Below are 144,179 nucleotides of genomic sequence, written 5' to 3'. Positions count from 1 at the left end.
TTATTATTTATATTGAAATACAATCTAAAAGCAATACAATAATAACATATTAAAAAATCCATATTTTAGCCATATTGCAGCTTTAGCTTAGCTTTCAGGCTTTCATAAAATATTATCATTTTAAATTAGTACGAATTGTTTTTATTGAAGATTTCCCGTTAGAGATAATATAATTATTTTATGTATGAACCTAAAATAAAAAATCCACACAACTACCAATACGTAAAAACAGCTTTTTGAAGAGATAACGATGTCAATGATATACTTGTATAAATATTAAACAAAATTAACGTCCTCGTATATTAGAATTATCAGTGCTGGCAGGTTGGCTCAAATTCCCAGGTGTCACCGCTGAACTTCCAAACTCGACTGTGGCGTTGTGGTAACATCCGACGTTTGACACCTCCACCGACTTCCCAAACACCCAATAACTTGGTGAACTCCACGACAGTATGATTAACCCTTGTCTCATTTAAAATTTAATTTTCCTGTACTTTGCTCCAATTTCAATTTCGAGAATCGGAGTTGAGCTTTTTTTTGTTTAGGATTGAATAATAAATTTGTTTTTTTTTTATGTTATTTATGTTTTGGTACCTACATACCTATGGTTATTGAAAAGCTAAAGGTATATCTGACCTTTATTCGTTTATTTTAATACATTATTAGACGTACGTAAATACTAAACGAATAAGCTAGATCTCAATTATTTTTTTTAGCTTTACGGTATATCCCGCACACAGCAGGGTAGTCAGAAAGAGCTAGTGTTAAGACACTCCGTTCCCCACTTTCCGCCGAATTAAATCGAATTTGACCTCTCTTTTTTTCATTATAATACAACATCGGACGTATATATATGTATACTAAACAAAAAAACACTATGATTATTGAAAAAAATATGCTTTAAACTTAGTGTTCTCGTTATCCTGATATCCTCGTTATCCCTTTCCGGGGAGACAAGGATATCAGGTTTATTCATGCTAAGAAAGTATTATATTGTCATCGAATCCGAACACGTGTGCGAACTTTCGAGCATATCTGACGGCAAGAAGTAGGTCAATATTATATTTCAAGATTTCTTAAAATATAGATGAAGCTAATAAAAATATATTATTTAATCGGTATCTACAATAGTACATTATACAAAACTCCCTTTTTTTGACATTGGTATAGTTTTATTATAAGGAAATCAACATACGTCACTACAAACATTGCATACCATTCATAATTTAACACTAACATACAAAATAAAGCAAAAGTTAGTAATAATTTCAAATAATATAATTATACTACGAGCAAAGCAGGAAAGCCCACCGAGGTTGTACAAACTAATCTAATTAGCGAAACTCATCGAAAACAGCGCTGTGAAAGGAGTTCCTGATGGTATCGCTATTCCTATTGTATCAAATATCAAACTAGAAAATTAACATTCTGTACACAAATTAATTTACTAATTACACCACTTTTGTTGAAAATTCTCGAATTCAAACATTTGAAGCTAAGTGAAGTAAATAGTATAACTTTTTTACAGCTTTAGAGCTGTTTTCACGCTTTGTCCCCCACAACAGTACCCTGCTATAGCAGAGGAAACTAGTGTACATACGAGTATGTACGACTGTGACAAGTTTCGTCACTCAACTATTAAATAGCACTATAATCAAATATTAATTAGTTTTTAAATTTGTAAAAACATATATGTTCCCGCACACAAGAGGGTATGTAGAGGGAACATAGTGTTAAGACACTCATACAAGTTTCCCATTTTCCGCCGCATTCTGCAGGCATTGTGTGCTGAGTCGGAACGCCTCGACACCACAGCGAAGAAATTAAAATAAATAATAAAACAAATATTTAATTTATTCAAGTGGGGATCAAACCCACAACCAATCGCATTTACAGTCACACTTTGTGTCCCTGAGCCACGACTGGCCTCTATCCCACACAAACAAACAAACTATCCTCTTATGTTAATTAAAAATCTGTGCTTAATAAAGCTTTGCAGTGAGCTTTCTAAACATGATAAAATATTCGGCTAAGGAAATAAAACATGAGACGCTCTTGTCACAGAGTGCGCGGAATATTAAATCTAAGCAGTACGTAAGCAAAGGTATGTTTTTTTATTTACAAAAGTGAAAAACAGGATGGATGTATAAAAATATTGCCTATATTTTACGTTTACGTCACCGAGTAAATGATTTTACGTTACGTATGAAAACGACCGTATTAGAATGTTCAATGTAGGTTAATAGCATACATTTATACATATTCTTGATTTCGGTAATATTTATTAACGGTATAATTTATTTACGCGGCTCAGCGTTAAGTTTCGTTACGCAATGACTTCAAATTCGACGTATAGTGGGCAGTGGAGGATGTTAACACTAGGCTCCCTTTGCCTTTTCTCCTGCGAACATGCGAGATTATGTTAAAACAATTTTAGTTCAAAATAAACGCATATATAATTTCAGTTGTAAGCTGATCTTTCAAATGTTTAATTTGAAAAGTTTACATCTTAGTAAATCGAAAAGCAATAATTATGAAATATAGAGAGATTAATGAACCGATTTATTCCAAAAAGTGCTTACATTTTAAAAATAAAAATAAAGCCATATTTGGTTAATTTTTGACCAGCACAAAGAAAACAAAATGGAAGTATTTGAAAATGATATTACGCCATATCCATAGCAGATTAAAGGACCTTTATAATTTCGTTATACGTTTATACCCAACAGTCCTAACAAAACACTCAAATAAAGCGATTTTGAGAAATCGTTGTGCCCTACATCACACACTGCCTCAGGCAAGAGTATATAGATAGAGAGAGAGGCATATTTACTGTGAAAATGAATATATATTGTTAATATTTGAATATTAAGTACTCGTGGATATTTTTAGTCTGTTGGTATTTGTTTTCTACTAAATTATAAACCCTAATAATATTTAAAATATTTACAATAAAAATAGCTTTCTTTTATTCCTAATATTTTATGTTATAACAAGAGAAAGAAGAATGTAGAAATATTTGTTTTGCTACTTTTGTATTAAAGTAATAGTAAAAATAAACTACGAATTTGGGTGGAGAACACACATTCTGCACAAGGCTTTCTCTGTCTACTGTTACTGTTTTGTAGCAGGTATACTTATTTATATATTGATTTATAGGAAAATTTTCTATTACAAAGTTTTATACATGGCAAATCTGCTCTAAATTATTATTTTGTCATTCATAATAATAGAAATAGACAAAAATTTAATTCGTACCTGATGTGAGAGGCGAAACCTATCATCTATAACACTAAAAAACAAGTTTAGCTGACAATCCATCAAAAAGGCTCGTAGTGTGGTACAATGGGATGAAAAAGCGAATATATAGCAAAAAACATTAAGCCCGCCATGCATCTATCTCTTTTCAATAGAAGCATTGTCGAATACACATTCAATCAAGTGATTTACATTTATTACTAACGTGAACAGTCTGCTACAGAGGTCTCGTTGAATTTAGATGTGTAATTCGGTTTTAAATATTTGGATGGAATCTTTTTAGTTATAAGATTATATTATTTGGTTATAATATATATATGATATGGATACGTTCTGTTCATCTGTCTGCTATTTTTTTTATAAAAATAACTAATTTTTAAAAATATTACTTCTATAATTGTTATTAAAACAAGACACTAGCCAAATGCACTTAGACAACGACATTTAACATTTCCCATTTATACTATAAGGACATAAAAATATAAAAGAGCAAAATATAATTGATACACACTCAGACAGAACTTAAACGCAATTAGTTCTGTGCATTTCGAATCTCTTCTCCCTTCACAAAGTTATTTTCTCGTCTCGCAGCCATCAACGAAGGTTTTAAGTGTTCAGCACTTTGCAGGTCGATACAAGGCATGCGACGTCTGTACGTACATACGTCTGCAATGTGAGCTCGAGTGACATATACAAAGAGGTGGGTTAAGCGCGAGCGTTTTTATTGTTCTTGTATTGCTTGTATTGCTCAACCGACGAATATTTAAAAACTCGGCTTATACTGCCGTTGCTCTACGCTTTGTAAGCGTGTTCTACGTTTATGTCTGCGGGATTGGTCCAATTGCTACCTTAGTACCTGTCTTAGTTCTTGGATTTATATTACAGGACGAAAAACAACGATTTTCTGATGTTATTATAAAAAAACGGATGAGAACGGAGTGTCCTAACAATAGGTTCCTATCCTCCCATTCCTTATTTGCTATGTCCGGGATACAGCGCGAATCTAAATAATATCACAGGTTCCCATCCCCCAGGTAATATCATCTTTTTTCAAATCTATTAGCTCTATTATTCCTACTGGAATGGATAATCATAGTATCTACTTATAATCATAATTTTATTGCATATCTTTCTTCTTATATTCATTAAACACACACAATTCCTATTTATCCAACACAGAAACAAATTATTTAATTATAAAATTTCACAATACAACGTAGACTGTTTACTTACAACTTATTCAAAACAGTGGAAGTTCCTTAAGAATACTTAACAAGGCTCGCGGAGTTCGTAACACGGGAACTTAGCGCTTTTAATATTTCAGAATTGTCGAGTAAACCCTTCAATGGATGCTAAAGATCCCCAGGTGTGGTGACAATGGCAAACTTTGAATCTCGACTCACTTTCGAAATGTCGACGTTATACTACATAAACTTCCACCAACAATTACTTGCGAATAGATGTTTTATATACAACTTTTGTGCTCTCTATAGCTTTATAGGTCTATAGTACTTGTTTATTTTTTGTACTTTAGGGTTATAGCGCTATTTTGCCGTTTTATAAATTTCCCTCGGAGATTTTATAGGCGTCTTGTTTAATGTAAGCTTTTATAAACTAATTTTGTGAAACAGATTTATTTTAGATATTAAATAAATATCTTGTAGTAAATTATTTCAGTTGCATCATTTATGTAGTAACTTTAAAATGTAAGCAATAACTGCAAGAAAATATTTTTAAAAATGATCATCGCGATTTTAAACATAACTCATTGTAGAATATTTATAAAGTTTTTCTTTATATGATAAAGTGTTTCATTTACAAAATAATTTTGTTATTTATACTTTGTACGTTATACTGAAAATATTCAACATTTATAAATAGAGAATACCTAGTGAAATAGGTAAATAGGTTGCCTCGCTATTCCAGTTCCTGGAGTGAGACCTCCCGGACGCCCAAGGAAGCGCTGGTTGGATGTCGTGATGCAGGACATGAGAGCCAATTGTCTAACCACCGAGGACGGAAAAGACCGTGCAAAGTGGAGTAGCTTGAGTAGGAAGGCACACCCTGGCAATAGCCGGAAGGAAGAAGAAGAATACCTAGTGAAATAAATATCTTTGATTATGCCATTTTGTAACAATCTGAAAGCGTAAATTGAAATAGATACATATTTCCTCTCCATAATGTTAATTGATACAAAGTAAATATTGAAATTTATTTTTTTTATAAAACATACAAAAACAACCTCTGAGAAAATAAATAAGCTACGCCAGAGGTGAAATTCTCAGAATGTTAAATCTGTAAGCAAAGAATAACATGTTTTGTTTACGAAGGAATATTAAATTTGCATTACACTGCGATATTCTATTAAAAGTATATTTTTTTACTTTTAATCTCTTACAGGTGAAATGTCAACTAACCCACATTCAACAAAATTATTAATTTAGGACTCATAACTTGATAAAATGTCAGTCATAATTTTATCTGAAGTATTTATACTCTTCTTCTTTCTTTCTCAAATACATTCTTCTATTCTGTAATATTATCCTAAAATGATTTTGCCAAAAAAGGATAATTGTGTTACAACTACTGACATTTTTTACTATTTATTGTATGTAAATCACTATTATAAATTTATAGAAATTTAAATTTCATCTCCTCAGTTGGAAATATAAAACGTTGTAGCATTTCTATTTTTAGATCACTTGAAAATAACATTATGTGAGTATTCCTGGCATTTCCACTGCTCGTTTGTGGAGCGCTTCGCTTTCCTTCTACAACTTTATTCAATAAACTATAATTAATAAAATTTATACTTATACTTTCTTGCCTGCCTTTCCTGCCTATAGCTTCACGCAGCAGAGTAGACAAAAGGAACCTAGTGTTAAGACACTCTTATTTTCTCCTTTCCTATTTTCCTCCAAATTTTAAAGGCATTTCGTATTCAGTGGCGGACCTTAAAAACAGTATTTTTATATACATAAATAATAAAATAGTTAAACCCATCGTGGTGCAGTTTAACAGCGTCAGACTGTCAACGCTTGCCTCTGACCAGACTTGAGGAAATTGATACATTTATTTTCAGTTCCAGGAAGCAGCGGTGAGTTCCACCACTCAACACATAATTTCTCAAAAAAATTACCAAAAGTTGGAAATGGAATGTCTTAATATTCGTTTCTATACACCTACTAAAAACAAACTAGTGCTAATAGAGATAACAACTAGATACCAGCAACTTATGATTTAAAGGCTGCAGTCCACGTTACAGCAGCAGATAGTGCCTCTCCACTTATTTTGCAGCGGCGAGGGTATAATTTGGCAACGCCGCGATACTATCGCACATTTCCCTACAGATACTACGTAATTTAATGGCGCTATTTGGCGCGCGTCCTACGATAACCAAACAACTATTTTTGTGCTAATTTATTCGTAGAGTCTAGTAAGTTCAGCCTATCAGTGTTTTACGTTTCTGAAATGATATGTGGTATATGCCAGTATTTTTTTTTTGTATTTAAATTTAACTATTTATTCAAGTAATGTACTATAACTAACATATATATGTTACGTAAAGAATATGTTTCACAGGGTTGTTCGATCTTGGTACTTGTATGATGAAGTTTTAAGATTTTTCAGAGAAGTACCCTATTAATTTTGATTCCCTTTATAGGTCGAAATTGCGTCGTTTTTTGCTATATAAACGGCCATATATTTTTTTAAGTGTTATCTGTTTTTTTAAGTATAGTAATTAAGTAGAAATAAGCAATAATTTACTACATTTAAATTGTTGCTAATTTCAGAATTATAAACTGTCTAGAACAGCTTAAATTCTCAGGTGTTATATCGAGTCTCTTAAGATGTATAGTGTCACCGCTGTCTGACACCTTCGCCTTTCAAACAAATAATTAACAAACATTTCTCTTACTATTTCAAGATCGTCTCAGCTCATTTAAAAATATATAGCTCTTGCTTTAGTAGACCAAAGAGACGATATTCGTGTTTTAATAATTAATGAATTCTTTATATTATGTTTGTATTTATAATTTGCTTATTTTACTTGTTACCAACTTTGTTTATATTAAAATCTGATAAAAACATTACTTGGAACTTTAATAAATTTAGGTAAAATATTTATCTTATAAAATGTATAATTAAAATTAAATATTTCTAGAGTCTTTCTGCCTGCTCTACTTTCCAGTAAAGGGCGAAGCTGGTACCTTATAAAAAAGTTATTTAGTAAAATATTTATAAAAATAGTAATTTAGTTAAATGGAAAAATAAATATAAATTTCAATTTATATTTTCATTTCTTTGCTCAGGAGTCGAAGCATAAGCACGGCGTTGAGTTCGGCCATTCTAGAACTCGACAGAAAATACCTCTAGAACTCGACAGAAAATAGAGAACGGTGGTGTCTTTGTAGGAACGGCATCTCTTAGATTTTCATATAATGATTTTAAAAAATATTTACGAATGTGAAATATGTACGAATATTTACGAAATAATAAATGCACATATTATGCGTACGGTGTTCAAAAGTTTTTTAGTATCTAAAGTGACCCAATTTCAAATAATAGGTGAAAATTATGAAAGCGTTATAGTGAGTATAAAATGTTAAACCAACAGCTGGCAGCCATTTTGTAAAACTCAAAACCTAGATATTGCACAATTACACACATATACTGAAATCAGAAGAACAGAATAGTATTATACTAGAATCCAGAGCAAACATAATAATAAAGGAAAAATATATATAAAGTAATTATTTAATTTTTTATTAATTATCTTGTTTTATATTTTTACTCGTAGCAAACAAAATTAATAAAATAAAAGTTGCCACTTACAAAAATTAAAAAATTAGCATTCACCCAGCGAAGGTAAAATTAAAAAAGATAAAAACAATAAAACCCTGAGTACCTTTGACTACATACTTTATAGAGCTCGTGACGTCTGACTCCAACATTAACATTTATCTTTCAACGTTCGAGCTGCCTTTGAGACCCCCACCGTCCATCCTGGTCATTACCGTAGACATTCAAATCGATCTACATTCCCTTTCGCTTCACCCTTGGCAGGATGCAGAGATCGAAAAGGTACTCGTGAAACTTTATGTAGGACTTCATTGCTATTCTAAAAATAGCGACTGAGGTAACATATTTATTATATGTGAAAAAAAATAAAATAATATTATAATAACTAGGTAGGCTCTGAGAACAATACCACTAGAATAAATACCTAAATAGTGCTTATAATAAGTACGTTTAGAAGTTTTTTTTTTCTAAATTATTAGATAGCACGACATTAAATTTTACTATTCTCAGTCACTAGGCCAAAAAAAAACAGTTATAGAAACATTTTAAAGAAAACCTTACCTACCCTCTATCCCATATTCACAAACAGCATATCCTCCACTTACAACAAAAAAATAAATGCAATTCGCATTATAAACAGACATAACATATACAAATATTTTTATTTAAATTAAAACGTCCATTCGATACGTATCCTGCAATGTAATATCCAGACGATACGGAATGCAGATATCGCCATCCCCACAGTGTTCCAACCCTCGATCACGCAGTGCGATGAGTAAACAGCCCTAGCAATCTGGCAAATAGGTTTTAGTAAATGGAATAAAAATGCTCGTGCTCTTAACTTGATAGATGATCAAACAAACATTATTTAAACTACTTTTATAGATATTACATATAAATTAATAATAATCCATGATAACTTGGTAAATCAGCTTCACGCCGTATCCCGCACTCAGCAAGGTAGGTAGAAGGTACCTAATGTCAAAACACTCTGTTGCCTAATTTCCGACGGAGACATTACGTGATGAGAGACGGAACACAACGCCGCGCTGTTCATTGACACCAGACCGAAGAAACGAAAATAATATATTTCCTCAAATGGGAATCGAATTCACAACCTGCCACGTTTATAAATTCCACGCTTTCTTATCTTTTAAAGACATTTAAAAATATATAAAAACACTGTTTTAAAGCACCTACATAAAAAACATTAAATAAAATAACGACAACTTAACTCAATCCTTTATATTCATTACAGACTACGTCGCCAGCATCGCGTAAAAGCGAATGCGACACTAAAATACTTAACCATTTAAGCGACAGAATAAGTCAACTAAAATCAGAACCTTGCCTTTTATTACAGGTAACTAAAGACCTCTTATTTTAGTAGACGATGCCCTCTCTGAGAGTCGAGTCACCGACGGCCCTAATTGGATTAGTTAGTAAAACTTCACATCAAAACTGCTGAGTCCCCTTCAAAATTATGTTGTCTTTTTTTTCTTCAATAATCACTGAGGGCTCTTTAAGTTTCCTGTCCGTAGATTGAACAGACGTATATGAATTCTTGATGTTATTAGTCTTTTTTTGCGCTTCATGACGTATCCTAAATGTAGCAGGGTAGGTAGAAGAACCTAGTGGAAGTCACTGCCTCCAATTTCAAATGCCAACGCGAAAAAATGAAAATATTAAATATTTCATTTTCTCGAGTAGGAATCGAACCCATTGCATGTCGCATTTACAGTCACACCGCCAACACTGGCTTCAAGTAACAATTAATTTAATATGCTGTTATCTAACAATTAAACTATTATAGAAAAAAAAAATACCTATTTCGTAGTATTACTGGCAGTAACTAAGCAAATGATGAAAACTGTTCTCTCACTGGGCTGGCAGAGCATAAAGAACTGCGCACCTGCCTGCACTCTGTTCATGGAGCGTTGTTTATGACTTAGTAATTACGCGGCAACAATGATGCTGTCTGTCATATGATGAAGAATTTGGGTAATATTTGTTTAAATCGAAATTTTAATCGTGTCGTCAGCCACAATTGTTTTTTTGTATTAACAAAGTATATATATATGTCTTAAATTGACATTCACATATATCTTTTTAAAAACATGAGTTTAGAAGAATATCTGTATTTTGTAGTCTGTCAAATTTATCCCCATCAAATGGGTGGGTAACTTTGACTCAAAGAACCATTCATAAAATTTAATATAGTAGTCGTAATTTTTTTCCTATTAAACTATGTAACATTGGTAAATGTTTTTATTAAATATTGCGTGTAACTGATGTAATAAAACAATCATTGCGTAGTTTCGTCTCGTATTACAAAAAAATGGTAAATCAGTCTAGAGAGTTTAGTATTTGTATGCTATATATTTTTATCAGTATCAACACATACCTTAAAATAGTTTAATAGGAAACTTAAGGAAAATTAAAAAGAAAATATACAAAAATAATTTAAGCAAACAAAAACACGCTCTCACGCTTGTACCGTGCGCCACAATAGACCAGACTTTCAACAAAAAATGTAAAAAAATATTGCCAAATACCTATCTTTAGAAATCTATAAGTACATGTTGAATACAAACATAGCATAACTAAATAGGACGTTAAATTTATTAGAGCGAACAATCTACGCAAAGTTGGTGAAGTTAGACAAAAGACATCACCAAGTTCTGTCAATTCAGATAAAGGGATGTAAAATTACGGAGACGGTAATGTCGGTAGTAAAGCAACTTGCTCTTACAGACTATGGGCGCTGACGAATAATAATTCTGATAGTGGTATAGCGCAGACCATAGATATTTTTTCGGCGGGAATGGGGAACAGAGTGTCTTAATAGTAGGTTCCCTCTAAGTACCCTGTATGAGGGATACAGGAACCGCCAACAGGCAACACCTTACTAAAAACGGTGATAGTGGGCAAAATACTCCAGGAATTTTATAATCATGATATAATTATATATCGTTGTGATAAAACATCTTCGCGGCGCAGAGGCAGCGAATATGGACTGGTTGTGGGTTCGATTCCCACTCGAGTATATGAAATAATTATTTAAATTAATATTCTCCAAGCCGTACTGTCTCCCGTTTACACAAACCCTAACGAGAGATCGAGATATTTACTGTTTCGCGTTCCAACGTGTACTATCCCTTTATATACAATTCAAGCGATGTAATGCCTAATGAACTGTATAACAATAATAACAAAGTTTCTCGTATTTATTACTTTAACTCTTTAGTATCGATCCACAAATGTTTGACATTCTCTATTTTTCTTGTTTCTTATCCTCGTTAGATATTTTAGATTTTCACCAGTGAGTTTTATTTAGAATATTTAATTTTTTTATCGAAAAAGGACAAGGCAAACGAGCGTTCGGGTCACCTGATGATGATCACCGCCGCCCACGACCCCGTGCAGCACCAGAGGAGCTACAGGTGCGTTGCCGGCCTTTAAGGTGGAGATAGACGCGCTTCTTGAAGGTACCCATATCGTACCGATCCGGAAACACTGCCGCGGGTAGGCCATTCCACAGTTCCAATTTTCTTAGTATTCTAAACAAAACTGAAAAAACTTCCCAGGTTCCCTCCGCCTACCTCGCCTTTTCGAACAAGTGTACATATGTCTTACAATATCGAACAAAGAGTTTCTACACGATACCAACGTACCTGCATAACAAAAGTGTAATTTATTGATAGTACTACCGATAAAGGCGGATAATGATATTGTCTGATCAGGGAACAATTCGACTCATAAATAATATGAACAAAAGCCAATAAAATTAGATAGCGTTGAACTGCGAGCGATCGGGAGCCCGAACATTATGACCCAATCCCAAATTGACTTCGTTAAAATTAATGAGATAAACATTTTCTGAACAAAAAATGTTTGATCATTTCTTTCTTCAGAATTGACCTCGCTATTTATTTATATAGTAAATATAGTTAAATTGAGGATGTGGCGGAGTAGGAACGTCAGACTGTAAAAGCGGTGGTTCTATATTCGATTCCCACTTAGTAGTATAATTATGTTTTAATTATTTATATTTTCTAGCTATAGCAGGAAAGATGTAGCAATGTCTTTAAAATTAAGTGGGAAGGGGGGAACGCAATGTCTTAACACCAGATTTCTTCTGCGCTTTTAGGTACACTAAAAACGTGAAGCTGGCAAAAAATATAAGGATGAAATAAAGAATGGATAATAGGTATATAGTCTAGGTTCTATAAGCTTACTATAAAATATTTATAAGTTAAATTGTTATACATTAAATTGTTATACATTAAGATGTCATCTAAATTGTAATTTATTTGCTCTGAGTGCCGGTTGGTCCAAATATTTTGCAAGATGCATTATGAAGACATTAGCGCCCCGAGAAGAGGTCTCGTTGGACGGTATAGTAAAAAGCATTACTTAAACTATTATAGTCGCGAGGAAAACGTCCATTAAACTATAATATAGTATTTTATAAGAGCAACACTTTAAGTGTTAAGTATTTAATTTTAATAATTTCAAAGGTAGACAAAATGTATTTATTGAATTAAATAAAAAATGTACATATAACATTTTTTTATTTTATTGAAATGAAAATACATATTAGAAGATGGTATCTCCACTGTCATGACCACAGTTTAATACACTAATTTATCAGCATCACGCTGTAATCCGCACGTAAAAGTATAAGCAGAAGGAACCTGGAAACCTAAATATGAAAACCTAAATAGACAGGCTTAGGTGCTTAACATCTAATATATATGTAGAGTTATATAACACAAATATATGTATAAGGCAAAGTACCGTGTAAAAAAATAAATGAAATTTAAAAAAAAAAATACAATACAATCTTTATTAAATTCATACAAAAAAAACACCAACCTAACATTTTTATACATTCTCTTACTCAGAAGGAAGAATAAATATCAGCAAGTATAAAATGAAAATGATTGTATTTTAACGCGAAGTGCCCAGTGTTCTATTTCATAACGTTGGAACTTTACAGCGTACACAAGAATAAATAACAGCTGACACGCAGCTCCTCTGTATCTTAACAAAGAGGAAAAATACAACGAAAAGTTACCAACTGAGAAGCCCTCATCTCCATTAAACATCAAACAAACAAACAAACAAAATACTCTTTATTGTACCATAGAAAAGACACATATACATGTATTTAATACATAGAACAGTACAATTGGCGGCCTTATCGCTAAGAGAGCGATCTCTTCCAGGCAACCTTTGGGTAGAAAAGAGAATACATTGTCTGAAAAGGGAAGGGGTGTACAGAGGAAATAAAAAGAAAGTACACATCAAGTGAAATCAACTCTTACTCTACTTTAGTTTTCCTTATAAATTGGATGAAGAAAATAAAAACATAATTATAAAATATGGTTTTGTTTATAACTATAATAATAATATTATACATTTCAGTTTTTGATTGCGAATTTAGTGTTAAGATATTACCGTCACCACTTTTCGCCCAATATTTGAAAAGTTAAGTGAAGTTGAGTTATACCCTGGTACTACAGCGAAGAAATTAAAATATTGATAAATAATAGTTCATTCCCGCGAGTGAACTCTTTTGGATTGTGAAGGACTCCACAGTAACTCATTCGTGTAATATTACACATTGCCGCGTATTAAGATATCATATTTTCTACACAATTCATTTTTATATCATAAAATATTAAGTGGCAACGGAGTGTTTTAACACTAGGTTCTCTCTGCCTACCCTACTGTGTGCGGAATACAGCGTGAAGCTGATAAAAAGATCATAAAATAATAATATTCGATTAAATTTGTAATATTATATTACCTACCTATACCTATATTTTTAATGCCATTTGAAAATTAAAAATACATCGTCAAATTTTATAATTTCAAATTGAACCTCTTATTTTTAAGCATTATGACTGGGCGTTACCAATTAAACAGTACATTTGACACTCGTTATACAAAAATTGGGGGAGTTCCCCCGTCAAAAAGTAAAAATTATTAAAAAATACTGTGCTTGGCTTATTTTATCATTTTGTCAAAATGTTTTTCTTTTACAAAATTCACACTTTTATACTTCGCCTTTGGGTTTTCGAAAAAGTGGTTATTCAGTTTTACCAATAACAAGGAGAAGGAGAATGTTTAGTTACCAGAGACAGACTTGGTTTACCTTGCTTATTGTTTAATCGTGACTTTTGGGAACTTTAACATTTTATTACTTTTATTACATAGGTTACTGAATTTGCCGCTCGTGGCGTAGGATCACAAGGTGTGACTATAACACGGCCGTTGTGGATTCGATCCCCACTCAGGTTATGTATTATTATTTATTGACATTTTCATTTCTTCGATCTGGCACCAAGGCGGTGGAAAGTGGTGAACGGAGTATCTTAACTCTAGGTTCCCTCTGCCTACCCTGCTATATGCGGGATACAGCGTAAAGCTAAAGCTACATTATTTGATTTAGTTAGCAAAAAATATTTTTGTTATTTATGATTTTAGCCATATAGCTAAACATTAACTAAATCAAAATAATTTCATTAATCCATTTTCACTAAACAAAGCAAGTTCATTCACAAGAGAATATTTCTCTAACAAACTCCACACTCCTCATGTGCAAAGCTTATCGAGCGATACTTATCAAATACGGTTGGATATCCAAAATGACATTATAGTTATACCAAAAATGATTACATCTAATTCAACACCAATGATAGCTAGTAGATGGCTGAACTCGATGAAAGGATCTAATTAATTTGCGTATTCTGACCTTAGAAACAAAAGGCCTAAGGTCCTATAAATATAGCCACACAAAAATAAGCTTACTTAAACAGTATTAAGTACTATTTTACAATGAAAGTTTTTTGAATATAGTAGAAAATTTACGCCAGCTGAGTCAGAAAAGGGGTGCAGGAGCCGAAATGAATTATTCAGGGTCGTTGAATGCAGCTTACCTTTCGAGAGATGAGCCTGCATGAGGGTATGTAATTATGACTTCAATTTAATAGCCCTACGTTTTGAGATAAGAACCAAAAGTCCAGTCCAGTGCAAAAAGCAGTTAAATTAAAATTCATATTACTAAAGGCACTTCTTTTATCCTGATGTAATCCAACCATGCTTGTTGCTGTTATATTGTTAACAGAAGAACTAAGAGAAATAATTCGAAAAAATATCCAAATTTGGTTTTGCTTTGAACTAAAGAGATGCCAGTCACGAACATGTAAAATTATGTATTAAACACCTATTAGACAAGTAATGCGTATAATTTATTTATATTAATTGCTTAATTGCAATATTTTAAAATGGCTGTACATTTTAAATGTTTTATATTATTTACAAAAAAACAGTATAAAGACATAAAAAAAACCATTAAACCCATACCAACCCAGTATTCTTATGCAACATAACTGACCACTCGTGACAAAAATAGATATTTATATATACCTACAAAAATATATATTTTTATATATATATTAACTTCTTTCTTATAAGTAATAATCTAATTATTTATTAGATATTACTGTTTTATACATAGCAACCGCCAGCAGCTATACCCGAGTATATGGTTTTCCATTTAGTTTACACGACCACCACTTAACATGAACTATGATTTAAACAAGACCACAAAGTACGGAGAGCTCTAGCAGTGTAGCTTTAGATCGACTATATCAAATATTCAAAGGACAAAGTAGACCATGTGTATTTTATTAGACGTACTATATACTACTGTATACTACTAGGTTATTTCCATTATTTTGTATTAATAAAATGTAGTATTTTGTATAACGAAATAAAATTAGTAGAAAACGGCTAACCGTTTTGTACCTAAGTACATAAATAAGTATAATATTTTCAATAATTAACAAGCTGACAGCCTATAATCTAAGCAGTACGAATTAGTATATATCACCTAAACTTAATTTATTCAGTGGGAATCAAACCCAAAATCGTTACGTTAACAGTCACACGTTGTGCTCCTGCACCACAGCCTCATATCTAATTCGTGTTTCATGAAAGTATTAAACCAAACTCCCACCTATTTTTAATCCTCGCGATAGCAATAAACAAAAACTTCGTAATATCATTTCGTTACAGTCTTAAAGTAAACTTGGGAAATAAATAAATTGAAATGGATGGAATTGATACAAGTTGTGGAACTTGTAAGCTCATATAACCCAACATGTTTACTTCGTCATTCAGAAACATTAATCATTTCATCCAATATTTTTTTTATAATTCTTATAGAAAAATATATTTTAGTGTCATAGTTTATGTAATTATTTCTTTTAATATTGTTATGTAACTTGTATCTATATTTATTAAGATTTAGCTGGGCTGCTAGGGTTCCTCAGACCTTCACATTTTAAGCCAAAAAGTGCTCATCACGTTCACCAACTTTTGCTAAGGCGTTATATTAACATTTGTTATACATTAGACAGGCTGTTACAATTTCAAAATATAGCCTACATGTTGCCGAGGACTAGTTGCTATAATAAAATAAGTTCCATCAAAATCCATTCAACACATTTTTAAATTATATGTTTAGGTTCTATAAAGACATTTCATACAAAAATAAAACCAAATAGTTAAAATCATACAAGACTATTAGAAATAAGCCAAGATGTGATAAGCGGAAGCTGATCAAATAGACATAGTGTGGAATCAGAGCGCATTGCAGTCCTCGCCGCGTCTGTCTCTCTATCTCTCTACAATTGGCCCGACGACTCATTGTTACATAAAACAATGGAAACCTAAAAACCTTTTTGTCTACATTTCTTATCCAACAGCGATCCCAGTAATTTGTAACAAAAGATGAAGATTTCTTTAATTTTTAAAAATCTAGGACGAACGTTTAAAAAAATTAAGAATTCTCGTAGACTTTACCCCGTCGCGTCGCTTGGACTTTGCCTAATTAGGTGATCTTTTCATTTTGGAAACGCTCATTTATTTCTTTTTTATGTTAAAAGTAAAATTTATTTGAAATTAACATAAAAGAAATAAATTTATTCATTTTAATTTTTTTTAGCAAATCCCTGAAAACGACGGCCATGGCGCAAATTCGACAATTGTTTATTAATAGTACACGATGATTTGGAGTTCAAATTCCACTCGGAGAGTTATTTTATATTCTGCATAAAACTAAAAAGAAAATAAAGAAGCCCAATAGTTGATTAGGATTGACAATCACCTACCCTAATATGTGCGGGATACAGCGTGAAGTGATATTGTAAACATGTTTATAATTTTATGAAATGAAATAATTTTCATTTGTAATCGAAGGTCTAAGAAACTAGGCTTCAACTATATTAATGTGTGAATATTAAAGGGAACGTTTTAATTAAGCGCTTTTATCGGGCTTGGCTCAAAGGGTTGGTGATTAAAACCAACAAGGATTAACGACCTTTGTATCTACAATTATGATTTATTAAGTCACCCGTATAGCAGTGAGAGAATGATCCTATATTTAGAAAAGGTAAGAACCAAAAACAATATCTACAATATAAATAAAATTATAATTAAATCAGCTTCACGCCATATCCCGCTATATCCCGCACACACAAGGGAAGGCAGAGAGAATATTAAGACACTCTGTTGAGTGGCGGAATGCTACGCTTAGATTGGGCACCAGAACGAGGAATTGAAAATAAATAAATATTTGATTTCCTTGAGTGCGGATCGAACCCACAACCAGACGCGTTTACAGTCACACTTTGAGACCCTGCGCCACGACTGGCCTCAATTACTACTTACTATATAATTGAATGGATTTCAATTATAACTTTAAGGACTGACATAGTCGAGTCCACTCATTTATCATTTTCTAGTAGGTACAATTATCACAAAGTTTACTCTATAATTTTGTTTTTAATCTAATTTCACCATTAACTGCAGGTAGTGTACAGGCGTACAGTGAATTCTGAGCTAAAATAGTGTAATGAACGTAATTAGTTATTTCAATTTTGTTATTTAGTTAGTATTGTACTTTTGATAGCCATTACAGAAAGTACGATTTTAGAAACGTATTAAAACGAGTACTACTTAAAAAAAATGTATATATCTATTACAACGCTCATTTGGTAAATTTTTGGCGTAACTGCACAAAGACTATTTACAAATTTTTATTTAATTGCGTCACTTATATTTTCAAAAGAGTCAATGCGTCATTGATACACTAAATAAACGATATTTACAGAAAAACCTCTAAAAAGCAAGTAGAATGATTACAGTATTAGATTCGTTTTTAATTTGTTAATGTAAGATATAATATAACTCATTCCTTTTACATACGTAAATGTAAATATAAAAAAAATATTAAGGTCGTCGTAGCTCAAAGACGTTCCTCCACTCAACACGCAATGTCTCGAAAATTTGCGAAAAGTAGGGAATAATCCATAGCTAGGTTCCCTCTGAGAATCTGCTGTATACGGGATACAACGTGAAATTAAAAAGAAATATATATAAAAACAAATTCATTTAATTAAAGCTAGCCTATTAAAAACTGATACATAGATGCATACGTAGCCATTTTATATCCTTTAGGATCAGTCGACGTACCCGCTACGAGATTGTATTTTAAGCCGCTTATAACAACCAGGAAACTGAGAAGTATTTACACATGAAAATCAAGTAAAGTGTTACGTATATGAATCTGCAGAATCAATAGGTGCATCCGATTATATCCGTTGTCGATACGTTGATAAGTCTTTAGCTTAGTTCTGAAAAGGAATGTTTACTTAAGTCGTTTATATTACGTAAAAATTCTATAGCCTTCCTCGATAAAAAGACTTTTAACACAAACATAAGTTTTCAATTCAAACCAGTAGTTCCTGAGATTAGCGCGTCCAACCAAACAAAATCCTCCATACCGGTAACACGTGTGACATGGAGTTGCAATTCAACACGCAGTAACTCGTATTTATGTGAAAAGCGGAGAACAGAGTGTCTTGACATTATGATTTTTTTTAACTGCAAACAAAATTGCGGGCAGCCACTAGTAAAAAATATAGACTAAATTTTTACAACTGTAATTATTAAAGTTTAAAAAACATATCAAACCCAATTTAAATAATATCATTGCCTTGACATATGAAAAACTGAACATAAAAAGTCAATTTCGAAAATGCCATTTCGGAATTCAATGTATAGTTTTCACTATGCTAAATTGAATAATTTAATAAAATCCGTGCACGAGTAGCCAATGCCGGGGCGAGCTCCAAAATAAATATTGGAGGTGGTGCCTGCGCCGTTTGAAGCTCGCCGCGCCGTCTGTTTGATCTATACCACAAACTTCATGTGGATTTAACAGTCCTCATTTTATATTTTATTCCTTACGGCTCGCCCGCTTATATTCCTAATTAAAAAAAACAAGCGGGCGGAATAAATCTAATTTATACCAAATCTTCGCACAAAGTGTATCTAGTAGTTCCTCATTTTCTGTCAAATTCTAGTGGTATTGTGTGTTGAGTTGCGGAATTCAACGCCGCGCTGTACCTAATTACCAGAGCGAGAAAATAAAAAATATTAAACATTTGTTTTCTTCAAATGGGAATCGAACCCACAAACTATCGCATTTACAATTGCACACATTTCTTCTAAGGTTATTTTTTTTACTTAACCATAAATTTAAATTAAAACTTCTAAAATTTAACCAAATAATCCAATAGAAGCATATTGAACACAAGCGATTAATTTTAGCACAATTTTCATAATAACAATTAATAAATGTTGTAGCAACTCTGCCACACCGCGATACAGAAAGTTTGTTCATTAAGGAAAGAATTGCGACAGAGCGAAAGTCAATTAAAAACTCGTACGTGATTCCTAGTGTTTCATGGTCCTGCTGCTAGTTGCTCCTAGTTGGGGCTGTTACAATTTAATTATAAGGCCTCCATTAGTTTTATATTTTGTAATTTAATAAAAATATAAAACTAGGAAATTGTGTTCTATAATGATATGATTTTTATGTTTATAAAAATTAGTCGACAATCGTAGCGTAGGGGAACAATGAGCAGGTTGTGAGTACGATTCCTATACGAGGAAATTAAATATTTAATATCGTCACTTCGCTCTGATGTCGAGCGCGACGTTGAGTTCTGCCACTCAACACGCAATGCCTTCAAAATTCAGCGGAAAGTGGAGAATGGAGTTACATAACACTAGTTTCCGTCTACTCCTACCCTCTTCTCTCTCGGCTACTCTGCCTACCTACTTGTGGGACCTCATAAGCTTACAATATTACTTTAAATATTTGAAAGAATGTTACGGAAAACAGTTTCCGTAATATTCTTTAAAATATTTGTGCTATTTACACCACTCAATATTAGCGCTGTAAATATTTAGATTGCTTTCTATAACTAATCTTTTAACATTTTCTTTCTTAAAAATATATTTCAGCATAATTCTTCACAAGATATTACTTTTTGTGATGGCCATCAGTTAACAAGTACTTTTTCATTCGTTAGACATTTTTATTCTGGCGTGGATCAAAGCATTCGTCATTTACAATTCTAATTTGGTAAGAACTTTTTCTTACGAAACGTTTGGGTTAAAACGATATTAATTTTCAGCTAACTCCCAAATAGTCTTTTATAAAAGTAAACTCATTTACACAAATGTAAATAAGGCATTTTTCTCAATCTCGAATATTTTATTTTGATTTCAATATACAAATAAGTCGGTTGTGAATAGCTTTCGGTATTATAAAATTGTATTTTATATAAAAATTTCGACTTTTTTTAGTGTTACCGATTAGATTAAACTTAGAGTAAAATTTAGGTTGTCATGGGGTAGTGCAAAGGGTATACAAGCGTGGGAATGTAAACACGACAATTGTTAGTTCTATTCCCACTCAAAGTAATGAATTATTTAATATTTTCATTTTTTCGCTCTGGTAACAAGGTAATGCTCGGCCTTGAGTTATGCCAGATATTGGGGAACAGAGTGTGTTAACATTAGGTTCTCCTCTGCCAAAAAATTAAGTAGTAAAATTCTTATAAGTAATTCACATAATGTTTGTTCTGGACATCTGGTCTTATTCGCGGGGATGACTTCCACATTACAAACCAAACGAAAAACATGAAATTTCAAAAACAAGACATTTAAAAAAATACTAAGCAAAAACACGAAACAAAACTCCAGAACGAATTAGATCTAACATATTTCATCTATTCAATTGTAAGGTTTAACAATCAAGCCCGAGTCTCATTCCGTAGCCAGGTTCGTCGTAAAACCCGTTGTCTCACCATAAATTCTGGAGAAGGTACTTGAATGATTAATATGTATTGAATTCCTAATAAACGTTGAATGTTAGAAGGAACATACTTTTGGTCTATTATATTCTCGTATACGGTGTACTTTGATATATGTACCTAGAAGGTTGGATATATGTACATATTATATTATAGAGACAGTCTTTGTTATAAAAGTTTTAACTAGTAATTAACGGTGAAAGTAATTAGTGTGCCTCTTTGTCAATGTTAGTGTCTTATTAAAAAATACTGTCTAAGCACAGAGGCACAAATATGAGACTAGAAACACGCAGGCTGTAGATTCGATTCCTACTTGAGGAAATGACATATTTAATATTTCACACATACTCGTATATATATTTCTTCGCGCTGGTGTCGAGGACAAGTGCAGCGTTAAGTTCCGCCACTCAATTGGTAATGCCTCTAGAATTTGGTGGAAAATGGGGAACAAAAGTGTCTTAATGAGTACGAAATGTCTTAATTGTAATGTAAGCTTAATTTACACTAGGTTTTCAGGTTTTCTCTGCCCACCTTGCTATGTGTTGGATACAGCACGAAAATAAAAGAATAGTCTATGTTATATAAAATAGATTATATTTTTTATAAATTTCCTTTTAAATAACATTTGCGCTTACTTTGAAAAGTATTACTTTACATTGTGTTTTACATTTGAAAGACGAAAAAACAATTCTTTAAAAACACTGTACTGTAATTAAATTAAAACAAAAAGTGACCTTTTAAATAAGAACAACTGTACATACGTACATACATACTATATACTCGTAAACCCAGTCAATATAACTACTTAGTTAACTACACTTTACTAACCACTCCCCTTTAATCCAGTTAAACAAAAGATGGATTAAGATCGTCGGTTCTACATTAAGCACAAACCTAACCTAAGTAGTAGTGGACGAGCACCTAACGTAAATATACTGGGAGATTTGGACTTACGTGGTATTTTAACTAATTATATGTTTTAAGCAACACCAAGCCTTAATTAGGCGATTTTAGATATGAAAATTTTACGTTAATAAACAAAAATCATATGATATATGATAATATTTATTCATAGAAATATTAATGAAGATCGTAGAGCAGGAGTACAAGCGTGCCATTGTAAACGAGATGGTTGTGGGTTCGATTCCTCAAGAATTCGAGGGAAAGTGGGGAATAATACTGATTATATTTGGAGTAGCCAACTCGAAGCTCCAACTTATGTTAATTTTCCCGCTCTGGTAAGACAAATCGCAGAGCTTAGTTCCGTCGTTTACTCAATACGCAATACAACGCCTCAGAATCGCTAGAAAACCGATGTCTTAGTTTATCTTTGCCTACCCTGCTATGAACTAAAGCATAAAGGTAATAAAAATAATCATAAAAATATTTTATGAATTAAAAATTATGTTATTTAATAGAAAAGAGTGAATAATTAAATAAAACAAGCTAATGAATCAATCTATTTATTTATTATCTTCGGCTATTTGTTTGTACAACATAAACTACTGTTACGTAAAAACATACATATATCTACATTTGTCTTCGAACGTTTATATATCGAATTACAACCTTAGTTTCACAGTGATGCATGAACTTGAATTACTATACGAGAAACATATCTACTATTAATAAAGTGAAAAGTTAATAATATTTAAGTACATAATAACTGTAATCTAAAGGTCTGTGTATTTATATACAGAATTAACCTGAGCAATAAAAAAATACAATTGTAAGAATATATGCAAAGAAATACAATAGAAACGTATTATTTGAAATATTGAATAGTTTATAAATATATTATAGTATAAAAATCTACACAAAAAAGATCAATAATATTGATTAATAAAAATTAATATGAATACATTATTTATTTTACATTTAAACATTAAAAAGATTTACAAAATAATTCATAGGAATGAGTATGGCACGTACTGTTGTACATATTGTATGTAGCTCATGAAAAATGTATGTAAATAGTTATTCTAGAAGAATTAATAGGGAAGACATGATCTTTGCATTTTTTTGGCAACGTTTATCCTAATTGTAGCTACTTTATAGTGTCTCTCTGATGTTAGTAACTCAGTGGGGCAATTCTTAACAATATGATGTAAATATAACGGTAGTGGGTTCGATCCCCATTAGGAGAAATGACTATTATAAGAGTAGCGGTAAATTTCAACATCAAGCTGAAATAAAAATGAGATAGGTTTTTTTCAGATAGGTATCTCCCATACATAGCAAGGTAGGGGAACTTGGAAATCTAGTGTTCTCAGGTTCCCTTCAGGAACACACCATTCACATTAAGACACTTCACACACTAATGGGATAGGTAATACTATTATATTAGGTGGGGAAGGCTCTAGGACATATTTAACTTAACAGTATTATTATGTATTAAACAAAAATGCTCTGAAATAATATATTTAGTTTAGAATATTACATATAATATTAATATTACGTAGCATTTATATGACAACAATTTAGTTTTAACTGAATAAATAGAAAATATTTTAATCATATTATTGTTTCAATTTGCTAAAACAATTTTGCTATTATTTATTTTTATTTATAGGTATGAGTTTTCAAACTGTGTGACATAACCTGAATTTTTAGTCCCAAAAAATATCTTTCGAGGTGCTTGTTTGAGTGACCTACTATAAAGTAGCTTACCATTTATACATTAGTTAGTTATTTACAGTCAAAACAAATTTTCTTTGAAACAAAATTAAAGTAGAAAATTATAAATAAGTACTCCTCTCGTAGGTACTATACAATAGTGTCGATTTAATTTAACGCTTTTTAGGTCTCACATAAGATATTCAAAAGTGTTTACATTATATACACAGTTAAAAACTAACCTAAGCTGCTTAAAATATTTCTCTATTTGTACTTATTTCATAAAAAAATATGTACGTTCGGATATATCACAAAACTTTTCCCATTAACTGCAGTCGACCGCCTCGTTCTGAAAAAAAATTATATAAACTGTCATATATGTGTATAATTTTTTTTTAATATTATTTATTAAAACTTTTTACAATAAAAGGATAAGGATTAATACAAAGTTGTTAACCATTTTAAAAAGTAAAAAAGTAGTATATAGTAGTATATGTTAATATATAGTGGCCTAACTACAATAGTAGGACTTTTTGTAGATATTAATATCTATCATCAGTAGTTTCACAGCGCACGCGATGCCAGATTTTTTATAACTTTTTTTTTCACACCTTGGGTTACATTACTTAATTTTAATTAGGGATCCCTATTTTTTTGACAATGTAATATAACCTATGTCGCTCTATGAAGATGCAGCTTTCTAATGGTGAAAGAACTTTTGAAATTAGTTTAGTAGTTTTTGTGTGAAAACACTATAAAAGTACATACAAAAACACAAATGTTTCTTCTTTGTAATATTAGTATACTATAAAGAAGAAGAATATGTTTCTTCTTTATAATATTAATCTATATTATATTTATTTTACAAAATGTACATTTACCAATACTTACACAATGCTACGTCAGTAGTGAATCGTATTCAAAAGGCGTGGGGTCGGCTGCGCGGAGATGTCACCACAGCACTCCTCCGGATATATTTGACACTTCTATTTGGTCCTCTATATCTCTATTCAATGCTCTAAGCTGTCTTCTTTTGTACCTTTGTCGAAAACTAGCCCAAAGTACTAAGGATACCAGCATAAGGCATATAACAGCTATCGTTCCGATATATTGAGCGTAGCTTGCATGACTCTCTCGATACGACGAATATTCTAATCTGCCGTTTGGATTCACTGTGTAAGCCTCAGTAACGACAGAGACTCCAATAATTTGATGTCTCGTTGTCCAAATAATTGGTTTAGGTTCTTTTGTTGACACTGGTTTATTTAATCGTTTTCCTGAAAATTTCTCTCGATGAATTTCCTTGTCATCGTCATTTTCTTTTTTTGTCGATCGAGTGGAAAACGGTGCGTATTGTTCGATATCTAAAAATTTATGATCGAACTTTAATTGATTGTTTTCATATTTTTTCTGATCTAATATTCTCGACGATTCTCTAATCTTTACAAATAATGTATTATTTAAATAATTATTTAATTCCTTTTTCTGTTTAAGTAGCTTATTATCTTCAAACGCATCTTTAAGTAAGAAGTGATCTTGTAGAATTTCATTATTTGTATCATTATTATCATTGAAAATGAAAGTATTAATGCTATTCTTGGTAGTTGAATTATTCAAATTATGTTTGACCCGTTCTGTTTTATTATTCAAGTATCCATAGTATCTTAGTAATTTGTTTATCATTTCAGTGCTATACAAATTAACTGGTGGCAAGCTTTCACTTATCGTGAATGTCTCTGGAAATGTACAATTATATTTAGAAATTTCTGTCTTTGCCTCTAGCGTCGAATAATAACATGTTTCGTTATGGAAAATACTTTTATTAAAATTCAACCAGTCCGAGAGCCACAGTTCTTTACTGCAGTTTATATGATTACCGTGTAATCTTAGGGTTTTGAGTTGCCCTAAATAAAATAATAAATCATTTCTTATTTCCGTAAGATTATTCAAGCGCAAATCCAAATACTGTAGATGGGAAAAAGCTGCTAAAGCCGCAGAGTCAGATAACAATTGTCTCGCTAAGCCGGGACTAGATTGGAGATGGAGCATTTGCACGCTTTCAGGCGACGACAGAGGAAATGAGCCATCCTTTTCAGGTACAGATAAATTCAAATGGCAGAGTCGCAGGTCGCGTAGAGATAAAGGTCCATCAAATGTACTGGAGGATAACCATTTTATCGGATTATCAGACAAATCCAACATTTCTAATGATAGTAAATCATCAAATATGCTATCTTCAATAAACTCTATTTGATTACTTTTTAGTAGCAAAATACGAAGGTTAGGTAATTCTTTTAAATCTGGTTTAGTAAGATTCTTTATAATATTCTCATTGATTGATAAATATTTTAATCCATCCGGCAGAGATCGTGGTACATTCAAAAGAACATTTTTATTTAAATTTAAAAACAATAACATTTCCAACCTTCCAAGAGAATCGTCCTCTATAGATGAAATTTTATTATCGCAAAAGTCTAGCGATTGTAACAAAGGATAGCTATCGAGGTCACCACATCTTATAGATGTTATTTTATTGCCGACGAGAGACAGAAAGCGGACTGAATGGGTGAACGCTTCAGGAACTTGGCAAAGGCCGGTTCTCGATGCATCGATTTGCTGAAGTCTGCGTCCCGTCCCAACCAACAACTGTGTATCCAGCTGTGTAATCCCCAGATGCGGGTTGTCTGTTAACAACAACCGAGCAAGATTCGGTAATTGCTGCAGCGCTCCGGGTGTCACTTCTATTAGATTGTTGTGAGATATGTCCAAATGTTGGAGCAACCAGTTATTGAAGTAGTTATCGTGAATGAATTGTATGTTGTTCCTACTCAGATTTAGATGTTGAAGATTCTTAAGTGGCGAAAACACATTTGTCAAACTGGTAAGATTATTTTCTGACAAGTCGAGGGCTGATAATTTTGTGAGACCAGCAAAACTGTTTTCATAAATTTTATTGATACAATTTTTACTTAAAATTAACTTACGAATGTTCGTAAAGTTATTAAAGAGTCCTTTGTTTATAAATTGTAATTTATTGTGCGACAAATCAATCTCTCGAACGTTGTTAAATTTTACATTTATTCGCAATTTTTTTATGCTATTATTTGTCATAGTAATTGAATATGTATCTAGCAGAGGAAAGTCAAATTCTATTTTACTTGAATTACAAGTAGAATTATACTTAATTACAACTTCAGTGAATGTTTTATTCTCCTTCTTATTCACCCAATTAAACAGAGTCGAGTCTTTTTGACAGCAAACTTCCACGTGATATTTATTTACACTCTCTTTAAACGAAACACCATACGCACACATTTGACACGAGCTTGAATTGTTCCTGCATTCACATACTTTAGGGCAAGCCGATATAACATTAGTCACTTGCAGTATTATAAAAATAAGTAAAAAACATTCCCTAAAAGGTGAAGCCATTTCGCTCGAATGTTCTCACTTAAGCTGGATTAAAAACTAGATGGCACTGAAGTTGGCGCAACACAAACTTATTATTTCGAAAGTGGCAAAAGTCTATTTCAACGTTGCGTAAGTGAAACATAGTTGTCATTGTAAGTTTAGAGCACAGTCACTTCCAAATCATTACAGGCGCGGAGAAACGGGCACTCATGCTCACTTCGCTCACCTGTCGCAGCCTTGATAACTAAAAGCTAAGAGGGGCTGGTGAGCGTTCGTTCGCTTCGCGCGAGCTACGCACGACATCGGCGGTCGGTAGCGCGTAGCAGGGCAGTCCGCGGCTACGGGCGGGCGCCGGCGAGTCTGGCTCGAAACTGCCTGAAGCGACGGCCACTCTCACGGCGCCGGCGCTCTGCTCCTCCGCTCACAGCCCCCACAGGCTCATTTTTATTTAGTCAACTGACTTCTACGCCGCACTATTTATACATATATGTGTCATACGGCGCTCCCTGATACGATATTTTGAGAACGCAAGTATTCGGTTCGCGCAATATATCTTCGCTCCACCCGAGATTGCTCCCCGATGGGCATTCCCAGAGCATGATTTAAACAGCCGGTTATCAGAAATCGCTTACCTTGTCTTGTTAGTATCGAATACTAGAAAAATATACATATTGTAACTAATATATTTTAGTATTTAATTTTTTGAAGGGAAAGAGTGCTTATTATACTTAATTAACATTGTAAAATGACTGATAATTCATTATTATAAACTTTGCAAAGTTATACTTACATAAATTAAGACAAGTCTACGATGAAGGGGGAAAAATTATTTGATCTTTTAATTTTATGAAAATCTAAGTACAATTATGTCCCTTAATTTGGATTATTTCTGTCCTCGACCCTTCCTAAATGTTTTTACTAAAATAACATTTTTCAGCATAAACAGTCTGAAGGAAGATACATTTAATCAATCATAAATTCTATTAAATCTATGTTAGGCATAAATCCTCATTTATTTTAAATGTAATTCTTTTACCCTAAATATCTACTAAAAGAATTATAGTCCGTAAGCACTATGTACATTAATATAAAGAAGAAAATACTCCAAAAGAAAGATATTTCAGAGAATAATAATGTCATATGCAATTGACAGAATAATTTATTAAGGCTTCGACCACCCGACGACGGTAGATATATGATGTATATAAAATTATTGCATCTAGAGAGTTTCATCCATTTCTAAGGGCACCTTCCCCAAATACATTTATTAAAGTGACCCGCAGCTTACAGGCCGCAAAATAAATCATAGTCAGGATGTGGCGGGTTTTTGCGGTTAACCGAATAAAAAGGGAAAACGCTACTTCTACAAACAAAGAGTTTCATATACTCGAGCACTTATCAGACCTCACCCGACCTTTTTACTGAAACCATCTGCCACTATTTGCGCAATCATTTTAATTGGTCCAAAAATATATCAGGAAAATTGGACTGTTCCGGGGGCTATCATCGTAATCGAATACTCTCAAACAGAATTTGGCAACAAAAAATTTGGAACAAAATCAATGTTGAAATAAGGAAGCTTTATAGGCCATTAGTGAAGGGTAAAAGTAAACTGTAGCTGAAACTAAAATTGCGGACTTGGGTGGAGCGAAATCGCTGTCATTAGAGTAACGAGGGCTGACGCAGCGCGAGCGGGCAGCTCTGCAGCCAGGACCTAATGAACCGGCCTACCCTTGGCAGCTCGCCGCCACTACACTGATTACTGTACGTCTGTTACTCCAGAGGTATTTTAAAGCAATTAAAACTTTTAACTGGCCAACATGTAACTAGAAGCAATGAGCTTGGTCTTGTTGCATTTTTAAATTTAGAGCAAAATATACAGATGCATTATACGATATTTTACTTTTTTCTTTTATCAAGCTTATTTATAACATAATTTTCTCCAGTTCTTCAAATTTAAATAATATTTTTTTCACTTAATTTTAGTTAAAATTAACTTCCAAACTATATTAAGTAAAATCTATACTAGTCTATACTAATATAATAAAGCGGAAGAGTTTGTTTGTTTGTTTGTTTGAACGCTAAGATCTCTGGATCTACTGATCCAATTTACTATGTTTTTGTTTTGTATGAAAGCTGCATTCTTCAGAAATGCTATAGGCTATATAATATTACATTACACATATGTACTAATAAATTAAAATACTTTCTAATTTGACATGCAATTTATTCTGCCATGTTAATAACAACTGTCGTTGCTAAGCACCGGTTTGCAAAGTTTCTTTGTTGTTTTAAGAAAACGTCACCCAAAATGAACTTATATTTTGATATTCATCCTTATAAAAATAAATATATTATATTATATTTAATAAATATTCTTATAGTTCAAGCAGGCGTAGCCGCGTCCGGGTCCACTAGTAAGATATATAAACCAATCAATAAGCCTCATAAAATAATTTTCTGTGCTGACGCTCTGTCGCTGGCTTGTGCCAGACGTGACTTACGACGGCGCAATTTCGCCAAAGTTAGCATTATATGAAAACTCAATATCACTGTGATATTAGATATGATCTTTCTTTGAATACAATATTTCTTGTGAATAACATACTTAGTATTCTTAGAAATAAGAATTATATTTGATATTAAATAATAAATTAAACACAATTACAGTTTTACGACTAAAAGTGAAGAATGTGGAGGCTCTCATTCTTCACTTTTAGTCCTAATTCGGAACACTATCTGGAGAGTGCCGAGACTCAACGCTGGACTTACTATTTACAGAAAATAATGGGCATCTACTGTACATGTTATTGTGTTTTATAAAAAATATATATGTTGTGCTTGTTGTTTTTCATATAGCTTAGCTTTTAACTTAATGGAAACACTCAAATTATTTTACAAAACCTTTCAAACTGTGATGTTCAATGAAACAATGGAAACAATGAAGATTTTTTTAGCTTCTCGTTTTATTTCACATGTTATATTTATATACTTTAAGTTAAATATAATAATGAATTAAAATTAGTTTATTCTATTATGCCCTACGTATCTATATTAATATAATAAAACGTTAACACGTTACGTTAAAAAAAGAGAAGTTTGTTTAAACGCTAAGATCTCTAGAACTCGGTCGGATGTCGTTTTTGTTTATTTTATATAAAAGCTACATTATTCAGGTGTGCTATAGGCTATATATAACCTTAGCCTTATATAATGAAATAACAATAATTAGGAAAACCATCGTATATTGGACTACAAAAACATTCAGTTTCACTAGTACATTATAAAAAACTTTCCATTCCATACATTTTTTAACTATTCACATACCCCGTTAAATATTAACAAACAACATAAATCGACATATCCAATCGATTCCCCTACATCGAAGGAATCAACCTAAGCCTGTGCTCGTCAAAAGCAACGCAATAGTGCTACAGACGTGACGTTCAAAGCAATTTCGACTATATATTGGAACTCGACGAGAAATCAGTTTACGCATTGTTAATAGTTTTGTCCTGAACTTGCCAGTTCGGTCGCATGGAAACAAAATATGTACGGTAAAGGAGGATGCGAAACGACGCCCATTCTCATTAACCTCGACGCCGGCCCTTATTTCATACATTTTTTTCGTTCCTCCTTATATTTTCTATCCTGTTTATCGACGCAGTGATGGAAACGATATTGCTGCCAAATTTCCTACAAAAATCCATACAAAATAAAACCCAGTCTCGAATACATGTCGAAATTAAAAATAAAATAAAAGTTATTTGTACACTCAGCCAGTGCCAGTAAAGCAAACAGGGTTAAATAAAAATATAACTGCTTATACTACCGTTGGGACTAAAATTTCCATATCGCGTAAAATAGCATAGCTCCATTACGCCTTATAAGTTATTCATTTATAAATAAGGAGCACACTTATCTATGATAAATGTTGTTGGGGATAATATATAGCGGCATAAAATGAGGCTGGCTTTCGTAATTTCTTTAAAGCCTTTATTTTTTTCAATTTGTTGTTACACTAAGGCAACTATTAAGTTAAACGTTTTTTTCTTTAGAATCATAGTTTAAAATATTTGGAATTGGAAATTATAATGAAAATTCATTGGTATCCATTTATGATGATGATTTTATTTGTATTTAAAAAAAACACGCATAATTCGATAAAAAATATAAAATTATTTTAAAACAACAATAACGTTACAAAAATAATCTATAATTACACAACCCAATAAAACAAACAAAAAAGCATATATTTATATTTAATTAAATATAAAAAAATAAATCAATCAAAATAAATTAACATTCTACATTTTTTAACACACCGCTCGCTCGTTTTTACTAATGGCAACCCTACAGAAGGTCAACATTTAATCAATCACTCTCCGCTGAAATCCACGTATGTGTACATGACTTGAAATATGAGAGACCACCATTTTGTATTCAGTTCTATTCACAACAGTGACTTATTGGCCGCCAGATAGCTGCCAAAATTTATTATACGGTAAGTAATTTTGCAAATTGAGTCATCTGTTTAGTATTCGATGGAAATTCTTATCTTTAATAGCTTTCTTGAACGTATGTCTGGTAAATGAGGGGCCGTTACTTAACCGTGTTGCGGTTCTGCGTGTTACAATTTAAATAATTATTTGTTAATTACGTTTTATATTATTATAAAGATTTTCTAAATTAATATAAGCAGCAAATTACATAATATTTCCCTTATTGCTTATCTAATATAAGAATTAATTACCCATAACTTTTATTTTTTCCAGCCAGTCGTGAAGGGATGTGGGATCGATACTATTCAAGGAAATAAAATAGTTAGTATTTATTTTCATTTCCTCGCTCAAGAAGGAATGGAAGTGTTTTAATGTGAACAGAGTGCCTTAACACGGGAACCTATCCCAGGTTCCCTATGCCTACCCTGCTACGGAATACAGCGTGAACCTAATATATACAAAAGAAATGTACTTAACAACTATATTTATATTCAAGACTCATCTTTCGTGTAATAAACTCAGCCTTACAAGTCGTTTAATTATTAACCGAGACTTAAACACAAACAAGTGTTCTCGTACAGTACGGGGGCGTGTTTCACAATGAAGTGAAGAACGCTTTTATTCGTAGGCTTAAGTTCCATCGACTTGCTCTATAGTAGACACACGTTATATGACGGTATTCCTTTTGATTCACTTAGAATATTTGGCAACGCCTCAAAGAAATTTTAGAGGAATTTTGTTTTTTTTTTTTTTTTTTTTTTTTCATTTATTTATGTACCACACAAGAAAGAAAGTACAGAAAACTTATAACAATAGAAAAAATGTGTACAAAGGATAACTTATCTCTAATAGAGATCTCTACCAGAAACCCTTGGATGTAGGAGATGTCAAAAGAAATTATTCGGGTGCGGTATTTTAATATTACGTTAATAATAATAATAATAAACCTACATACAAATATTAATACACTATATTATAATATATAAATATATATAATACATAATATTAATAAATATTACTATACATCAACAACATATATAAACAAACATACTTATACAAACATACACACATACAACATATAAATATATACAATGACACAAAAGAGATGAAACAGGAAAAGAAAATTAATAAGGAAAAAGACAAAGCGACTACTAAAGATTCTAATTGAGATTAAGAAAATGTTGTTTTAATTTGATTTTAAAAGTATTTAGCGACGGATTGCCCGACAGTATAGAGTTAGGTAGTGAGTTCCATAAGCGCACTGCTTGAACTGTGAAAGATTTTTCATAAAAAGAGGTATTACATATAGGGTACTCAAGTTTTCTTTGAGTTACACATGAGCGTACCGGTCTTTCACTTGGAAGTGTCAATTGAAAACGCTCCCTTAAGTAAGAAGGAGAGGATGACTTTAAAATGTTAAAAAGCATAGTGAGAATGTGCAGGTTACGACGTAAACGCACAGGAAGCCAATTCAGTTGTCGACGGAAATCAGACACGTGGTCAAATTTGCGCAAGCCGAAGATAAAACGAATACACATATTCTGAAGTCGGTCAAGTTTGTCGAGAGCCTCTTCGTTAGCATCAGGATAACAAACGTCAGCGTAATCTAGCAGTGGCAGAAGAAGAGATTGAGCAAGAATGATTTTAGTGCGAATAGGTAAAAAATTTTGAAGGCGTTTAAGAGAGTGCAGAGAATAATGTATGCGTTTACTGATTACATTAATGTTCGGAGACCACGATAACTGTCTATCAATTATGAGACCCAAATTTCTTGCTGAATCAGACAACGGTATTATAGTCTCGTTTAATTTAATACAAGGCAAGGTGCTAAAATCTACTCTGGCACGTAATTGCCTACTGCCAATTATTAGAGCTTGAGATTTGGAGGGGTTAATAAGAAGGCCAAACAAAGTTGCCCACTCACTAATAAGTGCGAGATCAGTGTTAATGTTCAGAATTGCAGTGTTTAAGTCTTCAAGAGTGGCGTGTCTATATAGCTGTAAATCGTCAGCGTAAAGATGGTATTGACAAGATAGGATTTTGGTAATTTCATTTATAAAAATGGAAAAGAGCAGAGGAGAGAGTACGCCGCCTTGAGGTACACCAGTTACCAAATCAGCCCAGTCAGAGCAAAGCTCTCCGGTGTAGATTCTTTGCTTGCGACCCCGAAGATAAGAACGAAACCATTCAGTGGCAGCAGAAGAGATGTTAAGTGTGGAAAGGATACCAAGTAACACATCAAAATCCACAGAATTAAACGCGTTACTAAAGTCGAGTAAAATAAGTATAGTTAATTTTTTATTATCCATCGCGAAACGAATATCATCAGTAACTTTAATTAACGCTGAACATGTACTGTGTGATGGGCGGAAGCCGGACTGGAATGTATTTAAAAGATTGTTTTGGAAAAGATAGTTAGAAAGCTGTTGAAAAGCTGATTTTTCAAGGAACTTCGAAAGGACAGGAAGGATGGAAATAGGACGAAAGTGTGAAAAATGAATAGGATTAGATTGTTTAGGTAACGGGAGTACATGTGCACTTTTCCAGGCAGTAGGGAAAGAGCTTGACTCGAATGAGAAGTTTAGAATGTGAGTAATAATAGGAGTTACAAGATGTAGCACTAGCAGCAACATGTCACGACTTAAGTTATCACTTCCAACAGCTTTAGAGGAAGTAGATACGATACCCTTTCTAACTTCTTCTACTGTCACTTCATGGAATGCAAAAGGATCACAGTTAGGCTGGGTGGCCTGAGCCAGTTTTCGAAGACATAAAGTTTTATTGGATTTGGCCATACGCACGGGGGAAGTAGAAAAGTAACTATTTAGAGAATTCAAATCAATGGACTGATATGAAATGTTACGAGATTTACCCACGCCTAGTGACTCAAAGAATCTCCATGTTTGAGAAGGAGAGAAATTATCAATGCAGGAAGTTATATACCGGCGTTTTGCATCTCTACACAACCTGTTACACCGATTTCGCAGCTTTTTATAGACAGCAACATTCTCTGGACTCGGGTGCCACTTGCACTTTCTCTTGGCTTTGTCGCGTTTCTTCATTATTATTTTTACGTACGAAGTTAGCCAAGGGGCAGGCGGGCGTCTAAAACGGACTGGTTTAAGTGGTGCATGAGCGTTAAATAAAGATAATAAGTTATTGTTAAAAATGTCAACTTTTTCGTCAATGTCAGAAGATGAATAAAAATGAGACCAATCCATTAAACTAGCGTCTGAAGCAAACGAGTCGTGATCAATATGCTTATAGTTACGACGCATTAACACTTTGCCTCTTCGCTTAGGTAGTGATAAAGTGTAACTTACAAACAGGAGGTCATGGGAGGTTGTATGCAGACTTAACATGAACTATAGAAAAATAATAATTAATCTAAACTGGCGTTCAATATAAGTAAAATATGTATTCAATTCTATTAACATTATGGTGGAAATGAGTAAAAGTACTAAGAACTATTACTAACAATATAAATTGTACCCTCAGCTTTTTCTTTTTGGTGAAAATAGTTATCTTGTACTTTAAATATTACGGAAGTTAACGCCGTACCCTGCGTATTTATAGAGACGGTCAGATTCTCGAATACGAATTTGAGCATGCGACGAGATCTTAATTTTCACTGGGAATTAAATTTATTTAGATTTATTAAAAAGAATATTACCAAACAAAACAATTATATTCATTTACATGAAAATAAGCGACAAAAATCAAAAAATATATATGATACAGAGCTTTCTTCATGTTATGAAGTAAAGTCAACCCTAATATTGCAAAAAAGATTAATCCTCTGCGGTACATTTACAATATTACTTAGCGGACTTGATCACAATTTATTACTTTCTTACTTTTATGTAGAACACTTTTTCTAGATTTTTTTAACAAACCATAAACTAATGGTTTGAGTTTAATATTTATCTTCGTATTTAATTAGAAATATGTATTTTTTTTAAAAACATTGCCAAAATTACCCCACAAGTAATATTTTAAAAAAAAAATTGCTATATACTTTTGAAAGAGAATAATTTATCACTATTTTATAACGTCTATCGTTTAAACCTAACAAAGACTTTCAACTCGAAACAAAGTAAAGCTTATAAAAAGACAACAAACACATTAAAGACATCGTAAAACTGCTGCTAGCTACTTTTTCTATATATATTTTTACGACAACGTGGATGACAGTGCGACATAAAAAGTGAAATATCGACTTCTCACTACCGACGCCCTTTATGTGATTAGATGGAACCAAAATCTGATAGAAAAGTACGATACCTATTGACGCAGCTTTGAGGGCCAATTTTTACCTTTTATAGGTATCTTTTCTCGTATGATGTATCCACAACGATGTTACTATCTTTTACCTGCCTTTTATAAGAAAGATTCTTTGATTTTGGTCGTCAATTTCTGATGATTGTGAAAATTCTTTAACTCGTTTTTCTTTTCATTTTTGAAGTGCCATACCATATTTGGGAAAGAGAATATATTTATTTTGGAAACGTATAACAATTTTAATGTAGCGGGATTTGAACCCGCGCCCCTTAATAGGACGGTTTCCAGGTCCTATACAATTTTTTATATGTTTCCTAAATAAATATTTTGAAGTAATTTTATTACTTTTATCTACGTTGTTCGATTATAGTCATTCACATTCCATTACTAGGATTACCTCTGCGATAAGGCAGACATATGAATGATGTGGAAATGGACGTGTAGCTGGGTAGGCAGAGGGAACCTACGGTTAAAACAATCCGCATCACCCTCTGTTCAATTTTTAAGACATTACATATTGACTTGCGAACTTCAACGCCGCACTTTATTGCGTTTTATAAGAACCAAGACAAGAAAATGAAAATAGTTTAGTCCCTCCTATTATAAAATATGATATTTTCTTTAAAAGTATTAGTTTATTATTTATATTATCCATGTCCAATTTCACAACATTCATATCGGTTCGCTACAATGTGAGAAAGTTGAACGTATCAAAAATAAACCAATTCAAAACAAAAATATAAAAGAGAAATAATTTACGACAAAATATTTATAAATCCAAGATCTCCAGTGAGCTGTAGAACTTGCGATGCTTCTCTTGCGACGAGTTATGTTTGTCGTTATGTCAAAATGTTGTTTTACTTGCAACTTTTATTCTCGTATTTCTTACTCGTATATTATATAACCGAATGTAAAATGCACCTGTAATTTGTAATATATTGAGGATAAGTCTTATATTTTTTTATCAACTTCACGCTGTATCCCGCATACAGCAGGGTAGGCGGAGGGAACCTAGTGTTCCACACCGTTCCACACTTTCTGTCGAATTCTGTTCAGTGTTGAGTAGCAGAACTCAACGCCACGCTTTGCCTCTACACCAGAGCGAAGTAATGGAAATATAAACGTAAATAAATATTTAACATCATCGAGTGGGAATCGAACCCACAACCGTAGCGTTACAGTCACACCCTTGTGCCGCTGCGCCGCGAAGGCCTCAAATCTTAGAAATTTTGACCTAATTTTAAATATATGCTACCGAATGATGTGGAATTAGGTTACCAAATGTATATTTAAGGCATGTTGACTAATTTAGTTAGCAAATCATACTAATTTTCTATGAAATATGTAGTATTAAATATAACGAAATACTACATATACAATTTAACTATCATTTTAGTAATAAGAAGTGATTCACGTAACGTTTTGATACACTTTTATGATTCTTATAATAAAAAAAACCATGAAGTGCAAGTTGAAAAGTAATAGGTAGATAATAGATATGAACGTAATAATAGAGAACGTAACGTAGAACGTAATAATTGAACCCATAACTTCTGTCAGCAATAATTACTTAGCCTACATATCCTTAGATCTACGTATTATATAACATTCTACACCATAAAATAATAAGCGAGACGACAGAAACCGATCACACTGTCCCACGGAGCTCTTAGTTGAACAAACAGAACTAAATTCACGACCTTTCCGAAAGATGCGAGAATATAATATCTTTAAACAAAGACGACGAGATCATAACGTTTTCCACTCCAAGACTAATCCTCAGATAGTATTACGGACGTGACGTGCGCGTTACGGAAGTAAAAACACTGGTGGTGGAAATAAATCTTTACTCGTAAAATGGTAACTCCTGTATTCATTCGCACCTTGAATTTAAATGTATGCTTATATTTAGCTTTCGGGAAATACATTTTATTCATATATGTCGTGGTGGGTTTGATTCCCACTCGAGGAAAGTTCTGACACTCAACACGCAATGCCCTCAGAATATGATGGAAAGTGGAGAGTGGAGTATCTTAACACTAGATTCCCAATGTCTATCCTGCTACATGTGAAATATAGCTTGAAACTGAAAAAATGTACGAAATAATTCTAAATAAAGCAGACGTAGTAAAGATATCATCACGCATCGCTAGTATTTTAGAAGGGTCGCCCCTTCAGTAGAGGAAGGCTTATGACAAATAACTCCGCTTTCAATGAAAAGGTTGGTGGACTACGGTCCATCCATATCAACCTTCACCTTTTCTAACCAGCCTAGACAAACAGTATATCTACTGATTTTCTTGGCTTTTAAGCTGGATTTGTACAATTTAAAAAATATATTAAAAAACAGGTTCCAGCTGTACAGTAGAGAGTATTCATTAAAAAGTCACAATGGTTTCTAAATATGTAGCTATTTCAGAAAAATGATAATGATATGTTTTTAAATGAAACTCTTTTAATTGGTTAAATGGCGTATATTTTGGTATTCGTTAGGTGAACATGTCCGTCTCTATGGATAAATGGATTTTCAACTACTAAAATGAGGCCAGTAGTGGCCAAGCGGCCAAGCGACCAAGCGTGCGACTCTAAACGCGGCAGACTGTGGATTCGATACTTGCTTTTGAAAAATATTTAACATATTTTTTCTCAATCTAGCGACGACAAATCACGGCGTTGAGTTCTACCACTCAACACGCAAAAACTTCAGAATTCGAATGAAGATGGGGAACATGGGGAGTGACAACCAAGAAAATAAAAAAAATAATTTCATTTAAAAAGTGTTAAAAACGTGGAAACTGAAGAAGTAGGATAATCTAGAAATATCCCACCGAAATAAATTACCAATTTTAATCTCTGTCAAAGGACAGCTTAATAAGAAAATCCAGGTGGAATTCAGCCTTGTTACTAATAGTGATGGTACGTCTGGAGTTCCTGACATATGTATCGGTATAACGAATGAGACTACAAATCCTTTGTAGAGAACGGATATAAATGACCTCATGAGTTTGCAGTTATGAATATGTTGACCATACCTTTGTAGGGACAGCAACGTAAATGTTTTTCTTAAATGTTTTTAAACTTATTTGAGATTTAAATTGTATTTTTTTAAATATTTTAATTGCTAATTAACCTATATATAAAGTTAGATTGTTATAACATAAGTAACTTACAAATAATTTATAATAATAAACTTTATGTTAATACTTGATGTTCAATCAAATCTGCTATAGAATTGTCAAGGCAGTACAAAAACTAATAGTTCTAAGTATTTAAAAATATATTTCTCATGCCCAGTGTGGTTAGATACATCTGGACTGTTTGCTGCCATTATTAGAATCAAATGATATTTAAATAAAATATTTAATTGAGTTTGAATTTAATACATAATAATATTTAGCAGGATTAATAATTAACAAAGAAAATATCTAGAAAAATGTTAATCTTCTCCTGTTTAAAATAACAACTCCCCTTTTTTCATACAAAATAATTGTTTATAAATTAAATTATGTTTTCCCATCAAATAACCAAACATTGTGGCTACCTCAGTATCAACCTCCATGAAGATTAGACGTACGTTAATTTGGAACAGGTAGGCTAAGTGATACGGACATATTATGCAAAACAGGGAAAACTTGACAGATGAGTTTGTGCACAGCGTATGTTATTAAAGTCCTTCGTCTATTTTCATATACATATATACTATTCTCATACTACGATATTATATATTAAAAATTTAAGGATAGTATCATTTTTTTCGTCTAGCACTGATAATAGAAGAATATCGTTCGGTAATTTGGATATACCTGAAAGCGACATTGTTTTCAAATCGACAAAGAAGGGTGCCTAAACACTATCTATTTCTTTTTTTTTTTTTGCGTAAAGACAGGAGATGAGTAAAAATTTAAAAGTACTTATAAATACTAAATACTTTCAAATATTAAAAAGTTCATACTAAAGTAAAAATGTTTGAAGGTAACCAATATCAATATAGCAGCAGTCTACACCCTAAATATTCTGACGATATAATGTGACAGAGGAAGAGGAGGATAAATGAATTATTGAATATTAACATTAATAATTGTTTCTCGTAATTCAATTACATTCATCAATGTCACTTTCGTCCATGACTTATTCATAAGGCATTACAGTTCTATTTGAAGGGTCGAAGCATAAATATAAGGAGGCCAGTTTATGAATATAGACGCACCTGTATTCCGACTTTATTACTTGGCGACACTCATAAAATTACCATAACAACCCAATTCCTGACACAACATCACTATTTGCGAAAAATATCGGTTTAATATTGCTATTATTACTATGAAACTGGAAACTTTGATTTGAATTTCAATGGACTGTAATCTAAAAGTTTGATAAAACTTATATAAAAATATTTTAATTTTAAGTAAAATAAGGAACTTCAAATGTTACGAAGAAATTTTTTATACATTTTTGTTGTTATTATTGCAATTATTTTTTGTTAAAATTTAATGCAGCGGAATTTGAACTCGCGCCTCTTGAACCTATCCAAACACTCTAACTACTAATTAAAATACGTTCCTATCAAGCTACGTCGAAATTCTCATACAAGCGTATTGACTTACTCGTATTTATTATGTTATTAGCATCTCTTTAGTAAGATTTTTAGGAATTATCTCATTGTTAATTGCTTACAATTATCATTTGAAAAAAAAGAAAGAATATTTAAAAATATTCTTTTTATATTTTTAAAATTCTTTTCCACGCTTAGGAAAGAAAAAAAATGGTATAAACAATAATTTACTATATTAAAATTAAAATATAAAAGAAAAATACTACAAAAATCGAATAAAAAGACGACATTAACTTTAAACGAACCTTCAAACCTGTTACACATATTAAATCCATATTATGTATAGATCCCAATACTCATCTCATATATTATTCAAATATCCATTGGAAATAGGTAAAACGCGAATGACGACACATCTGCTACATCGTCTCTTCATTTAAAGCTAGAGCGAACAAAATTCTTTATTAGAGCACAGATGTTGAACGAATTCGTAATTGGCGGGCACCTTAAATATTTTCTTCACAATTTTAGAACTACCATTCGCAAAAATCTGGATAAGTGGCACTCCGGTGCTGTGCGGTTTAGGAGGAACTTCCTCGCACGCGCCACCAAATGTGGAATGGCTTAACTGCGGCAGTGTTTCCAGGTGGATATAACCTGGGTATCGTAACCTGGGTAAAAGCGCATCTATCTCCAGTTTAAAGGCCAACAGCTGTAGCTCCTCCGTGATCACTTACCATCTGATAATTCTTACGCTCGTATGCCCTGTCTTTTTCCATAAAAAAGAAGAAATTAGAAATTATTTAATTACCACGTCTTATAGTCGTTTATGCTCGTTGAAATCCCCACTCAAGAGAATGAACTATTATTTATTAATATTTCCATTTCTTCGCTCTAGAACCAGGATAAAAGCTCGCAGTTGAGCTCTGCCACGTTCCGAAAAATAGGGAACGGAGTGTCTTAACATTAGATTCCCTCTGTCTACCCTGCCGTAAGCGGGATACAGCGTGAAGCTGATTTAATTTGATTTTAGCGTCTTATAGTCTTGAGGCAATTTATCACGCTTCATCATGGTTCAAAGTACATACTTAAGTATGCAGAACTTTGTTAAAAATTTCTTTGCCTAGCGAGGAGCGAGATTGCGCAGCAGGTAGGTAATCCGCCTAGCTGCGCTCTAACGCGTTCAGAAAATTTGTCTATTGTTATATTTTATACGGTCTTTGTGTTCTTTACTTACATGATATTTACATTGCTTTTTGAGTGAAATTTGTTATGTGAAGTGTATAGTAAAAATGACTCAACTTTTTATTTAAGACTGTAGAATTACGGCGTTGAACTCCGCTATTACACACACAATGTGTTGTGAATTCAGCGGAAAATGGGAAGCGGAAGTGTCTTAATGGGGATGGAATCTCTTAACACTAATTTATGCTGTGAGCGGGATTCAGCGTGAATATATAAAAATGTAGTATTTGTAATTAATTGCTATTATAACCTAAAAATATTCTATATATAAATGTAAACTGAATCTGAAGTCAGTGTTGAATATCTTTACAACGTAAATACTACAGATTCCTCGCTAGCAACAAATCGGCCAAAATAGAATATAATATCCATTAATTTAGCAATTTCGGGGTATAGATAATTTCTATTAAGAAAATTACACCTTAAGGCCATTCAGCGCGAGTGTGCTCGGCAGTTACACTAATTAATTTCCTTAAATCAAAACAACGGCCCCAAACTCCAACGAACGCGGTTCTCTTTAAATTTAATTACAGAGGGACGAGAATATTCGAAAGGAATTTTCTTAACCCTGTACTTTTTTATGTTTACTTCTATCTGGGTTACCTTTTTAGTTAAAAATTGTGGTATTGCATACTTGCAAACCTAATGATAAGACACTCCGTTCCCGTTAAGACACTTCCGTTCCCAATAAACCGGGTCCACGAAGACCATTTTACTTTAACACCAACTGAACTGGTAGTATAAATCAATATTTTCTTGAATCACATTCAGCTATCGTATGTCACATATTTCATGTCATAAATCAATATTTACTTGTTATATATAATAGAATTTTCTTGAAGGCTTGCGGGGAAATTTACGACGGATATTTTTAACAAGATTTGGCAACAGCACAAATTTCATTGCGGAATTCTGCAGATATTTTAATTTCTAGACGTCTATCCGCAACATCGCGCTCTATAGCGACACTAAGAATGAATTGTTGACGTAAAAGTGGACTTATCTATATAATATACTTATATTTAAACATAGTACATGAATATAAGTACCTAATATAAAAAGTAGCTATTTATTTTTTCTTTACCGCCTGGTGGACAAATCGCAGCATTGAGTTAAAACACTTAACAAGCAGTGCCAGGAAATTTAGGCGGGAAAGGTAATTTAGGTAATACAGAGTATAAATAAAAATAATAACTTAAATACACGATAACTGAATGTCATCATGAACATTGGTAACATGTTGACATTTTAATTAATATTATATTTACATAATTTATATTTGTAACTGTGGTAATTGAATTGTAAGGTATAAAAAGTATTTTAAAAAAAAAGTTTTTGTATTTAATATCCAACAAAAATACTTTGACATTTTGTAACAGTTATAAAGCGCTGTATAAAAGAAAATTTCCATTCATTTATTTCGGTTGCAATATAAAAGTTACACAAAACAACTACAATCTGAAATAACAGCCAAATTTAGTATAGTCTCAATAATATAGAAAAATATTTTTCTCTTATAGACATTTTTTCTTAAATTCTTCTTTTTCAATAAATTACGTAATAAATTACAAAAAATGTTCTTATATTCCTTAAGTACATACTAAAACAATTTTTTATCATATTAGTGGTATGAGAAAAGAATGCAATATTCGACGACCCGGCATCTGTATGAGAGACCCAACTCTTACGATCCAATACCGATGATCGCTATTTTCATGCACTATATAATATTTATATATTTTTTTTATACTTTCGTATTTTTATCGAAATAATTTACCTGCAACGGATGGCTTATAATAAAAATAAAATTAAAATAAATATTAGGAACTAAATAAAATTTAATATTTAAGTATTTAATTCTTTTATCACGAGATTCAGGATCTCCTGTAAGCTATTGAAAACCCAACTCCAAAAAATATTTTTTTAATTATTACAAATTACAGATTATATAGATATTTTTTAAATTATCAAATATGTATCAAAATAAGGTAAAAGTTACATTTAAAAAAATAAAACCACTATATTATCATTCTTTACATAGTAAAAAACGAAATCGCTTCTGACCAGTACCTATACTTAAATCTTAGAAAGTATCTACGTATTGAATTTTATTGGCATTACTAATTGAAATTTCTAGAACAAGGTAAAATACATATAAATATATAATACACGATTATAGTAGAGTGTAAGGTAAAACTGAGAATATCAATAATATTTGTTGTGATGTCTCCCATATTAACCCACCCACGTACGTACCCACGAACTTAACACTAGTTTACAATATATCAATGAATTATACGAAGTACAAACCAGATACAAAAAAAAAATGTCTGGGACTCTCGTTTGCCAAAAAACGTATGTGAGTCGTTTCCATCGCCTGCCAGTTATTCTGCTGTCGAGCGACAGTTTGCATACAAAATTACATTTAAATTTAAAGAACAATTTAGACAGCCGTTCTCTTCGTCTCGACGTTTTATTAACAAAAGAACAATAAAATATATTCATAGATTACTTTTTGTAAGGAACATTTGGTTATAACTTTCAGAATGTATATTATAATTTTTAAAATGTTATAAATGTATGTTAAAATTTAACTATTGTGCAGTGTTCCCAAAAAATATTAAGATCATATTAAATCAATAATATGTTGCAAAAAAGAATATAATAATATATATTTTTTGAAATTTAATAAAATTCGGTGGATCCTCACAGTTTAACCTCATAACCATAATAGTAACCCGCAATAGGTTAATATAACAGAATCTAATGGCGGTAATAATATTCAATTTGCTATATAAAATCCTAAATTCCTATTATTTCTAACATTATACTGGCCTTAATTTTTAGCACGTACTTACAATGTTAATAAAATAACCGACTTCTGCTACAAAGCTTATACATTTATTAAATGGTTATTCCTGAGTGGGTTCTATGTGGTATTAATAGATTTTTTAGTCAGATCATTGGCTGAAATTGAATTTTCACAGAAATATCCAGGATAAATATCAAGGAGTGAAATTTATCACTTTAATTCACAATATTTTTTTTCGTTTAACACGTAAATGCATATAAACAAGTTATATACGTGTATTTACAGCCTTCACTTTATAGAGGCCAGTCGCGACGCAAGGACACAAGCGTGTGACTAAATATGTAAGCTCGATATATTGTGAGTTCGATTCTCACTCGAGAAAATTAATTATTAAGTATTTTATTTTTTTTGTTCTGGCTCCAAAGAAAAGCGTGGTGACTCGCCACTCACCTCGCAATGCCTCATGAATTCAGCGGAAAGTGGGACACGAAAGTGTTTTAAAGAGATCGTAACACTATGTTCCCAGGCTCCCTCCGCCTATCCTGCTATATATAAGCTACTGCGTAAAGCTAAAAAAAAATAAAGTCTTTATTTAGAGTATTCGAATAGCTAATTAATGATAATAATATTTTAGAAAGTTTTTTAATGATTTCGAATGTCAACAACTACATTACTTGCAAATATGTAGGCACAATATATACATACTTATACCTAAATACAATTTTTAAATTAAATTTCTAACTAAATAGGTGGGGGACACCGTATTGCCAGTAACGCTGTTATTGAAAGCTAATAAAAGAGAATTTCGGAAGGAGGCAGAACATTCATTACCGGCGTTCAGCCCCGCCGCCGAATTTGTTATCAACCAGCTAATATTCCAATCAACGGGGCGTCTTCACTTGGGGGGAGCAAACGACGTTATATTGATAGATATAAAAGCTCTTTGCATAGCGTAAATCAGTCTTTCCGCGGGTGTTTAGGGGAGGAGGATGTTTACAAATAAATTAAGAAATGATAAAGTGTGTTTGTATATATGAAAAAACTGTTTTTTTAGTTTTGAAAGATAGATAATAAGTATTTATTATATAGAAATAGTGTAAAAATATATAAAGACCAAAAGTATAACAAATGAATGCTCACATAACTTTTAACTGCTACATGCATGGATGGAAATGGAAATAAAAATTACTTTGTCCATTTTATTTATAGTTTAATTTATTCATATTTTCGTGAATTAATAATAATAGTGAACAAAACTGGTAAAATATTTAATAATATATTTATTCAATATTTTTCCCAGTTATCAATTTAGATATTACTATATTAACAGAGTAAAACTTCAACAGAGTGAAATTAATAGAGGAGTGTACGTAGTACGTGTGTAGAGTTGTGTACGAGAATTCCTCTACTAAAACTTTTTGATAGGTCCTCGTTAAAGTCATCTTTGAACTATTGCCTTCTGAAAATCATAACTTCAAAACTTCAGCTTTACGTCATAGTATTGGATAGTACTTTTTAAAATATCATATGTTTTTTGTTAATATATCTGAATTGAATGAAAAAAATATACTTTATTATACAATAATTCTCAGCTTTTTATGTAAACAATAATTAACTAAAACCTCAAAATAAACAACTTAGATAACTAAGCCAGCTTTAAAATAAAAACAAATAAAATGATTGTTTATTACGATTGATTATTATCAAAATTGAAATTTATTATATATGTTATATATATTTTTACATACATTATTTACAAAACAAAATGTATATATAGCTTGTGATACCACAGAGAATATAAGACATCACAGAGTAATTACCAAACCGACAAGCCAAGTGCGATTGGCAGATCGAGCTCGTGCTCCGAGCCTGTGACAGATAAAGGCCTGCTAATTAATATCGACGAGCGTGGCCGTTCAGGCATTTTAGACTGACCACACAATGCCCGTATAGTGAAGGTATTTCAGTGTATGCTGAAACATCCGTAAAATTATATTTATAGTGTTAGTTGCAGAGCAGTTCTAATTAACGTTATAGGTAAGTACCTGAAATTGTCGTATTAATGTGGCATTTATATTAATCATGATATGAATGATATTTAGTAAATAATCAGCTTCAAGCTGTATCCCGCACACAGCGAGGCATGCAGAAGGAACCTAGTGTTAAAACACTCCGTTCCCCACTTTCTGCCGAATTCTGGAGGCATTGCGTGTTGAGTGGCAGAACACAACGCCGCGCTTTACTTCGACACCAGAGCGAAGAAATGGAAATATAAACGTAAATAAATATTTCACTTCCTCGAGTGGGTATCGAACCCACAACCGTCGCGTTACAGTCATGCCATTATGCCGCTGCATCACGACGGCCTCAATTATATTTAATGCAAATATTTTATTATCATTTTCTCAAAAACTTTTCCTTAATTTAAAGTTTTTTTATAGATAGGCAATTTGTAAGTGTACTGAGTTAAGCCTCTGCGTAAATAATGTAACAAAATCTCTCTGTGATTTCAAAACGGAAATTTTTGTTTTCTTATAATACATAGAACTCTACAATTATGAATGTATTTCTCATATACACCTCGTAATAATAATATACTATTATTATATTATTTTAATCTAAGACTATATGTACTGTTGGTGACCTAGGTAATAAAAAATAAGTAGGTACATACTCTAATGAAAAATAAAATTATACATTAAATTATATAACTAAGTTTTCCGGGACCACAGTTTTTATCTACATAGTAAGTAATAGTTAATGACGTGCAATGCAAAAATTCTGGGGAAAGTAGAGAAGGGAAGTGCCTTAATGGGATCAGAGTGTTTTAACACCAGGTTCGCTCTGCCTTTTTTTCATCATACATTTTCAAATACAATTTAATGAGAAATTTAATCGTAAACAATTATAGAAATAATTATACATCTAACATTCGTATATTAATAGGTAAATGCGGTAGGTCGTTAGAGAATCTCTAAGGATGCGGTTTGCTGGTATTAATTATTATCAAGCCAATGTTCCAATTGAACGCTCGAGACTCGAACGTAGCGGCGGAAATTTATTTCAAATGTCATTTTGCAGCAAAGTTTTATGGAGCTAGCTTGGAATTTCCTCATAAAGATTTTCTACTGCTTCTGGTTTTTGATAAAAATAAATATATTATTAATAAGATATTTTTTTTATTTATACAAAAATATTTTAAAATGCTTCTTAACTATCTGTATAATACATATTTTTAAATATCAAAATAAATTTCACAAAACCATATAACAAAGATTTCCAAACCCATTTAACCGTTTCAAAACTTCAGAAGATTTTTTGAAGCTGGGCAGTAGACTAAATTCTACTAATGAATGATTTCAAAAAAACAAAGCCAAAAATATAAAACAATTCTCTCCCATAATCTAAGATGGCACGTCACATACACAGCCAACGTAAAATTAAATTTCTCAATACAAATCGCCAACTAAATTGAAAGTCACTTGAGAAATGATTTTCTAAAGTATTATTATTGCTTCCTACAGATTTCTGGAATTTTCAAATTGATGGCACTTGATGACATTCACTTCTTTTATAATATGGGGCAGGTCGTTGCGCAGAGGCACAACCATGCTACAGGATGTGGGTTTGGTTTCCATGGCAATGGCTTAATGGGGACGGAATGTCTTATCAGGGTTTCCAGGTTCCCTCTGTCTATCTTGCTATGTGCAGGATACAGCGTGATGCTAAAATAAACAACTGTACAAGAAGAAAAATTTTACAACAAGAAAAAGAGGACTTTTGAAGAAAAATGTTACAGCAATAACCATATTTTATTATATATGTATGTAGGTATAATATTATATTTTTTATGTCTTTAGTTTCTATATTGGAAATTGAAACTTTTATATCCGAAATAAACGAGTTGCGTTTATTTAAAAAAAAAAATGCATAACGTTATTTTAGTTTACAAATTCATACTGATCCCAACAACGGTAATTTGTATTACCCAACAACAACAAGCCAGGTCAATTTGATACTTTTTTTGTCTTTAAATATATTAAAACTAACAATTAAAATATACATATTTTTCTTTTTTAAGATTATTAGAAGCAGTAAAAATAGCAACTGACGTATTCGTCAATTTTAAAACTATGTATGAGAATTGTTTCGAAACAGCGATGCCAAACCTACGGTAAGACATGAAATAATGATAATATATTCTAGTTTACGAATAAAAATATAATTTAAATAAATTCTCCAATTAATATAGCTTTATACTCTACTTAATCTTTATATAAAAGATCTTATTCCGTTCTTTTAAAACTATGTACTAATAAAATATATTAATATTAATTTGGCATAAAATAGGTAAGCGTGTCAAGTTGTGGGTTTGAAGTAAATGTATGTTATATATTCTCGCTCTAGTAACAGACAGCGCGGCGTTGAGTTCCACCACTAAACACGCAACACCTCTAGAATTGGGCGGAAAGTGGAAAACGAAAGTGTCTTAATGGGAACGGAGTATCTTAACACTAGGTTCCAGTCTACTGCTACATGCGGCACACGGGGAAAAACTAAAAAAATGCTACCAGTAAATTCGTTCATATTATAAATTCTCAAGGAATATATCAAAATTGGAACATGTGAAAAGAAATCATAAATTAGATCCGAAGAGGGTAACGTAATAAATCAGACTCAATGGTTACGCACACTATTGACTATACCCAACCTATTTGGGTATAAGAGTTATATGTTATTCAAAAAATGTAGCATACTGAGTATCCCATATGGTGTTGCTGAAAATCATTACTATTCAGTTCAAAAATATTGTATAATAAATACTAGTAAGTAATCATAAGAAGAAAGGTCCTCGAATGGCGACCACGCCTCGGCAAAAGGAGTACAGGCCGCCCTCCAACCAGGTGGACCGACGACCTTAAGAAGACAGCGGGAACCCGCTGGATTTAAAGGGCGCAGGACCGGACGGAGTGGCGAGCATTGGGGGAGGCCTATGTCCAGCAGTGGACCTTAAAAGGCTGATAGATAGATAGAAGTAATCATAGAAATAAGAATGATATTTACAAATTTATGGATATACCCACTTGACGCAAAATTTTCAAGATATTGCGTGTTGCGTGGCGGAACTCACCGCCGTCGTTTTGTCTTGTTACCAGTGCTAGGTAATGCAAATAATGATTGCATTTGAGTGAGAATCGAAACCACTACCGTCGCGAGTATACACCACGACGGTTACATATATATTTATAATTATACCACATTTCAGTTTTGTAACCGACGATCTCAACAACTATATCAACGAGTTTTCGAGAACAACTGTGGGCTTAGCACCAAGATTTACATCAAACCGGAAGTTCTTCCTGAACATGATATCACATCCTAAGTTCAAAAACTTGTTGGCCGCGGACACGGCCGCGGTACAAAAGAGCATGGTTGATAAAATGAAGTTCTGTGACGAATCTTCGCTAGATATGGACGTGCTGAAACAACTTTACGATAGAGAAGTTGATCAAACGAGATTATAGATTATATTCGAAAATTGTATTATGTTATTTTTTGTAAATTAAAAATTATATCAAGACACGCGCTAGTTTGTCCAGCCAAGATAAAATTTGAGCCATTTCGAAGCCATTTCAAACTGCTTTTGGACCCTTCATAGCTCCATAAGCCAATTAATCTACATGCATGAAATTTATCGCATTTGTTAAAACCCAAATATGGGTGCCGAGTTCTCCCGGGATAAAATCCAAGCTCTTATAAACTTTACTTGGCTATGACCAGCCACCAAACGAAGTATCAAATGAATAGTCCAGTACAAGCTGAAAGTACACGTATTTGCAAAATTTAATAAAGCCTGTACCTACGTAAAAATTTAGAACTTGAATTTTATTCCGAGTGAACACAGAACTCTACACTCATGTAGATATCTTACTCTTTTGTTGGTGGATACGAGAATTTACTAATCGCATTATTTAATATTTTACTTGGCACTCATTTCACAAATAGCTTATAAAAATATCTTATAATATTTAGATATTTGTAGCTTTTTGCTTATCATATTTATTCAATATAAAAATTTTCATTTTGAGTACACATGTTTGTATGAACAAGATAAATGAGATAATGTGCGAGCTTCATTCTTAATTTATTAACATTACCTATTTACCTACAAATTCATTACCATTAAGACACGTTGTTCCCCACTATTATATGTAATATAAATCACAAAATAACCACAAATTCCCAAAGAAGCACGAGATAATTAAATAAAATCTTAAAATAAACATATCAAATATAAACTATATTCAATTCTAAACTCAAATTAAGTTCAAAACTAAATCAGTGAAAGTTCAACGAGGCTTAACAATTTTGAGATTACCTTTATTATCCAGCATATGTAGCGAATTGGGATGAGAGCCTCATTTGTAACCTTATTACAAAGGCGCTCGACGAGCGACGCTACGGTAAATGGAGTGCAGGTCGACAATACTGTATAATAGTGGCCATAATTTTCTCCAAATGTTTGTTTTATACCAGACCGGGTTTTGTAAGCGCAAAATACGCTTAGTGGCCATTCCTAAATGTTATCGAATAAGCCCCGAATCTTAATAGTGTTTTACGTTAAATAGATACACTTTGTTTTGAAGTGGTATATTTATTTTAACGATTTTTTTTTTTTATTTCAATATTAAATTTATAATTAAATTCTTTTTATCACTAATTTTACGTACTTGTGACTGTACTTTTACATATTGACAAAATGTCAGGTGGTAAGTATAAGAAAATACTTATAATAACCATAATTTATTGTTCCTATTTCACATAAGTATACACACTTCAAACACTTTACACAGCACACTTAACACTTTTTCTATATAACACTTTACACTTATACACGTTTTAAAACGTATAGTTCCAACAATGACACTGATTTTAAATACTTGAACACCGTCACAATTTTACACCTTACGAAAGATAGAATAACGACTGACTCTATCCCTCACAAACGTTTTGTAGCCGCTATCTTCCTCTTTTATAAATAATTATGTGGGTATTATTATTGTATTTTCTGTAAAATACCGTCACACTGACAATTGTCTTACAATATGATGTATAAAAAAAAATATCTCGCACTTCAGGGTACGCAGAAGGAACCTAGTGTTAGATACTCCACTCTCTATTTTCCGCCGAATTATGTAGGAATTGTTAAATGGCGGAAATCGACCCCGCGCTTTGCCTCAACACCAGAGCGAAGAAATGAAAATATAAATTTAAATAAATATTTCATTTCCTCGAGTGAGGATTGAAGCCACATCCAGTAGCGTTTACCGTCACACATTTGTGCACTTTCGCCACAACTTGCCTGTTTTGTTAAATGATGATGTACTATAATTTAGAATTTAGATTTTATAGATTTTTAAGATTACAATAATAAATAAATGTACATTTTTGGATAGCTGTTTTAATGAATTCCAATAACAACAATTTTCAACAAATAATCTCTATTAACTGTAATAAATAAAAATATGATCTTATTAGCCTCTTTTTGGCCAGTTTTAAATACTTTCCGTAATGACGATATTTCAACAAGAAAGATTAAGATTATTAAGTAATTTTACCGCTTCTGAATCTATAATTTTGTAAGTTTAATAAAAAATAACTAATTTGGCAGCACTAATTACGATTGGATTATTTTGTTATGGCAACACTTTTAAGTAATGTCAATATACATACTAGTAGTTTGATATAATAAGTTTACATTTTACAATCAAAAAGATGTGACTTTTGTAATCTTAACTCTATTCTTTGAACTGATAATAAAGTAACCTTGAATGAGGCTATGTTAGATCTCAATGTGATATTAATCGTGAAGTTTATAATATAGTAAAACTGGAACATGTGAAATCATTATATCTGTTTACGTACTTTGTTTTGATTGGTATGTAAATCATTCATTACTGAAATTAATCATTTCACAGTTAACGTTAATAGGATTCTATTTATACTCGAGAACTAATATTTTTTTAGTAATACGCGATGCTTCTAAATTTTCACTAGAGAGAAGAGCGAAATCTTTAACATGCGATACTACATTTATAGTTCTAAATCAATATAGTTACAAAATATTTGTAGTAATAAATACTTTTATTATTATAACTTACATTTGCTTCACTACATCAAGTGTGTCTTATTAACGCACTATCATTATAATACTATTACTAGTAAGCTACTCGATTAATTTTTAAAAGAATACTGAATATCCTATTAACAGAAAAAAAATAAAAAAAATCCAAATGGATGATAAAAGGTGTATAATAGAGACAAAAAATGGACAAATAAGTGGCCTTATTGATAGAACTGAAGATGGCACATACTATAAATTCAAAAAGATACCATATGCCATACCTCCACTTGGCAATTTGCGATTTTTGGTAAGCATTTAATTTTTTATTACAATTTTCCTTAAAGCTTAAAACTGAATATGTAAAGTGTAGTTTTCTTTTATGCATCGCCTGTCAGATCACTTTTATGGTTTTCAAGAGGCGCAGACTGAAATCCTGCTACATTTAAATTTTATACATTTTCTAAATGAGTATTTTTCTTTCCTAAGGATGGAATAACAGTTTAAATACAATAGAAATAAGTTATATACAATTTTCCCAAAAACAATGGATTGCAAAATTTTAATTCCTTTAAATGGAATAAAATTACATAAAATCAATAACACCAATATAAAATCATTGCAATCAGTAACATGGTGTATGAACAATAAAGTAACATGTTCTTAATTTACCTTCAAGCTGAATCCTGCATATAGCAGGCAGAGGGGACTTAGTGTTAAGAAACTTCTTTTCTCATGCATCACCAAATTTCTTAAGACTATGTATGTTGAGTGTTAAAAATTACATTATTGTATTTAGAGTCAGACACTGCTACTTTGCCAGAACAGCCTCAAAATCCTTTGTAAAATATGACACAATTTCTTAAAATTTGTTTGTAATATTTTGATGATTAGCACAATTTTGTTATCAAAAAGAAATTATCAGTCATATTTTATCTTCATTTTAGCCACCGTCTATAGCAAAACCATGGAGAGATATACTTGATTGTACTCAAGATGCACCAGTTCCTATTAGTATTGATGTGAATGATGAAATTGTAGGTTCAGAGGACTGTTTGTATCTTGAAGTGTCCAGTCCAAATGTAAAACCAAATAAATTAATGCCAGTTATGTTCTGGATAGGCAGTTTCAGTTACATGTTCTATTTAGACAATATCTGTGATCCCACTCTTATTAACGCTCAGGATATCGTTTTCGTAAAGTGTGGACACAGACTCGGACCATTTGGTTTTCTCACAATAAACGAATTCAATGCCCCAGGAAATGTTGGATTAAAAGATATAGTGATGGCTTTAGAATGGGTTCAAAAGAACATAAGTAACTTCGGTGGAGACCCAAGTAACGTGACGCTCTTCGGTGGCAGTACTGGGGCGTCCACAGTACATTTAATGATGCTATCTCCTATGGCAACGGGTTTATTCCATAAAGGGATCATACAGAGTTCTACGGCGCTAAATAGATGGTCGTTAGCAAAAAATCCCATTCAGAGCACACTCGATTTCGCGAAATATTTGGGCATTGATAAAACAGATAAATTTGAAATTGTGGAGGAACTGAAAAGATTACCGGCATCCACCCTTATACAGACTTATGTAGATATATCAAAATGTGCGGTTGACGAAGACATATTTGATAGTATGTTTAAACCAAGTGTCGAATCAGAGTTTGAAGGGCAACCGGTATTCCTGAATAGAAGCCCTTTGAGCATAATTAAATCGGGTAATTTTAATAAAGTTCCAATTATAATAGGTTGCAATAACATAGAAGCATCCTTATTGCAATACTTAAAGGATGATTTTTACGAGGATTACGAAAAATTTAACAAGGACCTATCCCTTCTCGTACCAAGAGCTTTAGCATTAGACGATTGCTTATCCCAAAAAATTGCACTAAACCTAAAAGATTTTTACTTTGGGAGTATGGAGAAATTGAATAAAGACACGAGAAATCAATATTTGCAATTGCTTAGTGACTATTATTTCCTGTACTACGTGAACAAGACAGTCCGAACTCACAATCAAGTGGCTCCAGAATGTCCTATTTATTATTATATAGTAAATTACGCAGGTGAATGGTGGGTGCCCGAACAGTTGAGCTTTTTGAACTCCATCGGACATTTCGGAGAGCTCTCCTTTTTATTCCGCATTAAGACTACAGACGCATCATGTTACAGTGGAAGTCGTGATTCGGTGACGACGAGAAACAGGGTTATCAAGATGTGGACCAATTTCGCTAAAATTGGGTAACTTAAATTTTTTACATCTTTTCAACATTCTTCGCGGTAACATTGAGTACCGTTACTCAGACAATGTCGAAAATCCGGGGAAAGTAGGAATAGGAGTATCTGAACACTAGATTCTTCATAAAGAGGGAAAAAACTTTAGATAAGCACTTATATATTTTGAGATTTCTTATGATTACGATCTGCACCTGGCAACAATAGCAACGATGACGTGTTTTTTTTTAGATAAACTAAAATTTTTATTTATCATTTGAGCTACAACCCCATAAAGCGAATTAATCTCTACATTTAATAAGTAAAAATATATTTTTAAATGTTCCTTTCAATCGATCCAATTCAAATATTGAAAGAAGCATTATTACTTTAATGGTTTTTTTTTATTTTGGTTTCGTTTCCTTGCTTATCTTTAACTTCAAATTAATTATTCTCATTTAGTACTTTGATCCCCACTCCAGGAAATGATATATTTATTTAAAATGTATATTTACATTTCTTCGCTCTGGTGTCAAGGCAAAGGGCGGTGTTGTGTCTCGCCACACAACACGCAATGCCTCCAGAATTCGGCGGAAAGTGAGGAACGGAGTGTCTTAACACTAGTTTCCCTCTGCTTACCCTGCTGTGTGCAGGATATAGTGGTGTATCCCGCGGGATACAGCACTATATCCTGCAGGGGTAGGCAGGCGACACAAACCGTTTTTCTTACTAAAATCTCTTTACTACTTTGTCTTTTTACCTATAATATAATATAATTTTTCTCTATTTTCAGAGATCCCACTCCATACGAAAATGATCCACTTTTACAAATAAAATGGGACCCAGTTGTTGATGCGAATAATTTAAATTATTTGAGCATTGGCTCCGAACTGACGAAGGGAAAAAATCCGTTCTACGAAAGAATGCTATTTTGGGAAAAACTTCATAATGAACACATATTTCTTAGAACATTGGTTTATTTTAATGAATTGGGTGTTACATGGTAGACGCTTTTAGAAGACGACTCCATTGGATGGTAATTATAATGTCAAATAACAATAGTTATAAAAAGCTCAAATAAATCAATTTGTTATTTTCGTAATTTTTTAAAATTGCCTAAATCTTTATCATGTTCTTGTCGTCATGCTTTATCCCGCATATAGCAGTAAACTTATTATTAAAACACTCTGTTATCCCGTCCGTGGCGGGACTCAACGCCGGCGCTACAAAAATATATGCTTAGTAAAAGATGTGTCTACATAATCTTATCTATAACACAATTATCTAAATTATAAAAATATCACTAATTATGTAATTCTTATGATAATATCATAAATAATGTCTGCTTTCTGCTATAAAATGTCAGTCATCACATACTTTATATTACCAAAATGATTATCTATCTAGGTAGATTTTTGTACAAGTTCAGTATCATGGTAATAAATATTTATATATTTTTTTCTGGTAATAAGACAAAGCGCGGCGTTAAGTTCTGCCACTGAACACGACAATATCTCGCGGGGCGGTGTGTGGAAAACAAAGTATTTAACATTATATTCCTTCTGTCTACCCTAATATGGCATGGCGAGATTTCTGTAAACTTGAGGAGTTTACAGAAATCTCGCCGTGCCATATTAGAAACAGAATGAACACAATTTAAAATATATATATAGTTCTATATTTGATTAGAAATCAAATAATAGAACAATTTTGTATAATTTTCTAATACAACTCTTATCTTTTTGATAGTTATTTACAAGCTTCATATTTATATAATTACTAAATTCTGTATAGTATATAATTTTGTATCTCACGGAAAAATATTAAGCAATATTAACATAAGTCAGTGTTAAGATGGTTCACAAGGATTTATTTGGGCTTTTTATAGTTTTTTTAAATATTGACATACAATATTCCTAATTAAAACTATTAAACAGTTAAATATCAACAAAATGAATTAATAATATTATTATCATCATGGCGCAATCGAAACGTGAATGATTAAACGCTAGAATTGTGAGTTCAAATTCCAACAGGAAAATGATTATCTTGCTATATTAGTAAAATGAATAGTTAATAATTAATTATTCATACCAATAAGGTTATAAATATGTTTGTGAGGATGGATGTTTGTTCCACTTTCACCCAAAATCTACTAAACGGCTTTAGATGAAACTTTACAATAATATAGCTTATACATCAGAATAACATATAGGCTACAATTTATGGTAAAAAAATGTAAAATTTGGCTTTAGCCTGCATATAATATAAAAATACGTTTAAGTCGCTAGTAATTTTATAAATGTGAAAGTTGAGGCTGTGTATTTGTTTCACCAACTAATCCTAACAGGTTACGTCACTATTGAAATTGGAAAACGAGGTGACCTTTTATTAATCAAAACAACAATATCTGTAATTTAAAAGATGTTGCCAATTTTTTTTATTAATGAACGCCATATTAAAAAATATTATTTAATTAGTTTATTAAAAGAATTGTTAAGTCATTTATTATTAATTGGTCGTGTATTATTATTTATGTAATTTGCCTATACAATTAAAACTTTAAGACTATTTTAGATTATAATATTGCTGTTTCAATCTTGCTAGCTTAAACCAAAGTCATCAATTTAGTAATTCTAATTATATTTTTTACATATTTTATATACCTGTACAATGAGTCATCTAATAATAATAATTAAAAAACAGCAGTTCTGAAATTGTGTCTATTTTATTTTGAATGTGATGTCACTGTCACTTCATCGAAGTGTGACGTAAATTATAGATGGCTCCTAAATATTATTTACATATTAATGTTTTATTTTATTGTATTATTTTTAAATGATTAAGTTAAAGATTTTCCACATTATGTTGTACACAAATAAAATGACATAAATATTTAACTTATCTGTATACCAAAATGTATGTTCATATTGAAAATTATATACTTATTTCTGGCGCAGTTAGAATGAGTCAGTGTGTTCAAATCCGGCTCAAAAGCAACCAACATGATTTTAAAGAAATATAGGGCAAAACTACAAAAAAACGTATAGATACCACATTTTTTATCATAGCTCAAACATTTGATTATCTTAAACTTACGACCATATTGCTTTATGCAAACATGATAAGTTATTTATGGCCCACAAAAAGATAAGAAATATTTCGAAATATTTCATAACACTTTATAGGAAGTAAAAAAAGCATGAATCATAATATTCTAAATTAAAGATTTTGTATAACATAATATTATAAATGCAGGTTCAAATATTATACAGGGTAATAATACATATTAATTATATTAAATATGCTGTATATTGCAAAGAAATTACAAACATTTCTATTATTTTCCAGATATTTTTAATGTTTCTTTTGTAGCATGTAATATTATAAATGTATATGTTAATTTGTAGCACCTCCTTATCTCATTATTTAGAAGAAATCGTTAGTGGTGATAGGATCGTTTTTGTGCCTTACATCTAATAAATGACGACACATGACGATCTGATGGAGGCAACAGATGCCGCAGTCGACGTGGCTAAATACTGGCAAAATATGATATAAATTCTCCAATCATTGCCACAAAGAAGAAGAATCTGATAAATATGTGGTTACTTCTTCAGCCTGCTTACCCTGCTATATGCTAAAAATATTTATTTCAAGATATTCAGTAATGATGAGTGGTGAATGATAGAGTACTTTAACTCTAAATTGCTTTCATCTTACTTAGCTATCTTAGTTTCAAAATAACTATAAAAAATATACTCTAATAAATCAATGAATTTTAATAATAACTGTACCAAATAATTAATTATAACTTTATTTTCACAAATATAATAATTAAGGCTGGTATAATTATATTTTTTTATACATTTCACACAGTATTTACTCATTGTTGTAATGTTTAATTAAAGTTTTATTTAATGTTACAAAATAAATAATATAAAACAGACACTATGTTTTTTACTTTTCCATTTGTTAATGTTTTAAAGGAGATTTATTAATCGCGATGATATTGTACAATGGAATGTGGAGCGACATAGCATCTGACTGTAAACGCCGCGACGATAGTGTGTTCGATTCCCACTGAGGGGAATGAATTATTTTAATTTCTTTGACATCTTGCATATAGCGGAGTACTCCGTTCTCTAGACCCACTTTTCAAAACATTGCGTGTTAAAACGCCACGCTTTGTCTTATCAGAGCGAGGAACTGAAAGAAAATATTTCACTTTCTTCAATAGGAATCAAACCCACTGCCGCCGCGTTTACAATTGGACGCTGTACGCAATTTCTAATACCAATACATTTAATATGCTTTAGTAAACAATAAAATAGGGAATGTTAAAAAAATAAAACAGCAGTCAAAATCGTGTTGGTACCAATTTAATTCATTATAACGAATTAAAACGTTTTATCACATAACAACATGAAGGGAAATTAAATCCAAATTCAACTGAGTGACGAAGGCCAATAAACATATGTACAGTACGGTCGACGAGTCGTGGCCCCCCTGAAGTTAGCTGTAGATGACTGGGCAGATTTAATTTTAGGATTTTTCTTTTAATTATTTTCTTTTTGAATTTACTTTCTTCATGAAATGCATGCCATGAAGGTGTTGGTCGTACTATATTTTTACAATAAAAATAAATGAACTATTAACGCCCGATATCTACTGAATACAATAGCAAAAAAATATACATAACAATTAAGGCGAGATTATTTTTTTAATAATTTGCAATATAAATTAATATAATGATCTAATCTACTGCATAATACTTGCAAAATATATTGACTCTGGAGTAAGTAGTTAGTTCATCAGCGCTGGTTGCATCTGTGGGCAAAATACGTGTAAATTAAATATAAATACAGTACAAGGTCGATTATCCGAATGTCCATCAACCAAATGACCTTTTCTCCGAACTACTAAGCTTGACCAAATATTGTTTAATTTCTAGCTGTCATTACATATGCATGTAAATGTGTTTTCAGTTTAGTGTATATAAATATGTATAACTAAATTAATACAATTATACAAACACGTCCATACTAACCCTCCCACGTCAGAAGTGGTACCCGCCCATGGGTACAGAGTTGTCGGCGCTGAACGCGAAATGCGCGTCGCTAGCGTCGGCCGTGGTGTGGGGCGCGACGCGCGCATCCTCGCTCTCCGAACCGAAGTAGTTCTCGATTATCTCAAACGATTTCTGGTATATGTCGAGGTTTTCATGGGACTGGAGGAATTCAATTTTGTCTACGCCTGTGAATGTAATATGTGGTTGTTATTATATTTAATCTGTATTAATAATCGTTCAGACGTTGCGGCCCAGTCTGATTGCAAATGTGATGGTTGTGGGTTCGATTAGGATCTTGGTGGAATGAAACAATCTTAAAATTCCAAAAAAATCCAATTTCAAATATCATAATGCAATGAGACCGTCGTGGCGCAGCGGCACAAGGGTGTGACTGTAACGCGACGGTTGAGGGTTCGATCCCACCAGAGGAACTAAAATATTTATTTACGTTTATATTTCCATTTCTGCGCTCTGGTTTGAGGCAAAGTGCGGCGTTGAGTTCTGCCACTCAACACGCAGACCATTGGAAAGTGGGGGAAAGGAAGTGTCTTAATGAGAACAGAGTGTCTTAACACTCGGTTCCCAGGATTTTGATAATCTATTTATGTCGGACATGAAAAAGTCTTAAGAATTTTGTTAGAGATTGCATTTACGATGCCATTTGAGTAATACATTCGAATAACAAATAAATACTAGATTGAGTTAGATGAACCGAAAAACACACATGAAGAAAAAATACAGAGAGGATTTTTAAATAACCTGTTTATTATTTAATATAAGCCTGTCCCAGTTTTATTTGGCAGAGAACAGATTTTATACAATCCAGAGTTCTGCCTCCAGAATTCGGCAGAAAGTGGGCAACGGAGTGTCTTAACACTGGGTTCCCTCTGCCTACCCTGCTGTGTGCGGGATACAGCGCGAAGCTGATTTTATTTTTGATAATAAAGTATTTTATTATTATTATTATAATACAGTCCAACAACCGCGGCGCGTCACGTTTGTAAACTTGCTGAAAAAAAAATACAAAAAAGAATGTAAAAATGTCGAATACCATAACACTCCTCAATGAGCGCGGCGTAAGGGTTGTTATGATGGTCAGCCTGCTGACCCGCCTTCAGTATGTTATCGAGGCCGTTAAGGGCCACTTGTACTGTCTTAGTATCGGTGAGGGTTAGCAGATCGCAGAGCGGCGGAATACAGCCTTGTTCGACTAAATAACTGAAAAAAAAACATTATTATGAACAAGTTATTTCCAAATATAACAAAAAAAATCTATAATCAAATTAAGTGTTTATATGAATATGTTGCGAAAATATTGCATAAAATGGATTTTAAATATAACCATTAATTTCCACTTTTAAGATTTTTTCTTTATTTGGATTGGAAGTTCTGCCTTAAAGGTTTTGATTAAGCGTCGATTCTCAAACCAGATGCGTCAAAAACGAAGCATAATCGCTCATATATTGTCATTACGTTTTGTATAGTAATGTACAGTCAGCGTGATACCTCCAAGCAATCTCGAGAAAAATGGTATTTGACACATAGACAACAATATGAGCATATACAGGTTCTGCTATTATGCTTTTGAGGTACAACCCTTAAAATATAGTTTCAATACATTTCTTACTTAATTTGTGCATGCGTCCCTCCACTGGTAGCATTGGTTATCGCCCACGCGGCCTCTTTCCTCGTTTTAAATTCGGCGTTCCTTAGTATGTCTATTAGGGTAGGGAAAATGTTTGCGTCTATCACGGCCTGTAGAATTACAAACTATGATACAATATGAACTAAATAAAAATAATATATTATGTATTTTATTTACATATATATTGCATGCCTTTCATTGTGTACAACAGAACAAAAAACACACAAAAATCCGAGGAGAAAAAGGCAAGCATATGAAGGAAACCGCAGCAACACAGCCGTTCGCACCACAGCGGTCAGCCGTTGCCACACCAACCCCAGCCAGCATAAAAGCAGATACCAGGACGTTCCAGTCCCTAGGAAAGGAATACCGCGCCTCGGTGGCGGCTTAGAGCGATACGTACCTGTATCTGCGCCGCGTTGCCTGCGGTTACGTTGGACAACGTCCAGCAGGCCTCCTTGCGCAGCGCCTCGGTGGCGGCGCGCAGCAACGCCAGCAGTGCGGGCAGCGGCGCGCAATTGAGCACGGCCTGCGTCTGCGCGTCGTTTCCCGTCACGATGTTGCCGACGGCGCGCAGCGCGGCCGACACCAGCGTGTACTTGCTGTGCCTGCACGTTGCATTAGCTTGGTTAAATACCAGTGAGACTAACGCGGCTTCGCCCGCTTACACTTATTGTCATATTAATGGAAAGTAACTGTACACAAATTTTATTATAATATTATATCAATTACAATCCTTTACAAATTTTGCATGAAAGTAGAACAAACATCTTTCATAAACATTTACATTTTTATAAAAAAATAGTAGGAAATAATATAATTGTTCAAAAGAAAAATAATGAACAAAATATGCAATGCTAAAGAAAATCAATTAAGCACATTTATTATTCTGTTAAAAAAAATTAAACATTACAAATTATTATTCAACACATTTTTTGAGTTTCTTACAAAACCTTTCAATATATTCGATACATACTAATTGGTACTTATTATACTTAATTTTTAAAATTAGTAAAATTCACATTTAGAAAAACTTTCATTTACGTCCGAACAAAATAAACCATATCAAAGAAAAATTGTAAAACAACAAAAAAATAATCCACACAAACATACTCACATGAGCAACTCCACGAGCCGCCGGCACACGCCCGCGTCGATGACAGCCTGTATCTTCTCGTTGGGCCCGTCCGACAGGTAGGACAGCGCCCAGCACGCGTCACTGAGGACGTCCGCGTCCGTGTGGTGTAGTAGTCGGGCTAGTACCGGGATACCTAGAGAAAGATAAATATATATTTTTAGCTTTGTTTTTTCTGCTTCACGTTGTATTTCCACATAGCAGTGCACATAGCGCATGGATCCTATGAACCTAGTGTTAAGTCATTCAGTTCAATATTACCGCCGAATTTTTTAGGAATTGTGTGTTGAATGGCGGACTCAACGCCGCACTTTGCCCTGTTACCACAGCGAAGAGACTAAAATATTCAATATGTCATTGTACGTACAAACAATCTTCTGTAATATGCTTGCCATGGCCACAATTCATTCTTTTATTTTTTTTTTTTCCTACGAAAATGGACTTGGAAAGGCGTACTGCTAGCGGTAACACATGCACATTAAAATTATATTAATATGTAATTTAAATACCTGGAGCTACAGCTTCAAAGTTTGTAGGGGGGTTTTTTCCTCTGCAAAGGTTTGAGAGTGTCCACACCGCGTTTCTGGTCATGGATAATCGTGAATATTTGTTTAAGATACTGTAAATAAAAAAATACATATAAATTTATATTGTACTTATGCTATTCATATTAATTTAAAATAAAAAATCAATTAAAAGACATTGTAAATTAGTGGAAAAATATTCATATACACTGCCCTCCAAAAGTTAGTTGAAATTATTTGACCTTATAAATGATGTCACACAATTTCCAAAATTCGCCGTTTCATTGAATGATCTGTTTATTATTTATGTTTGGTAACACTATTATAATACATACAGAAGGGAATTCCCCAAAATTCATTTTGTTTTCTTCAATAATATATGGTTATGTGCTCACTGCTTGAATTGAGTGCGTCAAAAGTCAGTTGAAGTAGCAAAATTTAAACGATTTCTGATATTCTCGCCGTTTTAAAGTTATTTATTAGTATTGTTAGGGCAGTTTAGGTAGTTTAAATTTAATAACAAAATATTTTGAGGCGATTTGAGTATTTTTGAAATCATAATGGCTCCGAGGCGAAAATAACTGTAGAGGAAAGAACAATGATTGTATGTGAATACAAAAAAATGAAAAACTTAAGTGCTGTAGGAAAATTATTTAAAGTTAGTCCAGAAGGCGTGCGAAAAATAATAAAGAAGAGCTTGGAATGTTCTAGTCTTATAGATAAGCCACGGTCAGGGCGTCCTAGGGCTACTACTTCTGTTGATGATCGACAAATATTGCGGCTGTGTAAAATCAATCCCAAGATTGTGGTACGACAGATCAAAGATCAGTTACAGGAAGCAGGAACTTCGGTTTCTGAAAGTACCATCAGGCGACGTCTGCATTATGCTAATTTACGAGGTTACGTAGCTAGAAAGAAACCTCTTTTAACATCGATCCATAAAAAAAGAAGATTGGAGTTCGCCCGCAAATATTGGGATAAACCAATAGACTTTTGGAAGAGAGTAGTCTTTAGCGATGAATCGAAGTTCGAACTATTTGGAAATCGACGCCGTCAAACTGTATGGCGCAAAAGCAATAATAACTCTTACGACGACAAATACAAATGCAGCTCACTGTGAAACATGGTGGTGGGAGTATAGTGCTTTGGGGGTGTTTTTCTTGGCATGGTGTGGGCCAGCTGCAATTAATTGAAGGCAGAATGACAGCACAGACCTATTGTCATATTCTCCATGATAATTTAAAACAATGTGCTGAAAAAATGGGGTTAGGTCGGATTTTTAAGTTTCAACAAGACAATGACCCGAAGCATACAGCAAGGATAACTAAACAATATTTTGAAGATAACGAAGTGGATTTACTGGAATGGCCTTCAATGTCACCCGACCCCATTGAACATTTATGGGATGAATTAGACCGCAGGATCCCTATTTCCAATAGATGCAACAGAAATTTGTTTAAAAATAAAATTCTTGAAACATGGTTGACTATCCCGGTCAAAACACTACAAAATCTTGTAGAATCAATGCCTAGACGACTTAAAGCAGTTCTACATAATAAGGGCAGTCATACAAAATATTAAAAGATAAGATATTGATAAAGACACAATCCTAAAAATTATTTTTCAACAATTTCAACTAACTTTTGATATCTTAATTTAACAGTTTATTTACCGGAACTTATAGTTATAAAAGTTATGATGGTTCTTTTATTGATTAAAATACTCAAAATTGATTATATTTTCATAAATAAATATTGACGCCATGTTTTTATTTTGTTTTATTATAATTCTCTCCCATTTATTACATTATTGATCATTTCAACTAACTTTTGGAGGGCAGTGTATCCCATATTACGTTATTGCTTTTATTTAGACATTAAAATGTCTAGCCGCAGTCCAGTGGTGGGTTAGGTCCCGACTTATGGATGTCCAAAAGGGACAGAGCTCGCCCAACAGCTTTTTGGCTGAACTTAACCTGAACTGAGCTTTGGCACCGCGGAATGGTCAGCGGCGTTTTTCCTCAATTGGGTTCTAATAAGAATTCAAGTAACATTATAGTTTGTAATAGAAATGGCATGAGTTGTATTGTAAAATCATAACACTAGAGTAGATACAATTAGATTTTGGTTCGTGCCTTACGTTTCACCTTACAGATAATTCGTTTTTACGGCCGAAATTTAGATTGTTGCCGAAATTAGAGCAACCATGTTACTGAACATGTTACAAGTAGCTCCGCGACTAGCACCGCGCCAATAAGCCTTGAGCGTCAATAGTACCGGCACCACGCCACTCTCTACTAATACTCGTCATTTTCAAATTTAGAACACAAAAACGAACTCACTCCAACAGCGGCGGCAGTAACCCCGCAGCCAGCACCGCGTCCCGACAGCGCGCCGAGTCGCCGGCCACGTTGCCGAGCGCCCACACGGCCTGCTCGCGCACCTCGTCCGTGGCGGCGCCGGCGCCTGCCAGCGCCACCAGTACCGGCACCGCACCGCTCTCGACCACCACGCGCGTCTGCTCCGACGAGCCAGACGCTATGTTCGTTAACGCCCACGCCGCTTCGAACTGTATATACATATACAAATATTAGAAAATAAATGAGTGTGTGACTGTTAACGCGAAGCTTGTGGATTTGGTTTCCGCTAAAGGAAATTAGTTATCTAATATCTTCATTTCCTCGTTCTGGTACTAACGCAAATAAGGTAATCCAGTGGAAAATTAAAAACAGGGTGTCTTAACCTTGGTACATAGGTTAGTGTGAAGTTTAAATAAGCTTTTTGTACCATCTTTTCTTCACAATGAAATTACATGTTTCTCAAATAAGCTTATACAGTCGAAAATCAAATACGCTGCCCTAAAAGATATATATAATCACTAGCGGCGTTAGGGTAGGGCGAGCCTGGGCGACGGCCCAGAAGCGCCGGATAAAAAGGGCGCCGTAGACGCCCGTTTAGGGCGCTTTGCGCAAAGATGTCTTAAAATGGTCTTAAGATTTAAAAAAACAAAGTCATCGTCGTCTTTGATATCTAAAAAAAAAAACAAAGTCATCGTCATTGAAATATTTATCAACTTTGAAAATAAAATTGCAGAAAACATAGACTTTGAATACCTAATAAAAGAGTTCGCAGATAGAAAGGCTAGAAGAAGTGAAATTTTATTAGTTTTTGTCATTTTTTTTTAAATACATGGTTATTTCGTTGTACTCATTCCCTGTTTTGTATATTATTGAAATGTAGTTAGGGGGCGCCAAAAAAAATTTCGCCCAGGGCGCCTTCATTTCAAACCTCGAGTAGCGCCCAATTTTTTAAACATCAAGTGCTGAGTGGCCGAACTAAACGCCGCAGTTTGTCTTGTTAGTTATTACAAAAGCGAGGAAATGAATCGAACCTGCAACGATCACATTTAGAGTCACGGCAGCCTCCATTATAATTATTATTAAATATATTTGCAAAAAATCACCTGTAACGTAGGATTAGAAGTATTGGTAAGAAATTGAACAAATTTAGGAACTATTCCAGTCCGTATCACTTCGTCGATGGGCGGGTTGGGCTCTCGGCTTAACAACTTCCTAAATTTTTGTGTCGCTAATACTTGTTCCTGTGGATCGTCCCCTAGAAGAGCTTCTACCATCGCCGGCGTGATGTCATCTGATGATGAAATTGAAATGTCCTCCTGAAATTGTGTTTTTAATAATCTTTACTAATATTATAAAGTTACGAGAGTTATATGAGAAATTACTGATACCAATTGAAAATGGTTGGAAAATATTTTTTGTGTTAGATCCTTTTATCGAGAAATATTATAGGCTACATAATGTTAATCGTTGCAATATAACTGTACTTGCGGTCCTAGTTATATTGAGCACTTAGAGTTGGTGGTGTCATAAACCACTCTTAATTATTTTCATATGAGCACGCGGGCGAAACCACGGGAAAAATTTGTCTCGTAGAAAGGTACCTAACTTCAGTTTATTTTTACCGAGTGTGCACACATGAGCGTAAGCACATTTTATTTCACCAATATCATATTGGATGGACAAGGAACAATATTGATTATTGCTACCTAGTAAACAATATGTCGAATAGGAATTTGTAGGAATAACCATAAAATCATAATTAAGATAAAAGGTGTATTTACGAAAATTATAATATATATCCTAAGTTATTCTCTAGAATAAATGAAAGTTTTCAGAACAATTTCACATGAAACCTAATTTTCACCCTTCTTTTTGAAGTAGGATAAAAATGGGTCACAAGGATAATTATTGCATGCAGGAAGTTAATGATTCTTTATAGCAAAACCACAATAAGGTTACTTTTGTTATCTCTTCATAGAGTGCGTGCAAACAGTGCACAAATCAGTCTTGGAAAAATTATTAAAATAAAGTTTATATGGAGATATTTTGAAAGACATGAAAACTCTAAAACAATCTGTTGATGAATTTTAATGTTATTAATTAATAGAATCATATTACCCACGGTATGCTAAGAAAGACAAGAACTATATGATTAATTGAATTAAAAAATACGCTTAGATTCCAATAAGTCTCCATATGTTCTTATTTATAGTTAAAGTACATTCACTGTCTGCTGTCTTATTTGAATTTTTTTTTATTACCACGCATTTTCCGATAAAAGCTCTGTAGGCGGAGTTCCTCCGTCTAATAAGCCGCAAACGGCGAATATTTAATATTATCAACCCTCCGTCTGTTAAGGAAGCAAGGCGTGGCGTTGAGTTCCACTAATCTAGTCTAATTAGATAAAATATAATATATTATAATTACCGAACAGAAACCAAACGTTTTGATTAACATATATAATTCAACGCCGTAGTTTGTCTTCCCAGACAGTACAAATAGAAACAATAAAAATATAACCCAATATTTCCACGGGTGCAAATCGAACCCAAATAGCGTCGATCGTAATTTCAAATGAACCATTGAAAATTTTCCTAAATCCTTTACTATACCTGATGCGCAGTATCAGGAGCATTGGGCGCAGGTAAATTGACATTTCTCCGTTTGAAAAGTTGTTGTTCCCGTTTTTGTTTTCGAAGTTGCACCCCCTCCTCCTCGCGCCGACGACGTAGCTCGTCAGCACTGAGACCCGCGTTCTTATAACGATGCTTGTGACCTCCAGACATCTGCACAATTGAGCAGATTATATTATTTTTTTATCAATATACCTATATAAAATGTTTAAAAAAACCATGGAACGTGAATATAAGGCTGAACTTTAGTATATTTAAGTTCCTTGGAGTTACAGTAACATAATTATATTAATGATTATAAATGTTAACTTTATGTAATCTGTGTGAGATTTAAATAAAATCTTAGTACATTGACCTCCTTCTAGCCAGATAAACAACAAGCAATATCATTATGATAATAAGGTTTTAATCAGTGGTTTATAATATTTTAAAGCCAACAAAAATAAAATAGAGTGGATTCTAAAAAGTCACATTTGATTCTAAAAAGTGCTTTAAATTATCCAAATTAATTTTTTTATACATAATTTTGTTTATTTTATAATAATAATCTAGTCATGGGCCCAGATATGGACATTTTTTTCTTTATTTTAGTTACAATTTGTATACCTAAAAAGTAGAAAAATATAATTTCTAATAGGTATTAGAAATTATCTGTATCGCTCCACACCCAACAACAAGTGTTTAGCTGATCCTACTTCTTGCAGACATAGCAAGATTTTTTATCAGCTTGATTTCATCTTACCATCTTACTTTGATCTAAAGGGTCACTTTTCAATAATAAAGACAAAGTAATGAATATGAAAAAAATGACCTAAACTCATTAAATAGAAATAGCACAGGTATAAAACTGTAAACATTACTATAGTGGGTTCAATTTGCACTTGTTGAATGAAATATTTACTATTTTCATTTTTAGTGCCACCACTCAGCATGCAATGCCTTAAGAATCCTGCGAAAATTGGAGAACAATGTCTTAAATGGGCATGAAGTGTCCTAGCACTGGGTTTCCATCTCCCTTGCTATGTGCAGTATAAATGGATGAAGCTAAATAATAATAATAAGCAATTTTTGGAAGCAAAGAGCACTTTCATTTAATATTTACATGGCATTGGCAAAGTGAATGGAACATAATTAATTGTGGATTTAATTGGAATGTACAAAGAATGATACTTAACAGAAATGATTCATATATAAGACATATAAGCTATATTAACTATATAGCATTATTATAAAGCTGAACAGTTTGTTTGCTTAAATGCATTAATTTCAATAACTACTTAGATTGAATATTCAGCCAATTTTTACCAATAAATATTTTAGATTTTTGAGTTTTGATTTCATATTCAACAATTACTATGTTGTGATAGCTTCCTAGTGTTAAGGAATATTATAACATTTTAGAACCTTAATTACAAAATGCTTTATCAGTGTGAATATCTGGGATCTTAAAATAAAATAAAATGAAAAATCTTATTCAACTTAACTAAGTATTTAAACAAATATAAAGATGTGGGAAGTGTAGTAATTAGTAGATAATAAGAATAAATAATACCTAAGTTAAAATTTATCCTCTTGATATTTAATTTGAAAAAAGAAAAATAATGTGTACATGTTTAAATATACCTTTTCAGTCATTTAATTATAACTGTAATGTGATTCTAAAAATTATATGTGTATATCCTGAAGTTTCACATTATATTAATATCCTTTAATCAAAGAAAGAAAAATGCACAAATGTCAACTTCACTTAGCAACTTGTAAAAACAAGAATGAAAATAAAGAAACAAATCAACGTTAATAAGAATAAAACGAAGACAGCTGTTCGAGAACACTTATTAATTTCTACAAAAATACCATTAATGTTCCAAGATATAATAAAATATATAAAATATTATACTGCAATCAAAAATACACATTGTTCACGTTAGGACGAAAAATGACGTAAATTTTATAACTAAACATTTAGTGAATGATATAAGAATACTTACTGTGGTACTCTGTATAAGCAACACACAAAATAAAGAACAATCAATCCACCATCTATTAGTTAAAAAATCTTATTCTAATTCAATTCAATTTATTGAAGATCACGTCATAGAACGCAAATTATTTTTAATGGCTAAAATGCAATTTTGCAATGGATTCTGGTTTAGCACTATATTAATCTTAGTACACACATACGGACTTTAAATTTTATAATTACTTAAACTTATGCCAACACGAAATTATTAAATCCAACTAGTAAAATAAAATTTACTAAATTACTTATTTAGGAAATAAGAAAATATTTATTTAATTGGTACAATGTTAAATTAATTTGATATGGTCGCTCAAATTAATACTAGACCATATTTAATGAATAATATATACGTATACAGTATTAATATTTTTAAACAGTGATATTATAAAATACATTTTAGAACATGTTTTTTTTTATTTTTTAAATAATATTTTATCACAATAAACTTTTTAAGGTAATAAATATAATTTAAACCCTTTATTAATGCCTTACATGCCTTAACTTGTGTCTCTAGTAATAGTGGTCCTATAAATTGATATAAGTATAAACAAAGCTTTATGTCATCTTGACAATGACATATAATGTACTATTTTTAGACAGTACGTATTTTGAACGTATGTACTATATACTTGTCCTGCCTGGATGTGTAGGTTCAGATATAAAACGTATAGATTTTATTGAGTAACCCTCAAGGTCAACAAATTAAGTCGACACAAAAGTGGAATCATGGAAAAACTATCGTTATTTAGAATGGTTACACGTCCACTAAGAAGATATATGAGTTCTCCAGCAAGCGGATCTAACCAGAGTGATAGCTCAATCGCCCCAAGATATAAGCCCAGCGAATTTCAAAAGTTTGTCCTGGTATGGACTAAGAAGTATAAAAGCAAAGCTGAAATTCCTCCATTAGTGTCGTATGTATTTATTATATGTGTTGTATATGTTATTTCCTAATTTATTTTTTATTTTAAATTTCATCACACACTGATTTGACGATAGACATGATTGAATGACTAAGAGACAGATATGACTGTTGGTTGTTGGAAAACTAAAGAATCCCAAAAAGTAATTGAAAATTGTTGCTATGTAAACAAATACCATTCATAAAAACATTGTAATTTTTTACATTAGAGTTTAAACATTAAATTTTGTCTATACTGGAATTATAAAGCTTAATAATTTGTTTAGTAGATCACTAACCTGAAATTCTTCATGTGTTGGATAATCCATTAATTAAGCAAGGCATAGGATATATTACATCATTGATCATACTAATCTATTCTATGTACCCACTATGTCAAACACAACTTAGCTCTTTTACTTGATCATGGAGGAGAAACGACATCACACAGCTTTTATTGTGTATTTATTAACCATGCATATTATTTTTATTATTTTAGCCCAGACTTGATAGAGAGGTCTCGAAGTGAAGCCAGGATTAAACTTTCCAATATATTAATGATACTAACAGCCCTTGCTAGTGTAGGAGCCATATTTGCTGGTAAAGCTGCAGTAAAAAGAGGAGAATCTGTTCACCAAATGAACCTAGATTGGCATAAGAAATATCAAGAAGATTTTAAAAAGAAAGAAGAGAGTGCAAGCAAGGCATAAAATGAAAAATATATTTAACAATGATTCACAACACAGACTAGGTTTAGCTTGCTTTACATGTTTTATTATTCTTCTTAAAATCAAATACACTATTTTAAAGCTTTAGAACAGTGTTTTATTTTTAGTTTTATTACTAAATTGATTCAAGAATAATTTAAAAGTTTTTCCTCATGTTGTTTCCTTGGGCATATCAACTAGTACTGATTTCTTAAAAAGGATAAATGATAAGAAATATCTTAACAATATTTTTATGATTAGATTTATGATAAATTAAACCATCAATTTTTTTATCACAATGTTAAAGCCCTATTTCATTGAAGCATGCATGAAGTAACAAGATTGATGTTATTGTTGCAACATGAAAATTATGTAATTTCCTGTTAATACCATACAAACATGAAGTGAACCAAAGTGAAGCAATACAATTTGATTTGTACTGAAATGTTCACATATAATGTAAGAAAACTAAGAAAAGACTATAAACATGGATAGTTATGCATTTAATACTCACTTGTAAAATTAATTCCACCATACATTTCCTCAAATTGAGCAGAAAGTGGAGAATGGAGTGTTCTGGTATTCTTTCTTTCTACCCTGCTATGGAAGAATGCAGTGTAATTGCAAAGATGATTTTTAATTTGTAATATTTAAATAATTGATGTCTTTATTCATTCTTCTAAAACTCATTGAATAAATTGAGTTTTTTCATAAATAATAATACTCATCAACTCTTTAAATTTTGGACTTAGGAGTAATTTGTATAAATGTGTATACATTAAACATATGCATACATATTAATTAAACATTGAAGTTTTCTTTAGCTTCATATAGCAGAGTATACATTGGCAATAGAGGGAACTTAACTAATGTTTAAGTAATAAAATGAGTTAACATTTGTCAGAGTATATAATAAAAATTATTCTTTTGGAAACCTCCATGATGCAGTGGTTAGTGCCAGATGGATGTTTGTGGGTCCAACGTCAACCTGAAGGAATGAATTATTTTTCCTTCATTAAGAATAAGCACAAATTGAGTTTGGCATTCAAAATGTCTCAAATATTTTAACACTAAGTAAGCCTGCAGCCCCACCCACTACCTAAGGTAGCGGGTGGGGCTGGCAAAGCCAGTCCAGTCATCTTCAGAAGACTAGAATTAAGAGTAATTTCAAAACTTGTCACAAATGTATTGTTTGAAAAAAACAAGAAAAAATTGAACACAACTAACTATATATTTATGTACAGAAATTGCTTCATATTCAAATGCACATTTATCAGTCTTCATAAATCATTTGGCTTATAATAACTTCTACATTTTTCCGTAAACAATTTTGTAGTCTTTTCCTTAATGACTTCCTCTACACTTAGTTCTGTTTGTAACAATCGTAACTGTAAAAATACATAAAATTATATAAAAACACGCGATGTACTTTATTTTTTAACAAGTATATTATTGTAATATTTAATCTATTATTAAGTAAAATGAAAAAAAAATAAAATACGAAACAGAATTAAGTAGCACCTTTCTTTGTTCTGTCTTCAGATCTTTTAATATGTCTAAATTTTCAGGAGTACTTTCTTTAGCAGCCTTTAATTTTTTAACACTTTCTGCCGTTGAAACAATACAATTTTTAATAACGTTTTCTCTTTCACTGTGTCCTTTTTGAATCTGGTCATACAAATCTTGACAAGCGGACGAGGCATCTATTTTATTTTTAAAAGATTCTGTGGGTAAAGACGTATTTAATGCATAAACTATTTTGTCATCGAGTACTCTCATCTTTTTTAAAACATCCTAAAAGCAAATAAATAGTTAAAATACAAGTACAAAATATTTTAAGGTTATGTCGGCAAATACATAAGCCCAACACAAATTACTGACATAATAATGAAATAAAGTTAAATGTAACTAATGTAATTTTGTTTTATTTTTATTTACGAACCTGAAATTCTAAAAAGTCTGGACAAATCATATTTTTGTTACTTAATTTACCCTGTAAAATAAATAAGAACCAAAAGGCATAGAGAAGTTAAAAAACTACAGTAGTCAGTATTTTAAATGTAAATTAAAGATATTACGTCAATATATTGAAAATAAAGTAAAATATGTTTATATTATATGAGAGATTACATAACTATTTATTAAATTTCTTAGAAAAATAATTTTAATTATGAAACTATTTTTTATTAACCATAGGCAAGAAAATGCTAAGTATACTCTGTATTTCTAGTGCTCAGTGCTCTTTAACACAGAACACTTTTACTCTTTAATTCCATAAATTGATAGATATCGATATGAATAGAATAAAATAGGCAATAATTGTTTGACATATCGATTACGATATGTCAAACAATTATCGCGGAAATTATTTAAATTCTGTGATAATAACAGTATTAATTAATTTTTGAATAATTCTTCTTTAAGAAAATATCTGTATTAATAAAATAGAACTTACAAAATCATAACTATATATATTGTAAAAACACTTTTTTTTATAAAAGTATATAGTCTGGCAAATATGTTATTGATAATGGGAAGCACGCGCGGTAAATTGCGCAGTATATGTATGCGCAGAGAACGTTCGATCAGTGTTACCTGTTATGTTGTTTTACCTCACGCTTAGCAAATCACATTTACCTATACGATAATTAAAATATCTGATCATGTTTATGTAGAAGTAAATTATACAAAACGAAAATTTAATGAGGATATCTAAATATTGCAAAATAATCAGCTGTTTTATACATTGTTGTCGAGAATAAAATCAAGACTAGCCCGAAAAGTATAATAACATTTTTGAGTCAATATATAATTAATCAATTCTAAGCTTCTGCTTATATAACTAATGGCACATGATATTTACGTATATGTGTATATACTATATACACACTTATGTACAACATAAACATTCAGTGTGCATAATACAAGCTTATAAACTATGCAATATGAATAAAGAAATATCTGGCAATATTTAAACTTCTTAAAGATTATATAAAAGAAAATAATATTGGGTAAATTATTTCAATAAATTTTGAGGTACAAAAAATGAGAGTGCGGTATCCCTTTGCCATAGTTTGCCATTTGTGTCAGTGTGAGCGCTACGTCCTTACAGGAAATTCGCACCCACACATCTTTAAAGGTACTATCGAGCTCACACTATATTGTTCAAACAAGAATATAATTAATTGTAAACAAAAATGCCTTTTACCGTTTTGATTATTTGCTTTATTATTTGTCAATTTTTATTTTTTACTTTCTTGCATGCATTAATTAACGTTTTAAATAAAACGGTAATAAAATTTTGATTTAATTTGGAGATATAATTAACATAATTTATTTGTTAAGACCTTTATTTCCATTATTTAAAAAATTTTTTACTTACCCATAAGTTGATTTTGCATATTGCCCAACGCCAAAATCTTGTATTTGTTTGCTTGTTTTATATATTAAATTTACTTTTTAAATTTTACTTTTTTTATTGAATTTGGATTGAGAAGATTTGTATGTGGCCGTGGCCTCATTATAGTAATTTAATTCAGTTTTTTATTTAATTTTTCAATTTACCATATGTTCATTTTGCATGTTGCTTTGGTGTTTTTTACTAATTTTTATAATATTACTAGAAAAATATGCTCTACTACGCCATTCCGTATATATGATGCTATCATATGATATTATATTCATATTTCATAGTAATGAACTGATAGCGTTGCACTCGACTGTACCGTAGCCCGGTCACACCCCGCAACGATTCCCCGCGAGCCCTTACGGGGAATCGGTCCGGCGTGAGGGGATGTCTATGTGCAGACATCAAAATACGCTTTCTGCGCAATTTGCCGCGCGTGCTTCCCATTATCAATAACATATTTGCCTATATACCTTGTAACTTTTTCTAAATACAATTTTATTAAAGCAGTAGTATTTATTAAACATATACTTGTTTTCTCATTTTTTTTCTTATTTAACTATAAAAATAGCAATCGTAGCACAGCGGCAGAGCATTTAACTGTAAAAGCTACGGTTGTCGGTTCCGTTCCACCATTTAGAAGCAAATCGCAATGTCCCGAAAATATATCTTTACACTAAGTTCCATCTACCTATCTTGCTATATATAAATACAAAGTACAGTGTAAATAAATAAAACTAATAAATAATACAGTGCTAATAATAAAACTAATAAATAATACAGTGCTAATAAAACTATAATACTATTGTAAAAATATGAAAAAAGACCAATCAAAATGTATATTGCATTCATTTAAGTTCTTTATTTGCCGAAATAAAAACTGAATTGAAAAAATCGATTACGTAATCGAATTTTAATGACAGTGACGTTCGACAAGTGACAACTCGATATAGTTGTTTCGTTTCAAAACTACTTCTCTTTCTTTTCTAACAGAAGTCAAAATGAAGTACGTTTATATTCCAATTTTCTATTTAACAAAATCTTTTAAATCATATATTATTTCTTTGTGCATTTATGAAAATATTACTGTGTAGTGATTTGATTTTATTATGAGTGTTTTATTTGCAGGATCGGACTTTGTGCCTACAGTGGTTACAAGATTTACCCCGGCCATGGCAAAACCATGGTTAAGGTAGATGGCAAGGTAAATAATATACAATTAATTTACTAGTGTCCCTAATTATTAGATATAACACTTTTATTGTTGTAAAACTACACTAAAGTTTCACATTTTAGAGATCTTTTATTACGATTGTTTTGACTAATAGGTTATATGTCGGACTGTTAAATTCGAGCTTTATCCCAAATTTCCAAACATAAAGTTTACGTTTATTATTTTGCTGTTTAAATTGAAATAATAAAAATATTTGTACTGTAATTTTCAGACTTTCACATTTCTGAATTCAAAATGTGAAGCCGCACATTTGATGAGGAGAAATCCTCGTAAAGTTACATGGACTGTTCTATACAGGTAATATAGTTAATGTTAATTTTTATTAATGTAAAACCATGTATTTGTAAACTCAAACATCGCACAACAAATAACTTTGTACCATGAATAATGTTTTTTATTTATATTATAATCATTTTTTTAGACGCAAATTCAAGAAAGGCCAGGAAGAAGAACAGGCCAAAAAACGCACCAGGAGGACACAAAAGTTCCAGCGTGCTATTGTGGGAGCTTCACTCAGTGACATTATGGCCAAGAGGAATATGAAACCTGAAGTCAGGAAGGCTCAAAGAGAACAGGCTATCAAGTAAGTTCATGAATAATTAGTCAATATTTTTTTGCTTTGCACTGTATACCACATACTGTTAATTAGACAGAAAGTGGGGCAAGCAGAAAGAAGCATTGTTCATTTTTGATAAATTGTGTATTGTGTGGCAGAACCCAACTCCATGTTTTATCTTGTAATCAATGTGAGGAAATTAATAACACCCGTCCTTGAACCTTTGCTTTTACAGAGAGGCACTATTTTTTCACCATAACTAAATAATAACACAAATATTGTGGCATATGGTTAAATTAAATGTTCACATAGCTAGTAACTATTATTGTAATTTTTTTTAAATACATTTTTTATATTTTATAATTAATAATAAAAAAGATTACTATATACAATTACTACTTTAAATGTGTTAGATTGAAAACAACAAATTAATAGTTTAAATTCATTTAATAAAATAATATAAAAAGTACTTTAATAATTGCTCAATATTAATTTAATATAAAAATGATAACCTAACCTGCTTAAGTGGATATTGTGTATACAAGAAATTAACCAAAATCACATAATTTTTTTTATCATAGATTCTTAAAATTTAGAATTTTATATAAACAACATGTCATGAAATAATGAATTAAAGCTATATGACTACAACATAAGTATATATATATAAATGTTAAAACTAGAACTTGAATCTGCTTATTCTTGTATAATGTCTCTTTCATCTTAAAATGGTTAGTTAATTTTTAAGTTATTAAGATTGTCATATCTTCTACTCTTTGAGGCTATTATGGTGTACTAAGGCAGCTATTGACTATAAAGGTTTTACTTATTGGTTCGATTCTCTTTTGGAGAATAAACACCATCAATTATCTTGTTTTGGTAGACTAACTTGACTATTGACACCATTGGCTTGCACTTTGCCAGAAATAGAATAATAAGTTAACTTGGCGTATTTTGTTGTATTGAAATAATATGTTAATGTTAAGCTAAGATCTTTTTTATAAAAAAATATTTAAGTAATAATATATCTTACAGAGCGGCTAAGGAGCAAAAGAAGTCCACCAAAGCCGCAAAGAAGGCCACAGCTGCTCCTCCCAAGGCTAAGGCACCCCCTAAGGCTAAAGCTGCTAAAGTAAGCCAGAAGGCAGCTCCACGCGTTGGAGGAAAACGATAAGACCTTTGTAAAATAAACTATTAAGTAAAACACAAATTATGTTTTATTATTACCTGACTTACTGAGTTAATTGTTACAATTAGATCATTATATTTAACTTCTTTATTCTTACTTGAAAAAACAAACACTTGTTAATACTTTATTGTTATATTATGATAATATAGAAAGTAACAAGCATATATATGGTTTTTTGTATTTCATAGTCATCTTATTTTTCTTGCATTTACCCTGTCTAAAAATTCAGGGGATTGTAGGTTGTGAAAGTAGATAAGTAGTAAAGGAATAAAAAAATTATGCATATTTATTTTGTTCAATAAACTCTCATAGTTTTGGTTATTTAATTAATGTGTTACATGTAAAAAAACTATTTTGAGAAAATGGAATAGATGGCAATCAGTTTCTCATAATTTTAAAACTTGTTTCAAACGATTTCTCCTTGTTAAGCTCCCAAATATTGTCAAATCAGTTTTTTAAGTAAAAAAAGTGTTACATAACAGTATGCAAGTTTAATTTTTTTAGTTTTAATTCTTTTTTTTTTTGGGAATAGGAATAAAAAAAAATGTATAACTATGGTATATCTTTATTACATAATTCTTACACCTGCTGCTAAGATATAATAGATTTTTTAGCAATAAATTACTGGAGTTTGTATCAATGGCTATTAACACTAAAATTAATTCATATAAAAATATTAGGCATTCTTGGCTAAAGTGTCAGCCTTGGCAATAACTTCTTCAATTGGTCCAACCATGTAGAATGCAACCTCTGGAAGATGATCATATTCTCCTTGTAAGATTTTAGAGAATCCCTTAATTGTCTCCTCAAGAGGCACAAGTTTTCCAGCATGGCCAGTGAACACCTCGGCTACCTGGAAGGGTTGGGAGAGGAACCTTTGTATCTTACGTGCACGTGCTACCGTCAGCTTATCTTCCTCAGATAATTCATCCATACCCAAAATGGCAATGATATCCTGAAGGGACTTGTAGTCCTGGAGAATCTTCTGAACTCCACGGGCAACATTGTAGTGCTCAGCCCCTATGATGTTGGGGTCCATGATACGGGAGGTGGAGTCAAGGGGGTCCACAGCGGGGTAGATACCCAACTCAGCAATAGCACGAGACAACACAGTGGTGGCGTCCAAGTGAGCAAAGGTGGTGGCTGGGGCGGGATCTGTCAAGTCATCAGCTGGTACATAGATGGCCTGTACAGAGGTGATGGAACCCTTCTTTGTGGTGGTGATACGCTCCTGCATAGTACCCATGTCAGTGGCCAGAGTGGGTTGGTAACCTACAGCGGAGGGAATGCGACCCAGCAGAGCAGACACCTCAGAACCAGCCTGAGTGAAACGGAAAATGTTGTCAATGAAGAGCAGCACATCTTGTCCTTCCTGGTCACGGAAGTACTCTGCTACAGTCAGCCCAGTAAGAGCGACACGGGCACGCGCGCCAGGGGGCTCATTCATCTGACCGTACACAAGTGCCACTTTTGAGGTCTTGTCCTTGAGCGAGATTACTCCGGACTCAATCATCTCGTGGTACAAGTCGTTGCCCTCACGGGTGCGCTCTCCCACACCAGCGAACACGGAGTAACCACCGTGCGCTTTGGCTACGTTATTGATCAGCTCCATGATAAGTACGGTCTTGCCGACGCCGGCGCCGCCGAACAGGCCGATCTTGCCTCCCTTGGCGTAGGGCGCAAGCAGGTCCACCACCTTGATGCCTGTCACGAGGATCTCTTGCTGTACGGACATGTCCACGAATTCGGGTGCTTCGGCGTGGATGGCGGCGGTTTTGTCGGTGGGGATGGGACCGCGCTCGTCGATGGGCTCACCGATCACGTTGATGATGCGGCCGAGCGTCTCCGCGCCCACGGGGATGCGGATGGGCGAGCCGCAGTCGTGCACGGGCTGTCCGCGCACGAGACCTTCAGTACCATCCATGGCGATGGTGCGAACGGTGTTCTCTCCCAAGTGCTGTGCCACCTCCAGGACGAGCCTGGGGGACCGGTTCTGGACTTCAAGGGCATTTAGGATGGGAGGGAGACTATCCTCAAATTGTACGTCTACGACAGCACCAATGACTGCAACCACCTTACCTTGACCTTTTGCAGCGGCTTTAGCAGCATAATCACGTTTATTCGCAAGAGCTCCGGCAACCAAAGGTGTCTTCTCAGCCAAAGTATTGTTAACTACCGCTCTCGTGGCCAAAAGACCAGCTCTACCAACGGTAGAAAACATGTTCGATTTTTGAATGAGCTTACGGGAATGTACAGTGTAAGAAAATTCTTCTTTTAAAAATTCGGTGCTTGTCGAAGTTTACGTAAGAGGAATAGTGACCATAGTGTAAATATGCTTTTTATTTCTTGTCTGAGGTTCCGTTTCACAAAATAAAGCGTTGTTTGTGGTCAAGTATTGACCAATTAATTAATATTGAATATATTCAATACAAGATATTTTGACTACAAGTAGAAGATTAAATATGTATATTATATCGATTTTTAAGTAATAGGCTTAAGAGAAAATTCACCTAATATTAAATAAAATCTTAACATTCTCATAAATTTTCATAATTAACTAAACAAATTTAATTATCATTCTTACAGGAACTACCGCCAACCCACCCCGTAACTTTTCAAATATATAAGTCTACAGTAATTTAAAGATGAAGTAATATAACTATGTATACAGTACGTACGTACGTATGTATACAATTAGGTTTCAGAAGTGAAATATCAAAAGAAAACTACACAACACTAATGTTACAAATACAATCTTATTTATTAAAAATCAAAATAACTATAAACTGAAGTTTATATAACTAGAAACTTATATAAAACACCAACAACATTCGAAAACACATATAGGTATTTACTCAGTGTTAATTATAGCAGCTCTTTTAACCAATTCACAATATTTATTAATTAAAACATTTAAATTACTTTATAACTTGCTAATAATTATCTATTAACCACCTAGTAACAAATCACATCGACTACAACACGTGTAACCTCAAGTATGTGAGGGCCAAATATGTCTTCCCGCTAAAATTAGTAACTTAATAACAAATGAAAAGCGCGGGCTTTTTGATATTGACAGTGACATTGACATATTGCAGTACTATATTTGACAGTTGACATTTGTAGCACAGCAGTCTCCTAACTCGGCCATTCTGACCCTGCGTCGTCCCCGACGTAGCTGATCCAGTTGCCTGATCACATGCTGGTGCATCCCGATTAGCCCCAAAGTCATCGGCGTCGTTTCATGGCTGTATTGATGAAAATTCTACAGTAGTACCATATTCGCTGTCTTCATCATCTAAAATTTAAAGTTAATAAATGTCTAAACATTACAACATAAATGAATAGGCAATCAAAAGGTACAGACAAAAGATATAAAAATAAAAAGTTTTGAGAGCTCTCATTTTTAACCCTGTAAAATCTTCATATCCAAGTATGTTCAGTCCGGTGCAGCAAACTCTGGAACCTGTGAACAGAACAGTCAGAAGGCGTCCCCTCTGTCTGCCAGGACCAAATGTCCACATAGACGTCACATGGTTCACAAAGACCAAACGTCAGCAAGGACCAAACGTCCACAAGGCCATAATGTCAGCAAGGACCAAATGTCCACCTTGACCACAAGGACCAAACGTCCTTCAGAGCCACATGCTCTTCACAAAATCTTTCAGGGCCACACACCCGTCAAAATTTCTCAGGCCATATGCCTCATCAGACCAAACGTCTGATACAAGTCAAAGTCAAAAGTCAAAGTCAAAACACCCAAACCAACCCCATGTCTGTGCCCAAAGGGACCACACATCCAATTGAACTCAATAAACAAACTGCCACATTGCACCAGTATTGTACACTAACCCCACCTTGGTTGTCAGACAAAAATTAAACAATTAGAAAAAGAATTAATGGAGGAAGAGAAAAAATAAAATGTCAGTCTGTATGTATGTAAACATGTAATGATTTAGAAAGAAATTGTGCTAGACAACAAAGCAAGAATTAGTGCAATACAGTTAAAATGACTTGTCAATGAAAAAGGCAGTACAAATTTCCAGTCACTAATCCCCATGACATTGTACCATGTTAGAGCTCCTCAAGTGGTTTAACTACCACCACTCAATAATTAATTGCCTCAGTCTTATAGAAGCTCGGCCTAACCTGACCTCTATTTATAATTCAACCAACATGTTCAATTTCTGTTGAAGTAATAAACATATTCGAAATTTTATGGGAAAATCGGTTTTTTTTGTTTGAGTATTAATAGTAACTGAATCCCATCATAACGCATTATCAACACGTCATCAACATATTCTAAAACATGACCACATTCAATATGTGTTTACATAAAATATGACAACATTCCACACATGTTTACATAAAATATTCATAACCACCACCACCACCAAATTATTCGTGTGTGATCATCAATCAAAGGGAGAAGATAGCATCCTCCGACATTCAACGCTTTCAGTGCCCCACAATCAACACATATACACACTTTGGATTGCACCCTCCAACATACATACTACACTCCTCTCTTCAAGATAGCTGACAATTTCATGTACTTTAAGCTTTTCCCCACCCCATATGGAAGATAAGCATTTTCCCATATTTACCGTTGTTTGCATATTTAATGGCACCGGCGATCAAATAATGTGAAAATTTATTTATTATGTACATAAGAGAATCCAGCTAATAACTTAAGTGGTACATTAATGTGCTGCCAAACGCTGAATGTGCTGACAGACAATTCAATACAGGCACACACTTCACACTTCAGACCAGGACGGACACTTCAATAGACATTCCTAGGCATTGTTTACTCCTCACTAATTAAGTTGTCTGAAATTGTCTCCTATATCATAAACGATAAATTATTATTTACTATAAACATTCTTCTGGTTTCAATTTCCCATTTTAATTTGTTTAAAATAATTCAAACTCTGTAACCTCATAATAGTAATACACAGAAATCTTTTGCTACAATAATCCCTTCCGCTAATTACTTATATAGCTATTAATAGAGGTAAGTCTAAATATTGTATCCTCAGTTATATAAGTAATAGTTGTAAAGTTAGTCTTAGCAAAAATTATTTATGTAGTAATCTTAATGAACTTGATGTAATCGATAATCCTATTTGTGAAACCGAAATTATGTCTATGTATGTTATGGCTTTTAATTCACTTCCTACTATTTGTAAAACAAATTTTATTTTAGGAAATTTACATTTTTGTCAATCACTAGGTAATAACTGATGGGTCTTTATTTATTCAAATCTACTAAATTGCATGTTAATTGTAATAACAATGATTTCAATGTAACTTTATTTGACACTGGAATTTTAACTTTGAAGCTGAATTTATTTACTCAGAATGTTACCTACAACATATGTTACAGATGTAATTGATTAATTATTAATATTTAGTCTCCATATACATTCTACCATTAGGCATGAAAATATTACATTTGGTTTTATTAACATAAAATTTACAATTTTTATATTTACTTGTTATGTAAAATTTATTAGTTCAATTAATCCAACAATTAAATTAAATTCTACTCATTCTGATTTCAATCTTATAGCAGACAATTGTTGCAATTGCACATAAATTAAAAATATTAATAATCCTAATTTGTTTAATTTAATAAATCCTAAGTTATATACAAGGTTTGCACCCTTATCTGCAGCATTGCATCACTTCAATACTATGTATGCATTAATAAGTCATTAGTATAAAACATAGTTAGTCTACCTGAAACTCTCCTAACAGCCACACATTTTTCTATTTCCACTGTGACTCAATTCTATTTGTTTTATGATTGAGACTAATTAATATGTTTTAAATTATTACCAAATCTCTTTTTAATTGATTAATCTTTTTTTTTTTAAAACAACTTAAAGCCAAATGTACATAACAGCACGCACTTTCTACATACAATAACATCAGCATCCAAAATAACTAGAACAGGCATGCAAGATCTTGGAACAACTATCAAGTCAGTTCCAAGTGAGAACTCATCAATAGCCAAGGGCACAAAACCATTTCCTGCCAACAAAGTAACAGTATTACTCACCCTCCAAGTGAGAGCTCATCAATAGCCAAGGAAACAAAACCATTTCCTTCCAACAAAGTAACAGTATTACTCACTCTCTAAGGTACAGTTTATTGGTTCTTCCTCACACAACAAACATTTCAGAACAAACAAAGGTTACAAGTCATACTGCTACCATTCCTAGGTTTCCTTATCCAATGTTACTCACACCCCCTTCACCAACAATAAAATTGTTCCAATCTAAAAGAATTGTGTAACGGACGCCCAATTATTAAGCTATGAATCTCTTGTCTTTCTTTTTCTTTTTTTTAGTCACTATGAATTATGCTCAACTGGCAAGCTCGAAACGCCATATATCAAGAATTTAATTCAATTCACTAAGCCCTATATACATTGACAAGAATCATCTCAAGGCAAACTGGCACCCGTCTCTCCTCTAGCACACTAAGCACAACCACAGGACTCTTCAGAATCAGCCTGCATAAAACATCAACCACCTATGATCACCAGTAATCACTCACTCACTCATTCAACCATGAACATCACCCTTAAGGCGCCCAGAGTCATGTGATAAACATTCTGAATCATTCCAGTTACTAGCACTTCTAACCCTCTCCACCTCCTCATACTATAGCTCAATATCATTGATAACAGAGTCAAAGTTTGATATAAAATAGTTTTGTATTATTCAAATATTTAAAGAAAATATTGCATCAGAAAGATTACGGGCTAACTTGGTAACCCCCGAAGTACATTGAGAAGGTGATAAGGTATCAGAGGCCATACATTCAGATAATGCACCTTTGGGAAAAGTATCAAATCTAACAGTTAATCATTTAAATTTGTTTTTATCAAACTAGCATGACAGGTTGAATTATGAGAAGAAATATTGTTTTGTGTACCTTTTTCAAGTTTGTCTAATCTCCAAAGAAATGCATTGTAATGCTCACCAGTAGAGGCACTCAGATACCTGGAGACACACAGAGACGCGTCGCGCATTGCAAGCAGAAGCGCGCATACACGTGCGGGGACGCGTCGCTCATCAGTATCAGAGGCGCGCAGACACGCGCGGGAACCGCATCGAGAGCAGTAGCGCGCAGATACGCGCGGGGACCGCATCGCGAGCAGTGGCGCTCAGGAACTTGTTGCGCATCGCGAGCAGTCTCACAGACGCATCGCACATTGCGAGCAGAGGGTGTGCAGACGCACACCAAGATGCGCAGGAATGCGTCGCACATCGCGAGCTGAGGGCGTGCAGAGGCACACCAAGACGCCCAGGTAAGCGTCGCGCATCGCGAGCTGAGCGCGTGCAGAGGCACACCAAGACGCGCAAGAAAGCGTCGCGCATCGCGAGCTGAGGGCGTGCAGAGGCACACCAAGACGCGCAGGAAAGCGTCGCAGATCGCGAGCTGAGGTCGTGCAGAGGCACACCAAGACGCTCAGGTAAGCGTCGCACATCGCCAGCAGAGGTACACAGAGACGCGCGGGGACGCGTCACTTGTCGTGGAAGCAGAAGCACCTCATAGCGGCACGGCGGCGGCATGAATGTCCTGCAACAGCACCATGAAAGCACCAGCGCGAGCGCTCGAGACACCCTTAGCGCTCGAGTCTCATAACATGGCTTTCAAATGACTTAACCTATCTCGCTAACCGCGACCACATGTCGTGTCCGGTCGACGTGATTTGTTTTGTGATTTACTTCCAGCATCACCCATATTTAACACTGTATTTCTATATAGGCAATAAATAATTTAAGAAAAGAGAAATGAAACTGGTGTTTTATTTGCTTTCACAAAAATAACAAAATTATAAAGTACAAGGATCTGGCCTGATGGGCTTAGATAGGTATCCCACTTCTGAAATTAGGTTTCAGAAGTGAAATATCAAAAGAAAACTACACAACACTAATGTTACAAATACAATCTTATTTATTAAAAATCAAAATAACTATAAACTGAAGTTTATATAACTAGAAACTTATATAAAACACCAACAACATTCGAAAACACATATAGGTATTTACTCAGTGTTAATTATAGCAGCTCTTTTAACCAATTCACAATATTTATTAATTAAAACATTTAAATTACTTTATAACTTGCTAATAATTATCTATTAACCACCTAGTAACAAATCACATCGACTACAACACGTGTAACCTCAAGTATGTGAGGGCCAAATATGTCTTCCCGCTAAAATTAGTAACTTAATAACAAATGAAAAGCGCGGGCTTTTTGATATTGACAGTGACATTGACATATTGCAGTACTATATTTGACAGTTGACATTTGTAGCACAGCAGTCTCCTAACTATACAGTAATATGGTGGTAATATGTCATGTGTGTAGCGAATAGCAATTACGTGAAATATAAATAAATAATAAAATAAGAGATAATACTTTTTTTCTTTATCTATAGATTTTACAAGTTTTATAATCAATATAAAAAAGGTTATAAAATGAATTATTACAGAAGTTTTCACGAATGTTTTATAATTATAATTAAATTGACTAAATGATTTAAAAATTAAAGGCTATGTATGACACAAGTCATTATCAACAGTCAATACTCAATAGTCATGTAATATATAATTCTTATGAATTGTCAAACTCAAATGTCATTCGTTGATATTTGCTTAAGTTTAACACGTTGATTTATCTCTTTTTTTTGGACTAAATATTTATTGCAGTAATTTCTGTATTTTTTTTATATTAAAACCCACAAAATGGAATACATAACACCGGACAGTGATTTACACCCAAACAGCACACGAGTGTAAGTTTATTTACTACATTGTTACAAAAATTAGGTTAGAATTCTACCGAAATTGATTTAAAACGAAATTCCTTTTGAAGTAATAACAAAGTAAGACAAAAATACATTTTTGTCCCAATGACAATATTACAATATTGACGAGAAGCTCTTCTATTAATTGTTTTTTTTTTCAGATTATGTTGTCAATGTGCTGTACCCATTGAAGCAAATCCCTCCAATATGTGCGTTGCTTGTTTAAGAGCTCATGTGGATATAACTGATGGCATTCCAAAGCAAGCAACTTTATTTTTCTGTAGGGGATGTGAAAGGTAAAAAAATAGTCTTTTTATAAAAAAATATTGTCTTGCACCATCATTAGCAATTCTTAAGTAGAATATATAAAAATATAATTTTGGATTCTTACTATATAAGATAAAAAGTCTTTATTGCACATTTACAAGAATTACAAAGATTTTTTAGGACATAAAATGCACAAAGGTGGCCTTATCACTAAAAAATCATTATTTGTATAATATTAGACATGAGCTACATATCCTATTTGTATAATTAAACTATATACAATTTTTCTATGACTTCATGTGTTTAAATACATTTGTTGAGTGTGGATTGGTTCCCTCTCGGAGGAATAAACTCTGCTTACCCTGCATTATGCTATATTAGTAATATACTTCACAACTTTGATATTTATTTTAGATACTTACAACCTCCGAATGAATGGTTGGTGTGTGCATTGGAATCAAGAGAATTACTTGCTGTTTGTCTGAAGAGACTTAAAGGTCTAAATAGAGTAAAGCTTGTTGATGCCGGATTTGCTTGGACTGAACCACATTCCAAAAGAATCAAAGTAAGTAATTTTTCTACTATAACACACCTTCTGTACAATGTTATTAATATTGGCATAGGGAACAGAGTGTCTTAACACTAAATTTGCATACATTGTTTTTTAGTTAGTACTAAAAAACAATGTGTGCCCTTAAGATAATTCTCAACACCTGACTACAATTTGTTTTAAATCAAATCAAATTATTATTAATTTCTTATTTCCCCACACTATAAGGCCAAAGTGTTACGTTGAGATTTGCAATTGTAAATTCAGGCAGAAAGTATAAAATGGAACACCTTTACCCTAACTTCTCTCCGCTTACCGTGATATATATTTTTCAAATTAAAGAAAATCTTAACAAAAATTGTAGCCTATGTGTAAATTGCTTTAAAGCAGAACATACAAGAACTCACATTTGAAATATTAGTAGGGATAATACAGTGTATTTAAAATAAAATAAAAAATGACAGGTGAAACTAACAGTACAAGGTGAAGTAATGGGAGGGGCAGTACTCCAGCAGACATTCATAGTTGAATATGTAATACAACATCAGATGTGTGACGCCTGCCATCGCTCCGAGGCGCAGGACTACTGGCGTGCATTGGTACAAGTTAGACAAAGGGCTAATAACAGAAAGACATTTTATTATTTGGAACAGTTGATTTTGAAACATAAGGCACATGCTAACACGCTTGGAATTAAACCTAAACATGGTTAGTGGTGAATTGTTGTTTGTTTTATAATTATTTTATTAAGAAAGTTAGTTAAGTTAGTACAGAATATCTATGTAATTTTTTTTTAACACTAAATAATTAATTTAATTTGTGAGGATGAAGAGTTTTTAGTTAGGTTGATTGCGCAAATCCCAGAAATAATTGATAAAACTGTTGAATAAACCTAATAAAAATACCTTTTTTATTAGGCTTATTCAAGAGTTTTAGACATAATTTTTCTATCACTTTGAACAAATACATTAAATAATATTGTTACTATAAGAAAAAAATGTTAATAGTTTATTTAATACCAGGGTAATGTTTTTGCACAGCAGAGTAACAAAGTATAGAAGTCTCTTAGTGTTTTTTTTATTTTTTAAATATTCTCACAAATTTATTTCCAGACGGTCTAGACTTCTTCTACGCAACCGAGAACCATGCACGAAAAATGGTCGATTTCATCCAATCGGTCCTCCCTATAAAGTGTCAACATTCTAAAAAATTGATCTCCCACGACATACACAGCAACGTCTATAATTATAAATTCACATTTAGTGTGGAAATAGTGCCTTTGTCCAAAGACAGTATAGTTTGTTTGCCGAAGAAATTAACTCAGAGCTTAGGATCTATATCTCCTATATGTTTGGTTCAAAGAGTGACTAGTACTATGCATTTGATGGATGCTTACACTGGACAAGGTGTGTATATTGTTTCTATTTTTTGCTTCATGCTGTATCCCGCATATGGCTGGGTAGGCAGAGGGAATATTATCTAGTGTTAAGAAACTCCGTTTCCCACTTCACACCGCCGAATTCTGGAGGCATTGTGTGTTGAGGGGCGGAACTCAACGGCTGTCTCGTTACCAGAGTGAGTATTTGAAAATATTAAATATTTCATTCTCCTGAGCGGGAAGAAGTAGTTATATCCACTACTATTGTGTTTACAGTCTATATGCGGGATATACCGAGAAGGTAAAATAATATTAACATAAGATTTAATATTATATACTTAATTTAATATGTACTTTCTTCCAGTGTGTGATCTATCCTCAACACAGTACTGGCGTAATCCGTTCAACGCCATCTGCAATCCGAAGCAGCTGGTTGAATATATTGTTATGGATATCGATATATTAAAGGAACATGTATGTATATAGTGTACTAGTGTATAGTTTAGTTAGTTGTAGCATAGTGTTTGTACTAGTGTTGAGTTTCTTGTCGGCTCTTCTCAGCAGAACTGCATTCCAGACTGGTGGTACCTTCTTTATATGTTCAAATGACGATTTAGAAGTGCTGACAATAGTCTATTTGAAGAAAGAAAATTTTGAATATAATAGGTATATTCCATTATTAAACATAAATGAGTAATGAAAGCCAAGTTAGCTTGCTCGTGTGTGTGTTTGTGCAGCTTGTTATTTATTAGGGCTTAGCGGTACCTGACAAGGAGTTAAAACCATGCTATGTGTCTGACAATGGATAACGTAATTTCTAATATTATTCCCAAGAAAATATTGAAAAATCGAGCTTTTTTAATGAAAGCTAGGTACTATTTTATTCAACTGATTTACTTATTAAGAGTAAAAGTAACCACCATCCAAATTTCATATTTCCTGATAGTACTTACCGGTGCTATCTACTACCTTTATTTAAAACAATTTTGTTCAATATATTGAATAAATTGATATAATTATGATGTAAATTATATGCACAGTTTATATCTCAAGTTAATTAGATTTTTTTTAATTAAAGGAAAAGAAAACCTTCCCCGGCCAAGGTATGGTGTCCAACAAGCATGTGTTAGCCGATGTATGGGTGGTAAAAGCCAGCGAGCTTGGTCTAGATGTTAGTCCGACTCACACTAAAACACATTTGGGTCATTTATTGAAGCCTGGAGACACTGTTTTAGGGTATGTTAATATATAAGTTATAATTTTTTTATATTGTAAAGTGTGTGTGCAGGTAATGAAAACAATAAGTATTGCATACAAATTAAATATTTTTTTTCACTGTTATGAGGTCAGTCGTGGCACAGGGGCACAAAGTATGACTGTTAATGTTACTGGTTGTGTAATCGATCCCCCCTCAAGGAAATAAAATATTTATTTAAAATTTATATTTCCATTTCTTCACTCTGGTGTCGAGACAAAGTGCCACTCAACACGTAATGCCTCCAGAATTCGGTGAAAAGTGGGGAGCGGAGTGTCTTAACACTAAGTTCCCGTTGCCTACCCTGTTGTGTGCGGGATACAGCGTGTATTAATTTGTTCTACAATTTTAGCTATAACCTCGGCGAGTCCAACGTGAACGACGTCAATTTAGATAAGTTGGACCGCGACAGCGTCCCGGACGTGTACCTAGTAAAGAAGTTCTACGGCGAGAAGGCGGCACGGAGACGCGCGCGGGCGTGGAAGTTGCGCCATATGCACGAGCATGGCGGATCTACTACTGATGAGTGAGTGTTTTTTCTCTCTTTTCTTTCCTTTTTTTTGTTTAAACACCAAAAATTCAAAGTATAAAACGAGAGTTATTTTTGTTTGTGAGACAGTTATGAAGACTTGCAGAGTTACATACATAACGAATTTTCTTGATGCATATTTTATTAGCTTTACACTATATCTCGTATAAACCAAGGTAGGCAGAGGGAACCAAAACTCTTTAAACATTCCGTTTAAAAGTATTAATTTCGATCACACACTGATAACATGATAACTATAGGGGAATTGTGCTTAAGATGACATACTTTTTGTTTGAAGACAAATATTTCAAATAAATAAAGTCATCTGAGAACAGCATATTGCGTATACTATTATATATTTCATAATCTACGAAATTATTTTAATTTCAGAATAATCATCTTTCAAACATCATAAAAACAAACAAAAATCGCACTTAGGTCGACCAGTGTAACACAACATATCTACAGGGTAAAATGACATACTTAGTATGTGGCATAAAAACGCCATCATTATGTGTCGAGCATAGTTCACAAATAAATAGTTTCTTCTTTGCTGGGGGGCTTTTAAACAGTATTAAGGCCAGATTCATACATGTTGCAAATTTTATGAGGTTGGATTCCGTTATCAGTCACTTCCTTTTCCAAAAGGGAAATAAACTTCGTCACTTGCGGCTATTGAATCCCCTTGCTCTAGCAGCCTTATCCATGTCTTCTTGTGACCAATATATATTCGTTTGTAGTTGCCAGGCATTTTGTAGGTAAAGCAAAAAAAATACATCCATTCTATTTATAAGGGTAAGATAGTATGCCATCTTATACTCACGTTTTGTATGTCATCTTACCCAATAGATATATGAATTTAATTTTAACCGTTGTGACAAAAGGTTATAGGTTAGGATGCGCTTTTAGCGTTAGTTGTGTCATATAATAATCCTATTTTACATTTATAATTAGTTGAAATAGAAAATCTTTATCTTACATGTCTTTTCACCATCAAGCAAAAGCGAAAGAAAAATTTGTTGCAATTGAAAATAACGAAAACATGAATTACTTGCCCATCTGCATTCACTTTCAGCCTTACTGAATTTAAGCACTAGCTGCATCTACAGACGCTCTCTAAAACTTCACAAGATCGCACTTAGCGCTAATAGTTTCATCAATATTGGTAGTGTGTCATCTTATCATAGTATGCCATCTTGAGCACAATTCCCCTACACTATAAATTGTCCCAGCATAATTTTTCTATATAAATTACCCTGTAGTTTGTTCTTTCACAATCTCGTATTAATATACGTAATCTAGTTTTATATACGCTGATACATTAATTGGTTTTTACGCTTTAATTTTGTATGTTATACATATTTAGAGTTCCGTATATAAAATACGACTGAAATATTTAATATCGGTATATTTGTTGTTTTTTCTATTAACTCGTGCATATAAAACATAAAAACCAAATAAATCAAATTTCTTCATATGTACATATGTACCTATATGCTTAGTTAAACTCATATATAAAAAAACATCGTCACCTTGAGTGACGGAACTTCACGCTGCGCATTTCTCTCGAAGAGTGAAGAAATGAAAATCTAAATTTAAATACATATTTCATTTTCTCGAAAGGGGATCGAACCCACGATGGAAACCACTTTGTGCTCACACACACAACTGGCCACAACTGGCCTCTTATTAAGTACTGCAAATTTTTTTAAACTGTTTATTTTATTTATTATTCTGTATAATATTGTCATTAAAGATATAATATAAGTACGGAACCATTTACACGTTGGTGCTAGTTACATTTAGGCATTTTGATTTACGAGATTTGATTTTGCTCGTATTAATTGGATAATAATAAATGAATTTAATCTGTCCAATTACATTTTTAATCAGGCAATATCTAATTAACGTGGTATTTGTGATGTGACATTGAATACGCTAATAATAATTATCTCGATAACAGTACATTTTTTTTATACGTATTGTTTACATATACTTGTGTTCCAAGCGCTTTGTTCTTGGGCCAATGGGTAGTTTTGGGAAGAAACTATAATTTATAAATTATTACCTATACGAGGCTCGTATAGCTCGTATAGCGTGTGACTGTAAATGCTACGGGTTGTGGGTTCAATTCCCTGCTCTTTGTAGAAATACAGCGTGAATCTAAAAAAATGAAATATAAATTATTACATACATAAGTTCACTTCCTTTTTACTTAAATTAAAACATATCTTTCAGTGATTACAACGAGTTCCTGGACGATCTGGAAGAGGATCCCGTTCTCAGGCAAAATATAAATATTTTCAAAGATGAAAATAAAATTCCTGTTGATACCGATGAAATTGACCCGTCTCTACCAAGAATCACTTTGGCTGAAATGTTGGACGACTTGGTCATAGAAGACGTTGATATGACGGAAGTGTAAAATACATGTGTTTGTATTATAATAAACTATATTTATATACTAATTATGTATGTGTTTATTTTTATTTATAATGTCTTATATATATCTGTTCTATTTTGTTGATAGTAGTAGCTTATATAAATAAATTTAAAGAATATCGATATTTAGAATTACGTTTCAGAATTTTGATTTTTGGGTTATTTATTAATATAGCACAATTAATGAATGAATTATGTCAACTTACAAAAACAATATAAGGGAGAAGTGGCATGAAAGAGCCAGGTTTTGAAAGAGCCACTTGCAATATTTTAGTAGTTTAGGAACGGATTCGTTAGAATATTTTATTTTTAAATGGCAATATTGATTTCCCGCCACCCACAAAAATTTTACAGTTCATCGGAACCAACGGACGCCGATATGTCGAGTTGAAGTTTTTGGCATTCCAAAGTAAATATTTTAACTCCTTTGAGTTGTTTTTTAGTATTTCATTGTAAACAAATACGGGTAATTGGAATATAGATTGAGTTTATGTATATATTTGGCCTTGTAACTACATTAAAATTGAGTTTGAAAAGTTTTGATATCGTTGTCATTTTGGAGGTTACATTTTTTTATAGAATAAGTTATGAAAGAGCCGGGTGGACGGGCCTTGAAAGAGCCGAAAGAAAAAACGAAAAAGGCCCGAGAAATCAGTAATTGAAGAATTAAATTGGCCATGGCCAATGGTTTCTGCCTAGATAAGTGGAAAGAAATTGAAAATGCAAGTGATGATTGGCTCAAAGGATTCATATAATGTTATTGGTCTGAATAATGTAAGATTAAAAAGTTTGTTAGAATAATCTACTTAAAATGACTGATAGAATTAAAAAAAACATTACTTTTTAATAAGAATTACTAAATCGTTTTTATTTAATATTGTTTACCATAATTTTCACTGTTATACCTCATAATATAAGACTGGCTCTTTCATAACTTTTAATGGCTCTTTCAATACCGAAATGTTATGAAAGAGCCAAATGACACATTTTTTTAAAATGAATATTTTATTGATTAATTATTGTATTTAAGGGTTATTTCGTACGAAATTACCTAGTTTAATAAATAAATAATAATTTGAGGAAAAAAAATCTTAATTTCTTTAATTAAAAGTATATTTTTTTGCTTCATTTAGTAAACTGGCTCTTTCATGCCACTTCTCCCCTACAAACCCGTAGGTGTAATTTGTATAAATGGATAGCAAATCGTAAATGATCAAATCACAACTCAGATATAATTGTTTGATAAGTTTACATAAATATTTATGCAATTAAAAATATATTGTTTTTATATATTCAGTATCAGTATAATTTTTATGTTTTCACTACAAATAGTGTTTTAATATCAATAACGAATAATTCCTTTTTTTTCTCTTGGAATCTTGGAAATATTTTTGCTAATTAATTACCTTATTATTAATTGTTGCAAGTTACACAAAACCTATGTATATGTACTCATACTAAAATATATCTTTATTAACAAATTCAAAATAAATTATAATACCACTTATCAATACCTAAGTATATATTTTTAAAGATAAAAATTCTTCTCATCGGCGAGGCAATTATCTAAACCACAAGATTACAACTCCAGACCGAGGAACCTTAACAAACGGTCATTACGTTACACAAACAAGTCGCCTGTATATATTATAAGAATTTAAAATATACATTTCTTTATATTTATCGAAATATATTTTGTATATTTCATCACAATTTGTATATTTAAGATAGCATGATCGATCAGACGATCGTGTTTTATAGATAATTTGAACAATCTAAACTATATACGAATGTGGCTGTACCTATTCGTCGCGTGATATAGAAGTGATAAGTATAAGAATTTTTCTAAATGTGAACGCACGTGTGCCTTCGTTTATATAAAGACTGAGGATCCGTTATCAATCATTGAAACGTTGATATTGTGAAAATGAAAGCGTTTATTATATTTTTGATATTGGCTTCTAGCGTTGCTTCTCAGTTTGTTTCAGAAGGTAAGATAGTCCAAGTATTTAATGAAAATAAAAATTTTATGCACGTTGTTTAAATAGCATTAAATAAAATGAGATTCGTAATATATTTAATTGGTTTTATTATTTAACTTTAAATTAAGTAAGTAATTGTTTTTGTTTTCTAAATGCTTTAATTTAATGAGCCAAATGAGGATGACTGTACTAAAAAAATTATCTCTAATTGCTTAACATTAGAATCCTAAAAGTAAAATAATCGATGTTTCACATTTATTTACTACGATATTTAGCTATATATTTATTTTATTCGATTGCATTGTAGATGAACTCCAAAAGCTATTCTATAGAGCTGGTAAGAACGAATTATCAGAAAATGATTTGAAGGCACTCAAAGAGGTATTTGAAATCTATAATCCAAAGTCAGCATTCCAGCGACAACACAAAAGTAGTCGAGGAGTAAGTAATTTTTTTCTTATTAGAAACATATTTTTTTAATTGTCAAACTTGTTCATTTAAGTTCAAAAATAAAATTAAATGCCTTATGATAGACTTATTTCTACTTAGAAGCCAAATTTAAGTATGTACCACATAAATCCCTATTGAAGTCTGCTGCCCTGAAGTTAGCGGCTGCGAAAATTTGTTTTTAAGATTTTCTAAATCTGATTATTTTTTTACCGAGTGGCCAATGCGCAAAAGTTCAGAAAATTTAACTTCAGGGCGGCCACGGATTGTTGACCGCACTGTAAGCGATTTCGTTTAGGTTACAAGAGTGTCAGATGGTGTTGTATGTATTTGGAAACACATCTCTTCACCAATATTTTCCACTATAAGAGTAATAGAAGTATGTACTTAAAAAAATCTTTAAGTACCTATAGGAATACTGTTGGGAGTGACCAATCGTGGGCTCGTGGCAGGGGCACAAGCTTGTGACTGTAAACGTGATAGGTTGTGGGTTCAATTCCCACTCATAAGTGTAAATGAAAATTTTATTTTATTTACCATAGAAAATAAATATTTTAAATTTTCATTTCTTGCCTGTGGTGCCTGAAAAGTGTGGTACTTGCATGGTAAAGATAGGTACCTACTTAAGATAGAGTGATAAATATTTACGTCAAAGATCATTTAAGTAACATATAAGATTTTATTAATTTTATTTGATTCAATCGTCCCCTGTGTAAACAGTTAAAGCTGAATAGTAAATTTAATGATTTGCCATCATCGGCACCAATTTTTTTTGGAGAAATTCTTGGAAAATTCTTTGAAGTTCACTGAAGTCTGTTGTTTATTTACATCTCAATTCTTATAATAAGCGATCTTATTTGAAGTATAAATATTTACTTAGTACTTAAGAAATAATTTTCAAGTATCTTAAGTATATTTTGATGAGTGCCATCGTACCTATATCAATAGATAACTGTATCAAGTATGTATCCTGTATGTACCTACAGTTATCGATTGATATATACCTACTTGCATCTGTACCTATGATTATATAAATTAATATATCTCTTAACTACAAAATAGCTTATAGGTGGATGCATTGCGTGCTAAGTGGCGGAATTCAACGTCGCGATGAAAATATATCTATACATTTAAATAAAAATTTAATTTCTTTAAGTGGGGATCGAACCCACAACCAGACGCGTTTACACGCTTTTAGCCCCTGCGCCAACATTAGCCAAAATAGTTGAAATACTTTAAAATATAAAATTAAAACAATATTTCCAGAGCATCAATTGTCTACTTTGCCGTAGTGCATTCGCGGCGTTATTCGATCTCGTCCACGGGGGTCAGTCAGATGATGTGCTGAACGGCGCAGTGGTGAATCTCTGTACAGTTCTGTCAATTGCAAGCCCCGCGACTTGCAGAGGGGTCGTGCCATTGAATTTGGTATGTTTATTTATTTTTTTAGTTGTGAAACTAATAAGTTATCTCTCACATAGTAGGGTAGGCTGAGGGAAGCTGGTGTTAAGGTAATCCTTTCCCATTAAGACACTTTTGGTTCCCACTTTACCCCAAATTCTGGATCGTGATGATCATGTGATGAACAATTCGCGATAAGTCGCGCTTAGTGTCGCACGTTTGTGTTTGTGTGTCACACCTCGACTGGCGTCGAATGGTATTTTTAATATATTGTTTAACGTGATTTCACAAATAAGAAAGGAAAAACAACATCTTGAATTTGAATGTAAGGAGACATGACTCCGCGCCTTATGAAACCGTTTATGTTATGATTGTCATTCATATGATATCAAGGTTTTTTTTAATAATTATGACGCTCCCGTATTTATACTTCATTTTTTTTTTCTATAGCCAATCCTAACATATATCATACGAACAACCCCCGAAGCAGAGCCTAGGACATTTTGTTCTTTAGTGTTGCAAAACGCTGTGGACCCCAACATTTGCGTTAATGAAGATCCTAGATTTGAATGGACAGTGGATCTACCTGAGCGAGCTAACATACAACCTCAGGTAAGTTAGAATACTTATTAATATTTTGCTGCAAAAGATGAAAGACCATTGATGCACGGAAAACTAATGCGCCGCCGTGAACGATAGTGGGTTCGGTTCCCATTTGGGGGAATAAATGATTTTTTAGTAACAAGACAAAGCGCGGCGCTGAATTTCACTTGAGTGAAGTGATTAATCCCATATGTAAAAGTGAAAGTAACGAGCAAGCGCGAAGAGGAGGAGGTTCGTTTCTCTCTTAGGAAACATTGGCGTTTTCAAAATTTTATGGAAATTGGGGAACGGAGTGTCTTTACACTGGGTTTCTGCTGCTTCCTCTGTTCAAGCTTGATACAGCGTAAAAAAATAATAGACCACAAAGCATCTCACGTCAATGTTTATATATATTTTTTTAATATACCTATATGTTGTGGGTTCAAATCAAATATAACATAAATCAGCTTTATTAAAGTTCAGTCACTTTGCAAGTAACGATTAATATAAGCAAATTTCTCTTTAAACACACTTTAAGAAAAATAAATATAGAGAGCAAAAGTCATAAAAAATATATTTTACTATCAAATAAACACCAAAATACAATTGTTATAGATAATCGAAAACGAGAAGCCACTCACAGTAGCTTTGATCACCGACGCCCACATCGATCCATATTATGAACCAAACGGTGTTGCCGACTGCAGCGAGCCAACATGTTGCCGATCTGGACAGGCACCGCGTAATAATAATATAAATTATATGGAATTTACAAATGTTTTCTTTGGAGATAGCTTAGATGAGGAGAATGAGGATAAAAATATAACAAATTCAATACAAGAAAGCCAGTCGATATCTGACGGGGCTGGCTATTGGGGTGACTACAGGAACTGTGACACGCCTATATGGGCATACGACGATGTCATTGAAAGAGTTGCTTCTGAGCATAAGGTAAGTTATTAGTTTCACTGTAATATTTAAATCTTTGTTTACCTGTTTTTATTAGATTTTTATTGAAATTTGTACTAATATATTTTCATCTAATTGCGAATACTGAGGTCCGTCCGTCTGTTGTAGCGCAGGGGCAAGGTTGTTTGATTTGGTTTGATACCTACTAGAGGAAATGGAATATGTCCATTTCTTCGACATGGTGTCAAGGCAATAATGGCATTGAGCTCGAATTCTGGATGCATTGCGTGTTTAGTGGTGAAACAAGCATTGACTTTCCATTGATTAACAAAAATAATTTTAAAAAGTGACCTTATTTGCGTACCATTAAGATCCGCTGAACAGTGAAAAACAAAAACAGCGTTAGTGAAAAACATTAGGCTCTCTTAATACTTGCGGGAATTTTCAATGACAACTAAATAAATGGAAGTAGCTTAGCAAGGGTGAAAATTAAATACAAAGAAATTTACAATTAACAACTTCCTAGTAATTCAATACTAAAAATACAATTTTAAATTACAGAATATAGACGTTGTATACTATATGGGAGACAGTATCGACCATCACGTGTGGGAAACAACGTACGAGATGATCAACGAAATTAATTTGTACGTCATCGACAAAATGAGGAAAGAATTCGGCGACAATATTGTCATACTGCCGTCCATTGGAAATCATGAATCTCAACCGACCAATCAGTAAGATTTTTAATGTTCAGACTGAACAGACACATATGTTCGTGTAAAAGTGCACCAAACAATTCTGGAATGGGAATTCTCCCCTCCCTCCTTTTTCTACGCCAATGTCCATACGTAACATGAAAGAACGTATAAAGTACCTACTTACATTATTTGTTGTTATATTAATTTAATATTTACTTATTTTATACTTATCCACGAGCATCACGAATAACATGCCTAATTTGATAAAAAATGTAATTAACTATTTCCTTGTGACGTTAATTGACAAAAATGATTGATCACCTGTTCGTGATAGTGAATTTGAATTCCATTCACAAATATTTATTTTAGTTTTCTCGTTGTCATGAGATAAAGAGAGATATTTAGAGTAGTTGTTGATATTGCGTAGGTACATAATATTAACATATCCCATATGTATCATTTGAAAATAACGGAAGGGCGTGAAGGGGCGTTGTGGGTTCGTTTCCCACTTGGGAGAAGGAAGTTTTCGTTCTGATAAGATCTAGCGCGGCGTTGAGTACCACACTGTACATGCAGACTTAAAAATTTGACTTCAATTTAAGCACTTTGTTTTTAGATAAATATGAAATTTTATTTTGGCATTTGTTTTTTAAGATTCACACCAAGTTCGATTAAAGGAGAAAAATTAAACACAACTTGGTTATACGAATCTCTGGCTCACAAATGGGAGTATTATTTAACTGAGGAAGCGAAGGCTACAGTACGGGAACACGGTGGATTTTCTATGCTCATACGGCCTGGTTTGAGAGTCATATCCATTAATAGTAATATTGCATATAAATTCAATTGGTAAGTTGTTTTAATGAAATAAGTAAATAATAAACATTGGTTAGTAAATTAACATTTATGCCAACAAAAATAATAAATTTACGTGATTTATTTTTAAAGGATAAGACATTTTTGTGAATCTTTATTCACCAAGACTTACGAGCGTGACATTCAGTTGACTTAAAAAAGGATCCCTCTTAATTCATCGCAAAATTCTCTATAAAATTTACAAATATTTACATAGAAATAAAACTAAAAAATATTTTAGGTGGCTAGTCTACGACCCGTTGGATTCCAAAAGACATTTAGATTGGCTAGTACAAGAGCTGTACAAGGCAGAGTTGGCCGGTGAGAGCGTCCACATCCTGTCGCACATACCGCCGGGAGTCCACGACCTTATATACGCGTGGACTAGAGAATATAATAGAATTGTTAACAGGTTAGTTATAAATGTTTCTTTCAAACATATGTTAGCTATTGTTAGCTATTGGTGGCATAGCTATGGACATAAGGCGTAATAACTTATACTCCTTCCATAGCTAGTATCTAAACTCATTTTCTAAGTATTAAATTTCAAATAATGATGATAATAGTTAAAACTTTTTTCTTATTTTTCTTAATTTTTACCAGTTATACAGCTTTTAAACTGTCTATTTTAGCTTGTTACCTTGTTAATAAATACCATGATTTTAAAGTAAACAATATAAAACATTCTCAACAGTAATATTACATTTGCTATGAAAAATCTTTTTAAAATATTTTTCAATAACAAAAACCATTATTCTTATAGATTTTCATCGACAATCAAAGCAGAATTCAATGGACACACGCATTCAGATGAATTCAAGATATTCTATAGTTTAGAGGACGGCTCAGCGATCAACATGGCGTGGGGTGCCGGCGGTGCAACTGCCTATAGTTTCTACAACCTTAATTATAAAATTGCTACTTTTAATTATTATTTTGTAAGTTTAAAAAAATATAAAATAGAAAGATGCTTTGTGATAGAGCACAGAAGCTTTATTTTTCTTATTTTATATCATAATTTATGATTACAGGAACCATCAAACATAATTAACTACGTTTACAACCTAACCGAAGCGAACTTAACACCAGAAAGACGACCTCATTGGTTCCAACTATACAACATGCGAAGTAATTACAGTATAAACGACCTTTCCGCTGCCACAATGGACGATTTAGTTCACAAAATGGTCACAGATGATTTATTTTTATTAGATTTATATGCAGCATATTATTCTAAATTGAGTGATGGCAGGTGGTGGTCTTGTAATAGTCAATGCAAAATAGATAATCTGTGCAAAGCTGTTGTAACAGTTCTGTGGCATAGAGAAAAATGTGAGGAGTTGAGGCGATTATATGTTTAAATTTTTACATTAGTTCTAAAATGTGAAATGGGCTATTGGAAGACATTTTTAAAAATTGTTTCATTTTGATCCTAAGATCTTATTAAAACTATTATAAAAAACACACGGTTTTAATTCAATTGAAAAGTGCTATATGGAATTAATTTACATTTTTCAAATTTTGCGGTTTTAGTCTTGCAACTAAACATACTGATATATTTTGTAACAACTCATTAACAAAGGTTGCGTTGATCAGTTAACATCTTGTTTACGAGACTGTTTGACATCATAATATTTTGCTGCTAATTGGGATATTTAAAAATATAGATTAAAAATTTAGATATCCATTTTTAAAATAAGATTTTTTCTCATCAAGAGGCAATTACAACATATCCTATTATATAATAATGTAAAATTAATATATTATTCACGTTTATCTATAAAAATAAAAAAATTAAATAGTACATATTCAAAATACAATAAAATATGTAAGTTATTCAAGATGCACAATAATGCACATTGCATCAGTGCAATGCATTATTATATTCACAAAATAGAAGTGATCAAGGCACAGTGGGTCAGTGTCTGACTTTGGAGTATGATGATATTGATAGATAGTGTGGAATCTGAATCTAGGGAATTATTTTCATTTCCCCAATTTTGTATAATAAATTGAGGGACTTAGATTTATTTTAATCACTGCTAAACACGAGAACATGTGAGTGTTATAATATAACACTAACTCCACTGTGATATATGCAGGGCACAATTAGCCCTCAGATAAAAACAAACAAATAATATATTAATATAACTCTGTTGTAATCTTTAAAAAGTTTATTATCATTTTACTAATATTTCAAATAAATTAATAAAAAAATATTGAAAAAAAAATTATAATTAAAAAAAACTACATTAATGTAACAATTTCCTTAATTTATAATCATCATCAACAATATCCTTAGTAACAAACCATTTTAAGTCAATGTTTAAGTATACTAAGCCAATTTATTTCAGGCTTCCATCTTAACTTCTCACTAGGTATTTTGTCTAGCATAAACAGCTGAAACAAAAATAATAAGAAAAAATACAATAATACAGTGGTTAGAGTGCTTGGATGGTTTCCAAGAACACATACTGTGTTTAAATCCTGACACATTAAAATTTTTATGTTTCTAAAACAGTATTATTCTTCCATAAGTGTGGAATAAAATTTTAAAATGTTAAAAATAAAAATTAAAGTTGTGTTTTTTTATGGAAGGAAACTTTGTATAAAGACACACCCCACACACCACTCAACTTTCGATACAATAAATATTGAATGATGAAGCTCAAGACTGTGCTTTATTTTGTTACCAGAGTGATGAAAGAAAGTAATATATTCAACCCTAGTGAAAATCGAACCAGCTACCTAGCTACCATAGTGTTTACAGTCAGTCGCTTAACTGCTGCGCCACATCATTAAAAGATTTTCAATTAGCACACACAGGCGTTGAATTTCACTAGGGATTGTGTCAAAAATGAAAAGCAAAAAAAGAAAACAATATTTAATACCTGATGTCTTATAAAATGTACAATTTTCGCTACATGTTCTGCTTTGACGTCTTCTGAGAGTGAATAAAACCTCCTCCACACCGCAGCTGCTAATATTTTATCTTCATTTAAACCTTCATCATATGCAACTAGTGCGGCTTGGAATTGTTCTGAGAGTTCTGTCACTTGCTTTCTAGCTATCGCTGGATTTGCTCCCTGTAATATAATGATATTTATTATTAACATTTAACAACACAACATAAAGTGACACATAAATAAATTAAAGTAGTATCTTGATTATTTTATTAATATATTATCAATTTATCGTAATTATTACTTCTCCATTCCTGAAAATTCAATTTCTCTAAAGTACAGTACATGTGAAATAATATATTTAAAAATATATTATAGTGCCCATGTCATATTAGCCCACAGTACATCACTGGGCCTGGGAAAACAAATTATTCTTATTTTCTTGTTGTTGTGTAGTTTCGGCAGATAGTGGGGAACGGAGTGTCTTAACACTAGGTTCCCTCTGCTTACAGCATGAAGCTGATTTTTTTTCTTGCTGTAGTAAGACAAATTGTAGCACCAAGTTCTTCCTCTTAATATACAATATATAAAATTAACAAAGCAGGAAATGGAGTATCTTAAAACTAAGTTTTCTCAGTCTACCCCACATAATACAAAGAGCATGAAGTCAAAAGAAAACAAAATAATACCTCTAAAAACTTAATTCTATTTGCAACATCTGCCCATAGAGCCTCTACAATGCAATTCCTTACAAAATGGCCATCACCTTTAACATATTTCTTTTTCTCACTTGCAGTAGATGTTACATCTTCCGCCATATATCTTACAAGTAAAAGCCATACATGTAGCTCAGTAATAGTAAACCAGGAGGCAAATGTATCTGGAAGCTCAAGGTCCTCAAACCATTCATCATAAGATACACTATCTGGCACACATTCATATAAAAAATATCCAGTTAGTTTTAATCTCTGAAATAAGTGAAATAAATTTGTTATTTCCTTATTAAATAAAATATTCTGCAGGATCTGTTTGTAAATATAACTACTGTAGTTATGCTTTCTATTTCCACCTTTTTATATTTTCACACATTTATATTTTTCTTACTTTAGCAAGACCAAACAGAACTTTAATTAACTACCAGTTACACCAAACGCTTAGAACAGTGTCTTGATAGTAGGTTCCCCTGTATGTAGGATAATATTTTTTTCTGTTTTATTTTAAAATTTATTTTTGAATATAGAAATATGAATTTAAAAAAATATATATTATTCGTATTATACTGAAATTCGAAAAAAATGAAGTAAAGACATTGGAGGGATAATAAACACAAAAAGTTAGGTTATAAAAAAATAAATTACCGTGCGCTCTTGGTCCATCCATCCTACAGCTTTCATAAATTTCTTAACATAGCCATCATTCACGGCAACAGTGGCTTGTCGTCTAATATTAACTGAATTTGTGCAAAGGCTCGTAACGCAAGGTCTTGCATAATCAATTTTGTTAGAAAATCCTTGTCGCCAAAGAACCTAAAACGTGTATAACTTACAAAGAGCTACATTTCAATTTAAAAAGAAGAACTAACTTAATAATTAACTTACTCGTGATAAAATTCTAGCTCTATTCATTTTGCGCCTTTATTGTGTATCAAATAAACTTAATAACTTTAACATACGTAATTTCAATTTACTTGCATTTTGTATTAAAAAATTAACAAGCACAGATAGCAGTTGTAAAATTTTAAATAGTGTTTCATTTATATTTATTTTTTAATAATGTTCATTTTCATGCTAAAATTAGAAAAATACATATTTGTATGCAAAATCAAATCGTCAAAATGTACAACACAAACTTTGACATTGACTTGACTGTCAGTAAGTATACAGATAAAAATATATGTACTTGCAAGCGGAAGCGCAGAACACGCGATGCACAGACAAGATAGGCCTAAATGTTCGGCTTGCGACGTATCTCTCCGTTCGTTGTTACTTGTAATTAACAGCATACTGCATAGCTTAAGAAAAAGATAGCGTCAAAATTTCAGCTTTGCTAAAATGACGTAGGTCTGGAGGCCCTGGGATCTTAGGCTATTCTTTGTATACAAGGATAATTCATTTTAAAATATTTAAGATCCAAAAATAAGTACATTTATTATCACCAATAATTTATTTAGAACTCTTATTATATATATTGCTTATCCTATTTTTATATAATCCAAAATAGTTCTATAATATTATTAACCCAAACACAGCAGGGTAGGCAGAAGGAACCTAGTAATAAGACATTCCGTTCCTCACTTTCCACCGAATTTGAATGGCGGAACTCAACGCCACTCAACACGCAATGCTCGCAACGCAATACTGATTAAGAATTTCATACAATCAATCTAAAACGATACAATTATTTACACCTAGTAGATTGGTAATAATCTCAATCTCATCAATCATTTTATTTTAAATCATCATAGATAGTATGTACTATTCAAGTTACAAGATTTAAAATGGTGAATGTGATGCCGAAATAAATTTTAATTTTTAGTAAAATTTATTGAGAAATGGCTAACTGAATAGCTAACTTGGCTTGGTGAATACCAAGCCATATAGACCAAGCAAGCTAGAATAGCGAAGTATAAATCTTGCTCAAGATAATATTTCTTGAAGTTATAAGGACTTAAAAATAAGGATTTCTCTACTCCGCAATTATATCCCCAAACCAGTATTATTGTATTAATGTCAGATGAATGAAAATTAATTCTATAATAAATGTAAATGAGTCCGAACGATTTTTTGTAGTCAATGTATGATGACGTCTTTAATGGTATTATTGTTTAAAAATCATAGTAATTAATTTATTCGCTAAAAGGAAACTATAGTTTGAACTTATAAAAGTTGAAAGTATTGATTTTTGCTATAAATTGTTATCTGTGGAGTATCTTCACGTCGTTGACTGATCGACCTAAGAAAGACCGATAATTTTATAGGTTACATAATTTATACTTTGCAGCCACCCATTCTTCTACTTTGCCCTGTTGTATCATATTAAAAATGTTTGGGGTTGTAAGTAGGGTCGGCGGCGGCTTTCTAGCCGCAAAATCAGTTGCCGAAAAAGCTTTAGCAGAATGCAGCAAAGTTGTAGCAGTTTCTGGACAAAAAAGAGACTATGCTGCTAAAGCCGCCGCAGGAAAAGGCCAAGGTAAGGTGGTTGCAGTTATCGGTGCCGTCGTAGACGTACAGTTTGAGGATAGTCTCCCTCCTATCCTAAATGCCCTCGAAGTCCAAAACCGGTCCCCCAGGCTCGTCCTGGAAGTGGCCCAGCACTTGGGAGAGAATACCGTTCGCACCATCGCCATGGACGGTACTGAAGGTCTCGTGCGCGGACAGCCTGTGCACGACTGCGGCTCGCCCATCCGCATTCCCGTGGGTGCAGAGACGCTCGGCCGTATCATCAACGTGATCGGTGAGCCCATCGACGAGCGCGGTCCCATCCCCACCGACAAGACCGCCGCCATCCACGCCGAGGCACCTGAGTTCGTGGACATGTCTGTACAGCAAGAGATCCTTGTGACTGGTATCAAGGTGGTGGACCTGCTCGCGCCCTACGCCAAGGGAGGCAAGATCGGTCTCTTCGGCGGCGCCGGTGTCGGCAAGACCGTACTTATCATGGAGCTGATCAACAACGTTGCCAAGGCGCACGGTGGTTACTCCGTGTTTGCTGGTGTGGGAGAGCGCACCCGTGAGGGCAATGACTTGTACCATGAGATGATTGAGTCTGGCGTCATCTCGCTCAAGGACAAGACTTCCAAGGTGGCACTTGTGTATGGTCAGATGAACGAGCCCCCTGGCGCGCGCGCCCGTGTCGCTCTTACTGGCCTGACCGTAGCCGAGTACTTCCGCGATCAGGAAGGACAAGACGTACTGCTCTTCATTGACAACATCTTCCGTTTCACCCAGGCTGGTTCTGAGGTGTCCGCTCTGTTGGGTCGTATTCCCTCTGCTGTAGGTTACCAACCCACTCTGGCCACTGACATGGGTACTATGCAGGAGCGTATCACCACCACAAAGAAGGGTTCCATCACCTCTGTACAGGCCATCTATGTACCAGCTGATGACTTGACAGATCCTGCCCCAGCCACCACCTTTGCTCACTTGGACGCCACCACTGTGTTATCTCGTGCTATTGCTGAGTTGGGTATCTACCCCGCTGTGGACCCCCTTGACTCCACCTCCCGTATCATGGACCCCAACATCATTGGAGCTGAGCACTACAATGTTGCCCGTGGAGTTCAGAAGATCCTCCAGGACTACAAGTCCCTTCAGGATATCATTGCAATCTTGGGTATGGATGAATTGTCTGAGGAAGACAAACTGACAGTAGCCCGTGCACGTAAGATCCAAAGGTTCCTTTCACAACCCTTCCAGGTAGCTGAGGTGTTCACTGGCCATGCTGGAAAACTTGTGCCTCTTGAGGAGACTATCAAGGGATTCTCTAAAATCTTACAAGGAGAGTATGATCATTTACCTGAAGTTGCCTTCTATATGGTTGGACCTATTGAAGAAGTTATCGCTAAAGCTGAAACTTTGGCTAAGAGTACATAATTATTATTTGAATCAAATGTAACCTTATGTCAATAAATCTAGTTATACCTAAATTAAAAGTTTAATTTACCCAAATGACACTATGTTTATTTCCGGGACAAACTATGTTATGTAACTGTAAATATTGTAAAGAAGCTCATGTTACTGAATGTTTAATTAATATATTTATTCAAGATTCGTATTTTATAAACATATTTAACAACAAAACCAAAAATAATGACAAAGATGCATTTCAAATGTCAATTGTGTCAGAATAGAAAATTTAAATTAAGAAAATAACATTAAGTAGATTATCATTTATTGTATTTTACCTTCTTTAAAATTAAACTGAGGTTGTCATTGTCATGACTGTAAATGTTGTGATTGTGGTTTGTTTAATTCTCTTTTAGGGGGAATTAATTATTTTCATTTCTTTGATCTAGTAACAACATAGCAGGGTATTAACTTCAGCTACCCAGGAACAATGTCTCAGATATTGGGTAGAGTGTGACTGCATTGTTTTATCACTAGCCCGCCCGTGCCTACTTTGTATGGCTAAATGTGGAATATAGCATAAAGTTAAAATAAAATCTTGAGAAATAAAATTTATTAGCAACTTTAAAATGACGTCGTTTTACTGCTGCATAGATTACTGAACTTTCAGCATCATTATTTGAAATTCATACTCCTTATTTTATAATTTTTTAAATAGGTTTATAATATATAAAGGTATAAAAAAACACTACTCTAAAGGTTTAGAAATAACACTTAAGTATGTGAGAAAAATGTGTCGCTGATTAATGACTATAAAAGAAAAACATTTTTCCAAAATGAACATACATACTGTTTTTAGAAATTTTATTTTTCTTTTCTAAGCATGGAATTACACTTCAAAAATGTAAAAATATTGAATAAAATGGGGCCCAATGTAGTTGGTCAGTGTTGGACGGTTTTCAAGAGGTGCAGGTTCTACTCTTGCTACATTCAAAATTTTATATTTTCTAAAAAGTAACATATATATGTATGACTATCAAATAAAAACAGTTTTCACTGTGAGAAAAAGGAGCAGACGAGGTACTTATATTTATTTTTGTACATCCTACATTCATCATTCATCAGTTCATCCTATTTTGTACAAAATACCGCAAAGGAAAAATTATAATCAAAATTTTATAAAGTGGACAGAAATAAAGTATAAGGCATGGCAGCATTTATTTATTTTCTAACTAAACTTAAAAATAATAACTGTACACATATCCAGGTATCTTTTAAACACAAATATATAATATTAATTAGCAACCTTCTAGGTTTTCAGTGTTTTGGGATACAGTAGGTATTTCATTTATTGTATTAGTCAATTTAGAATCATATATTTGTTCGTCAGAGTTGTCACTTTCAGGTACAATTTCTTTCACTTCACTTAAATCAATGTCATTAGCACTTGCGTCTTTATCACTTGTAACACTATTAATTTCAGTGTTAGTATTTATACTATTATTAATTAATGGTTTATTTACAGCAGTCTCCACTTTAGGTACTTGAACAACTACAACTTGATCCTTCTTTTTCTCGGTAGAAGTAATTTTAGTGGGATCTTTTAATGTTATCGTTTGAAATTTAAGCGGCGTATTTATGGAGATTTTTCCGTCATTATTTCTGTTGATCGGTTTAATGACTAATATTTTGGTCTTCATGCCGGCCTTTGTAAAGTCTGTAATGTTTTTCTTTATCAATGGATTCTTAATAACTTCCATGCTTTGTCGTCGTAATTTTATAGGAATTATGGGTACATTTACATTTGGTTTGGGTATTTCTAACGACTGTTTCTCATCCGTTTCCACAGTTACACATTCGTCTGTGGTTTTATTGCTTTCATTTGTAACCGATTCATTTTTGGTGTTAGTAATAGGTGTTAAGTCTTCTTTAACTTTAGAAATTTGTGTTTCATTTGTTTCGTCTCTGTTTTGTTCTAAATCATCGTTCTTGTTTACATTTTTCTGAGGACTAGGTAAATTAGACAATTCTACAACTTTTACCGGGCTAACAATGTCTTTGTCTTTAGTTTCTTTTTCATCTTTCTTGGGTGATATCTTGTCGATTCTACTTACTTTAGGTACCATTGGCCTTACAAATGTTGTAGACATCCGCGGTTCTTTCGATGTGAACACACCTAGTGTTTTCATATGACTTTGCGCTTTCCCTGCAGACTTCCACGACAGTGTAATGAGTGCTCCACAACAGTCTTTATTAAAAGCATCATAATTTTGTTGAAGGTCCAATTGAGTTTTTTTCTTAGTTTGCGTAGGTTTAGTCGTTACAATTTGAGAATCTCGATAACCTTGCGCTTCCAATTTCAACAAATTAGATAGATCATATTCGAAATCTTCATTTTTAGGTTTAGTTTTCTTACGAACGGGACGCCGTGAGGCGACTGTGCTTATTTCGATAGTTTGACGTTTTAACATCCTTTCGTCGACTTCATCCAAATCAGATGAGTTTTCTTCAAACACTTTAGAATTTGACGATGTATCATTTTCTGAGAGTATTGCATCTTTCTCTTTTTGGGTTTCGTCATCTTTCTGGCCCTCAGTCTCTTCTGTAAAAGAAATATCAACACATTATAATATTTACATTTATAATTTATTTAGCGTCATGGTGTATCTCGTATATAGGACTCTCTGTTCTCCACTTTCACTCGGAACTCAATGTCACGCTTTGTCTGTCACCACAGCGAAAAATGAAACGCATATATTCCCCGAATTAGGAATCGAACACACAATCGCCGCGATTACAGACAGACATTGTGCCACGACTGCCTTAACAATCAACATAGAATTAGCAAATCAACACTAACAAACAAAAGAAAATCACACCAACCTATAATAAAAATATCTCTTTTCTTCTTTGCATTACTTCTATATTTATTCGCTTTGCGTTTTCTCGAGCCCGCCTCCAGTCTTGTACTACTACAAGAACTGTCATCTGATAATCTACTAGAATCACTCGAACATCTGCTCGGCCTTCTCGAATCGGGACTAATTTCACTTATATCATTACTTTCTTCAATAGTTTCAGCCAATTCGATAGCTTCAGCACCATCCACAGCTTTAACTGTACTATGGTAGAAATCGTTATCGCCTTTCAATTTGTGAACTATTTTGACATGTTCCGGAAGCTTCTCGAAATTGAAATGTTTGAAATTGCACAATTTACAAGCGTAACGTATCCATTTGTAATGGGCTGCCATGTGATTTAATAGATCGGTTAGTTCGTTATGTTTTGTATTGCACTTTTTGCACATTAATTGTTCTCTTTCAATGTCTGGTAACATTTTTTGTTTGAAAGCTGTCAAATTGCTTTTTTCAGCTTGTTGGGCAAATGGTAGGTTGTTCATTAGAATGCTGTCGAATAGGAATGGTTTATTTTCTACATTGGTTTCGGTCACATCTTTATCATCTTTCTTCACTTCAATAATAGGCATTTCTTCGTCAACATGTGTTGTTTCTTCATTAATTTCTTTTGTAATAGGTTCTTTCTCAAATGTTTTACTCTCCGGTAGTGTCTCTTCAACGACAGGTTTGGGTTCTGTAAAACAGTTAAAGGTATTAATTACACTTACCAAATTGTGCGGGATATACAATGAAGCTAATAAAAACCCGACAAGCGGGAGTCGGATTTGCCCACCGAGGGTTCCGCACAAAAATGGGTAGTCTCGAACATTTTCTGATATTCAAACTTAGCTTAGCCAGAACACTTTCCCCTGTTACCTCACTTGAACTAGCGGCTTTAATACCGAATTTTGCCTACTTTTTGAGGCTAAATCTTTAAAAAATATTTTAAAGATTTAACCACAAATGTATAGTTTTCTGATTTTTTTCCTTAATTTGTAGTACCTGTAGATGCTAGCTGCTAAATTTCATAATTATAGGTAAACCAGAAGTACCCTATTAATTTATTTATCGAAATACGTGTTTTCATTACGATATAAACAGCCATATCTTATTTTAATGTAAATGTACGATCATGGAACTGTAGATCTGACTATATGGTTTTAATTTCAATTCGCTGACAGATAGACAGAGGAACAAATACAAAATGATCTTACACAGGTTTCTTTTTTCCTTAAAAGGTACGGAGCGCTAAAAAAATGAAACCAACATGCCAACTGTAGACAAATACGGATCTAAACACAAACGCCCATCAACAGCCTTCTAAATTAAAAAAAAAACTCACCACAAATTTACCGAGCTCAAATTTACGACCTTAGACAAATTTATAAAAAAAATAGCGTACCATAGACCCGACTGGCACTCAAATACGGGTTACTCTGCTCCTTATGATAGTCCTTCCGTATTTGAATGCCGATACGTCGGCGGTGACGGCGCGCGCACGTGTGCGAGTGCGCCACGAGCGCGGCGCGGCGCTCAAACGTGCGACCGCAGCCGCCGCATCGACGACCTTCACTCTCACCGTCCAGCTCCTCTAACCACGCCTGGAGATAAATATAATAAACCATTTTTATTATAGGTATTCTATATACATACATTATTTATGAAAAAAATATAATATGAACCATATAAGTACTCACAAGTCACAGTGTCTTAACACTAGACTCCCTAAGCCTACCCTGTTACATGTGGGATACAAAGCTTGCAGCTAGCAGAAAAAATATACAACCTCTATTTTATAAAAATCAGTTTTATGCTGATAAACTCTTCATATAATAACAAAATAAAATAAATAAACAAATAACATAATAACCTGGTTTTCCTGATCTAGTCGTTCCTCCTCCGTTATTTTCTGCGGCGGCGGTACCTTAGGGGCCGTTCTCCGTCTCTCGTAGAACGCGGGAGGGTTGTCCATACGGAACGCTTTCGCTTGTATTGATTCACGTAATCTTCTTATTTGGGCTGCGGTTTTTCTATATAAGAAGGTTTTTTTATTACTCATTTTTTTAATTATTCTATTATTAACCATTGTGGGCAGAAGAGTTAAGTAGTATTAAGACACTCACACTTCTCTATTTTCCGTCGAATTCTGAAGGCAGTGAGCGTTGAGTAGCAGAACGCCGTACTCTGGCACAATTGCTTTGGCAGAACAAGCGAGGTTGAATTCTGCCACTCAACGTCTCCAAAATTACACTAGGTTCCACTCATATACCTGCTATACCGGCAAAAGCGTGAAATTCTTTTCTTTTAAAAAAATTTACAAGTTCAATTTCCACTTGGTAGATTTTTTACAAATATTTTGTTTTCTTTACCTACTTGGATAGTGTATGGCGTAAAAATACATAAATTTACGTTTCGATTTAATGCAACGTGCTTGTTTTTTTTATGGTTGCCTGTAAGAAATTGCTTTTAGTGATAAGGCCGCCATTGCACATCTGTCTTTAAATTTTATTATCCAAATATTCATTTGTAATTTTATTATCCAAATATGCAAACCAATTAGTCCTAATGGGGAATTGAGTTTCTACTTTGTTATATATAATTAGGATATGTGAATATTAAATTAGGCTAAGCGTAAGTATATTTCTTACCTATGAACTTTGAACAAGTGTCGAAATACGCTCCAAGAAGTAGAAAAAATGTCGGCACAGTCAGGGCACGGGAACACGAGGCGATTTTCCACATGCTTATATTTCATGTGGAACTTTAGTGTCTTTAGAGTTGAAAATTGAAGATCACCTGATGGCAAAAGATAAAAGAATTTTATTTTTAAAATATGAATCGACTATAAATATATAGTACGGGCGACAGGTCGTGGCTGCTTTTAAAAATTAAGAAAGCTTTCATAATTTTTGCGTACTGTTTACTCGGAAAGAAAATGATCAAAGTAACGAAAATTCTAAAATCAAATCTGCGCAGCCGACTTTAGGGTGGCCATGAAGCGTTGACTTTACTGTATAAACATACCTATCCCTAAGTGGGAATCAAAACCAGGAGAAAGTGGTGTCTCAACACTGACTTCATCTGCCTATTTTAAAATAAAAATGAAATAATAACGAAATGTATCAGAACGCTGATAAATACGAATGTGTCGCCATCTAGTGGTCTTATAACTAAATAAGTTTTCATAATAAATTTGATATAAATTATATATACTTATGAATAATGAATTAAAAATAATTATTATTTTTTTTACGAATATTCCATCTTTTTATTAATAATTTACAAAGTTTTGTTTATTGAATACAGGCTTTTGCAAATTTCAGTAATTTTGAGGTATCAAAAACAATAAATTTATTAAAAAATAAAAACAGTTTAACATAACATTAATTCATATCAAGCAGGTTCGAACCTGTGACCTGTGCACTCAATTGACAGTGTTAATTATACACATTGACCATTGAGCTATTAGGCTAGTTGTCATCAAGCGATATACTCTTGAAGCTGCTAGACTGACTTTTACAAATACAGTTAAGAACTAGCACATGGAAACTAGCTTTCAAATGATAAAAATTGTATCAAAATCGATACATCCATTTGAGAACTACAATGCTACAAACAGACAGACACACACAGATGTTGATGTCAAACTTATAACACTCTCTTTTTGCGTCAGGGGAATTTTTTATTTTTTATTTCATGCTGTACCATGGACATATAGCTGGGTAGGCAGAGGGTACATGGGAACCTAGTGTTAGACACTCCATTCCAACCAAGTTTGAATCGCCCTGAGTTTTAATAATACAAAAATATTGTAGTGCGTGGAGTATGGAAAGTCTTAATACTAGGTTCCCTCTGCCTTCCCTGGTAAACGGGAAAAAGCATGGCAGCTATTTACTTACAAGTTTTACATTGAAGAGCGCCAGTTATTTCATTTTCATCATCATCACTTATTTGTATAATGTGGTCAGCTGATGTATTACTTTGCATTTTAAGTGTACCATCATTTTGTAAAACTGCATTTTCTCGTGACAGCATATGATCTAGTTCATTTATCTATAATATAAGAAAATAATATGTTACAGAAATTTTTAAAAACATAAATAAGTTGTGGCAAGAGTATAATAATTTCAGCATAGCCTATTAAGAACATATGGCTTAGTGGTCAAAGCTCTTGGAAGGTTTTCATTACATGCGCATTAAATTTTTTATAGATTTCTTATAACACTTTTTATTCTCAGTGTGACATAACATGTCAAAATTTGAAAAGATAATAATTACAATTTTTTCTTTTAAAATTATATTTTATAAAAAAAAGAGAAATACTATATATATTTCATAAGATAGATAGAGACCATCGGCGTAGTGGCTCAGCGTCTGAATTAAACGCGACGGTTGTGGGTGCAAATTCCACTCCAGGAAATTAATTATTTTCATTGAACCAAGACAAAGTGAATGGTTAGTTCTTGTAATCAACATGCATAATTGCAAATTAGGTAAAAAGTGGGTAATGGAATGTCTTAAAACTGGGTTTCCTCTGGCTATCTTGCTATAAGCCAGATATAGCATAAAAATTTTACAAAAGATAGAGGAGTTCAGACTGTAAAGGTAAGTATTATTGTAAATTTTAAAGGAGCTTAGGAAGCTTATATATGGGTTGTAAAGCCTAGGCACGCCTCATTTTGTAACGCAATGGACTTCAAAACTTCCTGACAAATCCATGGAACACTAAGAATATATAAAAGTAGATATAATATAATATAATTGTTCTAATATAGCATTTAGTCATACCTAATATATATACTAGCCATCAGAAAATTTACATTCCAATTCCATCCGTACTTTCTGAGATTAGAGCATCTATTTAAATAAACTCTTCAGCTTTAGAATATTAGTATAGATTAGTATACATACTTGTGTTTGCATGCTGTCACTATTACAATTATTATCATAATTGATATTTTGAAAAACTGCAACTGAGCTCATTGGAATTTTTTGAAACACCAATTGTTGATCTTTAATCTGTTTCTCTTTAACACCTTTAGATTTTACAATTTTTTCTAAAACTTCTGTTATATCCTTAGACATAGGTATTCGCTCATCATTCTCATTCTCATCTAAAGAATTTTGACATTTGTTTTCATTTAAAGACTTCTGGTAGCTTTCTTCCAGTTTTCTTATTTTTAATACTTCTTGGATCTGCAACAAACAGGAATTTCATTGTTTTTAAATGATTTTTTAAATAACTATAGATATAATGTATTGATTTAAGAAATAACAATACAATCACTTACTGTGCATGGTTCCTTCATGAAGTGGCCATGTACTGAAGAATTAAAATTTTCCTTACAATAAACACGCTTGTGGGATATGAAATTTGCCAAACTTCTGAATATATTTCTGCAAACTTTACATTCATATAGTAAATCACATTCATTTGTAAGTAAGCTTTTTAGCTGGAAAATGTAAAAATGGAAACAATGTTAAGAATATTATAATTATGTTCAAATTATAAAAATGTCTTACTCAAAATATGTCTTTCAAAAAATATATTAAATAATTCACCTCTTCAGTAACTTGACCAAAAATTTTTATGGCTTGTGCAAAGCCTGTAACACTAGTAAGTATGGGTTTTCTCAGCAAAGAAAAGTCTATGTCGTCTTCATTTTCTTCCAGACCAGTGGCCCTATTTATTTTAGTCTTATCATCTTTTTTCTTTGTATTTATTTTATTACCAGCCATTGTGATATCTAAAAATATTTATATATAAAATAAATATAATCACGAAGATAAAAGACGTCACAATTTTATTTAACAGCAACAGCTAAAATTACCTGTGATCTTGAAATGGCTCACTTTTGAATAACGCCGACCGACTAAAGTATCATATAAGTATATTGAGTATACTATTTACTAAATTAGTATTATCTAACAACACACGTAAAATATAAATAAAGTGATGAGTTTTTAATAAAATTTGTCTTTCCCATTTTCAAAACAACATCGCAATGGTATTTCGAGCATGGTTTTACATCACGAGGTATTTACCAAGACGTTCTAAGTCTGACAGTCTCTCCCTTAAATATCGACGATAACGTTGTATTCCGCCACAAAAAAACACATTATATTGTCATGAGACACGATAAAGAAAACATATCAAGTAATTAAATATTCTTACTCACCAGAAAATCAGGAAATCTATGAACTTGAAAATCCTTATGTTTCGACAACTGTACCACCATCACGCCATTTTTAACAAATGAATACATACTAACGATACTAGCTAGCCAGCTATCTACTAACAAAGTGTATGTGTTTTCATTTTTATATGCTACGGCATCGATTAACAGGGTTTTTTTGTATTGATTCTCATTATTACATGTAGAATGAAATATTTTAATATTTTCTTATTATATATAATTTTCTATTTCTTAATCATATTTCAAAATGTAATTATTATATAAGTGTCAATATATGTACCAATTTTATATCCTATATGAAATGTCATTATCGTATATTTGACTGTGACAGTTGCAATTTCTATTCTTTTAGTGTAGTCGATGTTTTAAATTTTAATTTTAATAAACAAGTTAAAGTTATTATAAAACGATAAAGTAAAGAAATATATTTTAAGACTAAATGTGGTTTACTATTTCTTGATAATATTTGCCATATATTAAGTTACCTAAGCAACTTATAAGAAAAAGTGATTTGTTAGGAAATAATTTTAGTTTTTTAAATACTATAAATATATAAATAATGGCGGAGGGAGAAGCTCAAATTTTAGATTATCAACAAATGAGATGGCACAATATACGGAAACTTTTAGAAAGATCCGGCCCCTTCTGTCACCCTGATTTCGAGCCATCTGCTGAAATTTTGGATTTCATTATGAATTCTTGTAAAGTGTTAATCGTAGGCGCCGGTGGTCTTGGCTGTGAGCTCCTAAAAGATTTAGCTCTAATGGGATTTAAGAAGTTACATGTAGTAGATATGGATACTATAGAACTTTCGAATCTTAACAGACAATTTTTGTTTCGAAAAAATGATATAGGATTGTCTAAAGCAAAGTGTGCAGTTGAATTTGTAAATAAAAGGTAAAAATAGCCTATATACCTTTTTGCTTATTACTATTATATGTATACCGATTGGTTCCTACCCAGGGTAATGAATTATTTTACTGTCCTCGCTCTGGTACCAAGACTAAGCGCGGCGTAAAGTACCGCCATTCAGTATGTAATGCCTTATCACAAGCCTCCCTTTACCTATCCTGCTATTTGTGGCGTATGGTGTGAAAGTTAAAAAAGAACTGCATATAAAATACATACAGTAGAAACTCTATTATCCAGCTTAACCATATAGATTCACGATTATCCTGACTATCAACTGCAATTATTATTTTATACAATAAAACTTATATGTACGTAGATGCGTACGTAATTTATATTTGTATAAATTGTATTTTGGAAAATGTTAATAATTTGTTAATAAACATAGATTTTTGTTGATATCTATTTGTTGCTTTTAATATAGCAATTTTGTGCTACATATACACAAAACTTGCTTTTCTTTATAAATCAGGTTACCCAGATTTTCCATTATTATTTTAGAGTCCCTGGTTGTGAAGCGGTAGCTCACCATTGTGCAATTCAAGATTTGGATGATGGATTCTATCGTCAGTTTCATATTATAGTGTGTGGTCTGGACTCTATTGTTGCAAGGCGCTGGTTAAATGGCATGCTAATGTCGTTGCTACAGTATAATGATGACAGTAATGTATTTCAATAAATTATTTTCTGCAATTGCATGCGATAGACCCACCATATCCTGCAAAAAAAATTTTGTAGCTTGATCCAATATTTAATGGAGTAGGCAGAGGGAAGCTAGTATTAAAATGCTCCTTTTCCGTTGCACTATAATCCAATTTTTGCCATGCTTTGTTTTGTTACCAAAATGAGATGAAAATAATTAATTCCCTAGTATGGGTATTGAACACATAACTATCCTATTTACAGACAGATGCTGTGCTAAATTTTCACTAAGTATAATAATTTTAGAGTTCATTGTTCCGCCACTTAACAGTGTCATGATATGGATGGAAAATTAGGACAAACTGTCTTTGGGGATAAGTCATAGGTATGAATATAAAAAAAATGTATAATTATTCCAGGAAGCTTGGATCAAAGCAGTGTAATACCACTAATAGATGGTGGAACTGAAGGGTTTAAAGGGAATGCAAGAGTGATTCTACCCGGTATGAGTGCATGCATTGAGTGCACACTCGATTTGTATCCCCCACAACGGACATATCCTATGTGCACTATTGCAAATACACCAAGGTTGGTTTGAAATAGTTGCATTTATTTAATGGTGTTATAAATAGTTGTTGTTAAGTAGGAAGAAAATAAGAGTATTTTAACATTAATAAATACTAAACATTAAAAAATTACATACCATATTGTGCAAAGACTATGGTCTTTTATTTTTCCTGAAATTTTATCATTTCCAAGATATTGGCCCAAATTAATTGAGTTCAACAATTTTGGGCCAATGAAATGAAAGTGAGAGATGAAATTATAAGCAATGTTTTTTTGCTGTGGTAGCAAGACAAAGTGTGACATTTAGTTCCGCCACTCAACATAACTAGAAAATTGGGAGAAAAGAGTATCTTAACACTAGGATCCTGCTTGTTCTTCTATATAGGAGATACAGTTTTAAATTAAAAAAAATGTATTCTTTATTTCATCAGATTACCAGAGCACTGTATAGAATATGTAAAAGTTCTACAATGGAATAAGGAAAACCCATGGGGCAGTGCAACAACCCTCGATGGGGACGATCCTCAACATGTGGCCTGGGTGTATGAAAAAGCTCAAGAGAGAGCCACTAAGCATGGCATAACATCTGTAACATACAGATTGACACAAGGTGTCCTGAAAAACATTATACCAGCCGTCGCTAGCACAAATGCAGCGATAGCTGCAATTTGTGCAACTGAGGTAAATTTAAATCTAATGTATATTCCTTATATTCGTAATTCTTCTGTGTGTGATTGTCATCCTATTTTTACTAAACAATTGGACTGATTTAAATGTTTTTTTTTAAATATATTTCAATGGATTCCTAAAACATCTATTAACATACATTTTGTATATACTATTTTTATTAGCAATTCGGAAATGGTTTCTTAGCAAAAGCTTTTTTTTTTTATGATAACATGTATAAATCAAGTTAGGAATGTCTACTATGGAACACTAGACTATCAAATTTTCTTATAATTTATAAGAAGAACACTTACAAAGTAAAGAACGAAATAGAGCTCGTAATAGCACCCCTGTGCCAAGTGCGTACCCTGAAACTGTTGTGGTTGTGGGTTTGATCTCACTCGAGATAATGAAATATTTTTTGCAAAATGAAATATTATTTCGGTCTTATTATTTATTCCCTCTGGTAACGGGACAAAGCAGCGTTGAGTTCCGCTATATCAATACGCAATGCATCCAGAATTCGGCGGAAAGTAAAGAAGGAAAGTGTCTTAATGAGAATGGAGTATTTTAACACTAGGTTCACAGTTTCCCACAGTTTAAAAAAAATATATTGTATGCTATACCCACCTTGCTATATGCAGGATATAGCGTAAAGTTTAGAAAAATTATTATTTAAAAATAAACAAACATTCCAAATTATATATACGTAAGTTTGATGTTTTAATATTTTCCACAGGTTTTTAAATTAGCATCCTCCTGTTGCACAAACATGAATAACTATATGGTCCTCAATATGACTGAGGGTGTATATACTTATACATTTTGTGCAGAAAAACGACCAGATTGTGTGGCCTGTAGTAATACTACAAGAATAATGGAAATAGAACCTGATGCTACATTGCAGGCCATTTACGATAAACTTTGTGAAGATAAAGGATATTTAATGAAAAGCCCTGGTAAGTACTTAGAAACTAAAAATTAAAAATTAAATCAAATCAGCTTCACACTGTACCCGTACATAGCAGTGTAGGCAGAGGGAACTGAATGGTATAGGCATATACTATGTTTTTATAGGCATTGCATGTAGAATGGCGGCTTTTGCCTTGGTGCCAGGACCAGGAATGAAAATATTGATAATAATGATTCAAACTCCTGCGCCACGATATCTGCTTATAGCAGGTTAGGCAGAGGCAATTGTTAAGACACTCATAACGGAATGGGGAATGAAGCTTAACACTAGGTTCCCTGGTTCTACCCTGCAGTGTGCTTGATACAGAGTGACTCTAAAAAAAATATATAAGTCAACAGCTTTAAACAAAACAAACAATAAATGTTAAGAGAAATTTGCTAATATACAAATGTAAAGTACTACAATAGTAGGAAATTGCATTTTAATTTGTTTAATCGTTTCTGAAAAGTGAGTAAATAGTGTGCATAGACAAACAGAGAAAAATTGTAAAAATAATTCTTTTGTGTTGTATTGTATAGATACAAATTCACAATAATACAAATAGTATGAATATAAGTAAGTAACTTCCATGCACAGCCAGACATCAGTTACAAATTTGTTATATGTATAGATTGAACAATAAAAAATGATTTTTTTTAACAGGTATCACAACAATCATCAACGGTCGCAATAAAACATTGTATATGTCATCTATAAAGAGTATTGAAGAGAAAACAAGGGATAATTTAAAGAAAAAGATTACCGAATTAGGTTTATATAATGGCGCGGAAATACTCGTAGCTGACGTCACAACGCCAAATACGCTAACAGTTAAATTGAAATTTTCAGAAATTGTCGATGTGGAAATGGCACGGATATAAATAAATAACTAATTTTATATTGTGAATAATTTTATATCATGTGATTAGGTTGCTTTTCTTAAAAGAAAAAATAAAGTTAATAAATTATTGTGATGAGTTTAATTTTATTTTAGTACTAGTGGACCCGGACGCGGCTACGCCTGCTTCAACTATAAGAATATTTATTAAATATATTCATGAAATTATTTTCAATTCTCAATAGAATTAGTAAGAAAATATAAGCTCAAATAATCAAAAAGAATAATAAGTAGATACACATTATTAGAAAAAAATATCTGAGTTATTGAAATGAACTAACAAAAGGATTAAAAGTAACTAAAGGATAGGTATTCTTAATATTAGAAAAAGTACCTAAAGTTTTCCGTACGTGCGTACATAGATATCGACTCTACGAAATAACTAAACATTTCTCTCTATTAAGTAGGATAATTTTAGCGGGCAATATCAAATAAAATAAGAAGAGAATCAAAGTGTATTTTAAATTAATTATAAACAACAAATAAAGTTCGAAAATGTATGAAAATTTATAAAACCGTCAACGTCATCTGCCCGTTCGCGTCGGTCATACTGTGCCGCCCGTAGGCTGGGTCATTTCGAATCAGTGACATCTCCCTAATTGTTTATTAGAATGTTATACAGTAAACTATAATTTCAATCTAGATAAAATGCTAAAAGTGACTATTATATTTATTTTCATAAGGATGAATATCAAAACGTCGCGGTAGCGGTCGCGTAGCAACGACAGTTGTTATTAACATGGCAGAATAAATTGCATGTCAAATTAGAATGTACTTTAAAATATATTAGTATATATGTGTAATGTAATGTTATATAGCCTATAGCACTTCTGAAGAATGCAGCTTTCATACAAAACAAAAACAATGAAAATCGGACCAGTAGATCCAGAGATCTTAGCGTTCAAACAAACAAACAAACAAACTCTTCCGCTTTATTATATTAGTATAGAAGTATAGATTACCCTTTAAAGATTTTTGATGAATGTAAAAAACTGATATTATATTTTTTTCAATAGTATGCAGAGAAATAATATAATATCGTCTATGATGGTATATCGTCTAAAATTTTAGCTTTCCGCCCCATTATTTCGAGTGGCATTACAGCCATAGGCACCGCCACGGTCTATAATACTTAATATTTTCTTAGAAAACCTATAAAAGTACTAAAAAACCGTGTTTGCATGAACTTTGTCTTTTAACTAAATAAGTTTTGTAATCTATGGTAGAGTGGTTATATTGTCTGTGGTGGCGAGGTTGTTTTGAAGTTTTGATCTGACGTGGTGTTGTCGAGCTGTCGCAATCTAAAACCTAGCTTTCTTCCAAACTGAGGTTAACCAAAAGTACAATTATTAATTTATAGATCTAAATTAAATTTAAGAAAATCAAAATGTTAGACAGTTTATTTGACGATGTTAAGCGCATGAACAAGAGACAGGTAATATTCATTGATTATTGTTGAAATAAGATGACGTGAACGTATTACCGGTTGTTATTTCGTGATTTTTGTTTTTCTTACAGTTTATTTACCAAGTACTAAGTTTTGGTATGATAGTATCGTCGGCTTTGATGATATGGAAAGGTTTGATGGTTGTGACGGGAAGCGAAAGTCCTATTGTGGTGGTCCTCTCTGGTAGTATGGAGCCCGCCTTTCATAGAGGCGATCTACTTTTTTTAACGAACTACCCCGACGAGCCCGTACGTGTCGGTGAAATTGTAGTCTTCAAGGTTGAAGGCCGAGATATCCCTATTGTCCACAGAGTTTTAAAGCTCCATGAAAAGTAAGTCTGTTAAAATATATTTATATATACTTAAGAAAATGATTGGCAAAACGTAAGGGGAGGTGGTTTTCATTTGAGAACTGCAAGAATGTCACATAAAAAATATGAGAGAACCATAGAGCAGGTATGTATGAAGAAGTTGATAACAGTAATTGAAGTGAAAGAGGGACTCTAGCATTTGGGTTTGTATTATCACTGGCTATCCTGATAGGGATTAAGTATGAAGCAAAAAAAATATTTGAAAAGGAAATTCTTACTCTAATAAATTATTTCATCATAGAAATACTATTGCTAGTATTTTTTTTTCATTTTGAAACAGTTTGTTAATAAATAGAAATATTATTACAATTGACTTAAAATACAATTTAAATATACTAATTTTATCATTGTTTTCCTCCTAATACCAAATCGTATAAACTTAGATTTTATTTTAAACAAATAAATTACAGGAACAATGGCACTGTAAAGTTTCTTACAAAAGGTGACAATAATAGTGTGGATGATCGAGGTCTTTATGCACAAGGTCAACTTTGGCTTACTAAAAAGGATGTAGTGGGACGCACTAGAGGATTCCTGCCATATGTTGGAATGGTCACAATTTATATGAATGAATATCCTAAATTTAAGGTAATTATCTCCAAAATATTGTTATTTTAGAGTTGTGGTTAAAGCTAACAACAAAACTTAATGTATGATCGAAGTAATTTCATTTCCCTTGTTTGCTCAATTAAATTATTGCGTTAAATTCCTCTCAACAAATAACTGTCTCAAATTTAGACAGAACATGGGGAGTGTTTTGACATTGACATCATATGGAGGGAATACTGTGAAGCTGGAGAATAAATTATATAATTTTGTTTTTCTACAATTACCCCTTATATATGAAATGTTGTCTGTAATAGATTATTACAGTAATATGACCCTGTTAGCATACATTTTATGTATATATGTTTCTATATTTTTCTTATAATGTCCACAATAAAGAATATTCTATTATATTCTTCTCTATAATAGCATTTCCTAAAAAATATTATTTTTTCATTTCAGTTTGCAGTTTTAGGGTGTTTGGCAATCTATGTGCTGGTTCATAGAGAATGATGTGTAATGATCTGTTAAAATGAGGCATACTGATGTGGGCAATGGACTTGCAGATGTATTTCTAATTAAAAAGAAGTTCTCTCTACACTCAAATAAAATTTAAATTACTTTTTGTTTCACTGTCACAATTCAATTATAAAATATTCCAAATCATCCAACTCGTAATTGAGGTTTTTTTACAATATCTATAATATTCCTTTACTTTTTCTTTAAAACTATTGTGAGATGTGATTGTGATAAAGTGGGGTTCATTTTTTATTGTGTGTCTATTTAAAATACTTCTACAAGTATGTAATATTTCGTGTTCTTTTTTACAAAATATTTATTTTTAGAGTTGTGGTGAAACTTGAGCATTTTACTTAACTATGAAACTAAAAGGATTGTAAAAAACTTAAGATATAGAATATTATATTAAAATACACTACTAGAACTTTATGGTTTTTGTATTTAAACTGTCCCATTAGTTTAAACAGATGAACGAGACAATTTATTTCATTTTTAGGGTTCCATACTTTATAAGGAGTACTATTTCAGAAAAAACCTGAAAAATATACATTTGTGATCAAATTCTAAATTAGCTATTTAGCTAATAGCTTTAAAAGGGGGGGCCAATTTGGTAACAACTTCTAAATTACACAGTATTTATATAATGGTTTGTTGTATATATGTAGCTTATATTTTTTTATATAGTGTGTATATATATATATATATATATATATATATATATATATATATATATATATATATATATATATATACAGGGTGTCCCAGGAGCCAACGATAAAACGAAACCAGGTGATAGACCAAGTCGTGACAGTTATGAGAAAAATATAAAAAAAAATCTTTGTCATGTATTTTTCATATTATATTGATTTTAAAAAATATCGCAAAAACCGACACCCTGTGATGGTTTTTCACGTCCCTGGACTACAAATATTACTCTTTCTTCATTTTTTTTTCTGTAATGTAATCATGAGTAACCCTTCTGTGAATTACAGTTTAAGATTTAAACATACCTGCATCAGTTTTCAATAAAATGTGGTGTTTTTGCCAAACATTAAATTCAAAATATTTACTACATCCAACTTTAACCGACTGTACTATAAAAAAAATGTACTACACTGTTTTTGCAAGTAACTTTAAAAGTTGGCGCATTTAATCTGGATTCCGAAATGGTACGACACTTGCTGGATTACTTCTTTGTTGAAGAGAGAAAGATCGAAATACACGATAATCGGGATGACGTTCAGCTTTTTGGTATCTTTTCCGATACATTCTAGCTGCAGCATTTGCGTTACATAACCATTCTACATGAATGAAATGCATATTGGCAACGTGTCAAAGACCGAGTATATGGCCTGCGAGAGCCCGGACTCGAGCACTGTCCTTATAAGTCCTAATAAATATTTTACTAATTACGAAAAAATCATAATGTTTACACAATATAATGCATTGAAATACATCTTAGTCCTCTGGTTATGTGATCTTTCTTTTAATGTAAAATAATTCTAAACCGTTCAGACATATCTTGCTTGCTTTCTTTTCATTTTTACATGATGTCTCGAATCGCGCAGCTCATATATTTACAAGCAAATGAGGATTGGGGTTTTTATCATAGGTAAGTACTTACATATACATATTTACTTTGAACACATGCTTTAGAAAGATTGATCACTATTAGATCCGTAATAGACACGTCGAAGATACGGGATTTTCGTAATAATACCGTCCATTGATCTGACTCGAATCATCTTTAAAAGAAAAACGCTTCGTCATTACTTAGACCTCTAAGGCTAACAATAGGCGCTCCAATATTGCACAACTTAAATTTTCTATTAATATTATTTAAAATTTACTTATCTCATAGAAACGTTTTTTCATATATTATTTGAAACAACGGTTACAATTTTGGCGGTAATTTTGACATTAGAATCTTTTAACAAAGAGCACAAAGCGTTATATCTAAAACTTTTTGATTTATCCATATTTATAGTTAAACTAGCGGCCCGCCCGCGGCTTCGCCTGCGTGAACTACTTTATTATTAATTTTGTCTCCCTGAGTACCTACGTCCTGTAAGTGACGTCCATGCAAAATTTGAGACTCCTAGCATTTGTAGTAACGAAGTTTCATACAAACTTTCAACCCCAAAAACGACCCCTTAGGAGTCGAATATTACAAATTCCCGTCTTAGCGAGCATCTACGTCCTATAAGTAACTCCTATGCAAAATTTCAGATTCCTAGAACATGCAGTTTCTGAGATTTCGTGATGAGTGAGTGACCTTTCGTCTAACCTAAGTCTTAATGATTTTTAACATAATGTATGTGCCTACGTAGGTAATATATTATGACGTTCAGACGTGTTCCTTTTTGTATGTGAACTGCAATGAAAATAAATGGAATGGAAAATAAATTACCAATGAATACTTAATTTAATCAACCTTATATAAATAAGTAATTATCAGTTACTCTTAAAAAGACAACACACTAACTTTAGTAATGGGCAGTACCCATATATTCGATATTTCCTTGATGGCGTCTTAAATTTTATTAATTTTTAAAATTTCTATTTATTTATTTATTTCCGTCAGCATCCATAAAAATCTTCAATTTTCCAATAATAGAAAACGCATGCCATTTTAAATTCAATAAAATTTTTCCTGCACTGTACAAGTACTTACTTCTAAAATGTATGGGTTTTCGACAATTTTTAGCTCGTTAGGGCCTTGGAGGGCCGACTGCATTTCCCTTAACGCTAGGCTGGATTTGTGAACACTTAAACCTGATTCTCGTCTGTAGATATAAAGGCAGCAAGTGCCATTGAAGTGGTTATCCTCTATATTTATTTATCTTTGTACGTCCATTTCTTTGATATTTTGAGAAGTAATTGGGCGAAAATGTTGAATAATTTATAATTTTTTATACTGAACCTATTATATACTTAATTGATGATTTGTTTTTATTTTTTCTTTTTCCATTAAAGAACATAATATATTGAAAAAATTGATAATAAAAGAGCGTAATACATTGCTTATTAGTAATTAAATCTGAAGTACAACTTGGAAGTATGAACTGGATTATCCACTGTAAAATAGAAATTAAATAGTGTTTCTGAAATGAGCCTAAAGTACAAGTTACAAGAGAATCGATTATTTTTTTAATATTTACCTTGTATCAACAACAAAATCTTCGCTCTAAAGAATTGTTGAAGATATTTACAATAGTAAATATCATCAACATTTCTATTTAGCTAAGTGGGTTATATATGAAATGATTTCTGAAATAAACGATCAAAAATTTACATATGTAATCAAGAAAATGCAATATAAATAGTTATTTACGAATAATTAGCTATATAATGGTCTGATATGGTTTTATTTTCATACTCACGAACGTTGCGGTGAAAAATCAGTCGTAAAAGTAGGGTTTGACCGTTCGAGGAGCATATGTTATATTATCGCTTCTATGTTTAATGCAGTTAGGACGACTATGACTTCGATTTAGAGCTGGCCTTACTGGTGTGTACGCTGCAGTAGCAGAGTGGTAGCGTGAGAAACTTTTTATGTGTTTGCTTTACGTGCAGCAGTAAAGAAGTTCTTGTTTAATGGGGTTATTTAAACTTTTAACGTTATCATCCTATCGGTAGATCGGTCTAGGCAATCCGTCTATTACTATAATAAAATATTCAAAATTATTACAGGAAGCTAAACTTCTTCTTGGCACTAGTTGGCACCCTTAACACAAGACACAAGCCACCAAGGCTTGTCTAAATTCTTTGTGTCTTGCAGCCAGGAAGCTGTTATTGTATGTTCATGCAGTTTCTTCCTTATGCGGTTAGACTGGTAAAATCTAGTAGCATCAATAATTGTCAATTTTATTAAATGAATTGTGATTGACATATCGATTACACACACATTATTTTGCATCGAAATTCTTCATTCTTTACCATTCCTGCTAAATGTGGAACGTAGAAAATATTTTAATATTATTTTGACTTTTCTATTATCGAGCTATATTTAGTATGCATTTATAGTACATTCCCAAAATTGTCTACTTATATAATAAGTAACCTCAAGAGTTACTATATTAATAAATACAAATAGATGTATATATTTACGGGCGCAGTACCTATATATTAAATGCAAATTTATGCACACGAAATATATAGTATGACATATTCATTAGGCCCTCACCGTTTGCCCTGTCTGATGACGCAGACGAATGAACAGTGAACGACCATACAGCTTGGGTCAGTTCTCACCCTATTAAGGGAAAACTGTTTATATATAGGTATATACGAGTTACACATCTAGGATAGTAATTTTTAGATTCACGCAGTATTACCTTTACACTAAGTGTTACGACATTCCGTTTCCATTTCTCCGTATAATTTTCGAGACATTGTCACATCTTGAGTGACAGAACTCAACGTCGTGCTTTATGTTATTACTGCGAGGAAATGAAAGAGAATCAGCTTCTCAATGATCTAAACCAGAGGATCTAAGTCAGAGACCAAGTTCCTGCACCATTTAAGTATATATTCTTTTTCCAGTTAACTGTAGTGCTATTGGCAAATTCTAATCAGTTGTTCTCGTTTGCTTAAAGTCACAATTCACAAAGCCAATAAAGCGATTTCACATCGAGTATGTTTGCCAAGTCACATATTGATAACAGGAGGGACCTGCCCTCCGGCGCTATAAATACAGAAAAACTTTTCTGCCAAAGTTTCGGTGCACTTGTTTATGAATATGACTCCCACCAGGGGCGGGCCATGTTCGTGCATGATGGAGGGCTCTATTTCGGTGTTCCTTTAAGTTTGTAACAAATCAATTTTGGTTTTTCTTATATTAAACGTTTAATTAATAATATATTTTATGCTTTAATTTTTTAAGACTTCGAAGTAAGTAGAAATTTTAGTTTTAATTGCATGCATGATCAATAATTGATCTAGTAATCAATTATATTGGTAGTTATAAACAAGCATTCCTAAACTAATAATATATTCATTTAAATTTACAAAGTGTGTAAATCAAGAAACAAGTTGAACTTTCGCCATAAACCCGCTTTAGTGGGTCACAGTATAACGAAGTGGACATTACATTTTGTAATTCATTTTAGGTGTTTCTACTAGCATTTGAGTTTGAGCAGTACTCGAGAGTTTTTAAAATGTCTCTTTATGGTGTATGAACAGCTCTCGCATGGCTGGTCAAGAAACAAATTCGCAGCAAGAAAGCGTATTTCCCTCGCGACCTTTTACAAAGTTAACAAGCTGTAACCTGGGAAATAAATACGAAAAACCGACGATTAATATTAAAAATTCGCACCCACACTTTGTGGAAAAGCGTTCCGTTGTTCTCGTTAGAGTGACACTTGATTCTGTTATAATTGGATTATATGATACTTGTAAAGAATAAATGTTTATAAGTATAGTTCTCTTTTTTGTTAGCTGTATCCTGCTCACAGGATAGGCAGAGGAGACCGAGTGCGCGATGTGTTGCGATAGCAACGTGATCGTCACTTAATAAATACAAAAGTATATATATTGTTAAATGTGTGTTATACTTATTTTATTAATATAATGTAATATATTATGTATAAAACATAATTTTAAATATATATTAATATTTTGTACTCTTTCTCTGTATAGCTATGCCAAATTCATACTCCTGTTCGCACAATATTCGTAAAAAGGGGTACAAAATTTTTAAACTAGGTTAAACACAAAATAATAACTCTAGATACATTGGACTTTAGCTTTATATTCATGAAAAGGTTATTTTTTAATTTTTTCAAGGCAATTTTTTTGTTAGTAAAATTTCTGGAGTGGTCATGGAGCACCCGGCCACCACTATTCCTACGACATGGTAGAAATACGTGAAACTAAAAATATTACAATATTGAAAATATATAAGCTTACTTTGAAATGTATAAAAGTTAAGTCTTATTCGATATCTAAACATGTAAATATTGCTATGCAGAAAGATGCAGCAAGAATATAAAATAAATAAAACTTTGTATAATAAATGAAGTGTTACAATGTTATAAATGTATATAAGATTTGAAAAGTTGGTTTTACAATAGTTCTTTGAAAGAATCTCCATGATAAATCTTAATTAGAACAGAAATCAAAGTTATTACGTGAAGAAAAAAATATCCTAGTGTTAAAACATTCCGTTCCACACTTTTCCCCTAATCTCACTCACAAGTATTTTGTCTCACAATTGTAATAATATAACATTTTAACTAAATCGAAATAGTTAACGAAAACTTAAGTTAATTGTAACTACAGTAAATTAGTGGTGAGTGGTGACACACTCCTCTGCTCCTTCGGCGCCGTTGTTAACATTTCACTGGGTCATTAACTACGTCTCAGGCGTTAAACGAATTATTACGGCCGTTTACATACTCGCCACTCCCCTGTTTAGAGGAGAGCGCTTAAACTGTCCTCATTTGTTTCGCGCTAAATATTTAATCGATTGCTTTGTTCTTGTCCCGCGTGTGAATAATTGATTGGATACTTAAGTTTTAAATGTTTATTTGATCTCGTTACTGGGTAGGTAATTGCCGTGCATCTGACTGTAATTATGATGGTTGTGGGTTCGATTCGCACTCAGGGGAATGAATTCTTTTCATTTCTTTACTCTGGAGAGATAAAATTTTGCGTTGAAATCCGTTATTCTGCACGCGGTGTCTTAAATTGAGTTGGAAAGTAGCGAGCCGAGTATTTACATAACAGGTTTCTGGGTTAGGTACCTAGTGTTAAGACACTTCGTTCCTATTGAGACATTTCCGTTCCCCACTTTCAGCCGAATTCTAGAGGCCTTTCGTGTTGAGTGGCGGAAATCAACGACCAGAGCGGAGGAATAAAAATATTAAATATTTCATTCTCTTTAGTGGGGAATCGAACCCACAAGCTGGTGCGTTAACAGTCCCACGCCTGTGCCCACACTAGTATATAAACTGTTTTTGGTCGAAAATAAATATATTTATAGTATATAAAAATTATATGAAAATCAAATGATAATTTTCAAATATACATTTACGTATTTAACTGTAATTGCAAAGGGCAATTTAACAATAATTTCTATAAACCTGCCAATCTATCATAACAAAATAAATAGCTTATAAAATAATCTAGTTATACACAGAATATAATCAAACATTCCGATAGCAATCGCTGAAGTGGAAAAGCCGACATGGCGTGACCAAATATACCTCGTCAACCTAATATTATGCGAAATGAGAAAATCCAAATGAGTCCCCCAAAGTAACACCGGCTTATTATTTCTTGAAATAGCATTATTGGCAATGGGAACACGAAAGAATTTAACTAACTAAACAAAAATGCTTGGTCTATGGAAATATTAACTACCCTCCTTATTACAGTTTTCCGGAAAATGACGTTTTGGAGCGAATTGTAATACTAGCTGTGTTCCAAATTGTTTTTGATATTGTTATTATATTTTGTACCTACTAAGGTCTAAGTAAGACTTGGAATGTATAGGAATGGACTTTGTTAGTATATAAATGGTTATGATTATAGTAACTAAGGTTGCTAAAAGAGATAAAGAGTATATTTTTTAATTAATTTTAATAGTGTTTTTGAAATTAAAAACCATTTTTAGAAATAAATGTTACAGCAATTTTAAAGAAACGGCTTTAAGCTATATTCCACATATAGCAGGGTAGGCAGAGGAAATCTAGTGTTAAAACACTCCGTTCCAATTTTCCGCCGAATATTTGGGGCAGTGCGTGTTGAATGGCGGAACTTAATGCCGAGTTTTTGCTTTTGTACAAGAGCGATTAAAAAGTACAATTTTTTTTCTCCCCAATGAGGATCGAACCCACAACCGTCGCGTTACAATGACACGCTTGTGCCCCTAAGCCGCGACAACATAATTTTAATTATCTCGCTCTGGCAACTAAAATTAACTTCTACCTTTCTGGGGCTTTAATTTTAGTAACTTAATGTTAGTACACAGAGTCACGAATTTAGGCGGAAAGCGAGGACACAGTGTTTTTACACTTTCAAGTTATTATCAACGATTATAAATATATTGGTGTGATTGTAAGCAGGGCAGGTTGTGAGGATTCCCAATCTAGGAATTGAAATATTTTATATCTTCATTTCTCCGCTCTAGTGTCGAGTCAAAACGCGGCGTTGGGTCCCGTCACTCAACACGCAATGCCTCCAGAATTAATTGGAAAATGGAGAAGTGAAGAAAAAAATATAAATATACTTAATTGAAACTTAAAAAAAATATAAGTAAGCACAACACCTGTGGAAAGTTTACAACATAAATATTTATTATACGTAATATCGATTTCCCATATAATTTGTTTTATATTCTTGAGCTAAACATGATAATAGGCTGCGGTTTTTTAGTTAAACAAAGATATTTTTTCGGCAAAACCGTCTTCAAACGTATATTTTAATTTAGACATTCTACGGCGCCGGCCCGATGTAGGTATTCGTTTTACATTTTTTGTTCCAATAAGCTACTAAATCCTTAATCTTTTCATTACATTTTTGAGCAACGAAATAATATAAATATCTATTTTACTATTGTTATATAGATAGAAATTAATGTAACATTTTATACTGTATTCCGAATATAGAGGGCAGAGGAAATCCGCTATCTACTCTTTAGGGTTCCGTATTTAAGAAGGGAATTCTTAGTATTTTGAAAATGTCTGCCAGTCCGTCCGCTAAGACCCTTTTTAGAAGGTTGTGTGGAATTATCTAGATGAAATAAATATAGACCTTTGAAGCACAATAATAAATTTCTAAGTCAACGCAATCAAAAGATACGAGCATTTATGCTGAATGCATCGTTCTTACTGCATTTTTAGGATACTCTTGAATCTACTAATATAATATTATGAAATTTAGTAAGAAGTAAGAACTTATTAAATGTGTTTAGTAAAGTAAAGGAAAAAGAAAGGAAAAGATTCGGAAAAAAAAATTACATGTTTTATTTAAAGAAAAAAATCACTACAAATTTATACATGTATTTGTAGTTTATTTCATACAAAATGAGTGCGCCAGCCAGCATAACTTATTTAAGCAAGTATTTTATCTATATAAAAATGAATGTAAGCTACATTATATAATTTTTTCAACTTATATCAGATGGGTTGTTTTTATTTCTGGTCGACAAATTTGAAACATCGTAAAATGAAATCCGGCGGTGCACTACAAAGTATGAACATGAACTAGTCCCATTTAATGAGGGAGTTTTTATGATATCATTTACACGCTTGCAGCATAAAAATGTAAGTGGAGTGTTTGAAAATTTGAAAATATTCTACTTTCATTGTAAACGTTTTTGATTATATAATTTTCGTTTACATAACTAAAAAACGAGATTATATGTATAGCGGCCATTCGTGGCACAGGGGATAAGCGGGTTCGATTACCATTCGAAGAAATGAAATATTTAGTGATTTCATACTTTGTTGTTGAAACACCAGTGCGGTGTTGAGTTCCACTACTCAACCTTTTAAATTTGGGAGAAAGTGGGGAACAAAGTAATACAGAATGAAGCTAAAATAAAATATATCTGATTCTATCATATACTCATGTAGGTAGTGTAAGTGTTGAAAAAACCAGACAAGCGCGAGTCGGGCTCGCCCACTCGAGGGTTCCGTACTTAAATTGGAGGTCGTCAGCTTTTCCTGATATTGAAGCTTAGCTTAGGTATAGCCCTTTTATCCGATACCTCAATTGAACTAGGCATTTTAAGGCATATCTTTTTAGGATTCAACCATAAATGTACAGTTTTCAGATTATTTCTTGTAGCTAGCTGCCAAATTTGAAATTTGAATTTCATTATTCTAGGTCAACCGGAAGTATCGTTTTAATTTTGATTCTCTTTATAGGGTCGAGATACGCGTTTTTAGCGATATGAACGGCCATAATCGGCTATCTATTGAGATATCTTGGAATATCGATTGAGATATGTTGTCAGAAACGTTCCACCATCATCAGTCGTGGGGTTAGACACCTGTCGACACTTCTACGGTGACGCCATAATTTAGTCATTCGGTTTCAGTTCATATACAAGCTGTTTTGTTTCATATACAACAATTTAGACGATCATAGACTATAGACGTATGTCTGTTGAATTTTAGACATATGTAAACATATGTTTACAAGTGTACAGTATGGTCAACGAGTAATGGCCCTAGTCTTTCCTATTTTTGATTATTTCTGCCCGAAAGAACAGTGTATATAAGTTCAGTGAGCTTAACTTCAGGGCGGCCACAACTCGACGACTGTACTTTAGGTGAGTGATATTTGAAATGTCTGCCGGATCATTAGTCGGCGAGACTGAACGAAGGATCAAAGTGTGTCCTCGTCCACTCGTCCTGAGAGCTCGACTGGGACTTGCTTTGAGACTGTTTAAAACGCGGAAAACGCCAAATTCAATTAGCATTCTACCTTTGTGCTTTTTATGTTATGTGCTCGTATTTTTGATTTTGAAACCTTTTTTTGTTTTAGACGCAACGGCCATTAAAGACTACTTTGTAGTTATTTGTAAGTTTTAACATAAATAATTGTACCCAGCCAACGTATTTTAAAAAAATGCAACGTAAGTATATAAAAATGTACATATTAGGTATATTTCAGTTCCAAGCGGTTTTCTGCTTAGAATAGGGTTAGAAATTCTAGTATGAATACGTTTCCTCAATTTCCGCCCAGATTTGTTGTGGTTCAAATACTCGATTTAAAAGTGCCTTGAAAGTGGTTAGAGTTTTAACAAAATTAAGACGCAATTTGAAAGATAATAAACTTGAATTATTTCTAATGCAGGAATTATTATTTCAAGCATTTTACTATTTGAAACAACAAAATGACATAAAATCATCATAACATATTGTGATTTTAGTGCTACTTTAATCCATTTATACTTAAGGAAAATTAAGGCAATTGTATTTCAAAATTTGATTTTCGTTTTTATGCTCTCTTTAAAATATTACCTTATTTATACAATTAATTATAAAGTACATATACACAAACAAACCCAATTATTTGATTTTTACATCATAAACGTCATTTAGTACAAATATATTATGTTTGCATTGAAAAGCGCGATTTACACTATTTGTCTTTCGATTCAGTGGTTAAGCGATTAGTTGGTGAAAGCTTTCGATTTACATACATTTATTTTAATTTCATTCCCTTAGCGATTTACAGTTACATAGTTCAATATTTGGTTAAATATAATATTTTAGTATCTATTCTATACATAAATATAATAAAAATGTAATGCATCTGTCTGTACATGGAAGACATGTCAGAAAATCTATTAAGGGGGCATTTATTAATGTAATAGAATCCAAAACAACTATTTTTAAAATTCTGTGCGTTTGTTGTGAACAAAGCATGAGCTAATCTCAGAAACGGCTTAACAGATTTAAATGCAGTTTTGACTATTGTATTTTCTCTTAACATTTACTGTTTGTTATTTGAACCTGATCATATATAAAAAAGTTATGTTATAAAGAATTGCATGCGGCAATATTGCTACAACTGTACTGTTTTTTTTAATTGGCTCAAACTTTAGCTATCAATGTTATATTGTGGATATTGTGTTTAAAATGATAAAATTAAAACACGAAAATAATTCAGATGAGAAGTTAAGTAATTGTGTAGTACAAGCGGGCGAAGCCACTAGAAGGTAGGAGGGACATTTTACATTTTACGTGTACATATTAAAAGTTACGGGAGACGACTAGTTACAATGCAGAATACAAATTTATTTTTAAAGCAATCTTGAATTTACCTTGTATATTGAAAACTTAACCTTTCCAAATGCAGAGGCAAAAATACCGTCTTTATTTTATTTAGAAAGTAATTATATGTAGTACGATTATAAATTAATTATAGGTATATGATATTTCTATAAATAAACAACTGAAGTTGCCACTTATCTGTAAGAGGATTTATTTCCATAATTCAAATTCAAGTTCAACAATTTTCTATTCCAATTTCGAATTTCTTCTCGAGAATTTTTAGACATTATAACTTATACTTAATGTTGATACTTACTGCAAACGAAGCAACGTGAAACAGTTAACTTATCACTAATAAAAGCTCCTTTCATTAATATACAAAAAACGTTGTTGAAAGAAAATTGTCTTGTGCGGAATTCTTTCGCAGTGGCCTCTTTATTTTAACGAGCACATTTTAATACTATGCAATTTACTGCAAGACTTTATAAAGAGAATTTTCTAGAAAATGTGAAAGAATGTCTAATGGACGTGTAAGGCGGGTTCTCCATTTCGGACTTTGTGGGTTTGTTCTTTTGTCCAGACTAGAATGTTCTAAACTGAATAATGATATGTATAATTTTTAAGTTTTTCTTTCACTTAACTGTGGATACGAGTGCTAGAGGGTTTTAAACGTTTAAAGCATTTAAAAAAAAAACAGATTTTATTCTCGTTTCAGTTTGTTATTTAAGTATTTTTACACAAGTGGTGTGGTGCTTTTGATGTCACTAACATAACTGTTAAAACACAAAAATAAAACGAAAAGCTAAATCTGGTCTTTTATATTTAAGTACTTGCAATAGAATTATTTTTTTTAATTTAACAATAGAATAACGAACGGGTTAATTAGAATGAAATCGCGCGGGCACTGAAATATTTATTTTATTGTTTTTATCCATACAACTGACATATGAAAAATGTACAAAAAATTCTTTGATGTTAAAATATTTGTTGCGTTAATTTATAATACGAGAATGTTCAGATAGCTACTACTATACACATAAATATAACTACAAAATTTGGTTTTTTGCTCTTAAAATAATTTAGTTTAAAATAATTTTGCAGTTCTCACATCAATGATGTTGTCGAACCATAACAATGATTGTTTCTTTTTAACCAACTTTTGTAATAGGAGGATATTATTAATAAATAAATCTTTAATATAATTAAAAAAATCTTTAGTTATTTATAATTATTTAATCTTTGTAGATGCAATTTTCTAAGAATCTCGACCATTCATAAAAATACAAATTCACAAACTATAGCAATTCAATTCGTAGAACCACACTGTAGCAGTACACTACGTCGTTATCGTCTGTGAAATATTATAAATAATTATATGAACACGTTTCTTTGTGCAAACCGAATGCAAATATTTTAAATATAGAGTGTGTTTAAGTACATTATTATAATATACTATTCAATTGTTAACTATTAATAGTTAATATTTAAGCATGGAATTGACATAATAGGCTAATAATTTGTATTTACACAGGTGATACAGATATTTTATAATCAAACTAGCGACCCTATTGCGGCTTCGCCCGCTTTTACTACTGGATTATTCGTATAATGTATGTTTGCAAAGGACTTAAGATAATGTGAAAATTAATTAAACCCTAATGCAACCCGCATTTTCGTAGTTTCAATAAGGATTTTCCAATTGTTTTACAGAGCAAGGATTTTTAGTAGGTACCGTAATTTTAAATCTGTGCTACTAATCTTTTTAAGTACTTATTAAAATATATTTAAATTACTACTTTTAGATAGTTAAATGACATTGGCATCTAAATCTTCGTTGCTATAAAGGCAGGCGGGTTTTTTTTTTGAGCTTGTAGTTAATGCTGAAGAGGGTATTCTGTCCCTGATGAAAAGAAAGCACTACGTGGCTGCCTGTGACGAAAATTAAATAGAATGCATCGGCCGGGAATTGAACCCGGGCTGCCCGCGTGGCAGGCGAGCATTCTACCACTGAACCACCGATGCGTGTAAGGCAGGCGGCCGCGGCGGACTCACTTGTATAAGCATAACGTCGCGAGGCGCGTTTCGCAGCAAGGATTTTTAGATATTGTAACAACTTCTAAAGTACTTATTAAAATGAAAAACAGAAAAGACAGTTTTGATCTACATTAAATGGCCAACGTAACTAATATACTTATTTATATGCTGAGAGTAAGGGATAAGTGAAACTTGACTCGATGCAGTTTATGTGTGAACGGCGTGATGTGTCAATAATTAAATGCGTTTTTCTCTAAAACTATTCGCAATTTCGAAATAGTTTAAAAAGCAAATTTTATCTTCGTTTAACGTAGAAATTTAATAAAGTATTTTAAAGGATAAGGATTAATACCATTATGGAAAAATATCCCTCACAATAAAAAATATATTGAAATTACTATTTTTAGACAGAAATATGATCACTACACGTTATTCTTAAAATATACCAATATGCCGTCGCGGACTTTTTTGTAGATCTTATTAAGAAGAACAATACTGCAGTACATTATTTTCATGTAGTACTTACCATTAGAGCAGCGCATGCGCGAAACTGTCTCAACGGGTAGGACTTTATACACATTTATCGTATTTATGTTAATTTACATAAGAATGTACAAATAATTAACTATATATAAACCTTCCCTGAGAAATACTCGACCTAATGGTGAAAACCGCATCCAAATCCGTTGGGTGGTTTAGAAGAAGAAGAGTTAGAAACAACAGACAGACACAAAAAGCGACTTTGTTTTATAAGATATAGGATAGGATAGGATGAATTCGAATTATAATGATGGTATTTCACGATACTGATTCAAATAGAATAGCCATATGTGAAGAATATATTTTCTAAAAACATATACGACATTTATAATTTGTTTATTATAAACAAATAAAAATCTCAATTATCTGATTTATTTATTATAAAAAAGGATTAATTGTTTAATACTCTTTGTCTATATTTTTTTTTGCTTCAAGCTGTTATCTCGCACGTAGCAGAGAAGGCAAAAGGAACCTAGGAGTGCAGTGTTAAGATACTCCTTTGTCATTAAGGCACTCCCGTTTCTTACTTTCGTAGAAAGAAGTAAATGAAAATATTAAATATTTCATTTCTCCGAGTGGGAATCGAACCCACAACCTGTCGGATTGCTAGTCGCGGCTGACCTCAATTCGTTTTTTCTTATATATTATATACTACATGATAAATATGTATGCTTGGCAAACGCTACAGTATTGTGACGTCATATCCGATCTTTAACCGCTACGAAATAGCTAATGCTCGAAGCGTATACGGGAAGGCAGTAAAAATGTGTCCCCCTGAGGGTACCGGGTATAATTCACGCGATCTCCCCCTTTGCCAGTAGGTAGTGGGTAGTGGGTAGTTCCGGTCGGGTATGATTTTCCTATTGCCTCTTTGTTTATGTTAGCCTCTATTTTGAAATTGTATGAAGCTTCGGTGCATGTCTACGACACTTAATAGTAGCCGTAGGCGGCTTTTCTATCGTGAATCTTTGTTGGAGTGAAATATCTTTGTTTCTTTAAAATTTTTCGTACGGAAATTGTGTGTTTTTCTTTGAAATTGGTGTGCTATATGCTATTGTTGAAATTAGTTTTATTTCAACTAACGAATTTTCGATATATATATTTAAATAAAAAGAATAAACAGTTTTATTTAGTTTTATTTGACCGATTGTTAGGTTTCCGAACCTAGTTACTAGAACACATACTAGATGATAACGCAATGAATTATGCATAATTAACAAAAACAAAATTTATCTCTTGACATATACGACGAGATATCGACATTGTACCCATGCGAAATCGGAGAAGAAATAATTGAAATTATTCGTATAGCACACTCGTATATATCATACGTTTATTTACAACAAATAAGATCCTAGAAGTTAATTAGATTAGAATTTTGGGTTCATTTCGGAGAAGTATTCAATATTTCAATTTTCTTGATTTAGTAACAAGGCAAAGCGCGGCTGAGCGGTTCCCCCCCCTCAACACGTATTGCCCCCAGACTTTTGTGGAAAGTGGCGAATGTAAATCATAATGGAAATGCAGTGTCTCAGCATTAGGTTCCCAGGTTCCCTCTGCCTATGTGAAGGTAAAAAAATAACATCTGTGCACCAAAAACCTAAGCAGCGATACAATGATTTACAAGTACCACTCCGTTGTATTTTTTTATTACATAAAAATAAAATAAGACCTAAAAGTTGGACATTTTAAATCTTAACATAAGATATAAAATATATTTTACATAATTTATTATTCTAGTGAATATGTTACTTGAATGTCTGATGCTGTCGAGGGAGTCGTAAAGAGAGATTGGTTCAATTGGCGTCAGTTTATTGACTTATTAAATCGATCTCGACACGTCTGTTTGCTTCAAATTTTTGTATTGCACTACAATGACGATATATGTCTCATGTTTTATAGTACCTGGTGGCAAGTATTTAAATTTTTGTATCTGTGGTCCTGCTTGTTTTTTTTAATTTTATTAAACTTAGCTTCGTATTTTATTACATCTATTATATTTATTTTGTTTATGTATTGTATTTATTATTAATGAAACTTTTTGTCTTTAATTAGTAAGAGGGAACCTCCAGAATGGAGATTTATGTAATTTATGTATATTAATTTGATGTTTATGTAATTAATTAAAGTTAAACAAGTTGTATATAATAACTTTAATTGTAGATATTTTTAAATGGTTATGTACGAATATATAGAAATTATATGTATATATATTTAATTAATGTTCTTGGTGGTTTGAGAACTGGAAAGTACTTCGAAACAAGACATGCATGTCGAGAAGAGCTTGCATTCCTACAGTTTCAAGTTTCCTGTGTTTAGGAACATTGTAACCAAATACAACTTTTTACTCTAAGCTCTTATTAGAGGAACATTTACTATGCAGCAGCAATGGTTGGGAATTGATACAGTCGACATATTACGAATTCATTTTTCCGAAGTACCCTGAAGTCCCGAAGAGCTAGTAGGCTATAATATCATTATAGTTTTAGAAGTTATTCATATTAAAAAATATTAAAACTTATGCATTTTTCATAAATAGACTAAAAAACGAAAAATAAGAATTGTCTTATACTAAATTAACACGCAATGCCTACAGAATTATTGTCGTAAATCGTAAAGCGGAGAACAGAAATCTTCATAAGAACGGAGTGTCCTAACCCTAGGTTCCCAGGTTCTCTTTGCCTACTCTACTACCTACAGGATATGAGCACGAAGCTAAATATAAGTTAAAATAACATATAGTGATTAAAAAAGTTTTTCTTATTTTTTCATTTAATTGGCAAGTTGTGTACACATACATACATACACATTTATATTAAAAATGGATACAAAATTCAAAAATAAACCCGATAGACGAATATAGTTCAGATAAAGCCGTTACCGTGAATTAGAAACCTGAAATATAAAGAGGTAAGACGAATTTACAATTTCGGAAACGGGTAGTTTTGGCCAAATAAAATGTTAAATACGGGGCACCGGGCTATTAATAATAACAAGTTCGTTACTATACCCGAGATTTCCAGTTTGGTTGAAAATTCGGACCAAACGAGGTAGTTTTAATATTCTTTGATTTAAGAGTACTTTTACTGAAAACATTGATTCTGGTCTTTCAATATAATAAATAAATGTAAAAGTAAATATCATATTATCTCATAATTTCATTTCATATAGCTTTTTTTGAAATAAATTCATACTCGCAATGTTTCTTATTAAGTAAATATATCATTATTTCATGTCCTCCAAAAGCGGGAGCGACAGTAGTTTCAGATTTTTGACCCAACCAGAGTTGGAATCGACCCCATAATTTGTCGTGTCTACGGTCGGAGTCGCTTGTGTCCCTGCGCCAATCAATCCTGTATAGTATTATGAGAGAAGAAACAAAAAAATAAAAAATACAGTTATTGCTTATTATATATATTATGCGTATCTAAAATTTTTTGTCTTCATTTTTAAAAAAATAATTGGTATATATGTATAGAGTACAAAATATTGCTATCGTATACGACTTCTTTATATTTTTAACTAGCGACCCTGTTGCGGCTTCGCCCGCTTTAACTACTGGATTATTCATATAATGTATGTTTGCAAAGCACGTAAGATAATGTGAAAATTGATTAAACCCTAATGCAACCGCATTTTCGTAGTTTCAATAAGGATATTCCAATTGTTTTACACAGCAAGGATTTTTTAGTAGGTACCGTAATTTTATATCTGTGCTACTAATCTTTTTAAGTACTTATTAAAATATATTTAAATGACTATTTTTAAATAGTTAAATGAATATTTTAAACGGAAAAAATTATAAACAAAAGCCTACCTACTAATAACTACTACAAAAAATATGAAACCAAATATATCGCGCTGAAATAATACATTCAACTCCAATTATGCAATACGTGCAAACGCATCTAAATCTTCGTTGCTATAGAGACAGGCGGGTTTTTTTTTCGAGCTTGTGGTTAATGCTGAAGAGGGTATTCTGTCCCTGATGGAAAGCAAGCACTACGTGGATGCCTGTGAGGAAAATTAAATAGAATGCATCGAACCAAATGCAAGAAATCGAACCCGGGCTGCCCGCGTGGCAGGCGAGCGTTCTAGCACTGAACCACCGATGCGTGTAAGGCAGGCGGGCGCGGCGGACGCATGGCGAGTGGCGAGCCGTTTCGCAGCAAGGATTTTTTGATATTGTAACAACTTCTAAAGTACTTATTAAAATTAAAAACCGTAAAAGACAGTTTTGATCTACATTAAATGACCAACGTAACTAATATACTTATTTATATAAAGAGAGTAAAAGAAATTTTATCTTCGTTTAAACGTACCTTAACGTAGAAAATTAATAAAGTATTTTAAAGGATAAGGATTAATTAAAAAATTGAAACTGGAACTAAAACTGAAACTGAAACTGAAACTGAGACTGAGACTGAAACTGAAACGAAAACGAAAACGAAAACGCAAGCTAAATAAATATAAACAATGCATAGAGTCAACAGGTGGCATAAAAAGAGTCGATAAGAAACTTCATAACTGTCAAAATTGGATACCCAAACTGAAAACACAACAAAAAACATCTAAAAATCGGCATGACTTAATCCTTATTGCCACAAAATTCTATAAAGAACTCTATGATGAGAAACAAATAATTCGCAGCTGTTACACAACATCACATTTGCTGTTGTGGCGTTAAAAGCTTAAAAAATTAAACAAAGGATATTTTTAAATTACATTTATCATATTCAACACGACATGTTAACAACTGCGATTAAAATTTCCAAATGAAATATTTTATTAGGTTCAACTGGGTCGACACTATAAAACATTAGTTTTAGAGCGTATGATAAATAGAAATTTTTATTGTATCTTATTTTATTCTCTCTTCTCTTCTCTTCTCTTCTCTTCTCGTCTCTTCTCGTCTCTTCTCTTCACTCCTCTTCTCTCCGCTTATCTCTTCTTCTATTCTCTCCTCTTCTCTCCTCTTCTCTCCTCTTCTCTCCTCGTCTATGCTCTATTATCTCCGCTTCTCGCCTCTTCTCTCCGCATCTCTCTTCTTCTCTCCGCTTCTCGCATCTTCTCTCCCATTCTCTCTTCTTCTATTCCCTCCTCTTCTCTCCTCTTCTCTTCTCTTCTCTCAGCTTCTCTCTTCTTGTATTCTTTCCTCTTCCCTCCGCTTATCTCTACTATTCTCTCTTCTCTCCGCTTCTCGCCACGTCTATATTCTAACCT

General features: G+C 32.6%; 15 protein-coding genes and 1 pseudogene across 24 annotated transcripts; 9 read left to right on the top strand and 7 right to left on the bottom strand.

Moving 5' to 3' along the window:
* Positions 1-22,755: 22,755 nt before the first annotated feature.
* On the bottom strand, positions 22,756-27,766 carry LOC146538096 (uncharacterized). Its single transcript, XM_085186993.1, has 2 exons — positions 24,813-27,766; positions 22,756-24,270 (listed from the first exon to the last, which is right to left on the bottom strand). Exon 1 carries the CDS (start codon positions 27,351-27,353, stop codon positions 24,873-24,875), a length of 2,481 nt encoding a protein of 826 aa, XP_085043119.1. The 5' UTR covers positions 27,354-27,766; the 3' UTR covers positions 22,756-24,270; positions 24,813-24,872.
* Positions 27,767-46,585: 18,819 nt separating this feature from the next.
* LOC146538095 (uncharacterized) lies at positions 46,586-50,855 on the top strand. 3 transcript variants are annotated; one of them, XM_085187375.1, is made up of 3 exons: positions 46,586-46,761; positions 48,806-48,898; positions 49,991-50,855. In XM_085187375.1, exons 2-3 carry the CDS (start codon positions 48,858-48,860, stop codon positions 50,247-50,249), a joined length of 300 nt encoding a protein of 99 aa, XP_085043501.1. In that variant the 5' UTR covers positions 46,586-46,761; positions 48,806-48,857; the 3' UTR covers positions 50,250-50,855. The 3 variants fall into 3 exon arrangements, with proteins under 3 accessions (XP_085043501.1, XP_085043499.1, XP_085043500.1); XM_085187373.1 differs by having other exon boundaries at positions 48,249-48,898; XM_085187374.1 differs by lacking the exon at positions 46,586-46,761 and having other exon boundaries at positions 47,957-48,898.
* A 1,594-nt stretch (positions 50,856-52,449) lies between these two features.
* On the top strand, positions 52,450-59,010 carry LOC146538094 (juvenile hormone esterase-like). Of its 3 annotated transcripts, XM_085186947.1 has the most exons (5): positions 52,450-52,663; positions 52,997-53,156; positions 53,794-55,088; positions 55,855-56,097; positions 58,472-59,010. In XM_085186947.1, exons 2-4 carry the CDS (start codon positions 53,019-53,021, stop codon positions 56,066-56,068), a joined length of 1,647 nt encoding a protein of 548 aa, XP_085043073.1. In that variant the 5' UTR covers positions 52,450-52,663; positions 52,997-53,018; the 3' UTR covers positions 56,069-56,097; positions 58,472-59,010. The 3 variants fall into 3 exon arrangements, with proteins under 3 accessions (XP_085043073.1, XP_085043071.1, XP_085043074.1); XM_085186945.1 differs by having other exon boundaries at positions 55,855-59,010; XM_085186948.1 differs by lacking the exon at positions 52,997-53,156 and having other exon boundaries at positions 55,855-59,010.
* Positions 59,011-59,427: 417 nt separating this feature from the next.
* Positions 59,428-70,588, bottom strand: Kap-alpha1 (karyopherin alpha1). Of its 2 annotated transcripts, none has more exons than XM_085186950.1 (11): positions 70,417-70,588; positions 68,408-68,581; positions 66,899-67,111; positions 65,778-66,004; positions 63,422-63,531; positions 62,895-63,048; positions 62,181-62,385; positions 61,760-61,887; positions 61,184-61,350; positions 60,112-60,317; positions 59,428-59,891 (listed from the first exon to the last, which is right to left on the bottom strand). In XM_085186950.1, the coding sequence occupies exons 2-10, from the start codon at positions 68,579-68,581 to the stop codon at positions 60,121-60,123; spliced, it is 1,575 nt and encodes a 524-aa protein (XP_085043076.1). In that variant the 5' UTR covers positions 70,417-70,588; the 3' UTR covers positions 59,428-59,891; positions 60,112-60,120. The 2 variants fall into 2 exon arrangements, with proteins under 2 accessions (XP_085043076.1, XP_085043075.1); XM_085186949.1 differs by lacking the exon at positions 70,417-70,588 and adding an exon at positions 70,052-70,070.
* Positions 70,589-71,043: 455 nt separating this feature from the next.
* Positions 71,044-72,167, top strand: LOC146538092 (UPF0389 protein CG9231). The gene is made up of 2 exons (XM_085186944.1): positions 71,044-71,362; positions 71,849-72,167. Exons 1-2 carry the CDS (start codon positions 71,175-71,177, stop codon positions 72,057-72,059), a joined length of 399 nt encoding a protein of 132 aa, XP_085043070.1. The 5' UTR covers positions 71,044-71,174; the 3' UTR covers positions 72,060-72,167.
* Positions 72,168-72,946: 779 nt separating this feature from the next.
* Ccdc58 (Coiled-coil domain-containing 58) lies at positions 72,947-74,137 on the bottom strand. 2 transcript variants are annotated; one of them, XR_014878066.1, is made up of 4 exons: positions 73,999-74,049; positions 73,578-73,850; positions 73,284-73,444; positions 72,947-73,044 (listed from the first exon to the last, which is right to left on the bottom strand). XR_014878066.1 is itself a non-coding variant. In XM_085186943.1 (3 exons), exons 1-3 carry the CDS (start codon positions 74,026-74,028, stop codon positions 73,337-73,339), a joined length of 411 nt encoding a protein of 136 aa, XP_085043069.1. In that variant the 5' UTR covers positions 74,029-74,137; the 3' UTR covers positions 73,266-73,336. The 2 variants fall into 2 exon arrangements, 1 of the variants encoding a protein (XP_085043069.1); XM_085186943.1 differs by lacking the exon at positions 72,947-73,044 and having other exon boundaries at positions 73,266-73,444; positions 73,999-74,137.
* A 2,220-nt stretch (positions 74,138-76,357) lies between these two features.
* On the top strand, positions 76,358-78,462 carry RpL24 (ribosomal protein L24). The gene is made up of 5 exons (XM_085186887.1): positions 76,358-76,468; positions 76,591-76,666; positions 76,908-76,993; positions 77,118-77,279; positions 78,288-78,462. Exons 1-5 carry the CDS (start codon positions 76,464-76,466, stop codon positions 78,424-78,426), a joined length of 468 nt encoding a protein of 155 aa, XP_085043013.1. The 5' UTR covers positions 76,358-76,463; the 3' UTR covers positions 78,427-78,462.
* A 532-nt stretch (positions 78,463-78,994) lies between these two features.
* Positions 78,995-80,776, bottom strand: LOC146538089 (ATP synthase subunit beta, mitochondrial). Its single transcript, XM_085186884.1, has one exon. The coding sequence runs from the start codon at positions 80,660-80,662 to the stop codon at positions 79,118-79,120; it is 1,545 nt and encodes a 514-aa protein (XP_085043010.1). The 5' UTR covers positions 80,663-80,776; the 3' UTR covers positions 78,995-79,117.
* A 402-nt stretch (positions 80,777-81,178) lies between these two features.
* LOC146538088 (uncharacterized) lies at positions 81,179-86,815 on the bottom strand. Of its 2 annotated transcripts, none has more exons than XM_085186888.1 (2): positions 85,458-86,815; positions 81,179-81,739 (listed from the first exon to the last, which is right to left on the bottom strand). In XM_085186888.1, exons 1-2 carry the CDS (start codon positions 85,723-85,725, stop codon positions 81,684-81,686), a joined length of 324 nt encoding a protein of 107 aa, XP_085043014.1. In that variant the 5' UTR covers positions 85,726-86,815; the 3' UTR covers positions 81,179-81,683. The 2 variants fall into 2 exon arrangements, with proteins under 2 accessions (XP_085043014.1, XP_085043015.1); XM_085186889.1 differs by having other exon boundaries at positions 85,438-86,814.
* A 266-nt stretch (positions 86,816-87,081) lies between these two features.
* Positions 87,082-93,724, top strand: Nmd3 (60S ribosomal export protein NMD3). Its single transcript, XM_085186885.1, has 9 exons — positions 87,082-87,262; positions 87,436-87,570; positions 87,956-88,106; positions 88,556-88,799; positions 89,204-89,497; positions 89,834-89,943; positions 90,548-90,705; positions 91,077-91,250; positions 93,492-93,724. The coding sequence occupies exons 1-9, from the start codon at positions 87,213-87,215 to the stop codon at positions 93,676-93,678; spliced, it is 1,503 nt and encodes a 500-aa protein (XP_085043011.1). The 5' UTR covers positions 87,082-87,212; the 3' UTR covers positions 93,679-93,724.
* A 1,406-nt stretch (positions 93,725-95,130) lies between these two features.
* LOC146538086 (sphingomyelin phosphodiesterase-like) lies at positions 95,131-102,408 on the top strand. The gene is made up of 10 exons (XM_085186883.1): positions 95,131-95,686; positions 95,985-96,118; positions 97,391-97,552; positions 97,976-98,137; positions 98,723-99,058; positions 99,578-99,753; positions 100,372-100,566; positions 100,814-100,984; positions 101,336-101,510; positions 101,604-102,408. The coding sequence occupies exons 1-10, from the start codon at positions 95,623-95,625 to the stop codon at positions 101,931-101,933; spliced, it is 1,905 nt and encodes a 634-aa protein (XP_085043009.1). The 5' UTR covers positions 95,131-95,622; the 3' UTR covers positions 101,934-102,408.
* Positions 102,409-102,824: 416 nt separating this feature from the next.
* Uqcc1 (Ubiquinol-cytochrome c reductase complex assembly factor 1) lies at positions 102,825-105,310 on the bottom strand. Its single transcript, XM_085186886.1, has 5 exons — positions 105,074-105,310; positions 104,834-105,001; positions 104,165-104,443; positions 103,464-103,658; positions 102,825-102,972 (listed from the first exon to the last, which is right to left on the bottom strand). The coding sequence occupies exons 1-5, from the start codon at positions 105,098-105,100 to the stop codon at positions 102,892-102,894; spliced, it is 750 nt and encodes a 249-aa protein (XP_085043012.1). The 5' UTR covers positions 105,101-105,310; the 3' UTR covers positions 102,825-102,891.
* A 1,023-nt stretch (positions 105,311-106,333) lies between these two features.
* On the top strand, positions 106,334-108,120 carry LOC146538084 (ATP synthase subunit beta, mitochondrial pseudogene; annotated as a pseudogene). Its single transcript, XR_014878062.1, has one exon. The product of XR_014878062.1 is annotated as an ATP synthase subunit beta, mitochondrial pseudogene (transcript).
* Positions 108,121-109,239: 1,119 nt separating this feature from the next.
* Positions 109,240-117,297, bottom strand: LOC146538083 (uncharacterized). Of its 2 annotated transcripts, XM_085186940.1 has the most exons (11): positions 117,117-117,297; positions 116,769-116,810; positions 116,500-116,684; positions 116,229-116,390; positions 115,849-116,133; positions 114,837-114,990; positions 113,586-113,733; positions 112,808-112,967; positions 112,340-112,538; positions 110,924-111,631; positions 109,240-110,642 (listed from the first exon to the last, which is right to left on the bottom strand). In XM_085186940.1, exons 3-11 carry the CDS (start codon positions 116,674-116,676, stop codon positions 109,339-109,341), a joined length of 3,297 nt encoding a protein of 1,098 aa, XP_085043066.1. In that variant the 5' UTR covers positions 116,677-116,684; positions 116,769-116,810; positions 117,117-117,297; the 3' UTR covers positions 109,240-109,338. The 2 variants fall into 2 exon arrangements, with proteins under 2 accessions (XP_085043066.1, XP_085043065.1); XM_085186939.1 differs by lacking the exon at positions 116,769-116,810 and having other exon boundaries at positions 117,117-117,295.
* Positions 117,298-117,466: 169 nt separating this feature from the next.
* Uba3 (Ubiquitin-like activating enzyme 3) lies at positions 117,467-121,844 on the top strand. The gene is made up of 6 exons (XM_085186941.1): positions 117,467-118,031; positions 118,545-118,705; positions 119,105-119,273; positions 119,684-119,933; positions 120,658-120,877; positions 121,534-121,844. The coding sequence occupies exons 1-6, from the start codon at positions 117,694-117,696 to the stop codon at positions 121,749-121,751; spliced, it is 1,356 nt and encodes a 451-aa protein (XP_085043067.1). The 5' UTR covers positions 117,467-117,693; the 3' UTR covers positions 121,752-121,844.
* Positions 121,845-123,024: 1,180 nt separating this feature from the next.
* Positions 123,025-125,079, top strand: twr (signal peptidase complex catalytic subunit SEC11 homolog C twr). Its single transcript, XM_085186942.1, has 4 exons — positions 123,025-123,203; positions 123,287-123,546; positions 123,996-124,173; positions 124,594-125,079. The coding sequence occupies exons 1-4, from the start codon at positions 123,156-123,158 to the stop codon at positions 124,642-124,644; spliced, it is 537 nt and encodes a 178-aa protein (XP_085043068.1). The 5' UTR covers positions 123,025-123,155; the 3' UTR covers positions 124,645-125,079.
* Positions 125,080-144,179: the final 19,100 nt, after the last annotated feature.

The sequence above is a fragment of the Heliconius melpomene genome, chromosome 6 (assembly GCF_056956725.1).
Source record: "Heliconius melpomene rosina isolate 202511_hmr_F chromosome 6, ASM5695672v1, whole genome shotgun sequence".
NCBI classification, from domain to species: Eukaryota; Metazoa; Arthropoda; class Insecta; order Lepidoptera; family Nymphalidae; genus Heliconius; species Heliconius melpomene.
The sequence above is the reverse complement of the archived record's forward strand: the minus strand, read 5'-3'. Positions and strand labels throughout refer to the sequence as shown.

Bases quoted from the DNA above. Each gene is read 5' to 3' on its own strand.
- LOC146538096 (XM_085186993.1), bottom strand. From the start codon at position 27,353: ATGGCTTCACCTTTTAGGGAATGTTTTTTACTTATTTTTATAATACTG.
- LOC146538095 (XM_085187375.1), top strand. From the start codon at position 48,858: ATGTATGAGAATTGTTTCGAAACAGCGATGCCAAACCTACG. The intron at 48,899-49,990 runs GTAAGACATGAA...ACCACATTTCAG, and splicing joins ACAGCGATGCCAAACCTACG to TTTTGTAACCGACGATCTCA.
- LOC146538094 (XM_085186947.1), top strand. From the start codon at position 53,019: ATGGATGATAAAAGGTGTATAATAGAGACAAAAAATGGACAAATAAGT. The intron at 53,157-53,793 runs GTAAGCATTTAA...TCTTCATTTTAG, and splicing joins TTGGCAATTTGCGATTTTTG to CCACCGTCTATAGCAAAACC. The intron at 55,089-55,854 runs GTAACTTAAATT...CTCTATTTTCAG, and splicing joins ACCAATTTCGCTAAAATTGG to AGATCCCACTCCATACGAAA.
- Kap-alpha1 (XM_085186949.1), bottom strand. The intron at 63,532-65,777 runs GTGAGTTCGTTT...TTTTATTTACAG, and splicing joins TTACTGCCGCCGCTGTTGGA to TATCTTAAACAAATATTCAC. The intron at 61,351-61,759 runs GTAAGAAATGTA...TTTTTTTTTCAG, and splicing joins GGGACGCATGCACAAATTAA to TTATTTAGTCGAACAAGGCT.
- LOC146538092 (XM_085186944.1), top strand. From the start codon at position 71,175: ATGGAAAAACTATCGTTATTTAGAATGGTTACACGTCCACTAAGAAGA. The intron at 71,363-71,848 runs GTATGTATTTAT...TTATTATTTTAG, and splicing joins GAAATTCCTCCATTAGTGTC to CCCAGACTTGATAGAGAGGT.
- Ccdc58 (XM_085186943.1), bottom strand. From the start codon at position 74,028: ATGATTTGTCCAGACTTTTTAGAATTTCAG. The intron at 73,851-73,998 runs GTTCGTAAATAA...ATTTGCTTTTAG, and splicing joins CAGACTTTTTAGAATTTCAG to GATGTTTTAAAAAAGATGAG. The intron at 73,445-73,577 runs GTGCTACTTAAT...GTATTTTTACAG, and splicing joins TGAAGACAGAACAAAGAAAG to TTACGATTGTTACAAACAGA.
- RpL24 (XM_085186887.1), top strand. The intron at 76,667-76,907 runs GTAAATAATATA...TGTAATTTTCAG, and splicing joins TGGTTAAGGTAGATGGCAAG to ACTTTCACATTTCTGAATTC. The intron at 77,280-78,287 runs GTAAGTTCATGA...TATATCTTACAG, and splicing joins CAAAGAGAACAGGCTATCAA to AGCGGCTAAGGAGCAAAAGA.
- LOC146538089 (XM_085186884.1), bottom strand. From the start codon at position 80,662: ATGTTTTCTACCGTTGGTAGAGCTGGTCTTTTGGCCACGAGAGCGGTA.
- LOC146538088 (XM_085186888.1), bottom strand. From the start codon at position 85,725: ATGTGCGACGCATTCCTGCGCATCTTGGTGTGCGTCTGCACACCCTCT. The intron at 81,740-85,457 runs GTATCTGAGTGC...TTTAAATTTTAG, and splicing joins GCGTCTCTGTGTGTCTCCAG to ATGATGAAGACAGCGAATAT.
- Nmd3 (XM_085186885.1), top strand. From the start codon at position 87,213: ATGGAATACATAACACCGGACAGTGATTTACACCCAAACAGCACACGA. The intron at 87,571-87,955 runs GTAAAAAAATAG...TATTTATTTTAG, and splicing joins TTCTGTAGGGGATGTGAAAG to ATACTTACAACCTCCGAATG. The intron at 88,107-88,555 runs GTAAGTAATTTT...AAAAAATGACAG, and splicing joins CACATTCCAAAAGAATCAAA to GTGAAACTAACAGTACAAGG.
- LOC146538086 (XM_085186883.1), top strand. From the start codon at position 95,623: ATGAAAGCGTTTATTATATTTTTGATATTGGCTTCTAGCGTTGCTTCT. The intron at 100,985-101,335 runs GTTAGTTATAAA...TTATTCTTATAG, and splicing joins TATAATAGAATTGTTAACAG to ATTTTCATCGACAATCAAAG. The intron at 101,511-101,603 runs GTAAGTTTAAAA...TTATGATTACAG, and splicing joins CTACTTTTAATTATTATTTT to GAACCATCAAACATAATTAA.
- Uqcc1 (XM_085186886.1), bottom strand. From the start codon at position 105,100: ATGAATAGAGCTAGAATTTTATCACGA. The intron at 103,659-104,164 runs GTATTATTTTGT...ATTATATTACAG, and splicing joins ATAGAATTAAGTTTTTAGAG to GGAGCAAATCCAGCGATAGC. The intron at 102,973-103,463 runs GTATTAAATATT...TTTTTGTTTCAG, and splicing joins TACATTTTATAAGACATCAG to CTGTTTATGCTAGACAAAAT.
- LOC146538083 (XM_085186940.1), bottom strand. From the start codon at position 116,676: ATGGCTGGTAATAAAATAAATACAAAGAAAAAAGATGATAAGACTAAA. The intron at 116,134-116,228 runs GTAAGTGATTGT...TGTTTGTTGCAG, and splicing joins TCATGAAGGAACCATGCACA to ATCCAAGAAGTATTAAAAAT. The intron at 114,991-115,848 runs GTATGTATACTA...CTTATATTATAG, and splicing joins GTGACAGCATGCAAACACAA to ATAAATGAACTAGATCATAT.
- Uba3 (XM_085186941.1), top strand. From the start codon at position 117,694: ATGGCGGAGGGAGAAGCTCAAATTTTAGATTATCAACAAATGAGATGG. The intron at 119,934-120,657 runs GTAAATTTAAAT...TATTTTCCACAG, and splicing joins CTGCAATTTGTGCAACTGAG to GTTTTTAAATTAGCATCCTC. The intron at 120,878-121,533 runs GTAAGTACTTAG...TTTTTTTAACAG, and splicing joins ATATTTAATGAAAAGCCCTG to GTATCACAACAATCATCAAC.
- twr (XM_085186942.1), top strand. From the start codon at position 123,156: ATGTTAGACAGTTTATTTGACGATGTTAAGCGCATGAACAAGAGACAG. The intron at 123,204-123,286 runs GTAATATTCATT...TTTTTCTTACAG, and splicing joins AGCGCATGAACAAGAGACAG to TTTATTTACCAAGTACTAAG. The intron at 124,174-124,593 runs GTAATTATCTCC...TTTTCATTTCAG, and splicing joins ATGAATATCCTAAATTTAAG to TTTGCAGTTTTAGGGTGTTT.